General features: G+C 35.0%; 12 protein-coding genes, 1 long non-coding RNA gene and 2 pseudogenes across 20 annotated transcripts; 10 read left to right on the forward strand and 5 right to left on the reverse strand.

Moving 5' to 3' along the window:
• Positions 1-5,617: 5,617 nt before the first annotated feature.
• On the forward strand, positions 5,618-20,666 carry LOC107854884 (long chain acyl-CoA synthetase 6, peroxisomal). 2 transcript variants are annotated; one of them, XM_016699881.2, is made up of 23 exons: positions 5,618-6,008; positions 9,643-9,703; positions 9,895-9,972; positions 10,382-10,453; positions 10,551-10,632; positions 10,987-11,092; positions 11,170-11,246; positions 12,009-12,053; positions 12,164-12,250; positions 13,939-14,028; positions 14,144-14,223; positions 14,307-14,400; positions 14,701-14,789; positions 15,100-15,188; positions 16,670-16,799; positions 16,922-17,040; positions 18,687-18,810; positions 18,902-18,988; positions 19,264-19,367; positions 19,442-19,527; positions 20,188-20,274; positions 20,384-20,470; positions 20,565-20,666. In XM_016699881.2, the coding sequence occupies exons 1-23, from the start codon at positions 5,891-5,893 to the stop codon at positions 20,661-20,663; spliced, it is 2,091 nt and encodes a 696-aa protein (XP_016555367.2). In that variant the 5' UTR covers positions 5,618-5,890; the 3' UTR covers positions 20,664-20,666. The 2 variants fall into 2 exon arrangements, with proteins under 2 accessions (XP_016555367.2, XP_047250631.1); XM_047394675.1 differs by lacking the exon at positions 5,618-6,008 and adding an exon at positions 6,389-6,993.
• A 797-nt stretch (positions 20,667-21,463) lies between these two features.
• LOC107854883 (aminopeptidase P2) lies at positions 21,464-31,482 on the reverse strand. The gene is made up of 13 exons (XM_016699880.2): positions 30,757-31,482; positions 30,199-30,324; positions 29,941-30,060; positions 28,982-29,257; positions 27,597-27,769; positions 27,021-27,275; positions 26,298-26,449; positions 24,825-25,015; positions 24,172-24,280; positions 23,725-23,879; positions 22,860-22,952; positions 22,231-22,311; positions 21,464-21,751 (listed from the first exon to the last, which is right to left on the reverse strand). The coding sequence occupies exons 1-13, from the start codon at positions 31,084-31,086 to the stop codon at positions 21,680-21,682; spliced, it is 2,133 nt and encodes a 710-aa protein (XP_016555366.2). The 5' UTR covers positions 31,087-31,482; the 3' UTR covers positions 21,464-21,679.
• A 19-nt stretch (positions 31,483-31,501) lies between these two features.
• On the forward strand, positions 31,502-35,185 carry LOC107854885 (protein AUXIN RESPONSE 4). Of its 2 annotated transcripts, none has more exons than XM_016699882.2 (2): positions 31,502-33,144; positions 34,627-35,185. In XM_016699882.2, exons 1-2 carry the CDS (start codon positions 31,936-31,938, stop codon positions 34,870-34,872), a joined length of 1,455 nt encoding a protein of 484 aa, XP_016555368.2. In that variant the 5' UTR covers positions 31,502-31,935; the 3' UTR covers positions 34,873-35,185. The 2 variants fall into 2 exon arrangements, with proteins under 2 accessions (XP_016555368.2, XP_047250632.1); XM_047394676.1 differs by having other exon boundaries at positions 31,630-33,191; positions 34,627-34,759.
• Positions 35,062-38,595, forward strand: LOC107854887 (F-box protein At1g55000). Its single transcript, XM_016699883.2, has 2 exons — positions 35,062-36,024; positions 37,863-38,595. The coding sequence occupies exons 1-2, from the start codon at positions 35,590-35,592 to the stop codon at positions 38,235-38,237; spliced, it is 810 nt and encodes a 269-aa protein (XP_016555369.1). The 5' UTR covers positions 35,062-35,589; the 3' UTR covers positions 38,238-38,595.
• A 451-nt stretch (positions 38,596-39,046) lies between these two features.
• Positions 39,047-47,165, reverse strand: LOC107854879 (vacuole membrane protein KMS1). Of its 4 annotated transcripts, none has more exons than XM_016699874.2 (8): positions 46,938-47,165; positions 45,131-45,336; positions 44,660-44,747; positions 43,217-43,513; positions 42,276-42,433; positions 41,131-41,247; positions 40,076-40,252; positions 39,047-39,400 (listed from the first exon to the last, which is right to left on the reverse strand). In XM_016699874.2, exons 1-8 carry the CDS (start codon positions 46,978-46,980, stop codon positions 39,236-39,238), a joined length of 1,251 nt encoding a protein of 416 aa, XP_016555360.2. In that variant the 5' UTR covers positions 46,981-47,165; the 3' UTR covers positions 39,047-39,235. The 4 variants fall into 4 exon arrangements, with proteins under 4 accessions (XP_016555360.2, XP_047250633.1, XP_047250634.1 ...); XM_047394677.1 differs by having other exon boundaries at positions 44,660-44,738; positions 46,938-47,141; XM_047394678.1 differs by lacking the exon at positions 46,938-47,165 and adding an exon at positions 46,286-46,842.
• Positions 40,249-40,916, forward strand: LOC124886443. The gene is made up of 2 exons (XR_007043616.1): positions 40,249-40,378; positions 40,494-40,916. It is a non-coding gene; the product is annotated as an uncharacterized LOC124886443 (long non-coding RNA).
• A 2,653-nt stretch (positions 47,166-49,818) lies between the features above and the next one.
• Positions 49,819-50,930, reverse strand: LOC124886681 (annotated as a pseudogene).
• A 1,491-nt stretch (positions 50,931-52,421) lies between these two features.
• LOC107854880 (probable linoleate 9S-lipoxygenase 5) lies at positions 52,422-59,985 on the forward strand. Its single transcript, NM_001324708.1, is given in 9 exon segments — positions 52,422-52,622; positions 56,810-57,102; positions 57,191-57,431; positions 57,514-57,855; positions 57,949-58,034; positions 58,117-58,224; positions 58,315-58,622; positions 58,702-58,965; positions 59,085-59,985. Coding segments are annotated over 9 exon segments (2,589 nt in total). The 5' UTR covers positions 52,422-52,432; the 3' UTR covers positions 59,842-59,985.
• On the reverse strand, positions 57,066-68,408 carry LOC107854881. 2 transcript variants are annotated; one of them, XR_007043617.1, is made up of 5 exons: positions 67,452-68,408; positions 67,192-67,251; positions 66,677-67,109; positions 63,170-63,355; positions 57,066-58,011 (listed from the first exon to the last, which is right to left on the reverse strand). XR_007043617.1 is itself a non-coding variant. In XM_047394679.1 (3 exons), the coding sequence occupies exons 1-3, from the start codon at positions 67,968-67,970 to the stop codon at positions 66,726-66,728; spliced, it is 963 nt and encodes a 320-aa protein (XP_047250635.1). In that variant the 5' UTR covers positions 67,971-68,408; the 3' UTR covers positions 66,676-66,725. The 2 variants fall into 2 exon arrangements, 1 of the variants encoding a protein (XP_047250635.1); XM_047394679.1 differs by lacking the exons at positions 57,066-58,011; positions 63,170-63,355 and having other exon boundaries at positions 66,676-67,109.
• Positions 60,878-64,315, forward strand: LOC107854882 (probable linoleate 9S-lipoxygenase 5). Its single transcript, XM_016699879.2, has 9 exons — positions 60,878-61,073; positions 61,161-61,453; positions 61,541-61,781; positions 61,917-62,258; positions 62,343-62,428; positions 62,551-62,658; positions 62,764-63,071; positions 63,180-63,443; positions 63,559-64,315. Exons 1-9 carry the CDS (start codon positions 60,878-60,880, stop codon positions 64,313-64,315), a joined length of 2,595 nt encoding a protein of 864 aa, XP_016555365.2.
• Positions 68,409-97,675: 29,267 nt separating the features above from the next.
• On the forward strand, positions 97,676-101,621 carry LOC107839570 (probable linoleate 9S-lipoxygenase 5). Its single transcript, XM_016683113.2, has 10 exons — positions 97,676-97,760; positions 97,922-98,120; positions 98,235-98,527; positions 98,610-98,850; positions 98,945-99,286; positions 99,369-99,454; positions 99,554-99,661; positions 99,756-100,063; positions 100,165-100,428; positions 100,548-101,621. Exons 2-10 carry the CDS (start codon positions 97,931-97,933, stop codon positions 101,302-101,304), a joined length of 2,589 nt encoding a protein of 862 aa, XP_016538599.2. The 5' UTR covers positions 97,676-97,760; positions 97,922-97,930; the 3' UTR covers positions 101,305-101,621.
• Positions 101,622-114,936: 13,315 nt separating this feature from the next.
• LOC107839571 lies at positions 114,937-119,588 on the forward strand (annotated as a pseudogene).
• A 359-nt stretch (positions 119,589-119,947) lies between these two features.
• Positions 119,948-124,440, forward strand: LOC107879335 (probable linoleate 9S-lipoxygenase 5). Its single transcript, XM_047394680.1, has 9 exons — positions 119,948-120,836; positions 121,111-121,382; positions 121,491-121,731; positions 121,815-122,141; positions 122,238-122,323; positions 122,525-122,632; positions 122,717-123,021; positions 123,124-123,387; positions 123,490-124,440. Exons 1-9 carry the CDS (start codon positions 120,668-120,670, stop codon positions 124,241-124,243), a joined length of 2,526 nt encoding a protein of 841 aa, XP_047250636.1. The 5' UTR covers positions 119,948-120,667; the 3' UTR covers positions 124,244-124,440.
• A 1,823-nt stretch (positions 124,441-126,263) lies between these two features.
• Positions 126,264-131,703, forward strand: LOC107879336 (probable linoleate 9S-lipoxygenase 5). 2 transcript variants are annotated; one of them, XM_047394681.1, is made up of 10 exons: positions 126,264-126,385; positions 126,790-126,996; positions 128,124-128,413; positions 128,498-128,738; positions 128,833-129,165; positions 129,266-129,348; positions 129,435-129,542; positions 129,637-129,941; positions 130,028-130,291; positions 130,387-131,703. In XM_047394681.1, the coding sequence occupies exons 1-10, from the start codon at positions 126,325-126,327 to the stop codon at positions 131,138-131,140; spliced, it is 2,646 nt and encodes an 881-aa protein (XP_047250637.1). In that variant the 5' UTR covers positions 126,264-126,324; the 3' UTR covers positions 131,141-131,703. The 2 variants fall into 2 exon arrangements, with proteins under 2 accessions (XP_047250637.1, XP_016581877.2); XM_016726391.2 differs by having other exon boundaries at positions 129,263-129,348; positions 130,387-131,702.
• A 348-nt stretch (positions 131,704-132,051) lies between these two features.
• LOC107839572 lies at positions 132,052-134,306 on the reverse strand. The gene has a single exon (XM_016683115.2). The coding sequence runs from the start codon at positions 133,771-133,773 to the stop codon at positions 132,232-132,234; it is 1,542 nt and encodes a 513-aa protein (XP_016538601.1). The 5' UTR covers positions 133,774-134,306; the 3' UTR covers positions 132,052-132,231.
• Positions 134,307-142,276: the final 7,970 nt, after the last annotated feature.

The following is a 142,276-nucleotide window of genomic DNA, read 5'->3' on the forward strand; positions in this document are numbered from 1 at the left end:
GTAGATGAATGCCGGTCGGCTTTGAGGTGATTTTGGTGTAAAGATTAGTTTAAATATATTGTATTGATCGATATCTCTATTATTGTATTATTTTGTTGTAGTTTACAGGTGACATATAAAATTTAGTTGGTTTTAGAGAAATTTTTCTCTAAAGGTGAGGTTTAAATTACACTGTATTTTGTTGATATCTCTATTATGGTATTGTTTGATTGCAGTTTACAGGAGGTAGAGGAATGTCGGCCGACTATGAGGAATTTTTTGTGTAAAAAGGTTTAATTATATTGTTTTGATATCTCTATCATCATATTATTTTGTATATTCTGTCGAGCTTTAAGAAATTTCTTAGGTAAATGTTAGATTTAATCGTATTGTCAGAATTTCTTTATTATTTGCTTAGTACAAGTGGTAGATGAATGTCGGTAGACTTTGAGAAATTTTTTATGCAGACATTAGGTTTAATTGTGTTGTTTTGGTATCTCTATTATGTCATAGTTTATAGTGATAGATGAATGTTGATCGGCTTAGAAGAATTTTTGTGTAAAAGTTAGGTTTAGTTGTATTGTTTTTATATTTCTATTATCGTATTGTTTTGTTGTAGTTTACAAATGGTACATCAATATCGATCGGCTTTGAAAAGGTAATTTTTGTGTAAAAATTAGGTTTAATTGAATTGTTTTGATACCTCTATTATAGTATTGTTTTGTTGTAGTTTACAAGTGGTAGATGAATGTTCGCGATTAGCTTTGAGAAATTCTTTGTGTAAAGGTTAGATTTAATTATATTATTTCGATATTTCTATTGTCTTATTATTTTGTTGTAATGTGTAGGTGGTAGATGAATGTCGGTTAGCTTTGAAGGATTTTTTGTATAAAGGTTAATATAATAATATCTCGATTATTATATTGTTTGATTGAAGTTTATGATCAATTACTATCTCTTGTTTTTATTATTATCCGTTTTTTTCTTCTACCTCAGTGCTACTGTTTTTCTTTAATCTGTTCGCCCAAAGTAGTTATATGGAAGATGTTGGAAATTGTTTTTGTTGCTACTCATACAGTGAATGCATTTATCCGCTAATAATGATAATTACTTTTTTACTTTTATTTATTTTGTCTAAAATTTTGTGTAATTAATGATATTTCAGTTGCTTGATTTATAAATATGTTGCATAGCAGCGAGAGAGGCATGTGAATTTGATTATATTGGAGACAAAAGTTACTATAGACGTGTTCTCGTGATTAGGGTTTTTAATTATATTTCTTTATTTATAATTTGTTAAATTAAGCATGTATTAAAAAAAATTGGCGAGTAAATTACTTTTATGTTTTAATTCTGACTATATTTTTCTATATAGGTATTGTATGAAGCTTATGAGAATTTATCATGCCATTGATTTTTTTTACTCTTTTTTTGTTGTTTCTCGTTAGAATTTGTTTTAGGTTTACAACCAAAAAAATATATTCATAGGATGTAGAATATATACAGATTTAATTCTTTAAATTCTATAAATAAAAAGCCATTGTGATATCCCAACTTACATGTATCTCCATGAGAACTAAATCTAAGTTACCTAAAAGATGTGGTGGTAAAGCAATAGTAACACCAAGTAAAACTTTTAATGTGTATATTTTATTCAATTTGTCATTCCCAATATTTGATATTGAATTTCAACATGTGAGATGCTTCTTATATTTTTCTATGTTAATCAATCGATATATTTTTATTACTTATTTGAGAGACTCAAATTTTCTTCCTTAATATGTTCTTAATTTTATTATTTAGAACCTACGACGCATGTTCATAACTCTTTTTTGATAGTTACCAAAACTAAGAGGGCTTTAGACGTTGCAATCAAACTCAACAAGCTAAATTTGATGAAACACATGAGATATGATCTACAAATTATTCTTCGTAATCATAATTGATGTATAGTATTAATAATAGGATAAACAATGAAATAAAATATGTATAGTTTTATTAATTAACGCGAGACACAAGAGTATACTAAATTAGTATTATTAAATGAGACATGACACTTTCATTTACTCAACCTATGACATCAACAAAATGAACTCCACTTAATCAGAAAGAATTATTGACAGAGCCAAGAGAGGTCAATTGAACCCTTTTTGTTGAAAAATTATAATTATGTCAAAATTACTCCACCTATTTTGTAATTTATACCTACCAAAAAAATTATACCTTTTTTGTACATACGTGTGCTTAATTATAAATAGGAAAAAATTACTCCATCTTTTTGTTTATATAAATTATTGAATCTTCTTGACATAAAAAATATTTTTTGAATCCCCTTACTTAAATTTCTAACTCCGTCATTAATCATTTATAAGATTTTCCTTGCAAATGATTAAGCACACAACCCGATTAAAATTGTTTAGGCACGTGCAATCAAATATCATAAAGAATAAAGTAAAAAAAAGTATTAACTTTTTTCCCCATATGGTGTATTTGATTGATGGAATTAATTGACTCGGTGTGCATTATTTGAAACCATAATGATAAAGCAGAACCATTGATTACTCATAAAAATTTTAATGTAGAATGGTGTTATGGAAAGTTATTGTCTTGCATCCCTTTTCTTGTCACTTGTCATATAAATTTATCAGCACTCAATTTCATGGGAATGCCTATTCATACACCAAACAAAGCATCACTATCAAGTACTACCTATCACAATTAAGAGACATTTAAAGGTTATTTACATTGTCATGATATTTTTAAAATTCAAACAACTTGTTATTTCATTTTGAGTTAATACATGACTCTAAACTTGACACAAAATTATAATTTTGATCTTAAACCTTGACAGTGCATAAATAGGACCTTTAAATATTCAAAAATGCACAAATATGACCTCTAATCCTATGTGGTAAAACGCGTGTCCAACACGCAAAATTGAGCGCGTCCAGCTTAAAATCTAAGAGCATAATACATAAATAGGACCTTAAACTTTGACAGTGCACAAGTATGACCTTTAACTATGCAAAACTGCACAACTATGATCTTTAAATGGCTTTTCACTATTATTTTTGGCCCAAAGATGAAAATGACATCTAATTTCTTTTGTCATTGCAGAAAAGGAGAAATATTGAAGATTTATTAATTATGTGGGTCAGTCTCATATGAAAAAATTGTGTGTATATGTATATATATTATAAACCAGAGGGCGAATTTAAGTCATATAATATATTTAAATATAATTTATTAAAATATTAAATTGAAGATGGAACTATACTAATAATAAAAAAATTATTAAAATATTAAATTAAAGATGAAATTATACTAATAATAAAAAAATTATAGTTTTAAAAAAACGTTATTAAATTAATGTTATTAAGGATAGTAGTAGCAGTAGTATATTAAATTAACGTTATCAAATTAACGTTATTGCAATGTTATTAAATTAACATTATTAAAACATTATTAAATTAATGCAGGGGTGGACCTACGTGGTTGCCATGGGGTTCACCCGAACCTCCTCGGTAAAAAAAACTACGTTATATATATATAAGGTAGAAAATGTATATTTATGTACGTATATTAATGTTGAACCACATGAAACAAGACACTTAGATAGTCCAGCGGTGTTATTTGCTCTTCTTGAGTACTTCTTTCAGCCTACTGCGCGAGTTCGATTTTTTAATTAAAAAAAACTAGGTGTTGCAGCTATAGAAATAATAATAATAATAATAATAATAATAATAATAATAATAATAAAAACGATGTTTTTTTAACACAAAAAGAAAAACTTTGACAGTGCACAAATATAACTTTTAACTGTTTGAAATTGCACAAATATGACCTTCCTTCAAGTCAGCTCTTTTAACGATGTGGTACCGTGTGATTGGATTGCCTTTCCACGTAGACGCGAGTGAAACTCACGCATGGGGTTGCAAAATTGGAGGTCATATTTGTTTAGATTTTGAATAGTTAAAGGTCCTATTTGTGCACTATCAAAGTTTAAGATCAAAGTTATAATTTGGTGTCAAGTTTAAGGTTATTTTTATGTATTAACTCTTTCATTTTAAATGCATAAAATACATTTCTTTGAAGTGTAATACATGTATTACTAATTAGTTGGATAATTCTTTTGTTATTATTACCGATATATTGTGTAAAGCGTACTTTTGGATTTGGGATAACAATGTCGAATAAAACGTGGGATATTCCATGTCTTATTAGTTAGTAGTTAGTAAAAAGTTGATTTAACAGACAAGCTAAAGATTTTTATTGACTTCAAAACAAAGATCTTTCACATATAGCTTTTGATTTGTCAACGAATAAGCGGTTCCTCTTTTAAAAAAGTTTCTCTAAATCTCATCAGTGTTCGTCCAATTATGAATTTTGAACATATAGCTTTTTTTTTAAAAAATAAAAAATATCTAAAATCACTTTTTAAAACTTTTGTTTTCAAAATACCTAGTGTTTTAGTTTGGACACACCCTTAAAAAAAACTACTCATTCCTAGAAAATAAAATATATTTTTACTTACTCTTAATAAATAGAGTGAGAAAGATACTGTTGTAGTTTCATCAACTCCTTTCTTGTAAATAACAGTAAAATTGAAATAATATCATTGAAATCTTTTTATTTATGTGAAATACCATTCGTTTTGACACAAAATAGAAAATAAAATTACCACTTATTTTAAATTGGAGAAAGCATAAAAGGTTGTGAAATTTTAAATTTTTCTAAATTTCACAATTTATTTTTTCACATATTTATCATCAAACGTACAAGCAAAACAAAGTTTTAGATTTTGACAGAAAAAGAAAGCACAATGTTGAATAAAAAAGTAGTCCAATTTACTCCTTTGAATTGTTTGATATGATGAATAAGGTATAATAATTTCAGAAAAAAATATAATTAATTTATTTTGCATTTAATTGGAGATATTAATTACTCTTAAATTATTTATGCAACAAGTTAATTAATTATAAAAGAACTTGTTTCCGGCCAGACGACTCCTTCATGTTTTTTAGGACTTGAGAAAATCCACTATTTCTTGAATGCACACCAAATTTATCTTTCATAGTATTACTACTAATCATGCAGTAGTAATGTTCAACACGCAAGGGTTGTAATATTTTACATCGACTCAATAGTAATTAAATAAAGTACAATAATATTACCAATTATTTCTTTAATAATTATTCAATATTTTATTTTATCACATCAAAGTTACCAAATTATTTTTATAACAAAAGTTACTCAACTTTACGTGAACCTCACAAAGTCAATCAATATATTTCTAACAAAAGCCACACGAATACTGCATGTGTATTCTTCCACTAATGTACTAGTATAATGTTTTTAATTATAAATAATAATCTACTTAACTATTTTTTCTTTTGGTTCCCATTCGGTATTTGGTGCCGGCCCGACTAATTCATTAAGATGGCAGTGCTTTCACTCATCCAGCCCTATCCACTGAATAAAGTAACCCATCAATTGCACCACAATCTATGTTGATACCTAACTATTTCGATACACTTTTATGACTTTTTTTCATTCAATAAACAATTTACTACGTAGTAGTATTATTTCAACATGGCTCTTTGTATGTAGCTTGCAAACGTTAGCAAGGACCCATTCTTTAACCTCTTCTGGCAAAAATTATAAATCAGCAGCTGCTAAATTGCGACCCTTATCTTAAACTATTCTCTTCTTCCTCCCACCCACCCCCCCACCCACCTTGTCACATTTATCGATTAGCGTGCCAATAATATCTAATCTATATCTCTATATATTTGAACACGTTATAATAAACACAACTCAGCTTACGTTAAAAATCCTTAAAATAGAGTACTAGTATTATATAGAACGGGGTATTTTTCTGAAGAAACAAAAAAGATAAAAATATTTTTCAATGGAATCAGCAGCAGAGCGAAGGTTGAAAGCTATTCAAAGCCATCTTGTTCCGGCCGATGATGATGGATCACTCTCATCGATCCGTTCAAATCCAACTGCTGGCGAATTTTTGCTTGGTACTTTTCACTTTCTCATTACTCATTTTATGTTCTTCAATTTTATTTAATAATCGCAATGTTTGGGAAAAAACAAATATTAGGTAAACAGACAAATGGGGGAAGAATCACCTAGTGTTCTTTTGGTCTCTGATCTGTTCGTTTCTTTTATATAGGCATAGAGTGTAGATGTGATATGTGGAGTTGTATGGTGGTGAATGGAACTTTTCAAGATTTGTGAGAATACCCAGATCAGAAAAGTGTTTTTTTTTTTTTTTTTGGTGGGGTGGGTGGGAGGAGTGTGTGTGTGGTTATGCTTTGTGGTTTCTGGGACCCTTTATTGGATATTGACTAAAGTTTTTTCTTTTTATAGCTTTCTCATACCCAATTATTAAAAGGGTATTGTTAAAAAGTTGAGAATATATTAGAGCTCTAGTTTTTGTAAATTTTATTCCTGAGGATCTTGAGATTTAGCTATCAGTGGAAAAGTCATCTCTCTTTTTGTTTTTTGGTTAATAATAAGCATGTGTACCCTGTGTTGAGAATATTTTTTTTGAAGAAGTATAAAAGGATTTTTTCTTCTTTTTTTGTATACGTGTATATATATATGTAAAGTCGACATTGTATTCTTGTTCCCTTTTGATAGCTGATGGAAAATTCAAGTTTTATTTGTTGAATGTTTGACGTCTTGCGATTCATTCAATGTTGAATAGAAATAGTCAACTAGTTTATAATTGCACCTCTTTATAGTAAGTTCATAAAATCTCAGATTATGAAGGAGAAGAAAATAGGATTTACAGAATTACCTATAGGAAGGCAAATACTATCCATATTGATAGATAATAACCTTCTTGAAGTCATTCCGTCAGTGCAGAATACCTATGGCCTTCTCTGCTTTTTATGCTTTCATCCAGATCGGAATAGTGGTCAGCAGTTTTGGTTATGCTTTGTGGTCCGGGACCCTCTATTGAATATGAATATACTGATGGATGGAAGGTGTTGTCTTGTAAGACCACTGACTTGAAAGTCTTTCTTTTTATACCCTTCTTTCTCATTTCAAATTATTAAAAGGGTATTGTTAAAAAATTTGAGAATATGTTAGAGCTTTAATTTTTGAAGATTTGATTCCAGAGGATCTTGAGGTTTAGCTATCAGTGGAACAATGATCTCTCCTTTGGTTTCTGGAAGGCAAATATAATCCATATTGATAGATAATAACCTTCTCCCCCCTTCCTCCCACAGAGGAGAAATATGGAATTAGAGACAAGAGTGGTTTTGATGTTGTGGGAATTATTTCTTTCCTGGCAGTTTTCTACTAGGTGTTTCTGTTGGCCTGTAAGAATTTTTGTTGGATCACAGGGTGTTCCATGCTAGTCCTACGCTGCAGATTGAGAAAATGCTTTTTTTGTGAACTGCATTGCAGAGGAGGAATATTTGTAAGTTTTTAATGTCCGACAACAGCGGAAAACGCTCTTACACCAGACCGAGCAGTAGTGGTAGCCAGCCTCATGTCGAGGTAAATATTCCGAGGTACATTGCTGAGGAAATCAGCGAGCGGGCACTGAGAGAGTCGATGTCTATTCCATTCCCTTGTTTGGTGTTTGAGTTATGGAGAGCTTCGGATGTGCCACTTTCACAGATATTGATCAGTTGGTTGAGGCCATCCGTGTATCCTAGAACTAAGGCTCAAGCATGACTAGTACTCTGAAGTCCCTAAAATAGGCCAATAATAAAGAAATTTGAGATAAACCTACTCCTAACCAGAAATTATCCCCTAACCAACATGCAATTTATATTGCATACCATCTATTCGAGCTAAGTGTAAAGAAAAGAAGACTGTAACCTACCTTAGGTCCGAACAACAAATCTCGAACCATCACACGGAAGCCTTGCCCTTCCGCAAAGCCTCAGTTGCATTGCGCAAACTATTGGGATCATGAGTTTTTGTGGAATTGTGGGTTAGGATTGGTAGGACCCTTGTGGTCGGGCCCTTCGCCCGACCCTGCGCATAGCGAGAGCTTAGTGCACTGGGCTGCCCTTTTTTTAAAGAAGAATATTTTGAAACAAGTCCTATGGAATTGCATAATAGGTGATGCTTTGAATACCTCGGTCTCCACAAAATGAAATTATCATCGTCTCCTGCCGTTCTCTTTCTTTTGTGGGAAGGCTAGGTTCTCAATTGTAGTCTTCCTCCACAGTAAATTGCATAATAGGTGATGCTTTGAATACCTCAATATCCACAGAGTGATATTATCATCATGTCCTGCGCCTCTTCTCTCGTGGGAGGTTAGATACTCAATTGTAGTCTTTCTTCATAGTTAATTGACATTTTACAACATTCATTATAGGATAAGTTGGCTCTATTCCGCTCAAGTGATATACTCTAGATAGATACTCAAGGTGGAGATAGCTAGGGTTTGACTTTGTTTTTCTTTTTGGGAGAATAAGGGTTTGAAATTGCTTTTTGAGGCATATTCGTCAATCTCAAACATATAGGTACAGTTTAGTAACTCTCAGTTTGAGTTGCGTAAGTGGATCTTTGCATTCCACTACAGCATCTCCTTCAACAAGCATCTTTCGTTGCACTAATATGGATGCATTGAGTAGAAAATAGTTTCCAAGACTCTAATACACTTCTCAATGAGAGCCTTTGTCACGGAGAAAAACTATCATTCAGACTTTTAATTTAAGCTAAGAAAGTGAATCATGTAGATTCTCACAGAATTCAAGCTTTTAAAGATAGCTTTAGTCATGAGGGCTTATTGGCCGATGAAGTGGGAGGAGAACCATGAGGCATCATGTTTAAATTTTGAAGGAGGCAAAAAATATTTGTTCACTTCTTTTCATATGTCTAAGCCTTGGGGAGCAAAGTTATCGGGGGTGTCAGTTCTGGTGGAGGATAGTAGGTACATGATGGAATGTTCATGGTGCACACTAGCTTGGCCCAGATACCACCACCATCTTCAAAAAGAAAAAGAGACCGTGTTGCTCACAAAAGGCACCCCTGTGATGAAAAAGAAAAGAAAGCACATGCACGATGATTGTACTTCCTTCCCTTTTAGAATCATATTTGTTTATTAGTTTAGAAAGAATTGAAGTAGTCTCGTGTACTGATACCTTCATGCTAGGTATATGTGCAAAGTTATTAGCTGTCTGGAACTGTAAGCATTCTATCCTCAGTTTTCTAGTTGAATATTGATTATTACTGGAATATAGTACATACCCGGTAACATGAGTCCTGATAATCTCCTGTTGAACGTGTGTGGTCCTTATTCTGTGCAAGGAGTATCCTAAAGTAACGCAAGTTTAACTTATAAACAAACTTTACTAGATGTATAAAGGTGGGTAAACATATTGTGATGGTTCTCTGAAAACTTGTGAGCTTCGGTTTGGAGATTGTATATTCTGTCATACTAGTTCTTGTGCTCTCCTTTAACCAGATCTACGATTCTAATGTACAAAAAGAAAAGAAAAATAGTTACAAATTTGCCTGCTATTTTATATCTGACATGCTATGGTTTTGCATAAACTACAGCACATCTTGCTGCCTTTTATGGAGTGGCTTTCTGCTTTTCATTTTTTTTTGGGTTCATTCATTGCTTTGTTATTCTTTTTCATTGTTTACTTGGTTAATCACACATTAAATTATGATCAGGTCAGGGTTTCAGCGTAGTTCTTCCTGAGAAATTGCAGACAGGAAAATGGAATGTGTATAGGTACATGCATTTTCTACTTCAACCGTGAGATACACAGTTGTTTCTTTAATGACATGTTCACAGGTGTGTATGCACGTATAATGCACACATTCACTCGCATACAATATCTCTATGGGTAAACAGCATATGTAATTAGTTATGCTTAATTATAACTTCCCAAGTCATGAGGAACTAAGTGATGATTATTACAGATCTGCACGATCTCCTCTGAAGCTTGTTACTAGATTTCCTGATCATCCTGAAATTGGGACAGTACACGATATCTTTGTGTAAGAATCTTGTCTACAGCTTCTTACTTTTAATTGCTTTAAATATAAAGAAGAGTTAGGCCCATACCTTGTATTCTGCACTTTGAGATACTGCATACATAATTTGACTTGCCGTGCCATTTACAACAACAAACCCAGTATATTCCCACATAGTGGGGTCGGGGGGTGGGGTGGGGTAAGATGTACGTGCCATTTACTTGCACAAATTTGTTTTTTAATTTCTTTTCCATACTTGGTGTGCGGTGTAGTAATGATTACCGCGACAATAGTATCTCATCGCACATTGTATACACTCTTATTTGAATTGTTCGTAAAGGAGATATGGATATGCTGCTTATCTTTTATAGTATTGTCTGCATTCTTTTGTTGAGTTCATTTTCCGTTTCATCTGATAGTGTTTTGTGTTCAGAAATTCGGTTCAAACCTTTCAGGATTACAAATATTTGGGTTCACGCATTCGTGTAGATGGAACTGTTGGAGAGTAAGCATTTTTACTGATTTAGCAATGTGTTTTTGGGTGAGATGAATTGGAGAAGTTTTCTAGTTACTCATTTATTTTTTCATTTTCTACGTCATAGGTACAAATGGATGACATATGGAGAGGCAGGGACTGCTCGGACTGCAATTGGTTCTGGATTTCACTATTATGGATTACAACCGGTATGTCAATCTCGGACCAGTACGTATTCGTAAATTACACACATTCATTTACACCAAAGAAAAAGATCTCCACATCACATATTTCCGAACCTCCTTGTTCTTTTTCAACACCAAATAGGATAGCTCTGTTTATCTTTCTCAAAAAAAGGGTCATCTTCTTTCTCAAAAAGGATAGCTCTGCTTATTTGGGGTAAGTTAGTCTGATAACCTCATTATCTTGTTTGATTTCTGGACGTTGAAGTTTTTCAGATTAACCCTTTTATAGGTCAGTCTATTTGACTCAGACAAGTGTACCATTGTACTTCAATGACAATATAATTAATCATTTGACCTTTTCCAATTTCGATGGACCAGGGTGCTCGTGTGGGACTTTACTTCATAAATAGGCCTGAGTGGATGATTGTAGACCATGCCTGTTCAGCATATTCATATACTTCAGTCCCTCTATATGACACTCTTGGTGTGTAGGTGGCCTTCTCATGAAAGTTTCCTTTGACTGGTAATATATATTAAACTTGTCATGTTTTTCTTCTGCAGGTCCTGATGCTGTTAAATATATTGTCAATCATGCTGATGTACAAGCCATTTTTTGTGTGCCAACTACCTTGAACACGGTGAGTGAAATTCCTCCCCCTAAACCGTGTATGCTCATTTAACGTGCTTCCAAATCACATCAGTATGAGCCATTAATCTTAACCTTGTTCTGATCAACTTGAGTTCTTATACACATAAACCATGTGAAAAAACTTTTGAGGACTCTGTTAGAATTGCTCATAGTCTACTAATATCAGTTTGAGTAAAAATTGCTAAAATACCCTCTCAGTAGCATGTTCATTTTGAGTGATAATCGTTACTAATAAAGTGCTTCACAGTCAAAGAAACCTCTCCAGTTATTATTTGATGCTAAGCTTTAAAAGTCTAAGAAACTCCTCGAGCTACGGTTAATGACCTTTTAAGATAGTGAACTGATAGAAGACTCAGTTTTACACTTCACTCTAGTCCTTATTTCCAGTTCATTTATAGTTATTTAGCTACCTTTCCTTTTTCATCTTGCCTGGTGATATTGTTATGTTTCTCCATTCCTCTGAACGCTGAAGGAAAAGGAATATCCTGATTCCTTGTTTTTCAAGTTTCACATCCTTTTAGCTGTTTGCTTCTCCCAATTTTAGCTGGGTTTCATCTGTAAAAGGATCCATATGATTATGTTTGGAAGCCTAATGTAATGCTGGCACCTAAGTTTGTTTTCTCTGAGACTACAATAGTTAATTTTATGCTTACCCAATTTGAGTTTTTTTTTCTATAATCATGTTTGTGTTAATGGTGAAAACTTGTTGAAAGTTCTCGATTGTCTGACATGTCTTTCATGGAACTTTCAGTTGTTGACCTTTTTATCAGAGATTCCATCTGTACGTTTGATTGTGGTAAGAGCTACTGCTTGTCCATTTTAGGTCTGATTTTATATTTTATAATATGTACACAGCAGCATGTTATGGTTTTTTTGTTAGTTAAGCTACTGTCTTTGATGGTGTAGGTAGTGGGTGGGATAGATGAACATCTCCCATCTCTTCCATCTACAACAGGAATGAAGCTCATATCGTACACAAGGCTTCTGAGCCAGGTGCATTAAATAATATTCATAAATAATTATTACTTGGACCGTTTATGCTTTGGACTTGGTGGTGTCAACCTGAAGTCGGTGGGATATATTTGGTAGATGTTACCTCCCTCCCTGCCCTCATTGACCTCACCTTTCGAGCTAGATTTTGCCTTATGTTTGATAGTGAAGGAACATCATCAGACAGGAGAGACCAGTTTTAAGATGCCATTTATGTTGTGGATCTTCTCTTCTTTCCTTTTTCTTTTGATCAAGTAAATGTATTTCATTCATAACCATGGCCAAATTGGTCGTATACAAGATTCTCTACAAACACCGTCCAATCGTCTGCACAAGAAACTTTTTTATGTGCACCAAAAGAAAATAAGGAGACGGAGCTACTTCTCAACCGGAAGAAACTCGCCTATACTCCTTCAAAAGCTCTCCTATTTCTCTCTCGCCAAACAACCCACATTAATGCAAGTGGAACAAAATTCCAGCCCTTCGTCGTTTTCTCCTTCTCCTGTTCTTTCAACAAAACAGCAGATCTCTCAATAGTTTTTGACATCACCCGGAGAGTCCCAAACCACCTAAACATAATCCACCAAACGTCATGGTTGTTGGCCCACTATGAAGAAGAAGATGATTCATGTTCTCTCCTGCCTCCTTACAAATGTAACACCAACTGACGCAGACAACCTTTCGCTTTCTAAGGTTTTCTGCTGTCAAAATCACCCCTCTAGCTGCTGGCCAACTGAGAAAGCACATCTCTTCGACACCTGAGGGATCCATATTGCATTACATGGAAGAAACATGTTCCTCATCCCTTCTCATAAAATACTTCACAGTGAACGAGTATTCCTCGGGCCCCATCATTAAGCATTGAGATTATCCACCAAATTGTTTGCTTATGTAGTAAGGCTAACAGTCTTTGAAAATCAGTCATGTCCCAATCGTAAATTCCCTTCTAAACCTCAAGTCCCGTAAAGTCTCCACCTTGATTCCCCCTAATAGGCGGAATCAAGTCTCCTTGGTAACCAAAGATATTCTGTGCAATCTTTGAAAATCATCTTTCGGAAGTGTTTCTACACCACCTGTGTCCCTAAATAGCAAGTCTCCTTCCGTTTCAAACCTTGAATGGTATATTTTTCTAAAAATAATAATCTCATCCCTTCAAGATATTCTTCCACACACCACAACCGTAAGGCAAAGTGACATCCCCCCACCCCCTCACCACACACACACACACACACACACACACAAGGCTTGTACCTCCACCCCGAACTTCCAAAAGCCATTTGCCCAATAAAGCTTTATTTAAGACCTTTATATCTTTAATTCCAAGACCTCCCACTGCACCAAGTGAAGTTTGTTATTTTATTTTTGTTCTAGCAAAATTAATTTGCTTTGATTTTTTTTTTAAAATTCCTTGTCACCTAGCTTCCTTCTGTCTTTATATGCGTGTTTGTGAAGGACCTTTGGGTGGGGTGGGGTAAAGTAGGCCTTTCTATTTTGAATCTATTGAAGTAAATATTTTTGACCTGAGAATTACTTTTATGTTGTAACAAAGTTGTAACCAGAGTTTGTTTAACCTGTCTAATGTGGTGTATTCTCTCTACTTTCATGTCATTAACTCTTTCTCCTAGATTCCAACAACTTAACTATACTTCTGTATAAACTTTACAATGACTGATCTACATGCTTGCCAACAGGGCCGCAGCAGTATGCAACCCTTTTGCCCTCCCAGGCCTGAAGACATAGCTACGATATGCTATACAAGCGGTACCACGGGGACACCAAAGGTATTTGCTTATACTTCTTCAGCTTCAGAATTTGCTAAGTCGACCAGTATCTGTAGTAGTTATTTCTATTGTTAACAAGATTTTAACTATTTCCATTTTTTCCCTTCGATGAAAGGGTGTTGTATTATCCCATGCGAACCTGGTAGCAAGTGTTGCAGGCATGACCCTTGCAATCAAGTTTTATTCATCTGACATGTGAGTTAGCCTAAAAATGTTTGTTCTGTATGTATATTTGATTTATTCCTGATTTTGTGTGCACTATGTGAATATTTTTACAGATACATATCCTATCTTCCCCTGGCGCACATCTATGAACGTGCCAACCAAATTTCAGCGGCATATTTTGGTGTTGCTATTGGATTCTACCAGGGGGTATGCCAGTTAATTGAATATTAAATACTTATTTAGTCTTAGTTTCTTGTTGTACTCTTGTTTTCTTAGACCTCTGATCCTGGATTCATGATGAGCAAATTATGTTTGATAGAAGTGCCTTTTTATAGTTCATATGTAGCATTTTTGCTAAACAAATTGTCATGCTTTAGGAATATTTGTTTAGCTCTACGCTAATTCAGTTTATGAAGTATTAGCACTAAAAGGGATCCTATAGACATCACTTAATTCATTGATCTGTTTTGCCCAGCATTACTTACCATTAAAATTTCTACTCTGCAGGACAATCTGAAATTGATGGATGATTTGGTGACACTTAGACCTACTGTATTTAGCAGTGTTCCTCGTCTTTACAACAGGATATATGCTGGGTAATATTTATGTGATGTGCTAAATAGTGTTTATCTTTTTTGTTTTTTGGTTAATTGGGTGTCCAGTCAGCTTTGCATGCACCTCGACTAATTCCGCGGGGTATCTGTTACCTCCACGTACCGCTGTCCATCAAGGCTTGGACAGATAGGGAGAAGTCACCAAGTGTTTTTGAATCCGCTGGATATTGAACCTGAGAACCTCATGGTTCTCAACCCACTTCATCGACTACGAGGTCACACCTCGGGTGTTAAATAGTGTATAATCTTTGTAGACCGGTGTCTTACATTTTGCCAATCTGCTTCATTATAGGATCACAAATGCCGTACAAACTTCTGGTGTACTGAAGCAGAGACTATTTCATGCTGCCTACAACTCCAAGAAGCAGGCTGTGATGAACGGTGAGTTACTTCAACTTTTTGTGACACTTCTCTGGTTGCTTTAGATGATTGAGAGGTACATTCATCTAGAAAAAGATGATCCCTCAATATCATTATGTTATGCAACACATTGACTCCTGTCTATTACTGCTAGAACTCTGTTTCTCCTTGCTCAACAACTCATGTACTACATCACATATTATTCAAGAGAACTTTTGTGGCTCAATTCTCAAATTGAGCATGCACACTTCATGAATCTAGAGCACTTCTCGATAACGAAGAGAGAAGTTGAGATGAGTTTCCATCTCGTCTTCCTTTCGCAACACATTGTTTGGAAACCTGTCTCATTCTCATGATATGGCGACCCAATTAACATTTTTAAATGTTTAACCAATGGTGCCTGCCGTAAGTTTTTTTAATTCCTAATATTAGACTAGAACTCGTTGGAAAAGTTAAAGCATAAAAGAGGAGAACAGAGTATAGGCTTTCTTACCTATTTCAATCTTTTTTTAGCGAGGCGGAAGGTTGTAGGCGTTGAGCTCTTATTGGGCATTTGATCAAATGATTATTTATAGTATTTGCTATTTGAAAGATTGTCCTTTTTCATATTACTTGATTACCTATAACTGGAAAAATATCCAATGCAATATTTTTTTTCAATAACAGTTGAATGTCTTACAAGTTAGAGCATAAAAGCTGTGATGTACTGGCATGTCATTCAGTGTGCGTTGACTATGAGCTCTTATATTTTCCTTCGTTTCTTTGTGGAGAGTGCTAGTTTCTGAGCTGTTATGGGTGAGATTAGATCAGATTTTATCTTATTGTATTTTCTTTTAAAAGGACTTTGTTTTTTGAGTTGCCAGACTAAAGCTCATTTACATGATAGAAATATAATTTACTGTTCATGCCACAAAGCTGAGTCTGATTCCGTGCTGTTGTGCAAACTGGCAAAAGGTTTAAATTAAGTCTAGTGTGCTTAAGCTTTTAGATGAAAGTGAATTTACTTTATATCCGCTAGTAAGTGTAGTATGTACAACCTGGAAAGACTAACACTCTCAAGAGATTCCCTTTTAGTTATTCCAAGTCCCTTGAGAGTAAGGGTCTTGGACTAATCCATTTATCAAGCAGTAGACCACCCAAAACGAGCAAGGTGAAAGGTACTTAGGCAATATAAAGAAAGCTATATGGTCATGCATTGGTTTATAATTGTTATTACTGGCTTGGACAAAATCTTATGTTATCCCATTTTGTTTGTTGATTTTATGTTTTTCTTAGACTGTTACTAGTCCTGAGCCGGGGGTTATCGGAAACAGCCTCTCTACTTTGTCCGAGGTAGTGGTATGGACTGCATACATTTTACCCTCCCCAGACCCCACTTTGTGGGAATAGACTGGGTTTGTTGTTGGATTTTTGAGTGCAAACTAGCAGTACATACTTTTGCTTACTTTTGTGACCTATATGAGTTTTTATATCGCTTATTATACAGAATCTCATATTTTCAGGTAGAAAGCCGTCACCAATGTGGGATAGGTTGGTGTTCAACAAAATAAAGGACAAACTGGGGGGGCGAGTTCGTATTCTGACCTCAGGTGCCTCACCACTGTCCCCTGACGTGATGGAGTTCTTGAAAGTGTAAGTTGACCATTATTACTATTCTAAATTACTGGAAGATTTTATTCATCAAATTCTTGCTCTCGTTGGTGCTGAGCACTACAAGTAGTTGGCTATGTTCTGAATAAATTCCTTCCTTGTAGATGTTTTGGCTGCCAAGTAATTGAAGGGTATGGCATGACTGAGACTTCGTGTGTCATAAGCACAATGGATGACACTGATAACTTAACTGGTCATGTTGGTTCTCCGAATCCTGCATGTGGTGAGGTTTTGACTAATGATGACATCTTATCATCTTCTTTGCTGTCACTAGTTATGGTTCTTGATTTGATTTCCCTTCCATATTATTCGCCTTGTCGAGCTGAATTTTAGGCTGTTTGAGGCATAGAAAAGGTTTACATGACCATTGGAAGGTCAATAATTGTTTATAGAAGCTTAACAACACGGGATCAATTCATGAAAAAATTCCTAATTGTGAAGCAGTCTAGGATGTCGAAGATTTTTCCACCAAAAAGTTTGTGGCTGATAAGTATCCGAGAAACAAGAAGCTTGCAAGAGAGTTATGGCTTAAAATTTTAAAATGCGAACTGGTGTAATATGCAGAAGTAGTGCTGATTGATGAGACGCAGGAGGGTGTGAATGTAAAATTGGAGGTTTGGAGGCAAACCATCGAATCTAAGAGGTTCAGGTTGAGTAGGTCCAAGACGGAGTATATGGTATGAAAGTTTAGCGACTCGAGTCAGGAGGACGAAGCGGTGGTGAGGTTGGATTCCCAGGATGTTTGTAAGAGGGATAGTTTTAAGTATCTTGGGTCTATGATTCAGGGGAATGGCGAGATTGATGAGGATGTCTCTAAACGTATTGGAGCAGGTTGGATGAAGTGGAGGCTCGCCTCGGGAGTGCTGTGCAATAAAGGCAAATTCTACAGAGTGGTCGTCTGTCCGGCCATGCTGTATGGAGCGGAGTTTTGCCAGTCAAGAACTCCCACGTTCAAAGATTGATGGTGGCGCAAATGAGAATGTTGCGTTGGATGTGTGGACTTACTAGAGGGGATAGAGTTAGAAATGAGACTATCAGGGAGAAGATGGGAGTGACTTCGGTGGAGGACAAGATGTGAGAAGGAAGACTGAGATGGTTTGGACATGTGATGAGGAGGGGCACGAATGCCCCAGTTCGTAGGTGTGAGAGGCTAGCTTTGGATGGCTTTAGGAGGAGTAGAGGTAGGCCAAAGAAATACCGGAGAGAAGTGATTAGACATGACATGGAGCAGCTACAGCTTACTGAGGACATGACCCTAAATAGGAAGGTGTGGAGGCCGCGGATAAGGGCAGAAGGCTAGTGAGAGTGTGTGGGTTGTAGCAAGGTGTCAGGAGAGCTCTTGTGAAGCCGGGTTAGTAATCCTAGGACTGTGTCCATAAGTAGGAGCTTCTAGTCAGGAGAGTTTGGGTGTGGTGGGTGTCTTTGGTCTGTGAGTGTATGTTACTACAAGGTGGGTGTCCTATTTCTTATTTCGTATTGCTCGTATTTCTCTTAGTTCGTATTTCTCTGATATCTATTTTATTATTTTTTATTCCTTATTTCTGTTATGTCATCCATCCCCACCTCTCTACTTCTTCGGAGGTAGCGGTATGGACTGCGTACATTTTACCCTCCCCAGACCTCACTTTGTGGGAATACACTGGGTTTGTTGTTGTTGTTGTTGGTAATATGCAGAAGTACCTTGCACAGAATGCCATGGTACTATAAGTGAACTGCACATTCCCATCTTGAATTTGCGAAAGTGTGTGTCAACTTTCTTTTGTGTGGTTCCTGCTGCTCTATTGCTTTTGCAGCCCTATATTAAACTTAATGATTGCTAAAGAAAAACTGTAATTGAGTTGAACTTGTGTATGACACTGCTATTTTCAGAGATAAAGCTCGTGGATGTTCCCGAAATGAGTTACACATCAGAGGATCAACCTCATCCTCGTGGAGAGATTTGTGTTAGAGGCCCTATAATTTTTGAAGGCTATTACAAAGATGAAGTGCAGACGTACATACCTTTTGCTCATTGATATTTCATTTTCTTTTTGTCATTGATACGAGTTTATCCAAGATGATTTGCCTGACCTAGTAGTTAACAGGAAGGAGGTAATTGACGATGACGGTTGGCTGCATACTGGTGATATTGGATTATGGTTACCTGGAGGCCGCTTGAAGATTATTGACAGGTAGAATCTATTTGATGTGATTAGGAGAGACAACCTTAGATATTTTTAATGTGAGATACAAAACAACTTTCTCCCACCCCACCGATATATTTCTGGGCACCAAGTGGTTGACAAGGATTTTCTGTCAACCCCACCATTTCCATCAAATAAATTGTACAATGATGTAATTACATTGTTCTGAACTTTCATTTGGCCCTTTTGATATTAAACCATCCATCTTTCTGCGCCTTAATTGTCTTACATGGTAGAATGTTCTGAATGCTTATTGTGGACAGGAAGAAAAATATCTTCAAGTTGGCGCAGGGTGAATACATTGCCCCTGAGAAAATTGAGAACGTTTATGCTAAATGCAAATTTATTGCACAATGCTTCGTCTATGGTGAGCAGATTATAAGATTCTCTTTTACGGAATCATTAAACAATGTCCTTCACTCACTGTTGCTACATTCACAGGTGATAGCTTTAATTCCTCTTTAGTAGCGGTAGTTTGTGTAGAGCCAGATGTCTTGAAGGAATGGGCATCATCTGAGGGAATCAAGGTAACTCTTAATTTTCAACATTGCATTTACATCTTGTGAAATGCTTCACTTAAAGCAAACTTGAGTGGAGGTCATCATTAGAGTTTCGTGTTGCATTACATTTACCTTCATATTTTGAGTGTGCCATCTTTAACTCTGCACAGAGCACATGAGCTGCGGCCCCAACACCACGTTTGTAAAAATAAATAAATCACAACTTGCTTCTAGAGCTTCCCCTAAAATATACTGGTAATTCATGTCTGGCTAACTTTTGATCCTGCTAATGGCGTATTTCTATACATTCCTATGGTCAAGTGAAATCTAGGAAATTGACATTTATGTCACTAAGCACAATAAAATATGTAGTCACCATGTTACGTAAAGCCACTAAAGCAAATACAATACTTCCAAGTGTCAGTGAAACAATAAAAACGTCTTGATGCTTTTCATGGAATACATCACTTCATCCCAAAAGAAGAAACTTCTTAAATATAAACTTATCGCATATCTAAAACTCATTAGTTACAAAAAATTAGTCATCTGACCTGCTCTTCAGAATTTAGTTTTATCATATATAGCTGTAAACAAATAAAACTTCAGGCTATGGTGTTGAAGATATTTGTCTGTCATTTTCTGAGAAGCTAGTTGATCCATTTCCCTTTGTTGATGTGATGTCTCCAGTATGAAGATTTGGGACAACTTTGCAATGATCCAAGAGCAAGGGCGGCAGTTCTTGCTGAGATGGATGCTGTCGGAAGGGATGCTCAGGTAATTTATTTTACTTTGGCTTTCTTTTACCTGGGTGTGAGTTTCTTAAAATGCCAATTGAATCTCTCAGTCGATCAGCAAATGATGCTCTCTTTTTACTGCTATACAGTTGAGAGGTTTTGAATTTGTAAAAGCTGTAACATTGACTATCGAGCCTTTCACAATTGAAAATGGTCTTCTTACTCCCACGTTCAAGGTAATTGACTTTGTCTCAATGTTTAAACTTTAAGGGGGGGAGGCATGAATATGATTTTGCTGATGTACTTTTTCTACTCTGTTCCAATTTCCAGGTTAAGAGACCGCAGGCGAAGGCTTATTTCGCCAAAGCTATATCTGATATGTATAATGAGCTTTCTACATCAGATCCAGCATCCCAGAAAGCACTATGACCTTAAAAAAAAAAAGCAACCGAGAAGGCTTCAGCTGTTCACCCCTACTTTCCATTCTTCGAAATAAATACCAAACAAATGATTATTGTAGAATAGAAAAGAAAGCTCACAGGATTTATTGAGTCTCGAGTTAATAGATTTCTTCTTGTAATGTGCACGGTGTCCAAATAATATAAATTCACCATAAGTTTTTCTGAAGATATAAATAGTTTTAACCTTTGATAGTTGATGGCAATGTTGTCAATAAAGCATGTAAAAGGGGATGAATCTTTGAAGAATTTTAACACCGTATTCTACCATTGGTGGCGGAAATTGCTCTCGCTAAACGATTAAAGGACCTCTGGACACTATTTTCTAAAATTGTCTCGAATTTTTATCTGAATAATAGAGTAGTTGCTGATACTAGAAACATTGTGTACGTTTTCCCCATATTTCCCATCCCAACTGCATTATGCAGCATTTGGCTGCTATCTGTCCATCAAGCGTCTGAGTGCCTCACATCATATATCGATGAACAAGCCTACTTTGAGCAGCCATTCTTGTAGGCGGAAGGACAGCCTAAGACGGCAAAAACCAGTTCCAGTATCGGAGGGTGGAACGCATTACAAATGTTATGGCTGGTTGAAGATCGGATAGCAAAAAGGTGTTGGATGCATCTAGGTTGAGATTGTGCTCCTGGAATTACATAGTAGTACAACTTATAAGGACGAAAAGTTAATGATTGAAAAGAGAACTGAGCATATTGCTTTATGCCTTATAAAATGACAGCGTGACACAATAAACTCATTCAGGCGCATGGATTTGGCTTATAGCCTACAACACAATATTGTATATCCTTTAACGTCCTTAATAATGCTAGACGTTCATGGTATATTGTACAATAAAGTTCATTGACCTGTCTAGAACGTATATCAGTAGCTGTAACTCTTAATTATCAAATTATTGATCTCCAATGTATGTACAAGAATTGATGAATGATGGAACATCGTATTATTGACAGAGTAGGTATACAGGAATTACAGCTTTGTAAGAGGCTGTGTGTTGTTCCAAAGCCATTGACGTGCAGAACCATCCACCAGAGGTGAAACCTAAAGATGATCTCCAGTTAGCTAATAGCAGTCTTAAACATCAAAAAAGCAACCACGAAAATTTAACTATTTCACTTGGCTTTCTGGACCGAGGAAACAGAAAACAGGTGTTGTACACATTATCATTCACAAACAACTATGGTGACGAAAGAGCAGCTTCTTAAAACCTCAGCAATTCTACCCCCTCAACCTAAAGCAGATGACAGCACAATAACAGCATATGAGGAATCATATGCCAGCAGCACCAGTGAACTGCTACGACGCAACAACATGACCTGGACTCTATGATATTCTAGATTACAGTGCAAAGTGATTGCGCAGGGTTTTCTTTGCATGGAATATAATCCCCGCTTGGTAGTCAAGTGAGGTTTTTGTTCATTTTTTTTTATCAAGAAAAAAAATAAAATTGTGCTCATTTTATACAGAACATAACACACATCATCGGAAGAAGAACAAAATAAATCCTCTTGGATGCTTACCTTTTCCCAAACTTGCAAATGGTAACTATTTAGCCACTCTACTTCCACAACAGAGAGCAAAGATATGTCCACCAATTTAGTCTGGATGATGGCAAGCAAAAGATAGTCATATCAGTACAAATTATTACAGAAGAAGTTGAAGCATTGAGCCTACACTCCAGAATGAGTTGATTGATATCAGTGCAGGTCACAAAAACAGAAGGGTAAATAATGGAATTCCTTTATCAGTTTTCTGAAGACGGATACGAAATCTTAATTCGTGACCCAAACTTTATATACACTCAAACATGATGAGTGTTTACTCTATAGGATTGGCAAATGCATGAGATATCAAATAAAAAACTTAGTTTCCTGCACTCTATGACGTAGTTATTTCTCAGTGGTTTATCTCTGTTGCATCCACAACTCAATGATAATTTCTGTGCTCTTTGAATTAGTAAGTTCCCTAAAGCCTGTTCCTAATTTACATGGCAGGGACTAAAGCAGAAATAAACAGATTGACCTTGCCACCTGAGTCTGCAGTAGAAACTGTACAGCCTAGAATTGCCAAAGCCAATTTTCTCGTGTTTAACAGCATATGTAAAATTCATTAGTAAAAGCAAAGGAAGATCAATTATGAGCTGTCTTACCTGTATGGGAACAAAAGTCAGCTTTTCAAATCCCAGATATCCTATTCCTCCAAAACGATTCGGTGTATCTTCCTCTTTAACATAAAGAAGATTCTGAATAACAAGAGTGTTAAAATCAGATAACACAACGAAAACCAGAAGTAACTTTCTGAGGTAACTTGGGCATTGGAAGGATAAAATGTCTACACTACAAACCACAGAGTAAGTAATGCCATAGAGCATTAAAGAACAGCGTGACGTCCTGACTGAATTCTTTTACAATCAAATAGAAAGACACCTCATGCAGAATATGAAGCTCAACATGTCACTTCTATAGTTCAAGTTTTTACAGGAACATCGTTATTTTTTCTGTGTCATATTCTTCTTTTACAAAGATGGACATTTTAACACCAGCTTTTATCGAAGATTCATCTTTAGCTTTAATTAATGAACTTGATCTAAAACTTTAGCAACCAATGAGCTCTTAAGTTCCAGATCTTCAGGTTCCAACAGAAAATAAGCAAGTGTAGACGCTCATATGTTTCAACTTATAAACCAATGGAGGTTTTAACATCAGATTTTAGCAGTCTATCTACTAGAGAACCTGTATAGAGAACTTCTCTAAGGAGAAAAGAATGAGAAGCTTCACCAGGAATCCATTCCAAATAATACAACAACAACATACCCAGAGTATTCCCATTTCCCACAAAGTGGAGTCTGGGGAAGGTAAGTGTACGCAGTCCATACCACTACCTCAGATGATCCAATAGACCCCCGGCTCAGGACAAGTAACAATCCATTTCAAATAATAAAACATTAAAACGACTAGAGGTACAAATAGTTTTCAATTCTTATATGTATGGATACAGAGAAATGGGTGAAGTACCTCAATTCTAATGCCAAAATTATGGTCTTCATAGTAACCTGGTTCATTGCTGACAATCATGCCTGGCAACAAAGGTGTCAAATTTCCAAAGCGGAAACTAATACTATGTGGGCCTTCATGAACATTAAGTGCAGCTCCAACACCATGCCCAGTTCCTAGAGGAAATAAAGAGATCATGTTAGGAAATAATGTCAGTTACTAAAAGCTCCTAATATGATAAGAAAAGGGAAGCCCGGTGCACTAAAGCTATCGCTATGCGCAGTGTCCGGGGAAGGGCCCCACCGCAAGGGTGCATCGAACGCAGCCTTACCTTGCATTTCTGCCAGAGGCTGTTTCCAAGGCTTGAACCCGTGACCTCCTAGTCACATGGCAGCAACTTTACCAGTTACTCCAAGGCTCCCCTTCGCTCCTAATATGATAAGTAATCAGAATTTTGAGCACACTTACCATGCCGGTAATCAAGGCCAACTTTCCATAAGGAAGACCGTGCAAATGCATCCAACACAAAACCAGGGGTATTCTCAGGGAAAACTGCTTGATCAAGTGCTATGTGGCCCTGAAAATGTTTTAATCAACTACAACAGTACAGCCTATCAAAGCAATTATAGAATCACTTATCTAGCAATGCCACAAATTGGGTTACCACAGAATACCAAGAACAGAACACCAAGACATGTACTAATAACATTTGAAAATGGAAACTTGGAAGGAATGCCATTGACGATTTGATATTTTACCAACAACATTTACTTTAACTTTGCAAAAATTATGAGATAGTTTATAGGTTCCTTTCACTGTTTCCCTACTCAATCCATCCATTACATCTAGTTGACCCTTAAGCTTGAGGGAATCAGAAACCATTGTATCTTTTTTGAAACCGCTGAGGATCTGGTGAAGCCAATTCTTGTGTTCGGAAGTACCAACTCAGACCTTAGATAATTGAAATGTAAGTATGCCCGTCAGAATTGAACAAGATCAAGTTCCCTATCAGTAAGAATTTAAATTGAAGAACAATCCAATTCAAGAATAACTCCACCATACTCCCATCTTAAGTATAACATATTCATATTGTACCATTGCTGGCAGAAAGGTATAGTTACCTGTAGTACTCGGGTGAAACATTCTCTTTCTCTTGCCGATGGTTCACCAAAATGAACTGTCCTCGTAATGTCAGTTGTTCCATCAATATATTGGCCTCCGCTGTCTAAAAGGAAGAGTTTCTTCCCATCCACAGTGCTACAACTATCTGACTCTGGCTTGTAATGAATTATAGCACCATTGGCACCCGAACCTACAGGTAAATTTAGTAGTTATGAATATGACTAGGGAGATAGACCAACTTGTCAATAATTATGCACTGCCTTTGATCATTTTAAGTTGATTCAGACATTTCTTCTATCGGTATCTCAAAACAAGTGATCTATAATTGTGGTGGACATTCTTCCAGAACGGAAAATTGAAAATCAATCTATTATGGAAAACTATGACTAGGGAAGTGTCGAACATCAGAAAAAAAGTCAAATAGGAAAAAGTGTGCATACTTAACAAACTGTCAAGTAGCAATTTCTATCGTGACCTTTACCTGATGGCCACAGAGCATTGAATGCACAGGACATGGCTCTGAACATAATGGGAACCATAAAAGTTTTTCCATTATAGGACGAATTCAAGATTTCTTGAATTTATATGGACAATAAGACATAAGTGAACCACTGAATGAGCAGAACCCAGAGAAAAGCTAAAGATAAACTACCATAGTAATTGTGTTGGTGAAATCAAATCAAGATGAGTATTGTATAATATTTTTTTGGAATCTACAGTGTGAGAAGGACAATGCAAAATGACCCATTAACAAAAATTCACCATTTCATCCCAAAGTCATCAGCTACTCCCTATGTCCCAACTTTCAGAATACAGTCCACCACCAATTTTTTTTATCAGGTAGTCCAACATTTTCAGCATGAAAATAGTCTCATTCTCCTCAAAAGGAAGTGCCGATACATTAAGATAGTGAATACTTTTAAAGGAATACCTCTTTCAATTCAGGTTTTTCCTATATTTTATTCCTTAGAAGCACAAAAGTCAAATGAGTGGCCACACATTTTGCTAGCTAATACTAATGTATTGCATTTCATCTCCTCTAAACATAACTGCTAGGCCAAAAAGGAAATTATCAGTTTGGGATGGAGGGAATACAAATGTTTCCTACTGCCCTTGACCATTCAAAAGTACATTTAGATCGCCCAAAAGTTCTATGAAAGCTCTTCAACTATAATAAGCCTACGCACAAGAGGGAAAACCAAAAAGGATATGGCTTAGAAATTAGAATGATTCTCCTACTGACAACGTCAATAGAAATATGGAAAACAAAGGCCAAAGAAACAAATTTCCATCTCCAAAAGGTCTAATACATTTTCTCTTGAAACGAAGCTGCTGTTTTTTTATTTTTATTTTTTTGAGAAGACAAAGCTGCTATTACCATCCAGTAAAAGTCTACAAAGACAAACACTATCTCTTCACTACTATTTAAATTTTGCAATTCAGCTCAATCATGATAATAGAAACTAACATACCACTTATGGTGTCGAAGCTTGTATCGAGAAAGCCATCTTGGTGTGAGCGAAATTCAAGAAGTTTGTCAGCAACTTCTACCTCTGTCAGAACAGCACCTCTTTGGATTTCATCCTCCAGCCAAGCCCAAAATTGAGCTAATGCAGCCGCATCCCTGCATCAAAAGATGTGTATTAATTATCCATTAAGCCATGCTACTTGAATAAGCATAGTAATCAGTCAAAGTAATTACATAATGCTCCACCATAATAGGCCAAACAAAGAATGAACTCTATAAAGCTATGCAACTCTATCTCATACAGGAAAAAAGTTCAGAGTAATGGATTTCCATTGAATAGAAGAAACTGATTAAAGTCGCAGTAATTATTATTGTAATATGTTTACCAATAAAACCTTCATGTATATCCCAATAAGGTTTCAATGAAGTTTCACTGCGGAAATGGATATGGAGATTTGACACAGAGGAGTGATCTCTCTAGAGGACAGTCATTTCAGACAAAAAGGGAATACAGGAGGAAGGATGATAGGAAATATTATACTGACTCTTGGGGGGAGACTGTGGAGGGCATGATGGAAGTGTTGGAGGACTTCTATGGCAGCAACATCGCATATAGACTGGGAAGTGGTGAAATAGTACGCTTTTGGAAACATAGATTGTGAGACAATAGGTGGTAGTTATTGACAATTGACATATGCTTAAAAGGTTGGACTGGATTTCAAGTTACCTTAGATGGCAGTTACGCATCCCTTCTAACTCAGAATCATTTTTGACAGCTTTACTCAGAGCGACGGGAGAACTCCTATATACTGCACATGGTCCCCCAGATTGACCATTGGAATCAAGGTTGGCAGTCCTCTTCTTCCTGCTTTTAGTTGCAGAATTCCAAGGATATTTGTAACAAGCTGCTTCATATGCATTTGCAATAGCAGCATTGACCGATGAAGTGTCCAACCAAAGGTTTGCACCTTTTGCTGCCAAACTGAAACAAGAAATTCCAGAGTCAAATATTATCGTGGGGAAAACTCTCTCCAAAAACACACTATATTACTAACGTTTTGGTTGTTGAAGTGTTTCATCTATTATAAACAAGATCCATAAAATAATGCACCATGCAAAATATCTTCATTAGCGTTTAAGTCTAGGGTGTAGTTTGTAGAGTTGAACATTCATACGCTGAGATAATCATATACACAAGCTTCTCGCAAGCAGTACTCACTAAATAAATAGAACTATAGAAGAGAAGACAGATTTTGCAATTCCAAATAAAAATATGCAGCAAAACCTAGTGCTTCAAAGTCACCTCTCAATTTCAGAAAGAATGGATTCATATGCTCTTAATTCTATGCCAGCATTCGTCAGGTGCTCCATAACTTCAGGTGTTACTTTAGTATCATCAACGAACAATTTTGCTCCATCTATCTCCACAACTAAATATGCATACATGACTGGTGAATGTTGGACATCATTACCTCTCTGGAGACACAAGTAAATAACTAAACAAATAAGCAGCTTACAGGTAAGTAAAGACGCAACTGAAAGCAATTTAAGTCATATTCAACTGATATCCAAAATAAGAAGGTGAAATCTAGACATAGAGCCTGCTTGGATTGGTTTATTTTAGGTGCTTTTAAGATAAAATAGCTTATAAGCATTTTTGTAGTGTTTGGGTAAAGATAAAACGGTACTTTTAAGCACTTATTTTTAAGCCAAAATAACAAAAATAAGCCAAAGGGCATATTATAACTTAGGATTCCTGACTTATGGCTTCGGCTTATAAGTCATAAGCTATAAGCCCATCCAAACAAGTTTATATGCCTCCCAAGGTTATAAATATCTTGAGAAATAGAAACTAAAACCAACTATTGGCAGTTAAAAATTAATATTCTTGGAAGAAAGAAAATTATTAGCAATTAAAATTACAACGAATGCACGAAGTAACCATTTATAGGGCAATCATAATAAAAAATGCTTACAGTAATACACATGCTAATGTCATCTTTTCAAAGGATTAATCGGTTTGCAGACAAAAAAAGATTTTGAATGGTCTAAGTAGTACCAAATTATATTTATATTGTTGCTTCAAATATTTAACTATGCTAACAGATACTTTTTTGATAACCAGATATGCTAACAGATAAAATACATAATCACCAAAATATTTTTGTACCGTGAATACTGCAAGGGATGATGATCTTTGGAAAGAAAAACTTTTAACACCAAGTTTTAGAAATATAGATTTGGTCATCAGAATGAAGCTGGTTCCCTGAAATTTTACTGATTAATAGAATTTGATGACTAGTCTTATAAACTTATCAAGGAAAAAGAAGGAAAATTGATCATTAGAGCTTGTGTAAAATATTCAAGATATTGTTCTTGAAGCTTTGCCATTACAGGAAACTAAGAAAACACAATTGAAGAGAAAGATAAGAGACTTAAAAGGATAATTATGGGGAACTCAGCTGAGCTCCATTTTCAGATGAGTAAGATACTAGATGTAAGAACTATTGATAGTTGTACATATATTCCAAGTTAACTGGATTTACAACAAATGAGGATAGTTTCTTCCTACCCCTCAGACCAAAATATCTCATACGCACATGAATCTGGGTTACAAATGATCTGTTGGTGCACATATGATCAAGTAAAACTTAACAAAGATTTTAAAGAACATGTAAAGAGGATTACCAAGTTCAATAGCCATGCAATTTCGTCGAGCATGGAGATAACAATTGCCGATGCACCAGCATTTCTTAATTCAGATCTCAAGCATGAAAGCTTGGATGGCACATCTACACCAGCATATTTTAGGTCATGCAATCTAATTGGTTCCTTTGGAGGCTTTGGCCTTGACTCTTTCCAAATTTCATCTACAAGGTTGAAATCATACAATAAGACCAACTCATGGTTCCCTTTAGAAATGTCCTCTTTGAATTCTTTTGCAGCATCAGATGAAAAAAGAAACTGTTCCCTTCATCAAAACAAAGAGAATTGATATAAGAGGAAAGAAAATTTAAGGTTATTTATGATTCAATAATGCCAAAGCAAATAGAAAAGTGTCTGCAAGATTGACAAATTTGAAATTTTGAACCAGAAGAGGTGAAATAGCATTAGAAGCACCAATCATCAATAAATACAAAAGTGACTGTCTTATAGGCAATGATAACCATAATACAGCAATCAAGTACTAAAAGGTTAGCAAAAAGTTTTGGCGAACAACTTTAGGTATTGACCGAATTGGGAATCCATTTAGCACCATCACTAAGGTTTCAGAATGGACTTCACAGTCTCGAGGATAAAAGGTAGACGTTTAAGTTGCCTTTCAGTTGTTAGTTCTATGGTATCAAACATATAAGAATGTCCCAAAATGGAAGAATTTCATATAAGTTGTGACGAAGGAAATAACCTACGACCAACCAACAACAACTATGCCACAGTCTCAAACAAATTGAGGTCGGCTATATGAACCCACAGTTCTTCATTTAAGCTCAACTCATATCATCATCATAACAAATAAAATAAAAGCATATTTAGAGAACATCTGCCTCCCCCCCAATAAGTATACATATCCTCATTCCAGTACTTGTTTTTACTGAAACTTAAAAAACAAATTCACAAATCCGAAAGCATATTTGAACATTACTTACAGGATCTATACCGATCCTGCAACCAGGTTCTAAGACAGTATTAAGCCACTGACTAGGAGTAGGCACCCCCATGTTACCGGCTCTCATGAGATCCCAACTAGAGTTCAACTGCTTCTCAGCCTGTTTACACACACCAAAGAGAAGAAAAAACTAATTAGAACACGACAGTATCCAGTAAAGATGCCAACCAAACCGTTCTGCTTGCTTCCATCGAGAAAATGATCAGTAAAACTAAAGCGCCATGCATATAATACAAACCTGTAAAAAGTATCGCCCATCTGTCCACAAGGCTGCTTTATTCTTGGTTACAACCGCAGTGCCTGCACTTCCCGTAAATCCTGATATATAGACTCTTCGCATATAACATTCAGCAATGAACTCACTCTGCAAATTAAAGCAATTTACATTTAGCAAAACTTGAGAAAGTAAATGATGACATAAAGGAGCAATTTTATTAGAAACAGAGAATATTAGAACAACAGCTACCAAAAAAGAACAGATTTTGCAAATCATCAGGCTCTGATACCAATATAGTAACATTATCTTCAAACTGAATTACCAGACCTACTCATAAAAACAGCATCAATACCTTGAAAAAGCAGTAGATTTTCCAAAGAACACTACAAAAAGGCGAAAAATAATACGCCATTAAAAAGAAAAAAAAAAATTATCAGCGGCAACAACTTATTTAGGTCCACTGACAAAACAAGCAACAATCTTTACTCAAACAACTCAAGAACATCTCAAACCAAGATTTCTAACCCCCTACCCCCTACCAAGGACCCTTGAATTCAAGAGAAGCAAAAGAACACAAACCTGATGGGCATCTTGAGAAGGAATAATATAAGCATCAATATTAACACCAGGCCTAGTAAAGATCTCACGAAGAGCACGAAGCTTGTTATCCTGTTCCTGTCCGCCGCTACCCTTTTTCTGAAATTCCGAGGAAGGCTTAGCAGTGATGGAACTGGAGCTTCGGACAGTAAAAATGGAGTGATTTGGAGATTTCTTGAGAAATCTGGGGCAGATAGCGAGTTTATGGAAAATGGGAAGGGAGAAAGAGAGGAAGCGGAAACTTCGAGGTGGGTAATGGTGGAGTTTGGAAGAGCAAGTGAGCATGGTGGTGGAAGCTGCCAATGAATCCATTGTGAGGGAGAGAAGATTGGGAGTTGTTCGGAGTAACAGTGAAGGAAAAGGTAAAGAAGAAGAAGAATGGATAGAGTTGTTCAAACTGCTGGAATCTTATTAATTTGGGAAACACTTTTGTCTAAATATTATTGTCAGACAGACAAGTGTACTTTTGATATGATAAGTGCTTACCAAGATTCCTTCCATTAATATTTGTTTAAACAAGAAATTCATTTTAAATATTTATCAAGTGCACAAAATACTAGTATTAGTTGATTAATTAGATATACTAGTTATTTTTTAGATGATAATTCACCTATACCAAGTACATGATATGATATTAAATTTCATTCCAAGAACACAAATAAATGTGATAAAAACAAAAATTGAGTTACATCTAAATAATAATTGTTTACACTCATTATTGAGTTATAACTTTATATATATGATTGGTTTGTTGTAAATATCACGTATAAGAATTAATATCATATGCTGAAATCAATGAATAATAATTTGGTTGGAATATTTTTACTTTATCATATTAGAAAATTTATTTATGTTATTGCTCAGAAGTACCTTTTTAATTTTTTCAAATTAAATACCTAAAAATTCTCCAAAAAACTTTTTAAGGTGCTCTCTCCTGGAGTCCAGTCTCCATTTTTCTTCAGCTGATTTGCCATCATCATTATACATTTCACATATTTTACAGCTAAAACCACCTTTGATCTCACAAAAAAGCTTGCTTTTTTACACCCATCACCCCCCCCTCCCCCCCCCCCCCCCCCCTTGCTTTTCTCACACTTGTTAATCTCCATTGCAAATCTTGAAATTCCACTCTTCTTCTTGCTGCTACCTCTCAGCTCTACAATGGCAATCATAACTGAAGAACCAGATTCACCAACACCAAAGAAACAACAAAAACCCCTTAAACCCACTTCAAGAACTCCTCAATCAACCACCCCAAAACCTACAAAATCCACCAAAACAACAAATACAACAAACCCTTTTCATTTCTGGTTCTACTTCACCATTTCAGTCTCTTTAATAACCCTCATATTCATGATTCTCACTTCTCTTTATCCACAAGATCCTAAAACATGGTTCCTTAGTCTGCCCTCTAATCTACGCCAACATTACTCTAAAGGGAGAAATATCAAAGTTCAGACTACTCCTAACCAGCCACAAATTGAAGTTTTTGCTATTCAAGAAGGACCATCAAAGGCTTCTGATCAGGTACTTATTGTACATGGACTAGGGTGTAGTTCTTTTGCTTTTCAGAAAGTTGTCAGCTTTTTGGGCGTTAGAGGTGTTCATGCTGTTGCTATTGATCTGCCTGGCTCTGGGTTTTCGGATAAGACGATAGTTGTGGAGGAAGAACATGTGGATGATGGGGTTCTAGGGAGGCTTAAGGACATGTACAGTGAAATTCAAGAAAAGGGTATTTTTTGGGGGTTTGATCAGCTTGTTGAGCAGGGGTATGTGAATTATGAGGAAAATAAAATCAGGGTTTCGAAAAGAAATGTTGTTAAGACTGTTGATTTGGGCCCTGAAGAGATTGGAAAAGTGTTAGGTCAAGTGATTGATACAATGGGGTTGTCACCTGTAGATTTGGTTTTGCATGATTCTGCCTTGGGTTTGAGTGCTAATTGGATTTCGGAGAATCGGGGACTGCTTAGAAGTGTGGTGGTTCTAGATAGTGCGCCGAGTGGAGCAGCATTGCCAGTATGGGTGTTGGAAATGCCACTGTTAGGGGATGTTGTTTTGGGATTGGGATTTGCTTTTAGGAGATTACTTGGAACTTGCTGTTTGAGATGGGTTGGTAACGCGGAGGCTGAGTGTCATAGGATTCTTTTGAAGGGAAAGGATGGAAGAGGAGCTGTTGTAGGGATGAGGAGGAGTCTGAATTCTAGTTTTGATTTGAATGAATGGGTTGCTTTAGATGGAGTGAAAGGGCTACCAATGCAAGTAATTTGGTCTGATGCCTTGTCCAAGGAGTGGACCGAGGAGGGACGTCAAGTTGCTGATGCGATCCCCCAGGCAAAGTTTGTTGGTCATTCTGGTGGGAGATGGCCCCAGGTGAGGATCAAGAACATGGATATTCATTTTTATTTTGTCTGAAAATGGTAATTCCTATAAGCTTGATTCCGATGGCACTATTTTAACTTGATGCTTGCTTGATGTACTGAAATTCATAGGTTCTAGTTAAGTAGCCACTATGAGGCTCCCCCGGACATGGAAGGGTAGTCATGTGTGATAGGTTTTTTCTCATTTTACATGCTAAAGCAGTTAGTTTTATCTTGAAAATTCTGATGAGACAGCATAAAGCAGCTGAATAATGATTCCAAATAATTTTCACCTGGTGAAGATCAGTTACTTTAATTATTCTTGACACCTGCACTCTAGAAGAAGACTTAATATATTGAGGCCAAATGGCTCAAGCAGATATGTAAGCATTAAAGGTACTTCATTTTTGGTGTAATGAGAGAATACCATGTTGTGATGAAAGCAGCAGATGCAAAAAAAAAAGACCTATCCTGTGCTACATTTCCCCGTGTCGAATGACAAAGTAAATACCATCGGTGCTCATGCCTTCAAGCTGAATCCTCCTTGATTCTAGGACTGTGTTTGACTATGCCATCCTTAATTGATATCCTGATGTTATTCATGCTGTAATGACCGATTCTGTTCTCCATTCATTTAATTGCATAATTATTTGTCATATAGCTGAAGTTAGTCTCTTTTTTTGAAAATGTTCATATTTTGGCCTACGTGGCCGCTTTCTCACGGATGTATTCTGGTCACACTTGCTTAATGCTTTCCATTTGTAATCTACAGCAGACATGGTTTACTATCAAAAAAGAAAAGAAAATAGGTGATTCCGTGCTTTATTCCCTTAATGGTAGTCTTGAATGGTTATAGTCCACGCAGCTTCATTTCCAGATCAATTCATGAGTACTTGGAACTATACATGAAAGGCAGCCAGATCCTTTTTATGATTTTAACAATCTCTTTATAGTCTTGAGTTTTGAGACGGTGTCCATCTGATAAGATTTTAAGGCTGAGTTTTGTAATTTCCAAATAATGGTTTCTCCGTGACTGATCATATATGCCTTACTAGAAAGTGGAATTGGCTAATGATCATGATGCACATTTCTTATTTCTACCTGATTATAAAAAAGTAGCCTTGTCTGTTGATATAGTAGTTTTCCCAAACCACATTTGTGCCACGATGATGTGAAAAGGAGATATGGCATCAGTTGCATGCTCTGAACTCTGGAGAGTAGGATGCTCTGCATGTTTATTCATGGAAACATACTTGAATAATTGTCAAAAGCTTTCTTAACTTGATTTATATGTTTTTCTCTTAACAGCTAAGGCTCGCCATTTTTTCCTTTGAAGTTGTAATTTTACTACCCTACGTACGCTATAGGGCGCTTCCTCAACAAAACAAAAGCATATTGTATAGGGCTAATTTCTTTTCGACAACAACATATTAACGACTTATTTATATGTTGCTAGAGATGATCTAAAAACTCTCTATATTTTGCTGATTTTTAGGAGCATAATTCTGAGGAGATTGCTGAAAGTATCTGTCAATTTGTTTCCTCCTTGCCGAAGTCTGTGAAACAAACTGAGGAAGAACCTGTACCTGAACATGTCCAGAAGATGTCCGATGAAGCGCAGAGTGGTGATCGCCACCACCATCGCCACCACCATGGTCATGATAGCCATGGCCACGGTCACGAGCATGCTCATGCCGGATATATGGATGCATATGGGCTCGGTCAAGGGTGGGCCATGTGATTTGCATACCAGAAAATGTACTCTCTTGATTGTTTTCCAAGTTGTAAGACTACAGTGAAATTCCTCTCTCGTTTTCCCCTCCAGATGCAGTTTCATAGCGGTAACTGCGTAGAGCTTTTCTACTATCTAATTTTTGTTATCGTACAAGTGTGGGCAATTATGTTGAGAGTTTGTAATGTAATTTGAGGTGTAGTAAGAACAATGCTGGCTGCTTCACACAAATCTTTGATATGCATTTATCTCTTTGTAATCTCTAAAATGCAATACTTGTATACTTAACCATCTATCCAAAGCATGAAAGCCGAAGTCAACCTTATGCTGATGCCTGGATATTTTGTGTCTGTTTTGACAAGTCTATTGATGCAAGTAAGTAAGTTGTAATCTATCTAGAATTTAAGGACTTAAGAGACTAAAATAAGCAAATTTAGTGTTAATCAAGATTGGGGAAAACTGTATACGAGGAAGGCGAGAATGAGATAATAGTTCGGAAGCAGCAGGGATACCCAATTAGAAGGTATGAGGAAAGGTTGGCTACAGTGGGACCCTAAATGAAAAAAAATATAGTATTAATTTTCTTGCGAGTATTATTATTATTATTACTATGGGTATTATTTTCCTATTATCTTATTACTATTTTTTTGATTTGGGTATAATACGTGTATACATAAATCCCACCTGCATTTTAATTCAAGCTAGTGCGTCCACACAATACCTGCGATGGGATGTTGCTGTGATGATGACGAACAGCTTCTCCAACCACTAAATCCTCCCCTAATCCAAAACTCCGATCATATTCCGCCGCCATACTCCACCACCACAACCGACGTACACGGCGGAGAAGCCGTGATATCTCCGATGAATTCCAACTTTTCAGCCTTGATATGCCACGATACTCTACGCGCCATCCTCCAGAAGCTGTCTCTACCTGATTTGGCGCGTGCTGCGTGTGTGTGTAGAATCTGGAACTTTGTGGCCTCCGATCGTGAACTGCAGACGAAAGCATTTAAGGATCCTTGGAAGATCAAGGATGTTGTCGGCGATCCTTCTTCTGGAAGCTTCTGGAGAGATAACAGCCTCTCGAAATTCGCCATTTCTCATCGCATCGTTCGGGGTGATAGTGTTGCTAGCCTCGCCGTCAAATACTCCGTCCATGTATACTCTCTTTCTCTCTCTCTCTCTCTCTCTCTATATATATATATATATTTATATGTGTGTGTGTGTGAATGTTATGTATGTGTATAATTTTTTATTAACATAATTGTTAATACATAATCGTGCCCTTTTAACTTGGCTTTAGCTGGCATCTAAACTATCATAAAGTTGAACAGGTAGATACATTTGACATGCATGATTTGGTTATAGATGTCAGCTGAGGTCAATTTAAAAGACATGTTTATGTGCTATCCTTTTTTATTCATTTGAAGGAGTCTTTTATTGTTTATCCTTAAGTCAAGATGCTATTTTGCTTTCTAAAGTTTAAGGTGAATGATAAAGAAATTTTGGAAAAACTGGTGAAGGAATGAACGGAAGAAAAAATAGTTCACATTTTTAATGTGCGGCTGCTTGAGTTTACAGATGAAAAATTTTGTGTGTGAAACAATGAGATGAAACACAATAGCTTGAAGATATAGAAGCCAACTTGAAAAAGGGAAATGAACGGAAAGAAAAGTATAATGGGATGGTTTCCGGGTGAGAGATTGAACAATGAGTTGATCTTTTACAATACCATGTGAGAAAATGTATTCTATCTGGACTTGGTTTTGAACATCCCATTGAGGAATGTATTATACTTGTGATGTCTGTAAAGAAAAATAACTTCTGCCCATAAGTTTAAGTTATCGTTACTCATTTTCCCCATTTTGGAAAAATATTTGCTAGATTTTAAGGTAACCAAAAACTGGAGAACATTTTCCAGTCATACCAAGCACATCAAAATTGAAATCTCTAGAGCTGAAAAGTGAAGACACCCTTTTTCCTCTTTTTTAATGTTTAGTTGCTGAATCTTTTGTGTTCTTTCCTGCCAGGCTGTAATTACCCTTGGACTGGATTGAACAGGTGTGTGCACCTAACACAACCCTCCACCCCACCCCCCACCGGCCACTAGTGGCATTCTAACTTAGTCCTCAAATTCTATTACTGTTTCTCCACCATACCCTATTGGCGTAATAGAGACGTTAGATAAGTAGGTTTGCTGCCCATCACACTGTTAATTAGTGCCAATCGCCCATCCATGGACAGTATTGTTTTTCCCATGTAGCTAGTGTTTTACCAATCTAATACACAACTCCCTGCCACATGGATGTGCTTTAGTATTTAGCACGAGGAAGTTCCAACTATGCAGTTGGAAGTTCCGCGATGCAGTCTAATGTACTGGCAGAAGACTTGAGTATTGGCTCCTCGATAAACTTGTAATAGGGGAGCCTTTTGTTTTCGCAGACCAGATATAACCTCAAATATCACTAGCCCTGCCCCATAGGGGATCAGAGCACCAAGTGGAGATCCCAGGTTCGAGTCTTAAGTGCAACATTTGATGTGAATAGACTCCAATCTTGGGGGAACCTTGATAAGCTTGTGCTTGTGGCCTGGATATGTTACCTTGTGGATTAGTGAAGGTGTGCACAAATTGGCCCATATTATCAACATGCGAAAAGAAGTCATTAGCACTACGTTCAAATTTATTAGTTGCTCTCCTGCGCTCCACACAACCAATGTATCATCAGCATATAATATGTGCGGGATACCACAACTGTGTAGCTGTTGTTTTCACTAATGGGCTCAAAACATAATTGAGAAGATTGGCAATAAGCTACCAGGCATAGAAGCAGCACTATAAATAATTATGAGAGGCCTTCATTTCAAATATTATATTTAAGTAGATAAGCCATAACTTGATCTTATTCTCTTGAAACTAATTATTTCCTCTTCTAAATGATGTTAGTTTCTCGCTTCTCTAAGAATCAAGTCCGTAAAGAATTGCCTTTAATTGACAGGTCATGGATATAAAACGCTTGAACAATATGATGAGTGATCATGGTATATACTCAAGGGACAGGTTACTCATTCCTGTTAGCAATCCGGACTGCCTCATCAATGGCACTTGCTATATAGAGCTGGATATATATGCAAAAAGGGAAGTGGCTGTTTTGTATCTTGAAGGTGGCCCTAACCCAAAGCTCACTACAATGTTAAATAGATTGACCTCAGAGAGAAACAGGAAAAGGGTGATTGAATCCCTTCGGAGAAGCATGCAAGTTGATTGTGAAACTGCCCAATATTACTTTGCTGCATCAGATGGTGACCCTCGATCTGCTTTCTCACAATTCTCGGAGGATCTGAGGTGGGAGAGGGAGGCAGGGTTGACTTAGCTTGTATTCGAAAGGGTTGATCCTGGTAAAGATTTGTGAATGTAGAAAGGTAGCTGGAAGTGATAATAGTGACAATGTATGTAAGGTCACAATGAGTTGCTTCCACATCGCCTAACTGGGTGCTTTCTTGCCTATAATGGTATGTCTGCTTCAATAATGATCCTTCATTGAAGTGATCTAAGGAAATGAATTTATCTATTAGAATTACTGTTACTGTCAGCAAAGCAAGTACATGTATATCATTCACGTTGTAATATGTATAATCTGTTGTGTTTGAGCGATTGTATGACTGGTGAATTCCATCTGCATTCATGTAAAATGTACATCTAAATGAATGAAAACTTGTATTTATCAGTAACTTCAGCAGAATTATGTTCGATAAACTAACTTGTTAGAAAATTGTGGATACATTAGCATTGGTCTGTAAATCTTCTGCAACAAAAACTGGACGAGACATTAACTTATTAACTCTTGGATGTAACCACAGATACTTTCTTGCTACTGCTTTTGATGTCGACAGTGCTTAGTGCTTACCATTTCACAAAAGAACTGTACGAGGCATTCAAGTGCTATGAGAGATCTCCTCATTTCTCCTATATGAGAGAGCACTTATCGCAATATTGAAACCTATAGATTCTTAAAAGAGTATGGAAAGCCTGTATGACACTGCTCTTGGTCAGTTGGTCTAGTTTTCATTTAGCCTTGGACTTATTTTCATTTAGTTGCATTTAGACAGTGCAAACTTGCAAACAATGCTAATTTTTGTGCCCCATAACGAAAGTATCTCCACCAACAAATTGATACCGAGAGAATAAAATAAAAGCTTTGATTTTAGAGGCAAGAACTCTAGCACAGTGTGTAAATTAGGAATTAGGTGCATGTCACAAGCTCAAGTCTTGTGGCAGACAAAAACATAGTAGTGAATGGAGAAGGGCAGAGAGAGAGAGACCAATTATTGATAGTCTAAAACAGACCAATTAGCCCCAAAAATTTCTCAATTATTCCCTAGCACGATTCTCTTCAAGCGCGGCCAGCTCCTTCTCTTGCTGCTCTCTAAGATAGCCCTTGGCAGTTGTATTAACAATCGTCACTGAGAAGTTCAAGAGCATGAGCCACACAACAGTGTTCCACACTGAAACAAGCGAAAGATCCCACTTCTTTGCCTGCAGCAGAACATAGGTTTTTAGTTCATAAACTGATTATGTCGTGACTCTTGTGATGCTTGCAGAGTCTTAAACTACATATTTGTTCAACAGATAACAGTGGGCATCCTAGTGTAATACCGGCTCTCCAGACACAAGGGGGTTGACGGGTCATGGAAGGCTCACAAAGATCTAACGACTACCATATGAGGTCACATTTGAATAGATCATTAGCCAAGGAGATTTCAGGTGACAACTTGCGGGTGTGAACAGACACTCTGATTATAGTGGTTTACATATCAAGCAGAAATCTTATGCTAAGATTAGTAATTTTATTTTTAGTTAAAATAAGCTAAAGGAGAAGAGGCTCTCAGATGGTGACACAGCACTGTTTCGCCTCAGATGATATACCTCTTTTTACCATCATAGTACCTATAAGGGTTAGGCCTTTTTTCCTTTTCTAACAAGTTACATGCCTTGTGCTATATTTTGATGCGTGCCAACTGGAAAACAGCTAAGTTTCTTTGAACCAAACCTTCTACACCTATAAAGCAACAGTAAAGTTAAAGATACATTCCAGCTCAGAAGGTGAAAGGACAAACGTTACATTTAGCATAGAGAAAAAACATGCATGAAAGAGTATTCCGAGCATACATCTACATATTTTTTTCTTTCCTCATGAGTCCAGTGTATTACCTTAACACCAGACACTGGAGGGGATGCTGCCATGTACTTCTCTCTAGCTGTTTGTAGTTTGGAAATGATGCTTGGCAGGAACGACGCAAATCCAGGGATGAGACCAAGCACCCGAAATAATTGATTTTCTATCAAGTCCAACAGTTGATTGTTGCAAACTGAAATGATAAATGCTGTCTGCAAAGTAACTTTCTCAAATCAACCACTAAATTTAACGTCACTAGGATGGTATGGGTCTTGAACAAAAGCGAAGAGCGATTAGTTTATGAAGCTCCAAAAGGGCAGACGTATTCACACATGATGGTAGGCAAAGTCTGTCCAAATCAATCCAATTTACAGCGCATAATAGTTATATATGTTTGTAGACATGGTGTTTCATGGTTTGTATAGAGTCTCAACAATCTGCTTTGGATCACAGGCGACAGTGCAGTATCTGATGGTTCATATGTCATGAAGAGGGAGAATAAAAGTAAGGACAGATTGAAGAAGCAGGCGGGCTGAACACGGTGGAGGGAAGTGAGAATATAAGAAAACATGAGGAGGAGAACGCAGGAGCTGGAGAGTCTGGTAACTGTATATCCACCCGTCTTATACCAAAAGAAATTTGCAAACATGTTTGGCTCGCGTTCAAATATTTAGAAGCAGGAAGCATTGAGAGCTTAACAACAAATGATAACATTTGGCAGCTAGCACAGCACAGGAAAGGCTTCACTTGGGGTTTGGAACTCTAGCAGTGGCTGTTTGGTGGATCCTTTCGAAAGAAAGAAATGCTAGAGTCTGAGAAGAAGAATGACAATATTGTAAATTTTAGATTATATCTTTGCTTTTTTTTTTTTTGGTGCAACATGCTCAACGCCAATCTGTGAGAGGCCTAAGACATGATTGACTTTCATAGTTCCCTACACAGTCTGTAATGATCTCTTTCTTTCAGAGGTACTTTTGTTCAGCATTTTCTTTAGCTATTTAGAAAAGAACATCTTCTTTTGTCGACTTATATCAGTAATACTTATTATCTTACTTATCAAATAAAAAAATAACATTTGGTTCATGCAGACCTGTATGTGAGTTTTAATAATCGCCTTCCCGATGAGTGTTGCTGTAAAGAATTTCCAAAACGGAATGCCAAATTGCCCACACATGATACCAGCAAGGTCAAACAAAGGATTTGGCACCTTCACAGGAAAGAAAGAGGGCATTAAATAGGTTATTGAGACAAACAAAAAGATGGATGGGCATTAACAAATTCAACATGCATCAAAAGACATAAATGTTATAAAGGACGAGTATGATTGTGAAGAGAGCATTAAATAGGTTATTGAGACAAACAAAAAGATGGATGGGCATTAACAAATTCAACATGCATCAAAAGACATAAATGTTATAAAGGATGAGTGTGATTGTGAATCCTCACAAACGTTAGAAAGGACAAGACATAATTGTGCATCCCCACCCACCAGGAAACATATAGTACAGCAGAGCCTCCAGATCATTTTTTCTGTGTGTCTGAGGAGGGGAGGGGGGTTATAATTGCAAGTAATTACACAATCAGTCTATCAATTGAGATCTGGAATGATCTGAATAAACGTAAGATACCATAAATTTAACTTCAAAGCTAGAAAAAGGGCCATTCAGCATTGTGCACAGAATTGCTAATATTCCCAAAAGGATGGAAAAAAAGAACATCAGGAGAGTGAAGAAAACAAAGTATATCAAATCTAAATGTTCGTACTTATTGTGATAAATTTGGAACAATATAGAAGCAAGCAGAGACCGTAACAGAGTATATTTCACTATTTACCAAATGAAAATACTGAGGAAGCAGTAAAAGGTTCTTCTCTCTTTTTTTTTTCTGTCAAGGGGGGAGGGGGTTAGTGGTCTTGTTCTAGCATAAGTTGAAAATGTGATAAATTTGGAACAATATAGCACCAAGCAGAGACCGTAACAGAGTATATTTCACTATTTACCAAATGAAAAAACTGAGGAAGCAGTAAAAGGTTCTTCTTCTCTCTTTTCTTTTTTCTGTCCAGGGGTAAGGGGGTTAGTGGTCTTGTTCTAGCATAAGTTGAAAACCCTTAATGAAGGTTGACAAATAAAGCAATGTAGAGATCAAAAGGAGGGGTTAAATAGACGCAGTTTGAAGAAAAACACTAAAGTTGATGACACAAGTCCACAACATTGTGAACAATGAGTTAGGATTTACCGATGCAAGAACCAGAATTGTGAAGAAATTCAAATACTGTCCGTTAGAAAGAAGCCACTTTTTTATCTGTCTTAAGTGATTGCTGATAATTCCACTATCTTCTTTTGAAGCAGAATCCAAACCTTCCATAAGTTCACCATCACTACCAGATATACGAGCTGCAATTTTGAAGAACACGAGAAACATCAGTACCACATAATCTTCTACCAGTAATGCATTACTATAAAGCAATACTCATTAAGATAATAATTAGAACCATATTTCAAAAACTTTTTTGTGGATAACCTGACACATTACAGAAATGAAAAAAAGGCCTCAAGTTGAAGCAAGAAAGTTCAATTGCTCTAGAAGGAAGATGGTAAGTGGTCTTAGATAAGAATTTATGCTCTATCTCAAACCTTCAGCTGAAATAACATTCCCAGAGTTATTCGGATCTAGAGGAAGGACTCCAAGGAGGAAGACTGTAGAATACTGCTCAAAGAAGATGTCTTGTAGTCCCTTTTTGAGTAATATCTTTGCTATGGATGATCACCAGTCGGTGTAATTCCAAGGGAAGAGGTTAATAAAGAGCTAAAAGTTGTAAAGTTTCCAGTCGGCCCTTAACCAGACTTGAAAATACCTCCAACAGAGTTAAAAAGGATCAAAGAGAAACATGTGTGTCCCAAGGGCTCCTGGAAGTAAGATCTTTCTAGCCACTTTTTAGAAATGGGAAGGGTTATAAATGGCAATAATAAGTATGATTGCTAAAACGACTGTCTTTGGACTTATCGACCCAGAAACATATAAAGAAACAGATCACAAATATAAAAAATATCTTGCAAAAACGTTTACAAAAAGATATCTTGTTATACAATTACTTGGAATAAATAAATTTCGAGAAGATCAAATATGATGCAAAGAACTACTGTACAGGAAGAAATCGCATTGGAAATGCTGCTTACCAGCTCTAGAGATGAAGTAAGGAGGAAGCTCTCCGAGAGCTGTTCCAATACCCCACAATATAGCCTCCAACTGAACCTGGTTCAGTATGCTGGTCAATGGTACCCGATCACCAGGTAGAGAAAATAATGGTGGGCCAAATTCAGAACAGTCCTTATCTAGCCATGAAGGACCACTTCTTAATTGAATGGTATCATATGGAGCACTTTTTATGTCAACCCTTCCGCAGCTCACAGATTTTATTGTGAATAGAGCTATGTGAGGACCCAAGTACAAGACGAAAGTGTGCAGACCAGATCCTTTAAGAAACAAAGAGAGACAACGATGAGTGAGGAATGACAAATATATAAGTGAGAGTAAATAGACTGCAAGTGTAATTACAATCAAAGCCATTCCAGATTATTCAATATACAATAGAACTTTCAAAGACCAGCAATAAAGCAGAAATATTCTGTTGAGAGCGATTAGATTTAGGAACCAGAACTGAAATGACTTAAAAGACCAAGTATGATCTCTAAAAAAAGAAAGCTCATCCAGCAGCATGATAGTACATTTGCAGTAGAATAGTCAGCACACTCAAAATTATGCTAATATAATGACCCTTATTCTGCACCATGATTACAACTGAAAACACCTAAACAGTTAATTCAGTTAAATTGCTTGCTTAATATTATACCACAAATATTTAGAACACGAGCATCTTGCCACATGATTGAACTTGATAACATTTTGATTATCATGCAAAACATTCACCAGATATCTATGTATATAGCATGAGCATCATAAGACGCAAACTAACACATCAAACTTCAAACACTAGCTCCCCAAAACCAATAGGACTATCTCTACAAATACAAAAAGAAGTAACTACTTCAAAATGTGATCAAAGAAAAGCTGCTCAAGTCTAGTTGCCAATTATTTTCCAAAGTTCTGTCTTTCATCTAGTTTGGACAAAACACAAAAGGAATTCAGCTAAAATGCTACATTTAATGGAAATGAGAAAAATATGTATTACATACAATAGTTTTTTCCTGCTAGATATGATCTCATGATTGGTTAAGGAAGGGCCAAATATGACATTGGTGACAATCATACCTTAGTAGTACATTAACACAAATGGGATTCAGCTAAAATACCACATTGAAGAAACTGAGACTAGTATGCGTTACCTACAACAGTCTGTTCCTGCTAGAGATGATATATCATGATTAATTAAGGAGCGGTCAAGTAGGAATATAGGTGACAGTCATATGTTAGAAGTACATTACCAAAAGTTGGAACACAAATACTATCTCAAAGAAGAAACCTGTGACTTAAAGACAATGCTATCAGCCTATCACTCACTTGACTGAGAAGACTTAACAGACTTCAAGTTTTTATAAATATATACTAAACAGGTTTCGTTTAATAGTATAACATTATACCAAGAGCAAATGTCCACTCACCTAGGCCAATTGATGAAGCCACGCCAAGAACTAGCCACCAGAGTCCAAACCGTAGATAGCTGAGAATCTCCAGAACAGGCTGCAGAGTCTTGAAGTAAAGCAGACATAAAATCAGAATAAAAGAGTAAAGGTTAGATATGCATGCATACGACACTGTCATCACAAGGAGGATATCGGAAGATAATCTACCAGTGCAGAAATAAAATGTATCAATGGTTGTGCTTTTGGAGCTTCTTTCCTTCAATCACTAGACAACAAACTCCCAAGTTTTCAAAGTTTTAAGAGACAAATGGATTAGCAAAGTTAAATTTATTTGCGTAAGCTGATAGACAATTTTTAACTACAAATAATATCAATTGTGTTGTCTAATGCAAAAGAAAATTTGCAGCTATTAACTAATTAATCTCTACCTGTCACACAGTATCTTCCACTATGACGAAATGCATCGTAACACAAGAATAAACAACATACCACCTCGTACACCCTCCCACGTGTCAAAAGCAAAATCCCACCAGCGGTAGCTAGCACTATGACCACAAGACAGCTGCACTTGATAGTGTTAACTGAGAATTGTTGAAGACACTTTAGAACAGCTAAACTGAAGAATTTAACTGTCTTTAGTGGCTGATTAGTCAGACTCAGATGCTCCAGTTCCCTATTGTGTTTGTCAAGGAGTCCTGATGGAATATATAAATCATTTTCCAAGTTAAATTCACCATTCGAGATCTTGGTACTATGTATTGATTTTGGGTTTATCCTACACAATGAACAAGAGACTACATAGACCTTCACATCATAAACCTTTATCAAATCATTAGACGCATAGGCTTCACAAGTTGTGGTCTAATATTTATTGAATAACACATTCGGCCCAGATTCAGCGATTATACTAGGCAAACATAGTTGGACATGAAACACAAGATATTACTCGGTTACCTTGAAAAGGCTGGCATTTTGGTCAAAGTTCAAAACTAGACCTCCTAAGATTAACTCCTACCCTAAACCCCATATGAAGCACACAAATTTCCAAATATATAAAATAAGTAAACCACTGCCAGACAGTTTAAATTTCAACCAAAATCTGTGAAAACTAATCAGTTGATACATCCACAATCCATGCCATGACTACGTATTAACTTTTACAAGACTGCTCGACAATATTCAAAATTCAAATAGCTTAAGACATCATAAATCCATAAACACTCCTCTTTTTAATAAACTCAAGTAACCACCTGCCTCAATTACGTAACACTTTCCTTTTTGGGACGATATAAAATATTTGCAACCGTTCAATTACTATACCACTTCGAAGAATTTTTAATTTATTAAACTATTCAAAATTGAAACTTTGAACTGATGTACCCTCTATAAAACTAACTGTTTAACTTACCTTAATATTTTCTTCTGCTGTCACTAATAAAATATTCAAGTGAAATTAATATCTTAAACTTTTTCCCCTTTCAAACACCTGAACATGATTCATCTTTTTGCCTACCAATCTGATGGCACTGGAAGAATTTAACGCCCAACCCCTCTCCCCTCTTCTCTTTTTATCCCCATACCAGATTAGCTCTTAAATAATGCATTAAAAAACCATGAATCTACTTTTGCATCAAACCAATTTACCTTTTCTCATTAATCATAATACATAAATGTGCCCTTTAACTTGACCTCAAGTCCTCAGCTGACATATACACCCTCCAACTTTGGGTGTGCACAAGTAAGTACTTAAACGTTGAACAAATAGACACATGCGTCCTACATGGCAAATCTCGAGCGATTAAAGCTATGGATGCCAACATTAAAAAAATGAGAACTTGGAACAAACATTACTTTATGGATGCACCCAACAGGAAACAAAGCAGAGAAACTAGACCCTCCACAACAACAGCATACCCAATGTATTCCCACAAAGTGGGATCTGGGGTAAAGAGTGTACACAGTCCATACCACTATCTCCGGTGAAGTAGAGAGACTGCTTCCGATAGACCTCCCTCGGGACGGATAACGGTGTAACAAACAAAAAAATATACAAGCAAACAACAAAAGGGATACCACACCGCCAGATAAACCCTCAAGCCATATAAATGTAAATCGGATAAAAGAACAAACTTTTCAAGAAACCCACAAATTATATAGAAATTTGCACACCCCCAAACCCCTAGACATTAAAAAAAATCACAAAAATAGAGATACATGCACACCCTCAAACCCTTTAAAGAAATTGGCGAAAAGCCCACGAGAGAGAGAGAGAGAGAGAGAGAGAGAAATAACAGACCAGCAGCAGAGTTGTCGTCCACATGAAGAAGTTGGGACCCCATTCAACAAACTCTCAGCTATGGCGACCAACAACCAACGCGGGGATGGGAGGGTAACAGAAAAACAACAAAAAGGTGGAGTACTAAAGTGGTAATTATAAATAGTTAAGGGGGGTCGTTATCCATGTGCCTCGAAATACGGGATTTATGAGAATATTTTTTCGTTACTTTCTTGGAAAACACAAAGTAACGTATACGGGAAAGAGGGATAATGCTTTTAAGTTCTTTCCTCCTATGCATACTGTACAAATTTAAAAAAAAAAAAAAAAAAACGCATATCGGACAGTTATTACTTCTGATAAAATATTCTTTAAAATTGGAATTAATAAAATCTTAATATTTGAAATTGAAAATATCTCTGAGAAATATTAAATGCATCTTAACTCGCGGCGTATAGTTTGGGCATTCAAATTTAATGGAATATTGGTTACTGTCAATTATTCATTTGTTTTGCTTTTCAAACTTAGGTTCTATAGTGATAAGATATTTGTATATTATATGCTTTCAAATCTTATTCATCAAATTACATTGAATGAATTATTTTTTAATAATTTAATATCAATAATGATATGTTCAATGTAATCTTACGAATTGCATATAAAAATGATGATAAGCATCAAACCTTATTCCTACCTTACGAAGATAAATAGGTTTGTTCATACATAAAATTATAGCAATTACTCAAAATATCAATGTTTATTTCTTTTGTAATCACGCAAATATGTAAGATTTGTTTTAGTTTCAAAATGAGGTAAAGTAAAAAATCAATTAAAAGAAAGAGAAAGAGAGTGACATGAAAAGGGAACTTTTCAAAACTAGTGAGCGGAGGATCATACTTAAAATAATGTTATGTTTGTTACACACTATAATTTCATTAAAATATTATTATTTTTCATAATTTAAGTCTTAAGTATGCTAGTTTTTCCAACTGTTGCGTGTCATACAAATGGAGCCCAATAGCATGATGGGCCTAATAGTATGAAAGGCTTCCATATGAGGCCCTACTTGTGAAGTCTTGGGCCCTCTGTTATATTGCCCGAATAGTCACGTCCAAAGTGGTTTAAAAGTCGTTTTTGTTTTTGAGCGGAAAAAAAAAAATGTGTTAGAGGTTTAAATATGATTAAGGCATATCCCATCTCAAAATAGACGTAATAGATGAAGATTAAAGAAGGATAAAGAATATATTAGTCAAAAAATACTCTTAATAAATTTTTTCAAGAATTGAGCAAAATTTATATATTTCAATTGTTTTGAGACAGAGGGAAAATATATTTATAATTCAAAATAAAAAATGGAGATCATCCCTCCTTTTAAAAACGCGGAGACAAGTTAGTGTGGGCAATTATAATATTGTCTGTCCCTTTTGATTAAATGCTAGTTAATGGCTTTCTCTAGTTTCTTTCCCCTACATTTTGGTTCTTGTTTGATATAAGGGGCACTATTTCTAGAGGAAAGAGTCGAGATTTAAAATTTATGTGTTTTAAATTTATTATCAAATTCATAATTCATTCGATTATTGAGTTTGAAATAGTGTGTATATATAAAGAAAGATAGATATAATTTGTTGATATAATGTAATATTTAAACAAAAGTTGTTGAATTTATCTAAATTCATTCATCATAATATTACTTCGCCTTACTACACCCGTGCTTTATTTCTTGCATTATTTGATGGTTGCACCTATTTATATCATTGTATCAAATTCTCAACTTCGCATATTGAATTCTTTCTTTCCCTTTTCCTTGTGTTTTTTCCGCTATCGGCGTGTAAATCTTTTAAGTAAACTAAGAGAAAAATCCTAGATAAATATAGATCGATCCAATCGAAGTGTATCAATAATAACTATATTAATCTCGATTAGTTGGTGTTGCTTATTATATGGATCGCTTTTCTCTTGCTTCTATGTCCTAATAAGATTTTTGAGAGATAATATGTTTCTTTAGAGATTACATTAATTTTTCTTTTTTGTGTTCTTAAATTAAACTTCTTTTTTTTTGCCTTTGATACTTTTATTTTATCACGATAATGATATATTTATCTACTAAGTCCGAGGTCTACCTAAAATAGTCACACTTGAAGAAGTGTTGGCCATTGTTGATAAAATGTTCATATTAATGTGTCTCTTTACTTTATTTTTCATTTCATTTTTTTGTTTGAGTTTTAGGGGATACCAGTGAAATATTACTTTCATTATTTGATGGTTATTATAACTGTTTAAATAATACTTCCTAAATTTAATATTATATATATATATATATATATATATATATATATATATATTTCCAATTTTCCACGCCGAGTCTTCTCCCTTTGGATGCAACCATTATTTAAACTTCACTTCACATTATAATTTATCCGCACAGACCTAAGCTTAAGTTATATTTATTACACAAATACAAAAAGTTATTACTTAACTGTGTTATTACTATATATATATATATGGTGGTGATGGGGAGGGTGGGGTCAAAATCAATAGGACCCCAAAAAAGTGTAGATGTGAAAACAATAAAAACGGCTATATATACATGCAATTAATAGGCAGCATTGTAGGTGTGCAAATTATAATTTCTGGACATTATTGTTTGTGATCATGGCGTAACATTATACTAGTTAGCTATCAAACGATAAAGTTTGCAATGTGGCAATGCCTACTTAATATTTCAACTAGTGCACTTGACCGCGCTTCATGCAGTCATAAAAAATTTTATTTTATAAAAATAAAGATCATAGATTAAATTAAAATAATAGTAAAAAATATGAAAAATAACTAATGACAATAAGTAAAATATGTAGAAGGTAGACATACAAAGATCAGTGGCAAAGTTGAGCACCATTCTTTATTAATAATGCAGAAGCTTAGCCAGTCGAATTTTAGATTGGACCTTCGTTGCTTCATGCGTAACTCCACAACTACGAAGACCATCAATAACCATTTGATTTTCATGCCACCTCTAATACAAGATATTAGTAACTTAGATGCTGCACGAAACCTCCTAACTTTGCAAAGGCCACGAACTATGGTAGAGTGAGTAACAGAGTCTTTCATATCCATTGACTCAAATATCTGCGTAGCATAATCCAAGTGACCAGCTTTACACAACCCATTGATAAAAGAATTCCACGCAACCAAGTTAGAATCAAAACTCATCTCAATCATACGGTTCAATTGTTGATGTGCCTCTTCTAAATTACCAGTCTTGCACAAGCCATCAATCAGGATAGCATGGGTGTACTTGTCAGATTCCAAGCCTCTTTTTTCTGTCTTGTATAACAATTTAAAAGCATTATCCAGCTGACCTTCCTTACAATATAGATTGAAAATGGTATTAAAAGACACAATATAAAGGCTAAAGCCACTTGTAATGATATACCCCAGGTACTCATTGGCCTCAGTTATCCTCCCCGTTTTAAGTGACAGATTTGCGACTGTACAGTAAGTAAAGGCATCATATGTATTATATCTTTTATTTCTCATCTCTGCAAAGATTTTAAAGCCTTCTTCAAATTGCCTATATCTGAAGCAACATTTCATCACGGTTGTATAAGTGATAGCATTCGGGATATGATCTGATTCTACCAATTTGTTAAGGAACTCTCTTGCAACTTTTCCTCGTCCCGACTTGCACAACCCATGAATAAGAGTGTTGTAAGTTACTGCCTGAGGAATAAATCCATGATGCTTTAATCTCCTAAATAACATTAGGGCATTCTCAGATAAAACAGAGCAGCCAGGGCCTTCAGTTAGCCATAGAATAAGAGAGTCTGATTTTGGATTCGACTCAGACTTAACGAAGTAGTAGAATAGTGGAACATCACTTGAATCACTCACTCCTATGTACCTGAAAACACCACCCAGTGATGAGTAAATTTAGATCCATTTTAACCAGGAAATATGATCTAACTAAAGTGAATTGGTTGGGTATAAGTGGTTATCAAAAATTCCAAACTTCATTACTTACAAATACTTGTTTCGTCATGTGTAAACAAAATTCAATAAACATATTTATTGGTTTGGAGGTGTATTGTGAAATGCTAGTTTTCACTCACAAATCATCAAAATTATGTTCAAAACGACTGACAACTTGCACAAACGCTTTCTAAGTTCAAATACACTTTTCAGTTTCAACTCAATCATTGGCCACGACCCTGCTTAGTAGCTATAAACAGAAACAGTTCCAGGATTAAGTGAAAACAACCTCTCTAACCTACAAGTTAGGGGTAAGGTCTGCGCACCCTCTATCCTCCTCAGACTTCACCTATTGAGATTATATTAAGTATGTTGTTGTTTCATGATTAAGCGAGGAGTACTGCTGCAACAACAACATACCCAATATATTTCAACGAGTGAGACTTGAGAGAGTGTACGCAGAATGTGCGATTTCAACATATCTTAGAATTTTTTTTTAGGCAAGGAATTTGACAAGGCTAAATTATAATTTCCAATTGAGTAATTGGACAGAAATTAATCTTAGAAAATTAGGATTCAACTTTACTCGACTAGTTTGTTTGTGGGGCACAATTGGCGACATGGATAGCATGAGAAAATTAGTTTGAATGCATTTAATATAGTAGTATTAGTTAGCACCTCTTCCATAATTATACTAACTCATATCCTACAAGAAAAGAGTAAATAATATTACAAGAAAAAAGAAGGGGGTTAGCTTGAACTTTGAGGGGGTTTTTGGTGCTAGAGATGAAAAGTAATAATTTCAGGATATAATGGATAAATATTTACTTTGTATTATAGATTCGAGATATTAATTAGTCTTAAAATTGTATTATTTATTTCGTCAATTATATCATATGATGGAATAATTTATCTTTCATATATAATAAAATATCTAATCTCATAAAATATATCAATCTATAGAATAACTTTGTCTATTCCAACTTCATACCAAACCAAAGATGAGAAGACGATGAGAGTATTTACTTATAAGGAATGCTTTTTCTCCGCTTCATTTTTACTATATTTTAGCTCAATCAAATAAATAAATGTTTGAAATTCAACCCTTAAATATAAAAAATTTCTTATAAACAACGCTTCTTCTTTATAATCATATGTAATACTGGTTTTTTTTTTCGATTTTTTATTCGGTGTCCACATTGCAGTCTGGCTAATTCGGATTCGCGTCCATTCGGGGGAAGCGAAACGCTCCCTATCAAGAATTTTTTCTTATCTAGGGCTCGAAACCCGATCCGGTGCACCGCATGCTACCCCTCACGTACGACGAATAAGTTATTTTCAAAAGGACAATCATAGAGAAGACCAATAGCAACAGCTGGACATGAAAGTTGGAATATGGATCTTTTGTCTTTTTTTTCTTCCCTTTTTTGTATTATTTTCACCTAGTCTTGCTATATATATGAGACATATTCCACTTGAAACTTCACAACCAAACTCATCAAAATTCTCTCTTTTTGTTTCCATTGTAAGTTATAAAATTATTAATCATGGTTTTGGATAAGATTGTGGATGCCATCACAGGTAAAGATGATGGGAAAAAGGTAAAAGGAAGAGTGGTGTTGATGAAAAAGAATGTTTTGGACTTCACTGATGTAACTGCCTCAGTTCTTGATGGTGTTCTTGAGTTCCTTGGCCAAAGGGTTTCTTTTGAATTGATCAGTACTTCTCTTCATGATGGTCAGTACTACTTTTTCGTCATCTTCTTGATGTTAGCCTTCCTTTATTATTGTTCACGCTCAAGATGTTTCGTCGTAAGTTAGGGGTAGAAAAGTTGAGTTTCATATAAGCGGGCGAGACTTGTTTTCTGGTATGTTCTTAATTAGCTTGACTATACATCATTCCTCGTGAGCTAGCTAGCTTTTAAGATAAGAGCTAAGCTCTAAATTTATTTCTTCATGACATTACAAATTTATCACGAATATAGCCTTTATCATTATATCAAAAAATTTATAATTCGAGTTTTGGAAAAGGAGATCTTAGGAACAACTGTTTTAACCTTTTTGGTGAGGTTATCTAGTATGTGGGTAGTGTGAATCTAAATTAATCAAATAATAAATTTTTAATATTAATTAAAGTGAAAAACTCACAAATTCAAGAGCTGCTAAAGTGGATCAACTACCTTGCTTAGACTTTGGTTGCCGTGGGGTTCAAAAAGTACTTAATTACAATGCCTAGTAACTTAGGAGGAGGCCCTATTTTTATAGGGACAATCAATAAGGTACACCAATATATTAAGTAGGCTTTTTGAACATAATTTAATATTTTTTGAAATTACCTTTGATCATAAATATAAAAATTATTTTTAAATTTTTATGATAGAGGTGACAGTGAATCTTATTTTCACTTTAAAATTTTTATGATCAAATACTATTTTAAAATAAAACGACAAAAAATTTCGAGAAAGAGCAAAAAAATTCTAATGGTGAAATGGGCCCTAAAGTTATGCCACAAAGCACGTACAATATGAAAATTATAATGATCTATTGATCTACTTTGATTCCAAGAGCCTTAACTAGGGCACTATATATATATATATATATATATATATATATATTTGAATAAATTATTAAACTTTTCAACCTCTAAGGGGTCGTTCCGTAGGATATTAAACTTTTTCATCTCTCCGATCCTTTTTATGATTCTTACCCACTTTATTTGACCACGATACCATACCAAGTCTTTTTAACTCTTTACTTATTTGCAATCCTTTTACACAATAAGTACAAACTTAGTGGGAGGAAAAAACAAAGGAATCCAAACATATATATACGCATTATATTATAATGTGGTCAGAAACCCCCATTTAAATAGTGAGCATCATAATTTTCAACTAGAAACGTTGCAAATGGAGGACGTTTTAGTCCCCACATAATATTATCTGTGGAGAAATTAATAGACAGTTCAAGTGAATTTATTCTCACCTTAGTAAAGTTTCAACTACTACAATTTAACGTGGCCCTACCTCAACCATAGGACAAATGAACAATAGTATCGTTCACTCAATATTACCGAAAAAGTTTTATTTGGAGTTCAACTCAACCAACAATACTTGTATGAGCTTTCATTAATTTCTTGACATGTGAATTGTGGGATCATTTTAGTAATTTAAAATTGCAAAATAAAATCAAGAGGAGAGAGACACTAATATTTGAGCAAAAACTCTAAGTGTGAGGTGGGTCTACAAAAAAAAAAAAATGTATATAAAAAACATAAAATTATTGAAAGTGGAGAACAATAACATGTATTCATTGACATTGAGTGTTCTTGATTTTTTCATTCCTTCTTCATCAGGAAGCCTTGCTTCTAAACAAAAACTTTCTTCTAAACCAACATTGGTTCTTTACTCAAATCTAGCTCAAATACTTCATTTCCATCTGCAATTTTCGTTTATTCATATTTTTAGGTACGAATCTAGCTTCATCTTTATGATTAATTTTTTTTATATAGATCCATGTAAATATGAAAAAAGATATATATAAAATGAGTAACAAAATTTAGATCTCTACAAATTTTTGTTTGCATGTAATTTCTAATGTCAAAATAGCAAAATACTTGTCATATAAATATTTGTGATGTTCAAAAAAAGACAAAATCTGTTACAAAATGGGTTCTTGAGACCAACATTTTCTAATGCATTGATTGAACTTTGACTTTGTAAACACACTCCAGATTGCAGATTCAAGTTTTTTGTTAATAGTTGACTGAAATTATTGTATACCATGTACCTGTAGGTTTTAATTTAAACAGAAAAAAATATCAAACTTAGTAAATAAATTTCAATAAAAAAAAAGAATCAAAATCAGTAGATAAATAAAGTAGCAAGACAACTATTAAAACTGTTTAATTTGATGAAGAAAAATAACCTTGAAGTTTAGTTTAGTGAAGCCTTGCATTGAAGTTGATTGTGTTTCAAAACTCGGTGCCATAGCATTCAAAGATTGATTTTCATCTTGTTAACTCGTTATTTCTGTTTTTAGTTTTTGGACCTTTTCGAACCCTAAAACCTTTTGCCACAACATATGAATTATATGCATTGTATGATTCCTCTTTCAAATTAAATTTCATACCAATTTTAAAGACAAATTTTTATCGATGGTATAAACATTGTGAGCTCCTGAAAATATTTTTGATTATTTACGTTGTGATTGATTGCAGTGCATAAATTAGAAGTAGTGTATAAATTGGAAGTATGAAAACACAAATAATAATAAACTATAAACTAAATTATTTAATAAAAGAATTCATACTTGAATTAAGAATACTTTATATAAGTGAGAGATTATCTTGTTGAACAGAAGAACCTTTCTCACCATTTATATTTTCCATTTCTGATTTAGAACACAATTAATCTGTACAAACAAAATAAAATAAAAAAGTGTTAAGAACTGATAAAGCTATTATAGTGTAATAATATTTGTATGATTTTTCTTGTGATATTATAAAAATTATATTATAATTTGAAATATTTATGACTATTACTAAATTTGTTGGGATTATTATTAAAAATAAAATCAATATCAGATCTTGATTTTATTTTTATTTTCTGATAAAAATATTTTTATGTTGACAAAATTTTTCAATGTGTCACGAGGATAATAAAAATGTATGGAAATTCAATGTGTCACTCCAGATTGCAGATTCAAGTTTGTTGTTCTAAAAAAAAGAATAATAAAAAAAGTTATGAATGTATTACATTTAGAGAAGAGTTTCTTGATTGAAGAGATTTGATATCTCTTTGAGAAATAAAGTGATCAACAATATTGTAATAGATTTGATGTTTGAGAGAAAGTGATAAATATGCTCACTTTGAGTTGGTTAATAAGATCAATAAAGTAATTTTTTTTTTTGGAGGGAAAAATCTTCTCATTCCCTTCATTTTTTTTTACCGTACACTGTTATTTTACTTATTCATTTGTAGAGATAGGTCCCACAATCCACATGTCAAGAAATTAATGAAAGTTTAATTTTATTTTTTTAATCTTCAATACCTATTAATTTTTTTTTTCAACATTAGCAGCATCCCAAATCGTCAATCAATATTTGAATATTAGTATTTAAAGAAATTACAAATTTAATATCAATAGATCAACATGCAATTTTGAATTTGATAGAAGTGTTTAGAGATAAAAATGAAAGGTTTTTATTTTGTTCATAAAAAAAGGCTTTCTAATGTAGAAGGAATGGAAACATCAAGAACATTCAATGTTGGTTGGATATTCCAAAACAATGAATACACGTTATTGTTCTCCACTTACCGTTTTTGTTTAGATATTAGTGTCTCTCTCCTCTTGATTTTATTTTGTAATTTTAAATTAATAAAATGATCAAGAAATTAATGGAACCTCATACTTGAACTCAAAATAAAATTTTCAATCTTACCTATCTTTACAACTTTTCTAAAATTTCTTGGACACGTGTGTGTATGTAAATTAACAAGGTCAACCCTAGCTTTATTTTCTCATCTGTATGTATGGCAAGAATAATGAACTTTATTAAGTTTGATTTCTATCCTTCTTCGATAGTGGGATTCTTTTAAAACAAATTCAGTAAATCAACTCATTCAAAAGAGGTACTTACACGGCACGCCAACATACACGTAAAACATTAACTAGTAAGTTGATAAAAAAATGTATGGGAAATAACTTGGGTTAAACTCCGAAAAATTACTTACACTGTCGGTGTACTAAGGCTAACATGTAAATAGCTAAAAGGGAAGCCTGGGTACAATGATAGAGTTGTCTAATGGGTTCAAGCTGCGAAAAACAATTGCTAATGCTTGCATTAGGGCATTCTGTCTGGGTAACACCGTTCGGAACGCTTTGTGCGGAATTGTGGGAATGATGGAAATTTTGTTTGGTTTGCAGAAAATGGTTTAGAAGGGAAACGCAGCAAACCAGCATACTTGGAGCATTGGCTTACAAACATCACCCCAATAGCAGCAGGTGAATCAGCTTTTAGTGTCACATTTGACTGGGATCATGAGGAGCTTGGAGTACCAGGAGCATTCATCATCAAGAATTTGCATTTCAGTGAATTCTTCCTCAAGTCACTCACCCTTGAAGATGTTCCTAATCATGGCAAAATCCATTTTGTCTGTGATTCTTGGGTTTACCCTGCCTCTAAATACAAGTCTGACCGCATTTTCTTCGCGAATCAGGTATGATATTCATTCATTCAATCACAATGTATGACTTTTTTAAGCGTTTTAAGAACATAACTCTGCATTGTTTCAATGGTTGATTCAGGCTTATCTCCCAAGTGAAACACCAGAAGCGTTACGAAAATACAGAGAAAATGAGCTAGTAACCTTAAGGGGAGATGGAACTGGAAAGCTAGAGGAATGGGACAGGGTTTATGACTATGCTTATTACAATGACTTGGGTGATCCAGACAATGGTGAAGAGTATGCCAGGCCTGTCCTTGGAGGATCCTCCGAGTATCCATATCCTCGTAGAGGCAGGACAGGACGCGAACCAACCAAAACAGGTTAAGACATTCACAACAAGTTTTCCTTCTCTGCAATTGAACAAGTATAATAGCCTTGGCATTTGTACTTTACTGTCTGCAGATCCTAATACCGAGAGCAGGATTCCATTGCTTATGAGCTTAGACATATATGTGCCAAGGGACGAGCGATTTGGACATGTGAAGTTGTCAGACTTCTTGACATTTGCTTTGAAATCCATCGTTCAGTTGCTCCTCCCCGAGTTTAAGGCTTTATTTGATAGCACACCTAATGAATTTGATAGCTTCGCGGATGTACTCAAACTCTATGAAGGAGGAATCAAATTGCCTCAAGGCCCTTTGTTGAAAGCCATTACTGATGGTATTCCTTTGGAGATACTAAGAGAACTTCTTCAAACTGATGGTGAAGGACTATTCAAGTACCCAACTCCTCAAGTTATCCAAGGTACTTACCTGAATTTCTCCACAACCAAAATCACATGCTCACATATTATTTTTCAAGCCTTCGCTTTTTGGTAATCCAAAATATTGTACGTAGAGGATAAAACTGCCTGGAGGACGGATGACGAATTCGGAAGAGAAATGCTAGCGGGACTGAATCCTGTAATAATTAGTAAACTCCAAGTAAGAAGATATTGATAACTAGCTGAAGTTTACTTCTACTTTTCATGCATTTTGAAGATGTTGGCTTATTGATTATATGTAGGAATTTCCTCCAAAAAGCAAGCTGGATCCTAAAACATATGGCAACCAAAGTAGTACAATAACCAGAGAACAGATAGAGGATAAGCTGGATGGACTAACAGTTGATGAGGTAATTATTACTTTCATTGTTCAATCATTAAGTGAGTAGATTGAAGCGACAAATATTAGTTGATAAAGAGTTGGTACTACTATTTAACAGGCAATCAAGACTAACAGGCTATTCATATTGAACCATCATGACACCCTTATGCCATATTTGAGGAGAATAAACACGACAACAAACACAAAAACCTACGCCTCAAGAACGCTGCTCTTCTTGCAAGATAATGGAACCTTGAAGCCATTAGCAATTGAACTAAGTTTGCCACATCCAGACGGAGACCAACTGGGCACTGTTAGCAAAGTGTTTACACCATCTGAACAAGGAGTTGAGGGTTCTATTTGGCAGTTGGCCAAAGCCTATGCAGCAGTAAATGATTCTGGCGTTCATCAGCTCATCAGTCACTGGTAAAACCTGTCCAAAAGCTGCTTAACTTCAATGTGTCGTCGAATTGTAGTAATCTGAGGCTTATTGATATCTTGTCAGGTTAAATACACACGCAGTGATCGAGCCATTTGTGATTGCAACAAATAGGCAACTAAGTGTGCTTCACCCCATTCATAAGCTTCTCCTTCCTCATTTCCGCGACACGATGAACATAAATGCTTTAGCAAGACAGATCTTGATAAATGGTGGCGGAGTTCTTGAATTGACCGTCTTTCCAGCGAAATATTCCATGGAAATGTCAGCAGTAGTTTACAAAGACTGGATTTTTCCTGAACAAGCACTTCCTGTTGATCTCATCAAAAGGTAAATCAAAAGCCACATAGGACTTTAAACTTTGTACTAAATCCATATATAAATTCAATAAAACAATATCTTTGGTGTTGTTTCTTGTTAGCATTGGCCATAATGTTGTGCAATTACAGAGGAGTGGCTGTTGAAGACTCGAGCTCCAAACATGGCATTCGCTTACTGATTCAGGACTATCCGTATGCTGCTGATGGGTTGGAAATTTGGTCAGCAATCAAAAGTTGGGTAACGGAATATTGCAACTTCTATTACAAATCAGATGACGCGGTACAGAAAGATGCTGAACTCCAAGCTTGGTGGAAGGAACTCCGTGAAGAAGGACATGGTGACAAGAAAGATGAGCCTTGGTGGCCTAAAATGCAGACTCGACAAGAGCTCATAGATTCTTGCACCATCACAATATGGATAGCTTCAGCACTTCACGCGGCAGTTAATTTTGGGCAATATCCTTATGCTGGTTATCTCCCTAATCGCCCTACACTAAGTCGGAATTTCATGCCAGAGCCTGGAAGTGCTGAGTATGAAGAGCTCAAGACAAATCCAGACAAGGTATTCCTCAAAACAATCACTCCTCAGCTGCAAACATTGCTTGGAATTTCTCTCATAGAGATCTTGTCAAGGCATGCTTCGGATACTCTCTACCTCGGACAAAGGGACTCACCAGAATGGACAAAGGACCAAGAACCACTTTCAGCTTTTGAGAGGTTTGGACAAAAGCTGAGTGATATTGAGGCTCAAATATTGCAGATGAATGGTGATCATGAGAAATGGAAGAACAGGTCGGGGCCTGTTAAAGTTCCATATACTTTGCTCTTCCCCACGAGCGAAGAGGGACTCACAGGCAAAGGAATTCCTAACAGTGTGTCTATATAGAACTTTAATACAACTTAAATGTATTATTGGAATCGTTTGTTGTGATCATTTCTAGATATTAATTCCCAATAATATCACCAAATAAACTCCTCTGTGAGTCTATATTGAATCGTTTGTTTTGTTGTTTCAGGAAAAGGGGTTGAAGTAAGAGTATTGTATGCTATATTCATATAAGACTTGCAACATATTAATAAACCTCTTTTTCTTGTTATGTCTTTTATCAATTACATGCACGCAACTTATTTTTAATTATGTTTGAACTATCGTAGTATTAAATTATGTTGGTACGCTGGCACAATTGCAGGAAGAAGAATCTTGTTTTCCTAGCGATTTTTTTTTTTACAGGAACTGTAACCTCCAGTTTATTGTTGCCAGCCTCACAGGCCAAGTCTTTTAAGAGTTCAGGTGGATTTGCGCTAAGGCCGTCGCACTCCTGCTACCTCTTGGTAAAGTAGGCTGATGGACAAGTCCCCTCCTAGAAAATATGGGAAGAAACCTAACTTAAGAAGATTTACTTGAGAAAAGATAAGTGAGTTTCGTCAATATGGTAGAGGTCCATGCCAAACTCTCACCGCCAGATGATAGCTCATTTTTTTTAAAAAAAATCTAGCCTAGTAGTCCAGTACTATTCAATGCTATATGTGATTCATGCCATGTGTCCGTCCAAGTTGTATTTAATGGTTGGGATCATACTAAAACCCAAAGCAAAATAGATTATAGAAAAACAAAGAAGACTAACAAGCTGACAGTTACCTCATCACTAAATGAATACCGAACTTCTAAACAAATTTAAATCAAGACTGTTCCAGGTTTTCGTTCTTTTTAATATTTATACCCACCCCAACTGTATAGCCACCCTTGATTCTAACGAAGATTGATGTGTTAATTGGCAAAAAAAAGTAAACAAGTTTCAACAAGCTAGGAAACATTTGCTATAAATATGAGACACCGAAACTCGAAACTTCAAAACCAAAATTTCTGTTTTCTTTTGTTCTCTTGGTAGGTCAAAGAACTACATAGTATATGATAATTAGTCATGTTTTTGGGCAAGATTGTGGATGCGATCATTAGAAAAGATGATGGGAAAAAGGTGAAAGGGACCGTGATTTTGATGAAGAAGAATGTTTTGGACTTCACTAACATAAATGCCTCTGTACTGGATGGTGTTCGTGAGTTTCTGGGCCAGAAGGCCTCTTTCCAGTTGATCAGTACTTCTGTTCATGCTTATCCTCGTCAGTTCTTTACTCTGCAATTTGCATCTTTCTTCATGTTCTTAGCATTTTTTTTCTAGAATTTTATGCTTTCTTTTCCATTTGCAGCAAATGGCTTAGAAGGGAAACGCAGCAATCCAGCATACTTGGAGAACTGGATCACAAATACAACCCCAATAATAGCAGGTGAAACAACTTTTAGTATCACATTTGATTGGGATGATGATGAGTTTGGAGTACCAGGAGCATTCATCATCAAGAATTTGCATATTAATGAGTTCTTCCTCAAATCACTCACCCTTGAAGATGTTCCTAATCATGGCAAAATTCATTTTATCTGCAATTCTTGGGTTTACCCTGCTTCTAAATACAAGTCTGACCGCATTTTCTTTGCGAATCAGGTATAATTAATTCGATCATAATGCATGTAACAAGACGTTTGCAAGTGTTTAAGTATATAGTTTGCATTGTTTTGATGGTTGACTCAGGCTTATCTCCCCAGTGAAACACCAGAATCGTTACGAAAATACAGGGAAGATGAGCTAGTAACTTTAAGAGGAGATGGAACTGGAAAACTTGAGGAATGGGACAGGGTTTATGACTATGCTTACTACAATGATTTAGGTGATCCAGATAAAGGCAATGAGTATGCTAGGCCTGTCTTAGGAGGGTCCTCTGAGTACCCGTATCCTCGTAGAGGCAGGACAGGTCGCGATCCAACCAAAACAGGTTAAAACAGTCGCAAACCTTTCATTTTGAGAAAGTCAACAAAGTATAATAATCTCAACTTTACTACTTTCACTTCCATGTATTATTTTTTTGGAAGAATAATTTGTCTTGACAATTGCTCTTTCTTCGCCACAGATCCTAATTCTGAGAGCAGGATTCCATTATTTATGAGCTTAGACATATACGTACCAAGGGATGAGCGATTTGGTCACATGAAGATGTCAGATTTCTTGACATTTTCTTTAAAATCCATTATGCAGATACTTCTCTGCGGGTTTAAGGCTTTGTTCGATAAAACACCTAATGAGTTTGATAGCTTTGAGGATGTACTTAAACTCTATGAAGGAGGATTCAAGTTGCCTCGAGGACCTTTGTTGAAAGCCATTACTGATAGCATTCCTTTGGAGATTCTAAAACCAAACCTTCAAACAGATGATGAAGACCTACTTAAGTACCCAATTCCTCAGGTTATTCACGGTATGTATCTAAATTTCTACTTTATCAAAAGTATTATTTCTCATGCCTTCACATTTCTGTAATCTAAATAAATATTGTTGGCAGAGGATAAATCTGCATGGAGGACGGATGAAGAATTTGGAAGAGAAATGTTGGCAGGAGTTAATCCTGTCATAATCAGTAGACTCCAAGTAAGATTTGTTTCTATCTGAATTGCCACTCTTTGAGGATATCAAGATCTTGCTTAAGTTTACTTTTAATTTCGTAATTACTCTACGTATTTTGAAGACGTTGTCTTATGCAATGTTTGCAGGAATTTCCTCCTAAAAGCAAGCTGGATCCTAACATATATGGTAACCAAAACAGTACAATTACCAGAGACCAGATAGAGGATGAGTTGGATGGATTAACAATTGATGAGGTAATTAATACTTTTATTTTGACAATAACTAGATTCTTCGATCAATTTTCCTCACCAGTTGTAGTAGATTCTAGTGACATGATCGTTAGTACTATTATTTAACAGTCGATCAAGACCAACAAGTTATTTGTATTGAACCACCATGACATCATTATGCCATTCTTGAGGAGAATTAACACGGCGGCAAACACAAAAACCTATGCTTCAAGAACTCTGCTCTTCTTGCAAGATAATGGAACTTTGAAACCATTAGCAATTGAACTAAGCTTGCCACATCCAGACGGAGATCAATTTGGTACTGTTAGCAAAGTATATACACCATTTGAACATGGTGTTGAAGGTTCTATTTGGCAATTGGCCAAAGCCTATGTAGCAGTGAATGACACAGGCATTCATGCACTCATCAGTCACTGGTAAAACCTATCAGAAAGCTTTTATACAATATACAACTTACCCATAACCAATCTCAATGTATTATTGAGTAATAGTAATTGCAAACATTTGTCATTACCTTTTCTCAGGTTGAATACACATGCAGTGATCGAGCCGTTTGTGATTGCAACCAATAGACAACTAAGTGTGCTTCACCCCATTCATAAGCTTCTCCTTCCTCATTTTCGCGACACGATGAACATAAATGCTTTAGCAAGACAAGTCTTGATCAATAGTGGTGGAATTATTGAATTGACTCTTTTTCCTGCCAAATATTCCATGGAAATGTCAGCAGTAGTTTACAAAGATTGGATTTTTCCTGAACAAGCACTTCCCGCTGATCTCATCAAAAGGTAAATGAAAACGCACAAAGGTCTTACACACTCTGTAAATCAGAATATACATTCAGTAAAACTTATTTTAGTGTTATTTTCTTATTAATATGACCATATTGTTACTCAACTTCAGGGGAGTAGCAATTGAGGACTCAAGTTCCCAACATGGCATTCGCTTACTGATTCAGGACTACCCATATGCTGTTGATGGGTTGGAAATCTGGTCAGCAATCAAAAGTTGGGTAGCAGTATATTGCAACTTCTATTACAAATCAGATGACGTGGTACAAAAAGACACTGAACTCCAATGTTGGTGGAAGGAACTCCGTGAAGAAGGACACGGTGACAAGAAGGATGAGCCTTGGTGGCCTAAAATGCAAACTAGACAAGAGCTCATAGATTCTTGCACCACCACAATATGGATAGCTTCAGCACTTCATGCAGCCGTGAATTTTGGCCTATACCCTTATGGTGGTTTCCTCCCTAATCGCCCTACATTAAGCCGAAGTTTCATGCCAGAGCCAGGAAATGCCGAGTATGAAGAGCTCAAGACAAATCCAGACAAGGTATTCCTCAAAACAATCACTCCTCAGCTGCAAACGCTGCTTGGAATTTCCCTCATAGAGCTCTTGTCAAGGCATGCTTCAGATACTCTTTACCTCGGACAGAGGGACTCACCTGAATGGACAAAGGATCAAGAACCACTTTTGGCTTTTGAGAGGTTTGGAAAGAAGTTGAGTGACATCGAGGATCGAATTATGCAGATGAATGGTGATCATCAGAAATGGAAGAACAGGTCAGGGACTGTTAAAATTCCATATACCTTGCTCTTCCCCACAGGTGAAGAGGGACTCGCAGGCAAGGGAATTCCTAACAGTGTGTCAATATAGAACTTTAATTCAACTTAAGTTCTACTGAATCTGTTTGTTATGATTTTTTCTTGTCATTCACAATAATTCACCAAATAATCTCTCTATTCCAAAGAAAGTTCCGGAATGCTCTTGGATCTTACATTCTTTAAGTAATTCATTAGTATCTACAAGAGCCCAGTTCTAGCTTGCGTTGTTTCAGAATAAGGAGATGAAGTAATAGTGTACGTACAATATGGTAGTATATCCAGAAGACTTGCAACATAATTAATGAACTTCTTTTTTTGGTTATTTCTATTGTTCAATTACATGCAACTCACTTTTAATTTTGTTTGAACTAGTATTAAATCATATTGATACTTTGGCAAAACTCAAGGAAGAATCTTGTTTTCCGAGCAAATTTCTTTCTTTCCGCATCTTCCCTTTATCTAGATGAAGAGCAAGCCATACCTTAATGCAACTCACTGTATTTCACTTAATAGAGAACATACCCACGCTTCACACGGTGATAAAAATTTCATTTTACAAACATTAACCAAAAGCTTTACTATAACAAACAAAAGTCAACTCAAAATTGTTATACACATATTTACATTTAATAACCAATTACTGAAGACAGTTCAGCATCCTCAAACATATGGGTGAATTACATAGTCTCTAAAGTTTGAATTCAGAGTGGTGAACTGTAATACCAGCCAATCGAGCCGGAATTTTAGCGTTCATCCAGCGGGTTTAATGCCCTGAGGCTTGAGTTTACAAAGAAGCTGATAACTGCCTGTGCTTTGTAAATCCCTGCTATCCCACCCCGCCTTCACTACCTTCACTTGTCTAGATTTTTGTTGTTGACTTGTTGTTTCTTTCCATTCACCATTAGAAGTACATTGAGAAAACATGAGATTTTTTTGATAAAGAAAAAAAAATTCATGCTCCCGCAATTTACTTCTAACGGCTAATGGAAATCAACAACATGAGATTTTACCAGAAGAGTTAAATAGTGGAGTTGTTTTTGTGCATCAATCCTATTTCAGATCTTTTAGCTTTTTCTTTTTGTTGGTGTAAATTTCGAATCTGAATAGTGGAGTTTAAAATTCACAAAGAACTACAGAGTAAATCAAACTCCAACTCAATTTTCATAAACAATGATTAAATAATATAGTTTACTTTAAGTGGGCTAAGGTATGGTTTATTCCAATTACTAACATCCCACTTTTTCTTATCTTCACATAGAAAGGATCGTGGTGCGAATAATGCTTTTCAATCTTTTTTGAGGAAACTATAAATGTCTTTCTACTCTAACATAGGATGGGTATATGGCCTTTCTCTTCCTAATATTTGTAGTTTCGACCTTGGATGTCGATATTAATTATAGAAGTCATTCCAGTGAATATTGTGTATTCTAGAACTCAAACTCAAGAAACACTAATACCAATTGGACTTACCATGGTGCATAATTTTAGCAAAGACACAAAATGGGAAGTAGAGAAAAAATTGAGAACAATTTTCCGTCTTATTGATACATGAAGTCAATCTTGGATTTACAGGACACTTTTTAATAAATGGGAGATGGCAAACGAAACGAACAAGCCATGTTCCAGTGAAGCTCATGAACTGTACCCATATTTGGACACTCAAGTTGAATCCTTGATGGATTTCTCTAAGTTAATAGTTGTGTCACTTGATTATTTTGCATTAATCAACACACTGCTAAGAATAAGTTTCTGGAAAGACATTTCAATAGTCAAGACGTCACAAATTGAATATAAATTTACATCCTAGTACTTGCTTTTGAATATATTATCAATTTGAGTCCTAGTGTTTTCCTGTACCCCCGGGCAATTCTCCCTCTCACTTGTTTTACAGTGTTAAATGAAAAATATTAGCACAACAAAAGAAACTGCAAATTGCAAAGGCTACCAAATACATTTAGACAAGGCAAGGATTGAGGAAAATTTAGTACCTCTCTCTCAGGTGATGGATGTTTTGGAAAAGAAACCAACTTTATTTGTTTTTCTAAAACAAAACATTTCACTTAATTGGTTGGTAAATCTTGAATTTAATTGCCTTAAGCAAGCACTCTCAGGATATTCAATATGCAGGTGATCCTTGATACAAAAGCTCATCATTCAGCAAAGCAATTCAAAAACAAGAATAATGAACACTTCCGATCAACTATTGGTATGTGTTTCCTGTTTTATTCCACGTCCCAGACAACACACAATTAGCAATTCTATGTTGTATTCTACGTTTATTCACGTCCTAGATATTATTTGGAAGTATAGTCTTTGTTATGATAGTATTAGTACTCTCTCAAGGAGGTCAAATCTGCAACACAACAAAAGCACCTACAACAACACAAGGAAGTATCTAACAGCTCTTTATTACCTTATTGGGAGTTGATGGCTCGAACATAGATTTGTCAAATATGGAATATCTACTCTTCCTCATCAAAGTCGGCGAATACCGGCAATCTCTTCCTTCCAGAAGGACCATAGAGAACAGTCCATATATGAGCATCAACATCATCCCTTGAAACGCATTTTTCACCAGAAGAAGGCAAGGTAACCTCGATATTATCATCCAGGGGAGACCAATCAGTGCCAGAGATAGCAATGGTGGAGATGGAAGTGGTGCTACTTTCGCTGCTTGAGGGCTCTTTGTCGCCCTTTTTAACATTACTAGTAGTAGTTGGTGTAGCCATTGCTGCAGCTGCTGCTTCTGTAGGAGTCGGCGCGGCTGAGTGAACCTGGTGATGAACAGATCGGCCCCTTGGTCCATACGAACTTGATCCCGAACTGTATGACCTGCTGTACAGTGCCTACAGACATGGAAGGTGCTGATCATTCATACATTTTCATCACAAATTCAGCGGTAAATACATTTGGTTCAATCGTTAATACCTCAGATTGATTCCTGTTGGCGAAAGCAGTTGGGCGTAAATCCTCTTTCCCGTGCACAAACTGTTCAATTGAAGCAATAAACGTTTAGGAATGGCAGAGTTGTTGTGGATTTTAGGGAAGTTGACTAACGCGAAAATTAGTGGTTGAGATCACTGTTGAAACTAGAAAGTTGATCTCAACCGTACATGAGTAACGAATATTCCAGAAGCATATGGATCATACTTCATTCAAAGGAGAGAAGAAAGAGAAGAGAGACAGACCCGGCATTTGGAACCAAATCGACAAGTACCGAAATCCTCCCACCACCGACAAGTTTCCGATTTATGAAAGCTATTTTCACTTCCCGATGTCAACCGTCCACCTGAATCTGACGTCGACGGCGACGATTTACCTCTCACACCATGTTTCGGCTCAACGAGAATACCGTCCATGACTACCACATCCTCTTCAACCTTCACCGGATTTCTAAACACCTGCGGAATCTCAATATTCTCAATCGAAGCTAGCGGCGAACGTGAAACAATGCCGCCGGCGGCGGAACCGCTTCTGCTTCCGCTGTTCAGAGAACGACGTTTCGGGGAATCAATCGTAAACGGCACCGGCGAGGTTGGACAAAGGTACCGGGCTAGCGGAGAGACTATATTGGAACCGGTACTATCAGAAGAAGCGTAAGGATCGAGGATCTGAGATTTTGATCCATGATAGAACCGGCTTCGGCCTATGATGGGCGAAACATCACCGTCGAAGGAATCATTACTACTACCGTAAAAAAATTCCATAATCGTATTCGTTTGTTCCAATTCTTCCGCAATGACAGTTCGCAAGTGCACAATCTTTGAATTGAAATTCGTTTTGAGTTTAGAAGCGAAAGAGATTAACTGGTAGCGAGATTATGAACCCTAATTGCAAGCAGTGAAGAAGAAGGTGATATTTATAGTGTTGGTTCGTTAACAGTTTTCTCTTTGGAGAGACACTGCCGAAACAGAGGCTTCATTTTCTACTCATATTGAACAGTCGATCAAGACTAATAGGAGAATTAATGTTTACCGGGGAAAACGATATACTTCAGTTGAATTTGTTATGAGGTTAAGAATAAAGTAAGTAAAGAAAGTCGTATGTGTTGTTTGAGTGATCTTAGCTTTGAATGCGGATTATTTACTTAAACCCAATGTTTATATCCCAACAGCTAATGCAAGACACAAGTTTTTAAACATATTCTGATTACCATCTGGGTTCTCTAATAAAATATTAATTACATACTTTATATCTAATGCAATGCAAGTAAGTATTTTAACTTTTACCATTATTTAAAAATTTAATAATATTTAATATTAAATTAATTTGATCCACTTAATTTTTTTTTCACAAATATTTTCTTATAATAATTTTGTTATATCACTTTTAATTAATCATTATAAGTTATTTAAAACATTTCTGCTATTTTTACTATATCACTCCCTAATTAATTATTACAGTCATCTAAACATTGTGTCATTTAAATTAATAGTAAAAATAGAAGAAAAAGTATTATAAATCATAATAATTAATAATTTAAATTATTTTAAAAATATAATTGACTATCAATGACACACAATTTTGAACAGTGAGAGCAACATATATTATTTAAAAATTACATAAAAATATTATAAATTACAATAGTTAATAGTTTAAAATATCTAAAATAATTTACTCTTTAATATTTCAAAAAATTACTATAAATCGTAATAATTAACAACTTTAAAAATTTAAAGGTCAATTTGTCTGCTTTAGCACAACTTCGTTGGTCCTTTCCCTTGCTTTCATTTTTTTCATCAATTTTAATTTGTTTGTCTTATTTTGTTTATCTGGTATATATTTCAAAAAAAAAAATACATAAAAATTTTATAAATTATAATAATTAATAACTTAAAAAATTTAAAAGATATAAAATATTTGGCTGACTCTCTAAATTGTATGTGTATTATTTAAATTGAAATAGAAGAAAGAGTATTATAAATCACAGTAATTAAAAATTTAAATTATTTTTAAAATATAATTGACTGTCAATGCCACAAAAGTTTGGACAAGGAGAGTAACATATATTACTTGAAAAATACATAAAAAAATACTATAAATTACAATATTTAACAACTTAAAATATCTAAAAAATAATAATTTATTATATATTAAAAAAATATTATAAATCATAATAATTAACAACTTAAAAAATTTAAAAGATCTAAAATATTTGGTTGACTCTCAAAATTATAACAGTGCCACTTAAATTGGAATAACTAAAAGTGTAATTGACTATCCATGCATCAAAAGTTTGGACAAGGAGAGTAACATGTATTATTTGAAAATTATATAAAAAGTACTATAATTACAATAGTTAATAGCTTAAAATAACTTTTTAAAAAATTAATTTATTATATATTTCAAAAAAAATAAAAAAAGTATAATAAATCACAATAATTATTCTAAAGATATAAATATTTGGTTGACTCTCAAAATTATATCAGTGCGACTTAAATAGAAATAGAGAAGAGGTATTATAAATCTCAATAATAAAAAAATTAAATTATTTAAAAAATATAATTTATTATCAACGTTACAAAAGTTTGAACAGGGAGAGTAACATGTATTATTTGAAAATTAAATAAAAATCTTATAAATTAGGACAGTTAACAACTTAAAATAACTAAAACATTCTATTTGTGTGAATATATATATATATACTGGACCCGTGCTGACACGGGCCTTTGACATCTAGTTTAGTGATACAAAGCAGAATGAACCTTGGGTTGTTCAAAGTAACTTATTCGAAAAATTAGCTCAAAGTAAAAATATTCGCCTCGAAGGGATGGTTTGGTTCGAAGATAAGTTATGCTAGGATAAATTATGTCGGGATAAGTTATGGTCGGATTAGTTAAGCTGATATTATTTCTTATTGAATGTTTGATTTGTTATAGTCGAAATAATATGCATTGTATGGTTTTTAAGAATAAATGGTTTGTTTATAAAAAATCATCCACCTTATTTTATTTCTATTCTTATATTTTCTTTGCAAGCTTTATGTTATGTTCGGGCTGAATAAGCAATACCACAAAGTAAAAGAAAATAAGAAGAAGACACACAGATTTACATAAAAATCCTTGACGAGAAATATCATGGGCAGAAGAGGAGGAATTTCACTATTGATACAAGCATGAAGAGCATAAAAGAGTACAAGACATTTTCAAAGGTTTAAGCTTCGGAATTGGCAAGTGTTTGGAGCCTTTTTAAAGCCTTGTCAAGTTGAAGGAGGAGAAGGAAACCATTACACTCAAGAGGCGCCTCACTTGAAGGACAAGATGGACTTTGCACACTACAATTTGACACTCAAGAGGCGCCCCATTTTAGGGCTATTGTTGTCTTTTAAGACTCCCTTTTTACACTCCAAAGGAGCACCCTTCATTGAGGGTATTTTAGACATTTGCTTGTAATAAGTATAAATAGACAAATAGACTTTTATTTTTCTTAGTTTTGACATAATGAATTGAGTGACTTTTTAGATTGTAATTGTAGTCTTAGCTTGTAGTCTTCTCCTTCTCCTTAAGAGAGAATCCAAAATTAGGGTTAATGCTAAGAAATGGATTTTACTTGTATTGACAAATTGGCAAGAAATGTTGGTGCTTGGGGAAGGTAACTCCTTTTGTGTCTACCTAAGAATGAGGTGTAATCAACGTTGGTGATTTGTGTTTAAGTGTTTAATATACACTTTAGTGCTTCTCATTAGTGTTGGTAAATGTCTCATTATCTATCCTTTTTTTAGTCTTCTATTTGTGTTCTTCTACTTCATCCCCTTTCTTTAGTTGCTGATTTTTGCTTCTTTAGTTCTTGAATTTTGATTATAGTTTTATTTTAGCTTATCATTTGGTATCAGAGACATGTATTAGAGTTGTTCCCACAACTCTAAGCCTTGGATCTAAGAAAATCTCATAAAAAAAGAGTCAAATCCAAAGAAAAATCACAAAAAAGGTAGTATCTTGTGTTGTTTGTGTAGATCCAAAAGTTGTTGGTTAGATCTACTCATTTTTATTGTGTGTTGTTGGTTTCAAGTGCTATATCCTTGTTCTCTAGCACCTAGGGAGTCTAGATCTACACTTGAAACAAGATTTGGTCGATTTTAAGCTAGATCCACTATGGCTATGGCGTGTTGAAGCTTCTAAGCTTTAGATCCGTGTGGGTTTTTGCATTATGGACGTTGGTTGTTGTTGGTTTGTTGATATTTGAGTTCATGTTGGCCTAAGGAACCTAGATCTATAAAAAAAATAAAGGTTAGGTTCATTTGAGTGAAGATCAAACTTTGATCAACCCTTGAATATTCATCTTGTTCTTCTATATTCATCCAATCTTGTTGAAGAAGAATGTTCAAGGAAAGTGTTTGATCCAAAAAAGGAGAAGAAAGAGAGTGTACTTGGTGTTTGTGAAAGAATATTCCTTGACATATTTATTGTGATCCAAAAGAAAGAGACAAATGAATAATCAAAGTACAAATTCAAGTACAATTCAAGTACAAGGGGAGGGGGGGACCATTGTTTTTGAATCAATTTGGAGCTTGAAAAGGGCTCTAAACTTGTTGTTTTTTCCTCCCAAAACATTTTTCTCTTCTTCCCTAAGGAGTTAGGCCGAGACTTGAAAATTTTGGATTGAAAAATTTGAAAACACAACGTCCAATCAATTATTGCCATGTCACCACTTAGTAAATGGCCAAATTGAGTTCCTGAGTAGATTTTCCTAGTTTCTAATTTTTGATTCTAGTTTCTTGTGTGTTAAACTCTATCACTAATTAGCAAACTAGTAACTACCTACTAGGTTGATAATTAGTTTTGAGTCCGTTTTTTCGTGTCTTCAATTTTTGTGTGCTTTTCTCATTTTAATTTGTAGTAGTTTTTTGATTCAAGTCCGTGCATCATTTTATTTGAGTCATATCAAATAAAAATCGATTTCGGGCCAAAGTAGATTCACCACTCATTCACTTGCCAAGTATTGCCAAGTTTTCAACACTTGTGAGACCAAGTTTGAGGTGAGATCCAAGTGTGAGTGTGGTGAGGTTATTGAACTAACTTGTTTGCTTGTTTTGTAGGGTTTTGATTGTTTGTTAGGTACTTACTCATGGAACCCATGGGTTCAAGTGCACAATCCATCGATAATGATATTGGTGGGCTTATCATGGCTCAACTTAATGCCATGAAACGAAAGATGGCAAGAATGTGGATTCGTATTTGGGAGAAATAAAGGGACATATAGGAGATATGAAGGGTTATGTGGGATCAACGAAAGGTGGCGTGATTAAAATAAAAGCGGGGATTGATAAACAATGTCCACCAAAACCTTCACAAGTTTAAATCCCTCAAAACCAAAGATTCTACACTTTCCCAAACACAAAGACACCAACCCAAATCCATTCTCAACAAAAATCGATACCTCCTCTCTAAATTACACTAAACCGAGACCCCTCCATCCAAGTAGAAGTCGAGAGAGAGTTAAAGCCCAAGGAGAATGAGGCCAAGCCTCAAGATAGAGAGAAAATGGGTGGATAATTACAACAAGAATGTAAAGAAAAGAAGAAAAGAGAAATGGAGGCCTCGGATTGTGAGAAAAGAAAGGGGAAGACAACTTTGCTTGTAGGACTTGCCCACAAATGTCCATTTTACTCACTAACGCAAATGCTAGCACTTTTCCTAGCATTGATTCTTCTTATTTGTAGGTTCAAGTTCCTAATTATCAATGAAGAATCAACAAGGAGTTTTGCACAAAAATGACCTAAAGGCACCTTTGGTCAAGAACTCCAAAAGAGTGGACTGCCCTAGCCCAAACCGAAGTATCATGTCACGCCTCAAATCCTATTGGGGCGGACTGGCACCCGTAACCGAGGAAGCCCAGGAGAACCAGCTCATAACCTTATACCTCCAATGCATACCTCTATGACAACCCAAAATTCGGATGGCATCATGTCACATATAAAAGGAAATAATCACCTGTATAAGCTCGAGCACACATATATATGTATATACAATACTTGGCCGTTGGAGCCATCACGTCTATTAACAAAACACCACCTTGACTGTACATTAGGTCTATAAAGCCTCTAGACAATACACAAAGTTTAACTAAGGTCAGGACACACCCCGCCATATAACTAACTTCTATGCAATACCAAAAGTGACTGGATATGATACGGAAAGCCCCGAAGCAAACTGGAGCTCACCAAAAGTAGCTGGATATCCTGGCTCCTACTTGTACGGTGTATGAGCTGAGGTACCTGTGCCTGCAGCATGAAATGCAGGTCCCCCGTGGGGGACGTCAGTACGAAATATGTACTGAGTATGTAAAGCTGTAGATAATCACATATAATATAGGAGCTCAATAGAAATCAGAAACAAGTGAATAAATCGTAATAGGAGTGGACCACACTTACTGAAACTTGTGACAACCTATACATTGCATTTATTCAATCACTTTACCTTCGTTCTTATCATCTTTGTAACTATTACTGTACTGTACTGTGACCATTAGGCTGCCTCCAGTACATATCAACTGGGATCGACCCATGATAGGCTTATGCCCCTGGGATACCACCCATAAACACATAAATAGAGATCGACCCATGATAGGCTTATGCCCCTAGGATACCACCCGATTAGAGAGAACTTTCATCACTTAGTTCAATTAATCTTTGAGATTGTTATTTCGGTCGCCACCACATTTTTGATACTTTGAAACAATGATACATCAATAAGAGACATATAAATAGACCATCAATGAAATAACAATGAAGTAAGAACTCACTGGCACATCAATGAAGTGTTTTAGAGTCATCAATGCCATAATAATAAAGTAGGAACTTATTGGTATATCAATGAAACGTTTTGGAGTCATTAATAGCACATGAATCTTGTTTGAGTAACCGGATACCTTCTGACATTCATTAGTGCAATAAACATGTAAGATTTGAAAAACAAGTAAGTATTGGAATGTCTTGACATCTTGTAGGCTGGAAACAAGTTCATTGGTAACGTAGGACATCATACAAAATCATTATGGATCACATGTTACTGAATAACTTTGGAAACTTTCTTAATAGAACAATTGTTCACTTTCATGCCAAAGATATGGTATAGAGTATGCTTTACATACCTGACTATCAACCTTCAATACTAGTCCCAAATGGACTTCCCGTCTTTTCGGATTACTTATCTACAATGAACATATATAGCAATCTAGTATTAGCGACCAAATGTCACAATTCAATTATATGAATTCACCAAATTAGTGGTTAAGTAGTAAGCCTTAATTACACCATAAAGGGTGTCACTTTAACCCTCTTATACTCCAATTACATTCACATGCCATGCATATACAACATCCTCCAATATCAAGCTTGGATTCATTTATCCTTCCAACCAATCCATTAAACCAAATTGAGCCATAGACATAAATAATCATCAATTCAATAGTATATCACCATATCCACCTTTCATAACTCAATTACCATATCCACCTTCCACAATTAAATACAACCAAACCATGCAAAATAGTCCATAACCCTATTTCTATCACTTTTTAATAACAACCACTACATATAATCCTCTATCACACATATACATATGGAAGAGAACAAAGGCAAACAATATTCATACCTTAGAATTCACCTCTTGATTATGCAATCCTGTTTGCACAAATAATAGGTGTCGTTCGAAGCTCTCGAGATGACAAACGAGTTATCGGATTACTTTGAAATTTCTACGATTGAATCAAAAGTAATTTAAAGGTCAAATTTGGCTAGGGTTTGTTCTTTCTCAATGATTGATGATGAAAATGAGTTTTTGAACTCATATACATGTATATATACACATATTCCCATCCATAATATCATAAGGAATGACCAAAGTGCCTTTAAAATTTAAATAATGTCAAATCTGTCCTTTGGTGGACTGTTTTGATAAGCTAAAGTAGATCGACCATAAATCTTTGCTCCAATATCGGATTTGGGTGAAATTGTTATCGTTGAAAAGATAATTCAAAGTGATTTCATTTCATATAAAGTAGGACACCCAGTTCGTCCTGTACAAGGAGTTATGGTCGTTTGAAGTTGATCCTAAAAATCTGTTTTGAGAGGCTAAAGTAAAACTAGTATAACTCCTTACTCAGACGTTGTATTTGGATGAAACCAATTGCATTGAAAAGAAGAGTCAAAGATCTTTCTTTTCATAGGTAGTAGCTCTCCCAGTGCATTGTATTAAAGGAGTTATGATCATTCAAAGTTGACCCAAAAAAATGGCTGGCCTCAGTAGTTTGTGTGCAGGAAATTTTCCTGCACATTTACTATTCCCAAATATCCCGGCCACCGTTTTATAGTTTCGAACGTGCTCGATTATATCCGAAACCTATCCATTTTTGTAAATCTTTATATCGTTGGAAAGCTTATTCAATAACCTTCGCATGAAACCATGACGGGCAAATTTCGATATAAATAAAATATAAAAAAATTAATTCCATATAAATAAGACCAATACACGTATTTGAATACGTCAATACACGTACTTGAATACGGGGTGTTACATATCATTGCTACCCCTTATATTCCCTTGAGCTTAAATTATTGTTATATGACTTCTTGTGAAATGGTCACGGGTCTGGTTGAAGTAGATGTACATGTTCCCTTCCTTAGTAGCTCATTAGTTGTAAACAATGATCAACTTACTCTTAAGACTACTCCATACACTTTTTTGAGCTTGAAATGTTGTGATGTACCCTCTAGTGAGTTGGTCTCGGGTTTGTTTGACATAGGGGTGCATGCTTCTTCTCTTAATAGCTCTCTTAATTTGTATCATGATCAATGTGCTTCTACGTATAGTCCACTACTTGAATATATGAATTGTGGAATTGAAAGCCACCAAGTTAGTGTTGATGCTTGTGATGTTGATCTTGTCAAAAAGTATGGTCCTTTGAACTTATGTGATGAAATCCATGAAGTAAGTATTGTTCAAGGTGACCATGTGAATGCCAAAATTGTGTGTAATACCTTGGGAAGTTATGATTTTGATCCTCAAGTGAAAAGGGTAGGTAGTTATGGCCTTGACCTATGTCTACTACTTTCCTTTGACCCCGGGGTACTTGTGAGGTGTTGGAAGTGTAGTTTTGGTTTATGCTCATTACTTTTTAATATGTTATTCACTTATTTGGTATCCTTTATGCTAAGCTTTTCATGTCGAATACCAAGGATATGTGGGTGTATGTCAAGTGTGAACAACCTTGGAGTGATGGAATATATGTTGTTAAGGGAACCTTCCTAAGCAGTAGATGTCCAATTTTGAATGTTTGCCTTCCCTTGAAAATAAGTGACATACGTATTTGTTTCGGATTGTATTCTTCACTCCTTGATGCTTGCCTTAGTTGTGTCCTTTGTGATGCTTGTGGTAGATGTTTCTTACTCATAACAAATGATGGTTGGTTATATTCCAAAAGTGTACCCCCTTGGCATGTTTACCTAATTTATGGTACTAATGCTAACCCTCCTATCACGAGGATTGTGTGCTTGTTTTTCCCTCTCTTTGGCTTTGCAAGGAGAGAATTTGAGGATAAATTCCTTTCAAGATGGAGAGGATGATAAAAGTATGAAGAGCATAAAAGAGTACAAGGCATTGTCAAAGGTTCAAGTTTAGGAATTGACATGTGTTTGGAGCCTTTTTAAAGCCTTGTCAAGTTAAAGGAGGAGAAGGGAACCATTACACTCAAGAGGCGCCTCACTTGAAGGATAAGATGGACTTTGTACACTATAATTTGACACTCAAGAGGCGCCCTATTTTAGGGCTATTGTTGTCTTTTAAGAATCCCCTTTTACACTCCAAAAGAGCACCCTTCATTAAAGGTATTTTAGACATTTCTTGTAATAAGTATAAATAGATAAATAGATTTCTATTTTCCTTAGTTTGGACATAATGAATTGAGTGACTTTTTATATTGTAATTGTAGTCTTAGCTTGTAGTCTTCTCCTTCTCCTTAAGAGAGAGAATCCGAAATTTGGGTTAATGCTAAGTGATGGATTTCACCTGTGTTGACAAATTGACAAGAAAGGTTGGTGCTTGGGGAAGGTGACTCCCTTTGTGTCTACCTAAGAATGAGGTGCAATCAACGTTGGTGATTTGTGTTTAAGTGTTTAATATACACTTTAGTGCTTCTCATTAGTGTTGGTAAATGTCTCATTATCTATCCTTTTTCTTTTGAATCTTCTATTTGTGTTCTTCTACTTCATCCCCTTTCTTTAGTTGCTGATTTTTGCCTTTTTAGTGCTTGAATTTCGGTTATAGCTTTGTTTTAACTTATCAACTATAATAAAGATGAGTACAAGGAAGGAGACGATAGTCTTAATGACGTCGTTCAACAACCAAAAACAACCCACTAAACACACTTATATAATATGTGTGTACAAATAGATCCTAAGTCCAAAAAACATACAGGTCCATATCGCGAGGGCGGGATTAGTGGTGGGCTCTGGGATTGGGCCGATCCCTACACTACCACCACAGACCCCACAAAAAATTACAAACATGGATCGCACCATGAACTTTTTAGGGCCGGATCAACAAAATTTAGGTCACAAACTCTAACACTTTATTTATTCATTCTTTAAAATGAAATTTCTTAAAAAATTAAATTTTTATCTTATTTAGCTTAAATATTTTTGTGTGTGCATTCTTATGCTTGCACCGTGTATTTTTAAAAATAAAACTTTCATCTTAAATTTGTTAAAGTAAAAAATGTTTTATTATATTTTCACTTCATTTATGCACATATCACTCTTATATTGTAAAATATTAAAGTTATCTTTATTTTAATTGATATATAAAATTTAAATTTTTAAGTGACAGAAAAACTATTTAATTAAAAATATATAACTAAGTGATGGAGTCAACATTTTTATAAGAGAAATCAAATTATAAATAAACATAAGAATTAGGCAAACAAGTTTAAAGTTTAATATATTCATAAATAAAAATTATATTTTAATAGAAAAATATATTATCTAAAAAATAACAAGTAGTGAAGAAAATAGTATTAAAAATTATGAAAATATATATGAATGTGAAAAAAATGATGCATAAAAAAGGGTTTAAGAAGGTTACTTTTATTATTTTACATATTTTATTTTAAGATAAATTATCTTGATATTACTGTATTACTCAAAGACAAAAATAACTTATTCCAATAGTAACTATTAATTCTGAAATAAATTATTCTATACTTTTTGTAACCAAACAAAAAATTAAAAGATACTAAGAAAAAAAAAAATTTAAAAATTAACTCTCCTTATCCCCTCACACCAAACGACCTCCAAATGATAGACGTGGGACGTCGATCCACTATAGCATGACCAAATAGTCGTACAAATAATATCTTATCCCTAGAAGTATAAACAACAATAAGCTTTACAATCATATATATCGATTTACGATATGAATCACGTGTTGAGTTTGTCCATTCTTCATAATTCATGCAAAATTTAATGCTCATCTAACTACTACCTATATTCACATCCATCATTAGCATCAACAGATATTATTATATACTTCCTCCATCTCATTTTATATGTCGTTATTTGACTGAACATAGAATTTAAGAAATAAGTCCTAATTTTATGAAGTTTATAAAATTATTTCTCTTAAAATTAATTTAGTATCTACTTTTTAGTTGTCTTTTCTTATTAAGTGAGGCTCAGTCAGTGGTAAAGTCAAAATTTTTATCAAGAAATTTACAAGTGAACATTTGAACTAATCGAAGGGGGTTCGACATCCATTATATATACATAGAAAATAATTTTAATCATGTATATATAGTATAATTTTTCATCGAAGGAGGTTCGGATGAACCCTCTATCCCAAGTGTAGCTCCGTCCCTAAACCCAGTAAGGATAAAATGGAAATAATGCCACTAATTAGTTATTAAATAAGAAAATGCGATATTTTTTTTGGAATGAACTAAAAAAGATTCTTTGAAAAAAGATTCTTTCTGCATTTTTCTCTTCTTTATCAATTATGAGTCCTTAGAATAAAAATTAAAAAGCAAAAAGTACGTAAAGATAGATATAAATATAGCTCGATTATATGATATCATGCATGGAAACAAACTAAATCTTTCAATTATCTTATATTTTTTCAATATTATCCTTCATTGTTGTCGTTATACATTATTTAATTTCGAATAAATACTGAGTGATGGATAAACATATTGTCCTCTAAGCGGCTCACCGCGATTTTTCAAAAGCAAAACAAATTTTAGAAGACTTTACGACAGAAAAGACAAGTGACCCATTGTCGAGCAAAGCTAATAATAGTACTAGGATGTAAGTTCAAATTATGATTATGATGATAACTTGTCATTTATATAAAGCCACTATATATATCTGATCATATGCTACATTATTTATGGTATATTGATAAAATGTATTTCTTTGTTCACTTTATTTGTTCATTTCATAAAAATAAGTTTTTTACTTTTGTTTATCTACTTTAGTATATCAAGAGAATGACAGTTTTTTCCTGTACTACCCTTAACATTAGTTTTCATTTCAAATTATTTTTGAAATTCATTAAAGATTATGCATCAATTAATATGAATGTACTACTCTTAGCATTAATTTTCATTTCAAATTATTTTTGAAATTCATTAAAGATTATGCATCAATTAATATGAATGTCATGGTAAGATATGCAGCATTCTTTAAGTGTTGTGTAAAATTCATTATAGAAAAATAAAAATGAAGATAGAGTGTACGACTAGTAACTCATTAGTAATTGTTTTCCCTAAAAAATCTCTCTCTCTAAGAAGGTGCCATGGCCGACCACCATAACTCGAAAACATCCTCCTTGCCACCAGACCCGTCGGATCCTATGAAAACTCACACGGATAACATCAATATAGAAGAGCAAGCTAAGGATTCTATCAAGACTATCTTCCTCAACAAAGAGACTAGCTTGAATGGATCATACTCAGGACTTGACAAAGGAAAATCACCAATGTTTTCCCAAGATTCGGGGGACATGATAGAATTGAGTGATGAAGACAAAGAGAGAATCTATGCTCCATGAAAATTCTCAGTGATTGTTAAAGTCTTTAATAAGAAGTTAGCTCACAACTACTTGAAAATAAAATTAACGGAACTATGGAATCCTACTGAGCCTCTGACCCTAATTGACCTGAGAAGTGATTTCTACATTGCCATATTCAGCAATCCTGCCAATATGCACAAGGCACTGCATGAAGGATCATGGTTTGTTACAGAAAAATTCCTATCAGTTAGGTGCTGGGAGCCAAATTTTATCCCAGAAGAATCCACACAGACCCATGCTGCTATTTGGATAAGACTCCCCCAACTACTAACAGAATTCTATGATAAAAGTATCTTAGAAAGAATTGACAGCCACTTGGGAACTCTTCTAAAGATAGATACATGTACTTCAGCAGCTCTGAGAGGCAGGTACGCAAGAGTATGTATCCAGGTTCCTCTTGATGAGCCTGTGAAGAAGCAAGTAATAATAGGAGCCCATAAATAGAAGGTGGTCTATGAGGGGGAATGAGTCTTGTGTACTGGGTGTGGAAGGCTAGGGTATATTCATACAAGATGGCCCAATTACACGACTCAACAATGCAGCACACCAGTACAACCAAACACTTCACTACCCTCCAACAGTAAGGAGGCAGACCTAGAAGAACAATGGCACACCGTCAAGTTCTCCAAGAAGAAACAAATGCACAAAGGGAAACAAAATGACCAAGAGAGAGAAACAAGTAAGAATAACCAAACGCAGGTAAGAGTATACAATGCTGACACAGGTAAGTTTCTCAATCCTAACTCCTTCATTCCAATTGTCGATCTCTTGGGTGCCAACCTCAACACCATGAATAATACTGGTAATGAGCTCATTAACCAAAATAATAAAAAAATTAAAATTGCTAATGCTAACTACGCTAATAAAAAGGGAAAAAATAAAATCCAACGTGGGCCAGCAGGGACCACATGGCCTGCAAAATGCTCAGCCAACTGGCCCATGGAAATTCAACTTTCCAAAGGCCTGCAGTAGGGAATTAACTCCCAACAAACACGCTTCTCATAACCCGAGAAGCACCCCATTTATTACTTCTACTTCCATCGAGGCACCCCATCTACCCCCCTAGGGACAACCCCACTTTCTCCTCCGTCTCTGCACCTTCTGGGCGGCGTAACTCCATTAACGCTAGGGATCACTGTTGACACCTAATTTTTTCCCTCCACGACTAAATTTAATCTTAAGTTTCTTCAGTTTTTAATAAACCAAAATAATTATTTCATCCAAATAAAAAAAAAACTTAAAATATTTTTCGTACGTGAGTTTGTCATTTTAAGTAGCGATTATATACTATCGTGTTCAGTTATACGAGATTATATAATTTTTTACTTAAATATTTATTTTATAAAATATCGGATTTAATTAAGGCTTATCTTGAAAATAAATTCAAATGATTAAAATCTTAATTTAAATATAATTTATTCTCAAAAATAATTTATTTGGATAAATATGCATTCATTTTATTGAATCAAGAAGCTCGGGATTAGAAAAAAAAGGCATTAATTCTTATCGAATTTTAATTTAATTTAGCCAATCTATTAGATTTGATCATAATTGAAAATTGGTCATAATTGCAATGCAATTCGTCAATTAATTTTTAATTTGGTCAAAATAAATAAATATGGCTAAATTTTAAATTCCAATTGGGGTTATATTTTAAATAACCCCAAAATTCTCAAGAACTCTCATAACTTTTACCCAATTCCCACCAAAAAATAAATTCAAATTGTACTATTACCCCCAACTTTGTCCTTTTCCAATTTTAAAATTCAAAGATTGTACTACATTATACTATTTTCCCCCACATTATCTTCCACCTCACCTTATCTTTAATTTTTACATTCCAAAAATCCCCCTAAATATTTTTTCTCCCACATTGGTAGATGACAAGAAATAAATCTCTATTCTTTCCTATAAATACTTTTCTCCCACATTGATGGAAAAAGGAAAAAAAAATACTCCATTCTCTCCTATAAATACTACCACTACTTTGGTAGAGAGAGGTGGGAGAAGGAAAAAAAAAAGGCTAGAAAGGGGAAAAAATCCTTTTGAGCAAAAATAGTTATTTTTATTTAGAAAAAAATTTTGTTTCATAAAGTTGATCGGCTAATCAAAATTTTTGAGTTGTCGGCGATGTTTTTCGGTGGTGGTTGATTCCAACGAAGCTCGTAGTCTCATTTTGCTGCCCCCAAAAGCTAAACACACCTTCTTTTTTCTTTTTTAATATTTAGTTTTTATTATCGTTTTTCTCTTCATCTTTTTTCTTCTTCGCAGTTCGTAGATATAATTTTATTTGTTGGGATTGTATGTTATAGATGGCCTTGAAGGCCTTAGGACGTTGTGGTATCGATATTCTAATTATTTTCATGTTCATGATATAAAAACGAGCTAGCAATAGTTGTATGTGCCTTTTTTGACTTTATTCTTTGATTATTTTAGATAAAGTTTCAATCTTTGCTTAAAAGATGTATTTATACTTTTTTTAAACTCATTGTTGTTGGATACATTTGTTTTTAGTATGTAAAGTTATTTTCTTTATGTTTAGAAGAATAGTTAATGTTGAATGTTTCGCCTTTTCACCTTATTCTTTGATTATTTGAATAAAGTTTAGATCTTTACTTGAAAAACGATACCCATCTCTTGTTTAAACTTATTGTTGGTAGATATATTTGTTTTTAACATGTAAAGTTATTTCCTTTATGTTAAAAAGAATAGATAATATTGATTGTTTCTCTTTTTTTTACTTTATTCTTTGATTATTTTGGATAAAGTGTAGATCTTTACTTGAAAAACAATATCCATGTCTTGTTTAAACTTATTGTTGGTAGATATATTTTTTTTAGCATGTAAAGTTGTTTATTTTATGTTGGAAGAATAGTTATTATTATTTGTTGCGCCTTAATAAAAATAGTAATTAGTTAAGTCAAGAATTTGTCATTTGCTTACTAATTATTTTAATGGATTTCAAAACGCTCATATAAGATATGAAGTGCTAGCTTTATTTTTCATCCAAGATGTTTATTCTTCTTTGTTCGCATGTTGTCTTTTCAAAATGATAAGAAAGTTCAAACTTTTGCGGCTAAATAAAAGTATTTGGATATTTTTGACTCATGCATAGTATGATTGTGAAACTTTTGCTTTGCATTTTTTATTTGTTGACTCTCATACTTGTGCAAGTGTGTTTATTCTTGTCATTCAAAAATTGATTCTTGATAGTTTCTTTTACTTTGAAATATGTCACTTTTAAGCCTTGAACATATATTAATTTCTTTATCTTTTCTTTGTATGCAAAAAATATGTCGAGTTCAAATGGACTCCTCTCCTCCTGCATTTCGTAATGGGTAAATGAGGCTCACCCCTTCGAGTCAAGTTCGAAGTTTAAACCCTAGGTCCACTACATGGCGTGCGGGTGCTAGAAGATAGACAAAGAAGGAAAATGGGTCAAAACCCATTGATGAGGTCACTAAAAGACTTGAAAAGTCTCAATTTTTATTATTGTCTTCTTTTTATTTATTCATTTAGTCATATTTATTTATTCATTCATTTCGGCCTCGAAGCCAAAGTTGTATTTAATACAGGTGGAGCAAGACTCGAGCCAAAGACTCCAAAAATAGTTTAGGACAGGTGAAATGGGTTGGAAGCCCAACTAGACTAGGACAGGTCTCGTTGATTTGGGCCTAATGGCCTAAATCCTTTATTTTCTCCTCCCTTCCCCTTTTATGTGCTTATTTGTTTATTAGTTTTGTTTAGATTTAGTAAAAATCCCTACTAAGTCACCTAAATCTATTTTACACAAGTATTTTCTTTTTTTTTTTTGAAAAAATCAAATCACTATTTCAACAAATTAATCTTTTCGAAGTTAATCAAAAGACGATTTTCAAACAGTCCGGATAACCGCAAGTTAGCGGACGTTTTAGGTGCCTAACACCTTCTTAAAATGTTAATAGGAACCGCTTATCTAGAATCTCTAACTTAAAACGATTTTCCTATTTTGAATCGTTTGAAGTAACTCTCCAAAGGTTTCTTAATTTCTTTTCAAAATTAAGTGGCGACTCTCTTCAAAAGTCAAAATTTCCGCAAAACAATCATCATCACCCTATGTCGCTTGACATGACTAATACAGTCATGTCACTTAAATCCGCCATTAATCCCTCCTCTTTTTGAATCATCAAGAACCTACCCAGAACACCATCCTAACTACTAAGCATTCCCCTCAACCACCCAATGGAAAACCAACCGCTGAACAATGCTACATTCTTGAAAGACCTATTTTTCTTCAAAATACCTCCACCACCAGCCAACCGGATTCCAATATCCTGGGCGGAGATAGCTCTGGAAGGGAAAACCATATCTCACTACGTAATCATTGGGGACCAACCAGTTGTACTACTCATCTAAGACCCAGCTTGGATGGCTCAGATTATGAAATAAGGGGTGGACCAAATTATGGGGGGACTGGGGTACCAAACTTAGTGCTAGACATTACTTCAAGTGCAGGGAATGGGAACTCTGAATATAATAAACTCGAACGAGTTCAACTTCTTTCTCAATCATGTGTTCAAGAGTCTCCCCTTCTACCCCACCACTCCTTACCTCACCGAGGTGAAAACCCTAAACTTCATTCCTTGGGATCCTCTGGAGCAGCCCAATACTCTAGCCAACACTCCAATTCCTCAAGGAGCACCAGAAGTAAGCGAAGCTCCCAAATCAGTACTAGAGGAACTAAGACTTTCAAACATGGAGCTGGAATAAATCTTAGCAGAAATAGGGGAGCTGGAGGTCACAAACTTCACGCTAAGCAAACCTCTACGGAGAGAGTTCAGCGAGCTCTCCAACATGCTTATTGTTCTAACCTGCTCTCTGGAGACAAAAATGCTTAGCTTGACCTTGAGGAATGCTTCGGAGTAACACACCATGGCGGTAGCTCTACTTTCTCAGCTGGATCTGAGGGACATGGGAAAGATCCCAATGAATCACTTCTCAACCAATCCCTGCAACCCAATGAAGTTCATCATCTGAAACACTAGAGGAGCTAATAGCCCTACCTTCAAACGTCAATGTGATACTATGATCAAGACTCACAACCCAGTCCTGGTGGACCTTCGGGAAACCAAGATGGTTGACCATAAGAACATCACTGAAATCCTGCACTTTGACCCTACCTCGAGTCTAGTGTTGTGGGTAGAAAGGGAGGCATTATTGTGATGTGGAGGGAAGATGTGCTACACCTTCAAAACGTCTCTAGCTCTCCCCAAGGAATCCATGCTACTATTAGGGTAAGTTATACTAATAAAACTTTTCTTTTCTCTGCTATTTATGCTAGCCCTGATCTTAACTCTAGGCTCTCTCTCTGGGATGAACTACGTAATATTGCCAATAGTTTTTCTGGTGATTGGCTCATGGGGGGGGGGGGATTTTAAAAAAGTACTGGAGCTAATGAGAAGTTAAGAGATGTTCCTATCAGCAATAGTAGAGCCAACCACTTCTGGGATTGCTTAAATTATTGTAACATAGTGGACCTAGGTTATAAGTACTGTAAATACACCTGGACCAATAAAAGGCACCTCAACAGAAGGTGCCTTATCCAGGAAAGACTTGACAGATGTATGGAAAATACCTCATGGATAAACAACTACCCTGACTCCACCATCATCCACCTCCCCAATACCAAATCCGACCATTGTCCTCTACTTCTCTCTATAACCAATGATCCAAGAAGGAGCAGAGACAAACCCTTTAAGTTTGAACTCATATGGTGTAACCACCAATCCTTCCGGGGATTGTGAAAGGATTCTTCACTGATAATACCCCTCTTCACCTTGCCATATCCCAATTCCAAGAGGATGCCTCTTACTGGAATAAGACAGTTTTTGAAAACATCTTCCACAGGCTGAGGAACATACTGGCTAGGCTAGATGGCATCCAAAATTCACCTCATTACCACACTAGGTCTTTCCTCCATAAGCTGGAAAATGATTTACTTGTCGACTATGAGGGTTTGATCAAATATAAATAGGATTTTTGGAGAACCAAGTCTAGAATATCTTGGATCAATTAGGGGGATTCCAACACCTCATTCTTCCACTCCTCCACTATCAACGGGAGAAGGAGGAACAAGATCAATGATCTCAAGGATGAAATTGGAAATTGTTAGGATCCAGACAGAATAAGCAAACCATAAGTAAAAGAAAACAAGAACAACACACAGATTTACGTGGAAACTCTTGGGGAAAAAACCACGGGTAGAGGCAGAGGAGATTTCACTATAATGGAGAGAGAGTATAATGTGAAGAAGGCTAAATTTTCTGAATAATAAAATAACCCACTAAATCACACTAATATATTACGTGCCTACAAATAGGTCCTATGCCCAAAAACATAAAGGTCCATCAATAAAATTTGGGTCACAACTCTAACAATCTTCACCTTAACACGAATTCTAATTCAGAACTCAAATCTATTTCAAGACAAACTCTCCACCTCTTCCACAAAAGCCCCTAAGGGAACATCTTAACAACTAACACCAACCAAGTCCAAGTAATGCTCAAACTTGGCACTTGGTAGTGTCTTGGTCATCATATCAACAAAATTATCATGGGTACTAATCTTGTTCACCACAATATCACCACGAGAAATTATTTCACCCACAAAATGATACCAAACATCGATGTGGTTTGTCCTCTCGTGAAATATTTGATCTTGCATAAGGAAGATAGCACTTTGACTGTTGTAAAAGACCGTAGTAATCTGTAAGTCTTTGTTAAGTTCACCAAACAGACCCCTCAACCAAATAGCTTCCTTGAAAGCCTCTGTAATAGCCATATACTCTGCCTCAGTAGTTGACAAAGCAACCATAATCTGTAAGGTAGCTTTCCATCCAATAGCACAACCACCAATGGTGAAAACATAGCTTGTAAGGAACCTCCTTTTATCACGATCTCCTGCAAAATCAGAATCCACATACCCGATTACTCCATCTCTATTTCGCCCAAACTGCAAACAAATATCAGCAGATCCATGCAAGTATCTGAAAATCCACTGAACTACTTTCCAATGATCTTTGCCAGGATTTGCCATATATCTGCTAACTGCACTGACAACATAAGATAAATTTGGTCGGGAATACACCATTACATACGTAAGAGACCCAACAACACTAGAGTATGGAACTCAAGACATATAGTTACGCTCATAATCTATTTTTTGAGATAAAGTGGCCAAGAGTTTGAAGTGAGATGCCAATGGAGTACTTACAGGTTTTGCATTTTGCCTATTGAACCTGTGAAGCACTTTCTCAATATACTTTTTCTGACTCAAGTATAACTTACACTTCTCTCTATCACTCATAATTTCCATGCCAAGATCTTCTTTGCTGCTCCTATATCCTTTCTCTCAAATGCCTTACTGAGCTGGGCTTTGAATTTTATTATCTCTCTGATATCCTTTGCTGCAATCAATATATCATCAACATACAAAAGAAGGTATATGAACGAACCATCACTTACCTCCTTAAAGTAGACACAGCTATCATAACTACTCCTTCGAAACATATTAGAGGTCATAAAAGAGTCAAACCTCTTATACCACTGTCTGGGCGACTGCTTTAAGCTATAAAGAGACTTTTTTAGCAAGCATACATAGTCTTTCTTTCCTGAGACTACAAAGCCCTCTGGTTGCTGCATATATATGTCCTCCTCAAGTTCTCCATGTAAGAATTCAATTTTGACATCTAACTGCTCAAGCTTAAGACTATGCACGACCATAATACCAAGCAATGCTCGAATCAAACTATGCTTTACAACTGGAGATGGTTGACCCAGTCCTGGTGGCCCTTCTGGGAACCAAGATGGTTGACCATAAGAACATCACTGAAATCCTGCACTTTGACACCTATCTCGAGTTTAGTTTGTGGGTAGAAAGGGAGGCATTGTTGTGATGTGGAGGAAAGATGTGCTGCACCTTCAAAACTTCTCCATCTCTTCCCAAGGAATCCATGCTACTATTAGGGTAAGTCATACTAATAAAACTTTTCTCTTCTCTGCTATTTATGCTAGCCCTAATCTTAACTCTAGGCTCTCTCTTTGGAATGAACTGTGTAATATTCCCAATAGCTTTTCTGATAATTGGCTTATGGAGGGGGATTTTAATGAAGTCCTGCGGGCTAATGAGAATTTAGGAGAAGTCCCTATCAGCAATAGTAGAGCCAACTACTTCTGGGATTAGTTAAATTATTGTAACATGATGGACCTAGGTTATAAGAGCTGCAAATACACCTGGACTAATAAAAGGCACCTCAATAGAAGATGCCTTATCCAGGAAAGACTTGATAGATGTGTGGCAAATACTTCATGGATAAACAACTACCCTGACTCCACCATCATCCACCTCCCCAGGACCAAATCCGACCATTGTCCTCTGCTTCTCTCTATAACCAATGATCCAAGAAGGAGAAGAGACAAACCCTTTAAGTTTGAACCAATGTGGTGCAACCAACAATCCTTCCAGGGGATTGTAAAAGGATGCTTAACTGATAATACCCCTCTTCACCTTGCCATATCCCAATTCCAAGAAGATGCCTCTTACTGGAATAAGATAGTTTTTGAAAACATCTTCCACAGGCTAAGGAATATCCTGTATAGGCTAGATGGTATCCACAAATTACCTTATTATTACACTAGGTCTTTTCTCCATAAGCTAGAAAATAATTTACTTGTCCACTATGGGGATTTCCTCAAATATGAAGAGGATTTTTGAAGAACCAAGTCTAGAATATCTTGGATCACTGAGGGGGATGCCAACACCTCATTCTTCTACTCCTCCACTATTAACAGGAGAAAGAGGAACAGGATCAATGATCTTAAGGATGAAGTTGGCAATTGTTAGGATTCAGATAGAATAAGCAAACCACAAGTAAAAAATCAAGAATAACACACAGATTTACGTAGAAACCCTGTGGGAAAAACCACGGATAGAGGCAGAACAAATTTCACTATAATAAAGAGAGAGTACAATAAGGAGAAGGCTGAATTTTCTGAATAATAAAATAACCCACTAAATCGCACTTATATATTACGTGCGTACAAATAGGTCCTAGGCCCAAAAACATAAAGGTCCATCAATAAAATTTGGGCCACAACTCTAACAATCTTCACCTTGACACAAATTCTAATTCAGAACTCAAATCTATGTTAAGACAAACTCTCCACCTCTTCCACAAAATCCCCTAAGGGCACATCTTAACAACTAACACCAACCAAGTCCAAGCAATGCTCAAACTTGGCACTTGGTAGTGTCTTGGTCATCATATCAACAAAATTATCATGGGTACTAATCTTGTTCACCACAATATCACCACGAGAAATTATTTCACCCATAAAATGATACCAAACATCGATGTGTTTTGTCCTCTCGTGAAATATTTGATCTTTCGTAAGGAAGATAGCACTCTAACTGTCGTAAAAGACCATAGTAATCTGTAAGTCTTTGCTAAGTTCACCAAATAGACCCCTCAACCAAATAGCTTCCTTGAAAGCCTCTGTAATAGCCATATACTCTGCCTCAGTAGTTGACAAAGCAATCGTAGTCTGTAAGGTAGCTTTCCAACTAATAGCACATCCACCAATGGTGAAAACATAGCATGTAAGGGACCTCCTTTTATCATGATCTCCTGTAAAATCAGAATCCACATACCCGATTACTCCATCTCTATTTCGCCCAAACTACAAACAAACATCAGCAGATCCATGCAAGTATCTGAAAATCCACTGAACTTCTTTCCAATGTTCTTTGCCAGGATTTGCCATGTATCTGCTAACTGCACTGACTACATAAGATAAATCTGGTCGGAAATACACCATCGCATACATAAGAGACCCAACAGCACTAGAGTATGGAACTCGAAACATATAGTCACGCTCATCATCTATTTTTGGAGATAAAGTGGACAAGATTATAAAGTGAGCTGCCAATGGAGTACTTACAGGTTTGGCATTTTGCATATTGAACTTGCGAAACACTTTCTCAATATAATTTTTCTGACTTAAGTATACTTACACTTCTCTCTATTCCTCATAATTTCCATGCCAAAAAACTTCTTTGCTGCTCCTAGATTCTTCATCTCAAACTCCTTGTTGAGTTGGACTTTGACTTTTATTATCTCTCTCATATCCTTTACTGCAATCAACATATCATCAACATACAAAAGAAGGTATACGAACGAACCATCACTTACCTCCTTGAAGTAGACACAGCTATCATAATTACTCCTCCAAAACATATGCGAGGTCATAAAAGAGTCAAACCTCTTATACCACTGCCTGTGAGACTGCTTTAAGCCATAAAGAGACTTTTTCAGCAAGCATACATAGTCCTCCTTTCCAGAGACTACAAAGCCCTCTGGTTGATGCATATAGATGTCCTCCTCAAGCACTCCAAGTAAGAATGCAATTTTGACATCCAACTGCTCAAGCTTAAGATTATGCATGGCCACAATACCAAGCAATGCTCAAATCCAACTATGCTTTACAACTAGAGAAAATACATCTGTGAAATCGATACCTGGAACCTGAATGTAGCCTTTAGCAACTAGTCTTGCTCTGTATCTAGCATCTTCAACTCCTGATGTTTCTTCCTTCTTTTTAAATACCCACTTACAACGGACAACTTTCTTATCTTTAGGCAATCTCACCAAATCCCATGTGTCATTTTTATGAAGTGATTCCATCTCCTCCTGCATAGAAATCATGCATCGGCCAGAATCATCACAACTAACTGCATCTGAGTGAGAAAAAGGTTCTTTACCAGAATCAATACCTTCTGCTATATTTAATGCATAACTAAATCAGCTTTAGCATACTTCTGAAGAGGTCTAATATCTCTTCTAGGCCTATCTTTAGTAATAGAATATTGTAGCGTCACTGGTGGTGAAGAAGAAATATTACCACTCTATATCTTCGGGCAAGACTGAGAAGTAGGCACTAGTGCAGACTTTGCTCCAATCTGCAATTCAATGTAGGTGATTGACTGTTGCTGATTCATGTCACTAACCTCATTTGAAGACAAAGCACTAGATTCTGAGGGAGCCCGAAGCATGGCAGTTTCATCAAACACAACATCCCTGCTAGTTATAACCTTTCTAGTTTCTGGACACCAAAGCTAATAACCTTTAACACCATGCTTATAACTCATAACTAAGCACTTGACAGATCTAGGTTCCAACTTTCTATTATCAAATGAGCATAAGCTGGACATCCAAATATCCTTAAATCAGAATAACTAGCAGGAGTACCAGACCATACCTCTTGTGGAGTCTTTTTATCAATCGCGGTTAAGGGAAAGTAGTTAATAAGAGACAAGCTGTGGAAGCAGCTTTAGCCCAAAAAGACTTGGGTAAACCAGCATTAGAGAGCATACAACGCATCTTCTCCTTTATAGTAATATTCATTTATTCGGCCATAACATTCTGTTGCGGAGTATGACGACTGTCAAGTGCCTCACAATTCCTTCTGACTTGCACAAAACATTAAATTCATTTGAACAGAACTCTAAACCATTATCGGTCCGAAGGCGTTTTACCTGCTTCCATGTCTGTTTTTCAATCATAGTCTTTTACTCCTTGAAAGTAGACAACACATAATTCTTTTACTTCAGAAAGAACACCCAAACTTTTCTGGAATGATCATCAATAATAGTCAACAAGTAATTAGAGTCTCCTCTAAAAGGTATTCTAGCAGGACCCTAGAGATAGAATAAATGTAATCAAGTGTGCCCTTAGTTGAGTGGATGCCTTTAGTGAATCTAACTCTCTTTTGTTTCCCGAAAACACAGTATTCACAGAACTCCAATTTGGTAATACTCTTCCCATCAAGAAGTCCTCTCCTGGTTAGTTTAGCCATCCTGTTTTCACTCATATGCCCAAGACGCATATGCCAAAGTTTAGCAACGTCATTTTATGATAGAGAGGAGGTAAAACAGTTGTATCACCTGTAACAGTAGAGCCTTGCAGGATATACAAATTTGCATACTTTCTCTGTCCCTTCATCATAATAAATGCACCTTTCATAAACGTCAGGACTCCACCTTCACCAGTGTACCTATAACCGTTCGAATCAAGGATACTCAAGGAAATAAGATTTCTCTTCAGATCTGGGACATACCGCATATCACCAAGTGTCCTCACAACCCCATCAAATATCTTGATCCTGATTGTTCCAATACTAGCTATCTTACAAGGTGTGTTATTTCTCATCAACACAACACCTTTAGAGACTGTTTCATATGTTATAAACCAATCCTGATTATGACACATATGAAACGTGCAAGCTGAATCAAGAATCCAATCCTCACAGGGTTTGGAGTTACCATCAAAAACTACAAAGAGTTCTCTATCACTACTACCATCTTCAACAAAATTGGATTCACCGGACTTCTCTGGTTGGTTTTCCTTTGATTTTGGAGCTTCTCTTTTCTCTCTATTCTGTAACTTCCAATACTCGGTTTGATATGACCCTTCTTCTTGTAGTAATTATAGGTTTTATTTCTGTTTATGGATTTTGATCTGTTTCTATCATTACCCCCAAAGTTCCTCTCATGATTATTTCCTCGAACAATGAGACCATCTCCTTGAGTCTTCGACCCATTCACAAGATGCTTCATCTTCTCCTTAGAGAACAATGCATCGTAGACTTCATCTATGGACAGGGTATTACGACTATATAAAATCGTGTCCCTAAAGGTTGAGTATGATGCAGGCATCAAGCACAACAGAATCAGCCCTAAATCTTCCTCATCGTACTTAACCTCCAGAGTCTCTAAATCAGAGACGATTTCTTTAAAGACAGATATGTGGTCTTTCAAAGACGTACCCTCAGACATACGATGGGAATAAAGTCGTTGTTTGAGATACAACTTACTTGTCAGGCTCTTCGTCATACACAACGATTTTAATTTTAACCACAACGTAGCGGCAGTGATCTCTTTTAAAACATCCTGTAAAATCTAATTGGATAAATGAAGGTGGATCTGAGATAGAGCCTTCCAATCCTTACGTCGTTTGTCCTCGCCCGTGCACAATGAGAGCATCTTATTAAACCCTAATAAAGCATCATCCAAATCCATCTGCTAGAGCATAACCTGCATCTTAACCTGCCATAATAAAAATCTAGTATTGCGATCTAATAACGGAATATCATACTTCATGGTTGTCATCCCCGAGAAAATAATTAAACAGGCTCTGATACCAGTTTGTTATGATTTGAACAGAATAAACAAATCACAAGTAAAAGAAAATAAGAACAACACACAGTTTTACGTGAAAACCCTTGCGGGAAAAACCACGGGCAGAGGCAGAGGAGATTTCACTATAATGGAGAGAGAGTACAATGTGAAGAAGGCTGAATTTTCTGAATAATAAAATAACCCACTAAATCGCACTTATTACGTGCGCACAAATAGGTCCTAGGCCTAAAAATATAAAGGTTCATCAATAAAATTTGGGTCACAACTCTAACAGCAATATCATCTCAGGGGAATCAAACATCCAGACTCATATTCTAAACCATTTCAAGAACCTCTTCACTACAAGCCATGCCAGCAGTCCTAACAACCATTTTGTCCCCACCAATAACCTCAATATCCTCTTTGAGGATAATAGACTTGGCATGGAATCTCCCCTAAGGGATACTGAAATCATGGTAGCCCTCCAATCCTTCAAACCTCTGAAGGCTCCTGGTCCTGATGGTCTTCACCCCTTATTCTTCCAAAAATTATCAAACAATGTAGGGGCCAGTACTGTGAAATTCTGTAAAGAGGTCTTCTCCACCTCCTCTATGCCCCCAGCTAACAATGCCACTCTAATTTGCCTTGTTCCTAAAAGTACTAATGCTGATAGCATCAGAAGCTTCAGACTTATAGGGCTTTGTAACACCTCCTATAAACTGATCACCAAGATCATTGTCAATAGGATTAAACCTTATCTCCCCTCCATTATTAGCCCCACCCAACTAGCTTTCTAGCAAACAGAAGGGCCTCTGACCAAGCCATCATTATCCACTTTAACAAGATAGGGGCAAAAAGGCTAACATGATCCTAAAAATTGATCTAGAAAAAGCTTTTGACAAACTAAGTGGTCTTTCATAAAGGATACTCTCCTCTTTTTTGGATTTCCTGTCAGTTTAACAAGGCTTATCATGTCTTTTGTCACCACCTCCTTCATTTCCATCCTGGTGAATGGCTGTAGGACTGAAACTTTCACTCCCACCAGGGGAATCAGGCAAGGAGACCCCATCTCACCCTACCTCTTCATTCTTTGCATGGAAAGACTCTCCAGAGGAATAAATGCTGAGGTAGAAGCTAACAACTGGTCCCCTATAAGCATCACTCCTTGAGGACCTAAACTTTCCTATCTTTTCTTTGTTGATGACCTTACCTTGCTTATTAGGGCCACTCCTGATAATTGCTACACCACTCTCAACGTCCTCCAAATCTTCAGCTAGCTTTCTTGCCAACCATCAATACCTCCAAGTCTAAGGTCATCTTCTCCAAAAACTGCAATACTAAGAAATGCTACTCTATGCTCCAATATCCTCAACATTAAGGCTATCCAAACTTTTGGTAAATATCTGGGATACCCCATTTTTAATTGCAAACCAAAGAACAGTGACTTCCAATATATTCTAGACAACATGAAGTCCAGACTAGCTGGCTAGAAGACTAAGTTCCTCAACATGGCTGGTAGAACTGTGCTAACCAAATCCACACTCAGCAGCATACCCACCCATGTCATGCATTATATCAAGCTACCCACCAAAGTCCATGAACACATTAACAAAATTCAAAGGGACTTTGTCTGGGGTAGCTGTGTGAAGAAGAGAAAGATTCACCTCATTAGCTGGGATACTCTTACTAGCTCTAAAGAGAAGGGAGGGCTGGGACTCTATAAAAGTGAGACTAGGAACAGAGCACTCCATACCAGCTTAGCCTGGAGAATGTTCTCTAAACCCAATAGTCTTTGGAGCAGGGTCCTCACCTCTAAGCATCAGGCCAGGAACCCTACTACCACAACAAGAACTTGGAAAAATGTCCTGAGAGGTTGAGCAGACTGCTCCAAGGGCATAACCTGGAGGGTCAATAAAGGGGATAAGGTCAATTTCCTCCTAGACAACTGGATTCCACATCTAGGTAGCATAAGAAGTGTCACCCATGGCCCTCTAAATACCAATGATATGAATACCACCATCCACAGCCTACATCATAATGGCAGTTGAAACTTCAACTCCCTCTCCTTTGACCTTCCTCAGCACTTAAAGGAAATCATCCAAACCACTTTTCTTCCTCATAACTCTTCAGAGAAAGATACTCCTACTTGGGGCCTTACCAGCAATGGCCAATTCACTTCTAACAGTATGTACAATCTCCTCAAAAGCCATAAGAACCAGCTTCATACTCAAAGAGGCTTCAACATGGCCTGAAAAGCCAACACTCCCAACAAAATCAAAACATTCCTTTGGCTCATGCTCCATAATAGGCTGCCCACCAATGCCTACCTAAGCCACCTTAGACTACCTCTCTCCCCCTTCTATCATCAGTGCTAAGATCAGGAGAAAACCATTCATCGTATCTTCTTTAAATGTCCCAATACCCTCTCTTTCCGGGACAAACTGCTTCATTCATCCACCTACAAGCCTACAGAACTCCTCACCAGCTACAATGCTGCCAACTGGAAAAAAATAGCAGAAACTTAAGGACAAAGCCTTTAGCAGCTGGCTAAAATAGGGTACCTTACTACCTCACTGCCTCTGGACCATCTAGCTGAATAGAAATAACAATAACTTCAACCATACAAACACTCACCCCTCATCCCACAAGGCTGTATCTTTGGCTACTGAATATAGCATGCTAGCCAATACTGATACAACTCGCAAGACTGATACCACCATTGTACCAGTTAGCTGGAAACCTCCTGCAAGAGACCTCTTAAAGCTTATCATAGATGGCTCAGCTCTCTAAAACCCTGGGAAGGGGGGAATTGGTGGAGCCTTTAGGAACCATACTGGGGCATGGGTCCTGGGATACTACATGTATCTCCCCCTGACCACCCATGTCATGTCTGAACTAACTGCGCTAAGATATGGCCTGACCATCGCTAAGGCTAACAATTTCCACCACATCACTATCGAAACAGATTCTAGTGTCCTACTTCACATGCTTCTGAATGATCACCCATCCTACCATAACTTCTTGTCTGAATGCAGGCTGCTAATGGAGGAAATGTGCATACCAGCCCCCGCCAAAATATACAGGGAACAGAATACAGTGGCGGATGCACTTGCAAAGGGGGGAGCTAGGACTCAAGAATTGGAGCCCAAATTAATTTGGCATATGCCACATTTTGTAATTTCTCATGTACAAGAAGACTGTGAAGGCGTTTATTTTGACCGTACAATTAAAAACTCATCTATTATCCTATAGGGCCGGGATGTGGCCCAGAACAATATTGTTTTGGCTCCTACGCATGAGAGGAGTACTCTCGATCTTCACCGTTAATTAATGATACCCCATCTTTTAACCAAAAAAAAAAAAAAAATAACTCATTAGTACCAAAAATTGCTGACTTCCAAACTCCAAGTCCCAACACATATTTTTCTAAATTCATACATCAACTTCCCACACCAGTATTATCCTCTCATAATAGGTACTATTTCATTTCAGTTTTTAACTTTATAAGATGTGTTTGCATATGTACCACATTAATAAGTATATAAAATAGTATTGATGGATTTAATAGAGATGGGCAAACGAAAAAAATAAAAAGGAATTTGACCCCCCACCCCCCACCCACCCCGTAGCTTCTATATTTAACTACGGTAAATTTAGTCTAATTATCGTTATTAGAAATTTATTTTGGAAACAAGTTTCAGACAAGACTTCATAAGTTGTTTTTGAATTGCATTATTATATGTTAGAAATTACAATATAACAAAAACAATTTGAAGACATCAAATTTTGATCATGAACTATTTAGAAAACAGATCGTGACAAGAAAAAAGGTTTATCATGCCTCGTACGTGTCATCATTTCCTCAATGTATATCCAGTCCTGATTTCAACAAAGAAACGGTTTTTAGATGATCTTATTAAATTCTCAATATAAATTGACGTATGTATAGGCTGTAACTTCTGTATAAAAACAAAACTCACTATAAAAGTCAAGTTTTTTGTAGAAATTATTTTTTATATTATATCTTACGTTACTACTAATTTTTTTTCTTTTCTATAATAGTACTCTTTTTTGAAATTACCCTCTATAGCAACTGTCTTTTTTAATAAAGTAAGTATATAATAATACCCTTGGCCATCTTTATAGAATCTATAACTAATTACCTTACAATAATTGGCTGTGGATATCAATGCTATAAATTATAATCTTGAAGTGAACCAAACGGTAGGTTTGACTGTAAATAACTTTTTCCTTTTTGTTTAATTTTATTCCTTGTAGTAATTTTTGCTATAAATATGAGACGGGCAAACTCTTAACTTCACTATCAAAATCTCTCAAAGTATTCTTCTATATTAATACTACTATAATATTTCTCTTTCAAATAGGTAATAATCATGTTACTGGGCAAGATTGTGGATACCATAACTGGTAAAGATGATGGAAAAAAAGTGAAAGGAACGGTGATTATGATGAAAAAAAATGTTTTGGACTTCACTGACGTAAATGCCTCTGTTGTTGATGGAGTTGCTGAGTTCCTTGGCCGCAACGTCTCTTTTCAGTTGATCAGTAGTTCTGTTCATCATGGTCTGTGTTAGTTTTTTACTATTCATGTTCACAAAATTTGAGTTGTACACCTTGGTGTCTAAGTGAAAAGTCGTGGTCTGTCGAAATTTTATGCTTTCTTTTTTCCATTTGCAGAAAATGGTTTAGAAGGGAAACGCAGCAATCCAGCGTACTTGGAGCATTGGCTTACACACATCACTCCAATAATAGCAGGTGAAGCTGCATTTAGGGTCACATTTGATTGGGATCATGACGAGTTCGGAGTAGCAGGAGCATTCATCGTCAAGAATTTGCATCTTAATGAGTTCTTCCTTAAGTCACTCACCCTTGAAGATGTTCCAAATCATGGCAAAATCCATTTTGTCTGCAATTCTTGGATATATCCAGCTTTCAAATACAAGTCAGATCGCATTTTCTTTGCGAATCAGGTATAATTAATTCATTCATAATGCACGTAACAAGACTTTTTAACTATATTTTGCATAGTCTTAATAATGGTCTGTTCTTCAGGCTTATCTCCCAAGTGAAACACCAGAACCGTTGCGAAAGTTGAGAGAAAATGAGCTAGCAACTTTGAGAGGAGATGGAACTGGAAAGCTTGAAGAATCGGACAGGGTTTATGACTACGCTTGTTACAACGACTTAGGTGAACCAGACAAAGGCAAAGAGTATGCCAGGCCTGTCCTTGGAGGATCCTCCGAGTACCCGTATCCTCGTAGAGGCAGGACAGGTCGCAGCCCAACCAAAACAGGTTAAAGACATTCACAATACTATGTATTTTCGTAACTCAACAAGTATATTAATAATCTCAAATTGTCTTGACAATTGCTCTTTATTCTCTGCAGATCCTAATTCCGAGAGCAGGATCCCATTGCTTATGAGCTTAGACATATACGTGCCAAGAGACGAGCGGTTTGGTCACGTGAAGATGTCAGACTTCCTGACATTGTCCTTAAAATCCGTTATGCAAACGCTTCTCCCAGGGTTTAAGGCGTTGTTCGATAACACACCTAATGAGTTTGATAGCTTTAAGGAAGTACTTCAACTCTATGAAGGAGGAATCAAGTTGCCTCAAGGCCCTCTGTTGAAAGCCATTACTGATGGCATTCCTGTGGAGATACTAAAAGACATCATTCAAACTGATGGTCAAGGCCTACTTAAGTTCCCAACTCCTCGAGTTATTCAAGGTGTGTATCTAAATTTCTACAGGATCAAAAGCATTATTTGTCACGCATTCAGCTTTTTGTGATTTAAATATCGTTGATGTAGAGGATAAATCTGCATGGAGGACGGATGAAGAATTTGGGAGAGAAATGTTGGCGGGAGTTAATCCTGTCATAATCAGTAGACTCCAAGTAAGCTTTACTTCATCTAAATTGCTACTGTCTTGCTTTACTTCTATTTTCTTAATTATTCATGCATTTTGAAGATGTTGGCTTATATAACATCTGCAGGAATTTCCTCCAAAAAGCAAGCTGGATCCTAACATATATGGGAACCAAACCAGTACAATTACCAAAGAACATGTAGAGGATAAGTTGGATGGGTTAACAGTTGATGAGGTAATTATTACTTTTATTTTGATACTTGATTGATTCTTTGATCAAGTTCACTGAGTAGATTGTAGTGACAACAGTTGGTACTCTTATTCAACAGGCAATCAAGACAAACAGGTTATTCATACTGAACCACCATGACATCATAATTCCATACCTGAGGAGAATTAATATGTCGACAAACACAAAAACCTACGCTTCAAGAACATTGCTCTTCTTGCAAGATAATGGAACTTTGAAGCCAGTAGCAATTGAACTAAGCTTTCCACATCCAGACGGAGATAAATTTGGTGCTGTTAGCAAAGTATACACACCAGCTGACCATGGTGTTGAAGCTTCTATTTGGCAGTTGGCCAAAGCCTACGCAGCAGTGAATGACACGGGCATTCATCAGCTCATCAGTCACTGGTATAACCTGTCAGAATATGAAACACAACTTACCCATAACCAAATTTAATTAAATATTATTGAGTTCTAGTAATAGGAGACATTTGTTGTTACCTTCTCAGGTTGAATACACATGCAGTGATCGAGCCATTTGTGATTGCTACAAATAGGCAACTAAGTGCTCTTCACCCCATTCATAAACTTCTTCATCCTCATTTCCGTGACACGATGAACATAAATGCTTTAGCTAGACAGATCTTGGTCAATTGTGGTGGTTTTATTGAGATAATCCTTTTTCCTGGCAAATATGCCATGGAAATGTCAGCAGTAGTTTACAAAGATTGGATTTTCCCTGAACAAGCACTTCCTGCTGATCTCATCAAAAGGTAAATAAGAAGCCAAAAATCTCATAGACACTTTACTAAATACAAAAATTTAATTCTTTAGAACAGTTATTTTTTGTTTTGTAATGTTGCTTATATGACCATATGTTGTTTAACTACAGAGGAGTTGCTGTTGAGGACTCGAGCTCTCCACATGGCATTCGCTTACTGATTCAGGACTATCCATATGCTGTTGATGGGTTGGAAATCTGGTCAGCAATCGAAAGTTGGGTAACAGAATACTGCAACTTCTATTACAAATCAGATGAGACGATACAGAAAGACAGTGAACTCCAAGCCTGGTGGAAGGAAATCCGCGAAGTTGGACATGGTGACAAGAAAGATGAGCCTTGGTGGTCTAAAATGCAGACTCAACAAGAGCTCATAGATTCTTGCACCACCATAATATGGATAACTTCAGCACTTCATGCTGCTGTCAATTTTGGGCAATACCCTTACGGCGGTTACCTAGTTAATCGCCCTACATTAAGCCGAAAGTTCATGCCAGAACCAGGAAGTCCCGAGTATGAAGAGCTCAAATCAAATCCAGACAAGGTATTCCTCAAGACAATCGTTCCTCAGCTGCAGACACTGCTTGGAATTTCCATCCTAGAGGTCCTGTCAAGGCATGCTTCAGATGAGGTTTACTTGGGACAAAGAGACACCCCCGAATGGACAAAGGATCATGACGTACTTGCAGCTTTCGAGAGGTTTGGAAAGAAACTGATTGAGATAGAGAATCAAATTATGCAGATGAATGGTGATCATGAGAAATGGAAGAACAGGTCAGGACCTGTTGAATTTCCATATACTTTGCTCTTTCCCACAAGTGAAGAGGGACTTACAGGCAAAGGAATTCCTAACAGTGTGTCTATATAGAACTAGTATAATCTTAGATTATGGTTCTATATATGTTGGTATTCCCACTATTAACACCAAATAAAATCTCTATTTTTAGAAAGTTTCAGTTACAATAAAGGGATGTAAGGTTGTTGTATTCTGTAACAGTTTGTTTGAAAGTTTCAGTTACAATAAAGGGGTGTTATGTTGTAAGGTTTCGTATTCTGTAGCAGCTTGTTTGGATGATTATTGCCATTAGTATTGTATTTCTATTTTAAATATAATGTTTGTTTTCATTGTCACTTAAATTTTATTGTATTATATTGTTATGTAACAACAAAAAGACTCATTTCACTTATCGACCGCTATGATTTGGTGGGATGGTTACATTATTTCTCTTTACCTTTACGTCCTTATTATTTCATAATCGATTTAAAGAGGAAGAGAGACAACTCAAATGCCAACACAAATAAAAAGAGCCGTGCTTCAAAGTGAAATTCTATTAAGATCCATTGCAAAAGACTAATCGACCAAGTCTAAACTAGCCTTTCAATACCCCTATATTGAATTTTCTAGTCTAAACACTATGCATACACCACACAAGTACTAATCTTAGCTAGCTTCCTTGCAATCAAACTAGCTTTAATCTAATGTATTTAAGTTTCAAGTTTTCTCCGTTTGATCAAATATATGAGATGAGATAGTAACTCACAAGGTCATGTTTCCTTTTTTTATTTTTTTGGTAACGAGGTCACCCAAATTCTATTTTTAGAATAATGAACAAGCTAAGTATGAATTTTCACTATTGTTGGTGTACTTAAAGAGGATAAAAGTAGCTTTTGGTCTAAGCAGCTTTTCTATTCTGTAACAGACTCGACTTTTATATTCAGATTGGAACTGGACTTAAACGTCTTTGGATCCTGCTTAGGGCTGGCTTTCACTTTCATATCAGGAACGTCGACTTGCACTTGCAATATCGAATTTGACTTTCGGGAATCCTTGCTCCTGGCTTATATTCACATAGGCCACTCATAAGAATAAGACGTTCAACTCCGATCCCTAAAACACGTATAATTGAGAGAATCATTATATCAGTGCCTTGGGGGTGTGAGAGAAAGTCTTACGCTCCAACTATCTCTTGTACCCCTAATTGACGCTGAGGAGTCTTCATCTTGGCATCCATCACAACTACCCGGAAAGAGAAAACAACAACAAAAAAGAAAAGGAAAATGAAGAAAAAAAACTGGAAAAAAAGAAGAAGAGAGTAATAGAAAATAGAGAAAAAGAAAAAATAAAGAATATAAATTATAATTAGGGATAATTAATAGACAAAGGGTAATTATGAATTGTGTTAAGAATTCGTGCCCTACTGATTATCTTATTTTCGTCTAACTGTTGCTTATCGATGAAACGGGTTGCCTGACGTGTTCCAAGGTAGCAGTAAAAGAGTAAATAAAGAACACAGTGATTTTTACGTGGAAAACACCCGACTCAAAAAGGTGTAAAAAACCACGACCTGCACCTCTACAGGATTTAACCTCAACTTCACTAGAACTGATTACAAAACTCTTGTAACCAACAAATAGGAATTATAAACTCTAATTCCTAACTACACACACCTCCCAAGGTATGCGTTTACAAAGTCTCTGAGTTTTCCCCAATTCGAAGACTAGCTCCTAGTTCAGTTTATAACACACTAAAACTAATATTACATCAATAGTTCAAACACAATGAACAACTCTAAAAATCAACGCTAAAACTCTTAGCTGGATTCTATACTTAGGATCAGGTTCTTCAATGTGTTTCTTCAGTGATTGAGTAGCACTTCGTGAAATCAATCTGTCGATTGTGCTTTTCTACTTTGTAAGTGCACGAGTTTATTCTGACGGATGTATCTTCTATTTAAGCACAACTCTTCAAAGAGTCATTCTTTATTTCAAACTCCCCCTTCAATCATAACTCTCATTGCATAGAGTTCTACTTCAAGTGAGACTCCCTTTTCAATTCCAACTCTCCAAAGAGTTCGTCAAATTGTACGTTTTGCATAGACTTCTTCAATTTTCAGAATCTTTCTCCTTCTACACATAGGACTCTTAAGGATATACTCAGAAATGAAACTCCTTCTTCACATAAGACTCCTTTTTCAACTCAACTTGATTTCCCTTATCATCAAGTGTTTGCATCAAATTCAACTTGTTCTATTCCCCACGTGATCAGTAAGTTGAAGTTTCCAGTTGCACTGATTTAATTCATTCTGATTTTTAATTATTTATACAGTAGAATGCACTCTTGAACTTGTTGGATCAGTGGAACATGTATATCAACTTGTTTCATTCATATTTTCATTCATCAAAACTTCAAGGTTCCAATAAATTTCTCCTTTTTTATGATGACAAACTCTTGTCTTTGCGTATTCAAACATCTTCACCTGTAGGCACTAAAGTATAAAACACTAGAATGAAATAAGTTAGCAATGGGTTATAAATATTTCACAACCCTCTTATCTTCCCCCTATTGGCATCATCGAAAATCATTTTAATGCAATAATATACTAGCCAAAGTAATTTGTTATGCTATTCATGGCCACTGAGGCTATCACCAAAACAATCAGACAAAGACTTTAGCCAACATAGTAATGTATTAAAGAGAGCAAAAATATGAGTCAATTTAGCAAAGATAATCATTTCATTTAACTGCCAGAGCATGCTCTACATTAAACCTAAGCTAGTACTGAACAAAGCAAAATAACTGAGCATTAAAAAATATGGCATAAAAGTGGGACATGGCTAAGGATACGAATAATGAAGAGCTGATGAGAAAGGTGGAACAGGTGTTATCAACTGTGTCAATTGACGAATGACTTCAATATTTTCATCCCTTTCTCAATCAAGGTCAAGCATCAAAGTCATGATCCTAGCCTGAAGGACCACTTATTCCACTTCATGACTGTCACATGCAGCTTCTAGTTCAGAATTTATCTCAGCTAAATCATTTTTCTTATCATTTTTTTTGCAATGAGTTTTAACCCTTCTTATTGAACCAGGTAGAACAACATGATTCATCTGTTATAAACATCCATTGTTGTTTGAAAAGTCAAACCTAAACTTGGATTGAGAAATTCTAAAAGATCTGAGCCAATTAGCAACTAAAAGAGAGAGTATGTCCCTTTTCATTCTTCAGAACCATATGCTGCATGTAATTGATGATCAAGCTTGGCAAAATGCATGGTACAAAACTAATATTTTGGTTGAGAGAGAAGAAGAAATTCCTGGTGTAGGATTAACTCATTTATGCACAATCATTTAGAGAGAGTCAAAGAAAATTTGGTCAACCAATTCGTCAGCATCATAGGACAAGGGGAGGATGAAGTGTGAGGAATGAAACGGGTGTGCTCAACTATTTCAACTTAGACAACCTATGCTTATATTAGTGTAGAGCATACCTGATAAGAAGAACTTTGTGGTCACAATTGCCTGCGAGTACCTATTTTCTGCACAATCTAATATGAAATTAGGTTAGAAGAGTCAAAAATCCGGAATTAGAACACACAACTAAATGTGCAAGACTGAATCAAATAACATTTTAGCTAATGAGATTAAAAATAAAAATGGCTATTCTAGTCAATCATTAAGGGGAGTTCATGCAATTTTAATCATCCCCAAATCTAGCATATTCCTTTCAAAATGCTCTCTACTTGTACCTTTGGTGCTTCTCCAGTCATTTAAGTAACCCACATAGTCAATATTTTTATAACCCTCAAGAGTGAAATTACTTTCATTTAAATACCATAGTCTCAAGCAATTGATTCCCATAAGATATCTCAAGATTCTTGTGATAACACCAATTCTTATGAATTACCAACAAAATTATCATCAGTTTGTATTGGTGTTATATCTCAAGATTCTTGTGATAACACCAATTCTTATGAATTACCAACAAAATTATCATCAGTTTGTATTGGTGTTATTGATGCATCAATTTCTTGATTTGTTGTTCCCCCTGTCAATATGCCCTCGGTCTATACAATAGTTGAACCAGGTGGTACAATATGTTCCTGTGCATGCTCATCAGTTTCGCTGTCATCCTCTTTTTTTTTAAAAAAAAAAAAGAATCTCTCTTGACTCGCCCTTACACGAGCACTTCAAATCTGATCATCTTTAAAAAGTCTTTTGTTTTAGTTCTCTCAATTTGTTCAGATCTAATAATGGTGCTCTTTTTACCATCTCCAAAAGATCCATTCCCCATTTAAATGTGGTAAGTGAAAGAAACTTTATTTGTTTCCAGTCTTATGCTTTGAGCAAGCTCTATCCATGTAATAATATTGTTTGCCTCCTTTCACTCTCACCTGCAAAATAAATTAGGGGTTAACTTTAGGAACCCAGACAAGCTTAGATCCTTTCTTATGAGAAAAAGAATGTATGAGATTTCTTCTAGCCCATCGAGGCAACAGGTTGTGTGACCCATTTCTCTGACCAGTTTTGACCTTCTTGTTAGCTTGTGCTAACATAGAACCAGATTTTTTTGCTAGGTTTATGCTTCTTGATTTGCTTTTTGCTGCAGCTGGACATTCAGTAGTTGGATGTCCCAGGTTACCACAAATATAACACAGATCTTTAATAGCATTAGAACTTTTATAAAAGCCCAACCCAGCCTTTTCATTGTGAGTTCTTTGACCTAACTTATGAACAATTCTTGAAGAATGTGTCCATCTATTAGCTCTTTCAAGATCAAGTTTTAATTTAGAAACTTCTTGACTCAATTGACTAACCTTTTCTTTTTCACAAAAGAATTCAGGTTTAATCTTAGTCAATTCTGACTCAATTTTTTCTTGCTCCTCGCTTTTGACCTTTTTTTCTTTTTCAGAAAGAGACAGTTTCAAGATTTCAGATTTGAGGGTCAGGTTTGATGAATCAAGTCTGCTAACCTGTTCCTTAAGAGTGCAGTTTTCCTTTTCAACAGTGTTCATACAAGTTTCTAGATCAATAAAATCAAACTTGAGACTTGCAAGATTGTTGAATAACTCATCCCTATCAGAAGTTAGTTCTTGAAAATCATCATTTATAGCACTCATTAAGGAAATAAGTTTTGTTTTAGAAAACAAATGCAACTTTTCTTTAAGTTCAAGTATACTTACCTCAGAAGCATCATCTTCTTCCTCCAAGTCTGAATCTCCAAGAGCCATGAGTCCAGTTTCATCATCTGATTCATCACTTTCAGATGCCCTATAATTTAGATCTTCCATGTCCATCTCGTAGGTCTTCAAATTACCAAATAACTCATCAAAGGACATTCTAGTCAAATCCTTAGCTTCTCTTATGGTTGTAACTTTGACATTCCACTTAGACTTTAGTAGGACTCTCAAGACCTTCTCTATCTGTTCCTCAATAGATAAACCTTTTCTAGAGATGATAACTCATTTACCAACAAAGTTAACCTAGTTATCATTTCTTGTAGTGACTCATTTTTCTCCATTTCGAAAGCCTCATATTCAGTAAAAAGTAATGCAGTTTTGAATTTTCTCACTTGGCTAGTCCTTTCATGTGCATTCACCAATGCATCCCAGATTTGTTAGAATGTTTTTGACTTTTGCATTCTTTTGTAGTGCAACAAGATCTTCCGGGGTGAATTCACTCCTTACCTTTTTCACTTGTTCTCAATCCACTTTCTTTATGAGAATTGTTGGTCCATCAATAATTTTATCCCATAATTCATAATCTACACTTTGAAGAAACGTTTCCATCTAGCTTTTCACTAAATAAAGTGAGAACCATCAAAGAATGGAGGTCTAATAGTGGATTGACCTTCACTATGACAAGTAGGTGGTACGGAATTCATCATATTGATCTTTGTCATAGGTGCTAGCCCTTTTTAAGACAACCTCGCTCTGATACCACTTGTTAAGAACTCGTGCCCTACTGGTTATCTTATTTTCGCCTAACTACTGCCTATCGATGAAACGGGTTGCCTAACGTGTTTCAAGAAAGCAGTAAAATAGTAAATAAAGAACACAGTAATTTTTACGTGGAAAACACCCGACTAAAAAAGGTGTAAAAAACCATGACCTACACCTCTATAGGATTTAACCCCAACTTCACTAAATAACTCTGAGCCTCAACAATGACTGATTACAAAACTCTTGTAACCAACAAATAGGAATTATAAACTCTAATTCCTTTAATACAATGACTAAGAATTATAAACTCTAATTCCTTTAATACAACGACTAAGAATTATAAACTCTAATTCCTAACTACACACACCTCTCAAGGTATGTATTTCCAAAGTCTCTGAGTTTTCCCCAACTCGAAGACTAGCTTCTAGTTCAGTTTATAACACACTGAAACTAATATTACATCAATAGTTCAAACACAATGAACAACTCTAAAAATCAACGCTAAAACTCTTAGCTGGATTCTATACTTAGGACCACGTTCTTCAATATGTTTCTTCAGTGATTGAGTAGCACTTCGTGAAGTCAATCTGTCGATTGTGCTTTTCTACTTTTTAAGTGCATGAGTTTATTTTGGCTGATGCATCTTCTATTTAAGCACAACTCTTCAAAGAGTCATTCTTTATTTCAAACTCCCCCTTCAATCATAACTCTCACTGCATAGAGTTCTACTTCAAGTGAGACTCCTTTTTCAATTTCAACTCTCCAAAGAGTCCTTCAAATTGTACGTTTTGCATAGACTTCTTCAATTTTCAGAATTTTTCTCCTTCTACATATAGGACTCTTAAGGATATACTCAGAAGTGAAACTCTTTCTTCAAATAGGACTCCTTTTTCAACTTAACTTGCTTTCTCTTATCATCAAGTATTTGAATCAAATTCAACTTGTTCTATTCCCCACGTGATCAGTAAGTTGAAGTTTTCAGTTGCACTGATTTAATTCATTCTGATTTTAAATTATTTATACAGTAGACTGCACTCTTGAACTTGCCGGATCAGTGGAACACGTATATCAACTTGTTTCATTCATATTGTCATTCATCAAAACTTCAAGGTTCCAATAAATTGTAATTAGTTGAAACCTTTGGATGGTTATTACCATTCTTGTATCTATGTTATTTTAAATACAATGTTTGTTTTGATATAAACTTGAATTTTATTTTATTTTTTTAAAAAACTAGGAGCTTAAATGTTATTCAAATTGTAATTGAGTACATCATGAATCAAGAATGAAGAATACGCAATCCACTCCATTACATCAGACATAGAACCTACAGCGCTAGCTAACATGTGGGCACACTGTTTCACGTCAATTGAATTTTATGAAAAGATTCATTTTACGTAAATATCTATCCACATGTTGCAGATGGGCAAGAAATATGGTCAGCAATCAACAGTTGGATTCACAAGTACTGCACATGCTAATACAAAACAGATGAGATGATTCAGAAAGACACTGAATTCTTCAAGCCTAGTGGAAGGAACTAGGAGAAGAGGGACAAAGTAACAAGAAGATGAGCCATGGTTGCCTAAAATGCAGTAGGTGGGGTCACCGAGTTCGCGTGAACCCATGCTACTTCCCCATCCTAGATTATAAATAGTAGTGTTATATTTTTAAAAAATATTTAAATATAGATGTGTGAATGTAGCTCGAAGTATTTTCATAATAGTGTACTCGTCCACTCGAAATCCTGCTAATGAGCTGACAGACACACAATGGCGGATCTAACATATATCCAGAGGTTCATCCAAACTCCTCTTGAAAAATTACACTATTTATACACGATTAATTTTTTTTTTATGTATATATAGTATATGTTGAACCCCTTTGATCTTCTAATTCGTGTGTGGACTTTCGAACCCCTTAATGAATGAATATTTTGGCTCCGCTGCAAACACATGCACCATAAATATTGGACTAATTATTCTGTTTCATGCAGCTATCAAAGAACTGATTTGACACATGCACCATAATTATTTGAATTTATTATTATGTTTCATGCAGCCATCAAAAAACTGACACATGCACCACTACGATGATTTAGAAAGATTTGAAAGAAGCTGGCTGAAATTGAAGAATAAATAGTACTCAATATGAACAATGACGAGAAAATGAAGAACAGGATTGGACCTATTAAGATGCTGGCTGAAATTGAAGAAAAAAATGATTTGAAAAAAATAATAAATAAAATTAGAAAACAAGAAAAAAATGTTTAACTGAAATGTGATTATGGACAAGAAAAAAAAAAGAAATAAAAGCTTTAAATGAAATTAAAAAAGAAATAAAAAATATGAAAAAAAAAAAAAGAGAACAAAAAAAGGAGCCAAAACATTATGAGATCAGAATAATCAGATTATGTTTTTAAACGAAAAGAAAAAAGAAAACAAATGATTGTGAATACAAATACAAAAAGAAAACGGTATGTTTTTAAACGAAAAGGAAGAATCGAAAAAGGAAAAAAAGAAAATAGAAAAAAATCAAAAAAAAAGGAAAAAGGAGAAAAAACATGGTAAATATAAATATAATGAGGGATTATGATATTTCGTCATCATACATGACTTACATTCGATGTAGCCATATTTGTCGAAAATATAAAAAAAATATAAAATATAAAATGCAACCAAATAGGGAAAAAAAGAAGAGAAAAAAATATGAAAAAAGGCCAAAAAAGGAAAAGTAAAATGCAAAAAAGAGAAAAAATGAAAGAAATAAAATAAAAGAAGAAAAAGAAATATAGGCTATAGATAATAGAGAGAGAAAAAGAAAGAAAAATCAATGATAGAGACAGAAGAGAGAGAAAAAAGAAATTAAAAAATAAAAAGAGATGTTATAAATTGTAATTTTGAAAGACACTCCCATTTTATTGAAATATAAGCTATTTTTTGTAAGTATCCCTAAAATTAAAGATTGAAGTGCGCGTAATTAATTGTCTTATCTTTATAAAAAGTACTAGATGTCAAGAGTCAGTGCCAACACGAGCCCAATATTGCTATTTTTTTTTGTCTCAATTAAATATAATTTAGATAATCAATCATATTTTAATATGTTTTTAGATATTTTAAGTTGTTAACTATCTTAATTTATAAAATATTTTATGTAATTTTCAAATAATACATGCTATTCTCCTTATTCAAACTTTGTGCCATTGATAGTCAGTTATATTTTTAAAATAATTTAAGTTTTTAATTATTGAGATTTATAATATTTTTTTTCTATTCCAATTTAAGTGGCACTGATATAATTTTGAGAGTTCAATAAAATATTTTATATCTCTAAAAAAAATTTAAGTTGTTAATTATTGTGATTTATAGTAGTATTTTATGTATTTTTATGAAATATATAACAAATTAATTTTTGTAGATACTTTAAGATGTTAACAATTATAATGTTTTTAATGTAATTTTTAAATAATACGTGTTGCTCTTTTTGTCCAAACTTTTGTTGCATTGATAAGTCAATTATATTTTTAACCATTTCAATTTAATCGACACTGATATAATTTTGAGAGTTAATTTTAAGTTGTTAGTTATTATGATCTATAATATTTTTTATGTATTTCTTTAGAATATATAACAGATTATTTTTTTATTTAGATACTTTAAACTGTTAAATATTATAATTTATAATACTTTTTATGTCATTTTCATATCTATTATATAATTTACTTCCATTTTAGAGTTCCTTAATATACTAGAAAATTTTCAATAATGGTTAAAAAGTTAGCAACTAAACTTTCATATCTTTGATGTTCTAGGTTTCTGTGTGTGCTTCTAGGGCTAATTAATTAAGGGTGACAAAAAAGTTTTAAAATTAAAAAAGAGTGACACAAGTTTTAAATATTGAGTAGAGGTGACGATTTTAAGTTTATTGTTAATGACACTAATTTTAAAATCCTCAAATTTTATTATTTACACAAAGATCCCTACCTCATATTTACACAAAGATTCATGTAGCAACTTCAACAGTTGCTGCAACAACTTCGATAATTGATGTAATACAACAACTAACAGTCGTTGTTGCAGCAATTACCGTAGTTGCTGAAGTAACTCTCGTAGTTGTTAAACCAACTCTCGTAGTTGCTGAAGCAACTCTCGTAGTTGCTAAATTTGCTAAATTATTTCTTCATTGATTTTTAAAAGAAATCAAAAAATTTCTTCTCAAACTTTTTTAATTTTTTTTTATAAAAATAGTTCATGAAAAAAAAAAAAAGGAAGAACAAAATGAAAAGAGAAAGAAAAAGAAGAAGAGAAAAATCGTTAGAGAGAGAGAAAAAATGAGGAGAAAGAAAAATAAGAAGAAAGATTGAAAGATAACAAAAAGGGAAAACTCTAAAATTTGAAATTTGGAGTTGAGGACTTTTTAAAAAATTATACTTTACACCACCCCAAATAATTTAATCACAATTTAATGAAGCTTTGACCTTAACTGATCAAAGTTGTCACCATTCTTAATTTAAATACTTTTTTATCACCTCCCACTCAATTTTTTCGTGTTTCTATTTTTAGGGCAATTTATAAGAAGGGGAAAATTCAAAGGTACAAAAAATGAAAAGAAAAAGAAATAATGAAATAAAGTAGCCATATGAAACAATTTCTTTTTTCAAGAAAAGGATTAAGCCAGAATCGACACGCTTCACCATTGAACTTTTTTTTGCCGGGTCAAGTTGGGTTATAAGTTAGATGGATCAATAATCAATTTGAAGTTCTGAAGTGATTTCTGTTCACTCTTTCGTATTATATTATTCACACTTGAGTTGACAAATTTTGGATGTGAAGGGAAGTGTTAGCAATCTCACATCGAAAAAAGATAATTGATCTTCTTATATAGATAGATTTGGACAATCCTAATTCTATAAGCTTGTTTTTGAATTAAGTTAAGACTTAGATCTAAGATCCATTTTTTTTGCATGATATCAGAGTAGATAATGGATAATTAATCTCTTTGTATGGATTTATAGTCTTACACAATCCTCATCTTGTAAGCCATCTTTTGAGATTAAGTTAGGCGAAAATCCATTTCTTTCACAAAAACTAATATATCCGCTTTACCCACTATCTGTCTTTCTCTTCTCTTCTGAAAAAAGTCTACAATATGAGTGTTCATGGTTTGGATAAAAACAAAAAATCGAATCAAACCAATTAAACAAATCAAACTTTATTTGATTTGATTTTGCATTCTTAAAAAATCAATAATATTTGATTTGATTTTTATTTTATTAAAAAAAAATCAACATATTATATAGGAGTGTGTGTATATATATTTATTTATTTACTAATTCGCCTCTTCATCTGTCTTATGTTTATTCTTTTCTTGTGGTGTAAAGTGTTTCCAAGAGTGATTTACTTAATAACGTTTCTCTATTTGAAGAATGAGTGATAAAGTTTTGATGCATCATGAACAGAAATTATTATGAGAGACTGCTTCTAAATCCCTCTGTTACATTACTCTTTCAAATTATATGTCCAAAGGCAAAAAATATTCTTAATTTTTGAGTCCACAAAAAGTACTAATACCAAACAGCTCTTAATAAGAAGATATTTAAATAATTAATCCAAAATGATCTTCCATGGCACGATTTGTTGTCAAGTTTAATACACCTTATACATGCATGTACGTTCTATGTGTGTGTGCATTTATCATATAAACATAAAAAAGGAGAAAGAAAAATGTTCGTTCAAATGAATAATTGACTGGAGATTTTCGTGCATCACACACACACAGAGACTAGTATATATGTACTTTCTTGTCAACTTTCTAAAGTCGGATACTTCTTGTATTCCCTCCGTTTAAAAAACAATCAGAACTTTTTTTTTTTAGTCTGATTAAAAAAGAATGCTTCTCTTCTTTTTTAATCAATTTTTTAGTTTTAACTTTCCACGTGGCATACTTAAAACGACAAGATTGAAGAGCATTTTGGTACATTAGACTTCTCTTTAATTTAAGACTACAAGATTCAATAGTCTTCTTCATTTTTTTAAACTCCGTACCAAGTCAAACTAGGTCATTCTTTTTTAAACGGAGGCAGGAAGCATCATTTATTAGCTACAATGTTAGACGATCAAATTTGACAAGATGTCTCTACACAGGGTTTCTTCCTTTTTAATTTGATTGTTCTTGGTTTCTCGATCGGCTACTAGTTTCATTGGAATCACCACAACATTAGCTAGCTAGGTACTCTAGCAGTTGGAACTTTGAAGAGCTGATATTCTCAGAATAATGTCTAATTCTGAATTTGCATATATATGATCGACAAGGTTTTATTTCTATGGAACAGTTATCCTGGTGCGAGCCTGCTTCATGTGCAGGGGCAGGGAGGACAGTCGCGGACCCAGATTTTTTAGGTTGTGGGTATTCAAAAAAAAAAAATTTAGACCCAGTTTTTTTAGGTTGTGGGTGCTCAAAAAAATATATTTACTAAACAATGCAGCTACAGAGATTCGATCCCAGGATGGGAGACGTGAAAGTTATGTTTAAAGTTAGAGCACCCAACCATGATTTTGTTCTCTGAGTGCTTTTGTGTATATTTTACCATTTTTCACTATTTCTTATATAATTATACCTCTTCTACGTCGAGTTTAGTGGGTGCTCGAGCACCCAAAAATTGCACGTCGGTCCGCCCATGGGAGCGGACCTACGTGGTTGAACTCCTCGGTAAAAAATTATGTTGTATATATATAATGTAGAAAATTTATATTTATGTACATATATTAAATTTGAACCACTTGTACCAAGGATGTTAGATAGCTCAATAGCACTGTACTTCACTTCTGGGCCTTATGCTCCAGCCCCATGTCGCGGTTTGATTCCCGCTGGGGCGCATGCATCTTTTTTAAAAAAAAAAAATGCTAGCTCCTTGAAATTGTATTTTATTGGCTTATTCACACATTTATATTTTCATTTTTCAAACTCCATGAAAAAAAATCCTGAATCCGCCACTGCTCGCTCATGTGGAGACTAAAACATAACTATGGCAACTATGGAGATAATTAACTTCCTGCAACTTTTGCTCTCCTATTTTCACATTCGGTTTAATAAGTTTCAACATCTCTCCCCCTTCCATACTGAATGGTGCTCCGAAGACGGATGCAAACAATGGCGCACGCAAGTCTTTTTTTTTGTGTGTGTGTTTTAATTCTTGTTTTCGTAAGTAGATTTCTATCAAAGCGAAACTTTTTTTTTTTCTTTTGAGTTAATGGTATAAAAACATATCTAAATTCTGTCATCTTTTCATCATGAGTTTTAGCCTCAACTATCCATTGATTATTTACCTCCCTAAACTATCACTTTTTAGTGAGTTTCACACCATAAAACGTTTACTCTCTTTCATTAAAAGACACTTCAATGTTGAGTTTGACATGCACACCTTGTTGATTGGAATTAATATTTGACCAAATCAAAATCAACACATGAGGTTTATTTCAATATAAATGGAGTGATAATTAGGTATGTAAGTAGAATAGAGAATAATTGAGATGTGAAACTCCCAAAAACATAATGATTTGAGTGTATTTTTTTATCATTAATTTTTTTAAAGAAATAAAACTGAATAGAAGTGAGAAATTGAAAACGTTACTATGAGGGGGGTTGCGTCATGGATATATACTCTTTTTGTCATCTCCTTTTTCCTAGTTTTATTGCCAACTAGCTAGCTAGCTAGCTAGTAATTTTTGCTATAAATATGAGACATCAAAATTCCAAAACTTCACAACCAAAATCTCTCTTTTCTTCTCTTGGTAGATCAATAAAACTATAATATTTGTGTTCAAATAGTTAATCATGTCTCTAGGCAAGATTGTGGATGCCATCATTGGTAAAGAAGATGAGAAAAAAGTGAAAGGAAAAGTGGTGTTGATGAAAAGAAATGTTTTGGATTTCACTGACAAAAGTTCCTTAATTGTTGATGATACTGCTGATTTCCTTGGCCACAAGGTCTCTTTCCAGTTGATCAGTTCTACTCATGCTGATCCTGGTTAGTAACGATTTCATGGTTCGATTTAAATCGATTTTATTTTGAAAAGAATCAAACAACCAAGTTGTTTTCTTCACATGTTGAAATCAAATCAACTAAGTCGATTTTTCATTTTGTTGGTTTTCTTTTTGGTCTATTCAGCTATTTTTTTTTTCCCCTAAAAAGGGTCACAATATATATAGAGAGAGATATTAGTTCTAAACACTTACTAGAGTGACTATATTTCCATCATATATAATAGTATTGTGTCAGTTATTCCTTACACGGGATGGGATCACAAGATATTTCATAAGATTATTTTATTTTACCTTCTATATGGAATAATATTTCCACCAACTTAGTATAAGATAATTTCGAGATTAGTTAATATTTCAAACCAAATATGATATAAAGTTGATTTCAAATTATATCCTGAATTATTATTTTTTATCACATGTACCAAACGACTTCTGAGAAAAGAAAAGAACGAACTATATATGTAATTAAGTTATACACGTAGCTTCCTTCAAAAAATTGTATGCGTTTGTCCAAGAACTTGGTCATTTTTAAAATAAGTGTGGAACTTAATAAAACTTCGAGTCACTGAGATATCTTAACGATAATTGAATGGCATAATAGATCAAAATGCCCTTTTCAACTTACAATCTTACATCTATACCCTCCAAGTTTGGATTAGACACTAAAAACTTATATAAAGTTGAACAAGTACACACACGCATCCTATGTAGGATGCGAATTGGCTACATAGGATATGTCTATTTGCTCAACTTTATACAAGTTTAAGTGTCTATTTATGCGTACCCAAAGTAAGTTGGAGGCATAGATGAAAGTTGAAGCCAAGTTAAAAGGGCATTTTTATCTATTATTTCTAATTGAATTAGGCATGATGAAAAATCAAAATGACTTGACAAGTTGTTTTTAACCTGAAATAAATTTTGGATTAATTATCAAACTAAAGGCTACTCCTACAATTTAAACTAGAAACTGAAGGCAAGAATTGAATTACTATAAAGCCAAGCACCTAAATTGGGTAACCATGCACATCACAAAAATTTAATATGTATCATAAAATTTTAAAAATTTATACATACACATTTATATAGTGTTCTGGATTTTTTGCAGAAAATGGTATAGAAGGGAAACGCAGCAATCCAGCATACTTGGAGAACTGGATTACAAATACAACCCCAGTAATAGCAGGTGAAACAACTTTTAGTATCACATTTGATTGGGATGATGAACAGTTTGGAGTACCAGGAGCATTCATCATCAAGAATTTGCATTTCAGTGAATTCTTCCTCAAGTCACTCACCCTTGAAGATGTCCCTAATCATGGCAGAATCCATTTTCTGTGCGATTCTTGGGTTTATCCTGCTTCTAAATACAAGTCTGGTCGCATTTTCTTCGCGAATCAGGTACATTTAATTAATTCATAATGCATGTAACAAGACTTCTTTTTCAAGTGTCTGAGCACATGTTTTGATTCAGGCTTATCTCCCAAGTGAAACACCAGAACCGTTGCGAAGATACAGAGAAGATGAGCTTGCAACCTTGAGAGGAGATGGAACCCAAAAGCTAGAGGTATGGGACCGGGTTTATGACTATGCTTACTACAATGACTTGGGTGAACCAGACGAAGGCAAAGAGTTTGCCAGGCCTGTCCTAGGAGGGTCCTCTGAGTACCCGTATCCTCGTAGATGCAGAACAGGTCGCGAACCAACCAAAACAGGTTAAGACATTCACAAAACTTTTTAGTTTTGTAACACAAGTAATATAATAATCTCAACTTTCACTATCTGCATTTTCATATTAGAAGAGAGAACTGTCTTGACAGTTGCATTTCATTCTCTGCAGATCCTAATTCTGAGAGCAGGATTCCATTAGCTTTGAGCTTAGACATATATGTGCCAAGAGACGAGCGATTTGGTCATGTGAAGATGTCAGACTTCCTGGCATTTTCCTTAAAATCCATTACGCAGCTGCTTTACCCTGCATTTAAGGCATTGTACGATAACACTCCTAATGAGTTTGATAGTTTTGATGATGTACATAAACTCTATGAAGGCGGAATCAAGTTGCCTCAAGGCCCTTTGCTGAAAGCCATTACCGATGGCATTCCTTTGGAGATTCTAAAAGAAGTCTTTCATTCTGATGGTGAAGGCCTATTTAAGTTCCCAACTCCTCAAGTTATTCAAGGTAATTATCTAAATTTCTATATGATCAAACATATTATTTTTCACACCTTCACCTTCGGCAATCTAAATATTATTGGTCTGCTTAGAGGATAAAACTGCATAGAGGAAGGATGAAGAATTTGGGAGAGAAACGTTGGCGGGAATCAATCCTGTCTCAATCAGTAGACTCCAAGTAAAGCTTTAATTCATCTGAATTGCTACTCTTTTAGGATATGAAAATCTTGCTTTAGTTTACTTTTACTTTCGTGATTTTTTCTTATGTATTTTGAAAATGTTGGCTTATCTAATATCTGCAGGAATTTCCTCCGAAAAGCAAGCTGGATCCTAACATATATGGCAACCAAAACAGTACAATTACAAGAGAGCAAATAGAGGATAAGTTGGATGGACTAAAAGTTGATGAGGTAATTTCTACTTTAATTTTGACACTAACTACATTCTTCAATCATGTTGTGTGAGTAGATTGTAGTGACAAGAGTTGGTACTATTATTTAACAGGCAATCAAGGCTAACAGGTTATTCATATTGAACCACCATGACGTTATTATGCCATACTTGAGGAGAATTAACACGATGACGAGCACAGAAACTTATGCCTCGAGAACTCTGCTCTTCTTGCAAGATAATGGAACTTTGAAGCCATTAGCCATTGAACTAAGCTTGCCACATCCAGACGGAGATCAGTTTGGTACTGTTAGCAAAGTATATACACCATCTGATCAAGGTGTTGAAGGTTCTATCTGGCAGTTGGCCAAGGCCTATGCAATAGTGAATGACTCAGGAGTTCACGAGCTCATCAGTCACTGGTAAAACCTGTCAGAAACCCTTATGCAAAAAACAACTTACCCATAACCAAATTCAATGTATTATTGTGTAATAGTAATTGGAAACATTTGTTGCTACCTTCTCAGGTTGCATACCCACGCGGTGATCGAGCCATTTGTGATTGCAACAAATAGACAACTAAGTGTGCTTCATCCCATTCATAAGCTTCTCCTTCCTCATTTTAATGACACGATGAACATAAATGCTTTAGCTAGACAATTCTTGATCAATAGTCTTGGAGCTATTGAGTTGACTTTTTTTCCTGCCAAATATTCCATGGAAATGTCAGCAGTAATTTACAAAGACTGGATTTTCCCTGAACAAGCACTTCCTGCTGATCTCATCAAAAGGTAATTGAAAAGCGACAATGGGCTGATAAACTTTATACTTAATCAGAGTATAAATTCACTAATATTTTCGGAGTTAACTTTCTTGCTAACCTGACCATAGTGTTACTCTATTGCAGGGGAGTGGCTGTTGAGGACTCGAGCTCCCCACATGGCATTCGCTTACTGATTCAGGACTATCCATATGCTGTTGATGGGTTGGAAATCTGGTCAGCAATCAAAAGTTGGGTAACAGAATACTGCAACTTCTATTACAAATCAGATGACGCGGTACAAAAAGACACCGAACTCCAAGGCTGGTGGAAGGAACTCCGCGAAAAAGGACATGGTGACAAGAAAGATGAGCCTTGGTGGCCTAAAATGCAAAATCGACAAGAGCTCATAGAATCTTGCACCACCATAATATGGTTAGCTTCAGCACTTCATGCAGCAGTCAATTTTGGACAATACCCTTATGGTGGTTACCTCGTTAATCGCCCTAGTTTAAGCCGGAAGTTCATGCCAGAACCGGGAAGTCCTGAGTATGAAGACCTCAAGACAAATCCAGACAAGATATTCCTCAAAACAATCGTTCCTCCCTGCAGACACTGCTTGTAATTTCCGTCTTAGAGATCTTATCAAGGCATGCTTCGGATACATTTTACCTCGGACAAAGGGAATCACCAGAATGGACAAAGGATCAAGAACCACTTTTAGCTTTTGAGAGGTTTGGAAAAAAGCTGAGTGATATTGAAGATCAAATTAGGCAGATGAATGCTGATCATCAGAAATGGAAAAACAGGTTAGGGCCTGCTAAAGTTCCATACACTTTGCTCTTCCCCACAAGTGAAGAGGGACTTACAGGCAAAGGAATTCCTAACAGTACCTCTATATAGAACTGTAGTTCTATACATGTATAAATACTAAATAAAGCCTCTATTTTAAGAAAGCTCCAGTTACAATAAAAGGTGCAATGTTGTAATAAGCTCTTCTATGTATTGTATTGTTATTTAAGTATAATGTCTGTCTTGACTATTACTTAATTCTATTGTATCGCATTGTTATGTATTTAGTATTTCTCAGTCTTTACTTTTGGGCATAGTTATGAATATGGTATTTATGTGTCCCACTGAAACATTTAATTTTGACTTTGTTCGAAACTAGTTAATTGAATGTCATTGTCAAAAGAACCAACGCAACTCAACACATTTCACTAACTTAACAAGGAATCTTATATACGGAGGAAGTTACAAAGTTGCAATCTATTAAACACTTGATAGATTATGATGTCTTAAGAAGTAAAAAGAGCCAAAAGAGAGACAAATTTTCATACTTTTGGACTCTTGGCGAATAGTGATGCTAACTCTATTTAGTAACATAATAATCTTTTTAATGAAAGAAAATTGTTTTAACTAATGGTCTTAACTTTCTAAGATTCCTTCCACAATGAAAACAGAAATTTCATTTTCGATGGTACAAGTATAGTCAGGAGTTGGAAATACATCAAAGGCACCTACTTGAGAAAGTGGGATTTTAGCTGTATTTTTTGGTACATATGCATTTATCTGCGCTGCTTCCATGGGACAAATACTTCTATCTGTTAGGTTGCCAAGGTTTTTTCCTTTTAGAAGAAACAGCACTGTCATCGCTACGTCGAACACCAAAGGAATAAGTAATCTCAATGAAAATATGCAAGGCGTTACACTCGAGGGTGTGGCCTACTAGTTAAAGAAATCGGTGAAAATCATGGGGTACCATGGGTCAAATCCAGCAGAAACCAAAAATATAAGTGACATTTTTCCTATCCGTATAATTCTTCGTAGCTGGTGGAATAGTCGAGGTCTGTGTAAACTAGCCACTGAAACCACCATGACATGGTTATAAACTTGGGATTAAAAAGTGATCAGGAAGCTGCAAAGAATAATCTTTTATGAATTTCTTGATCACCTTAGTTATTAAAGTAACATTCCGTTCAGAAGTGCATTATCTTTCTCTAACATTTGTCTATAACAGAAAAAGTAGATAAGTGTCTTGATCATAACACAACCATGTCCTTTGCCTATAAATTCATAGTTACTTTCATTTGGCCTAAACACCACTAAAGATCCTATAGGAGTCATATACAAAGAGTTAACTAATGGCATCAGCTAGTACACCTGAAAACAAAAAGATCAATGGCACTATTGTCCTTATAAAAAAGAGAGCTTTAGAACTTGTTCCATCTGAAGTTGTTCAACATCAAGCTTATGAGATTCTTGGGCATAAGGTCACCTTGCAGCTTATCAGTTCTGTTATTGAAGATTCCGGTGATTACTTTTCTCTTTTTCAAATTCTCCTCCATTTTTTTTCTTCGTTCTGGTTATCTTTTTGCTAGTAGAAAATATACTGAACTTCTAGTACTTTATATATGTTTTGTAAGACATGGTCCAACATAACTGGAGCGACATGCTTGAAATTAAGGCTTAGTTATTGTTGTACTAATATTTGTAAATCTGATATGTATCATTGGTCTTGTGCAATAGGTGCATTTTTAACTCTTGCATGATGGTAATTTCTAAGTTGATAACTTTATTCTTTAAGGGAAAGAAATGAAAGGGAAACTTGGGAAACCCACTCCCTTGAGAGATGAGAATAGCTTAGGCAATGAATCAAAGTTCAGTGTCACATTTGATTGGGATGAAGAATTTGGAACTCCAGGAGCATTCATCATCAAGAACTTTAATGCTAGTGAGTTCTTTCTCAAGAAACTGACTCTTGAAGTTGATGATCCAAGTGGTATACATTTTGTCTGCAATTCTTGGGTTTATCCAGCTGAAAAGTACAACTCAGACCGCGTTTTCTTTGTCAATCAGGTGAGCATAATATGAAAAATATTGAATTTTTCCTGAAAATAAAAAAAAAGATAAGAGCCACCTGCTTAATTATCTTACATTTGGACAATATTTGTTGACTTGATGCAGGCTTGGCTTCCGAGTGAAACTCCAGTACAATTACGCTGGTATAGGGAAGAGGAATTGTTGAACTTGAGAGGAAATGGAATTGGAAAACTCGAGGAGTGGGACAGGGTTTATGACTATGCTCATTACAATGACCTTGGAGATCCAGAAAAGGGTTCAACTTACGTCAGGTCAATCCTAGGAGGATCTGCAAAGTATCCTTATCCACGTAGAGGAAGAACCGGAAGACCACCAACAAAAACAGGTAACTTATTTCTGGATCACACTGATCTTTACTATAGGACAAACCATTTTTCAGCATGTCTGATTTCCTCAAATTTTGAACAGATCCTAATTCCGAGAGCCGGCTGCCACTGCTAATGAGCTTTGGCATTTATGTTCCACGGGATGAGAAGTTTGCACCCTTAAAGATGACGGATTTTGTCAGTATAGCACTTAAGGTCATCATTCAGCTCCTTGTCCCCGAGCTCGAGTCTTTAGGAAACATCAGCCTCAATGACTTCAACAGCTTTGAAGAGATTTTAAAAATTTATGGAGGAGGAATCAATCTTCCAGATGATCTTTTGCTGAGAAGTAGTACAGAGATGCTCAAGGAATTTATTCAAATTGCTGGTCAGGAGTTCCTTAAGTATCCGATGCCACAGGTTATAAAAGGTACTTTTGGATGAAAGAGTAACAGTAAGTCAATCTCCAAAGAGAACATTTCCTTTTTGCTTTATTCTTTCTCAAAGTTTTACATGGTTGCAACAGCGGATAAGTCAGCTTGGAGGACTGACGAGGAATTTGCAAGAGAGATGCTGGCTGGAATAAACCCTGTCTGCATTTGTGGCCTTAAAGTAAGCTTATATTATCTATTCTTCCTCTAGAAGTTATAATCTTGTCTATATGAAAAGAAAGGAGAAAGGAACCAAACATAAAGTATTCTTAAGTCCTAACTTCTAAGCGAAATTCATGATCCCTATCTCTCGTCACTGTGAACGAATCTGAAGTTACTTATTTTTAGTTGAAAAGTGATGGATAAACTCTTGTTTCTGCAGGAGTTCCCTCTGACTAGTAAGCTGGACCCTAGAGTCTATGGCGACCAAACTAGCAAGATAACCAGAAAACACATACAAAATCAGTTAGATGCATTGACTATAGAGGAGGTTCTCATGAGTTGATATTATAATACTTCTGAGATACCTATTTAACTAAATTGGACCTGTATCTGATACATTTTACCTTATTAGGCCATCAAGGCAAATCAGCTTTTCGTACTGAATCATCATGACACAGTTATGCCATATCTGAGGCAGATCAATATGACCAGTGCAAAAATCTATGCCTCAAGAACTCTCCTCTTTCTACAAAAAGATGGGACTTTGAAGCCGCTAGCCATTGAACTAAGCTTGGCTCATCCTGATGGAGATCAACATGGTGCCATTAGCAAAGTTTTTACACCACAGGAAGATGGCGTTGAGGCTTCCATATGGCAATTGGCTAAAGCTTATGTCTCAGTCAATGACTCTGGAGTTCATCAGCTAATTAGCCACTGGTGCTGAAACATGCAAAAACGCCATTTATTGGAAATGATCATCAACTTAGTTTGTTTTGTTATCATAAATCTCTTTGATAATATGTCTTTTTTTCCCCTCAGGTTACACACTCATGCCACAATCGAGCCATTTGTGATTGCGACAAACAGGCAGCTAAGCGTGCTTCATCCTATCTATAAGCTTTTGCATCCACACTTCCGTGATACAATGCACATAAATGCTTTGGCTAGACAGACTCTACTTAATGCTGGAGGAATTCTTGAGCAAACAGTTTTCCCTACAAAATATGCCATGGAGATGACATCAATAGCTTACAAGGACTGGATTTTTCCTGAACAGGCCCTTCCTGCTGATCTCATCAAGAGGTAATTCACTACTGAATCCTGCAATTTACTTAAAAGGATTCAAAAAGTTCACATTTGAACAAATATTGCTGAAAAGCTTTTCTGATTTGTATTTTGCCGTAGAGGTGTGGCAATTGAGGATCCTGAATCTGAACAAGGTGTCCGCCTACTGATTGAGGACTATCCATATGCTGTGGATGGGCTAGAAATATGGTTGGCAATCAAAAGCTGGGTTCAGGAGTACTGCACCTGCTATTACAAAACAGATGACATGATTCAGAAAGATACTGAACTCCAAGCCTGGTGGAAAGAACTCAGAGAAGAGGGACACGGTGACAAGAAAGATGAGCCATGGTGGCCTAAAATGCAGACCCTCAGAGAGCTAATTGACTCCTGCACCATCATTATCTGGATCGCTTCTGCTCTTCATGCAGCCATCAATTTCGGTCAGTATCCTTATGGTGGCTACCTACCAAATCGCCCTTCAATGAGCCGAAGGTTCATGCCTGAACCAGGCAGTCCAGAGTATGAAGAGCTGAAGACAAACCCTGAAAAAGGATATCTGAGAACAATTACACCACAACTCCAGACTCTAATCGGAATTTCTGCTATCGAGATTTTGTCAACACATTCTTCAGATGAAATTTACCTTGGTCAAAGAGACACTCCTGAATGGACTAATGACAAAGAGCCATTACAAGCTTTTGAAAGATTTGGAAAGAAGCTGGCTGAAATTGAAGAAAAGATTATAAAGATGAACAATGACAAGAAAACGAAGAACAGGATTGGACCTATTAAGATGCCATATACATTGCTTTATCCTAAAAGTGAACCAGGACTTACTGGCAAAGGAATACCAAACAGTATCTCTATATAAAGTTGTTATCTATACCATCACTTTGGGTATAAGATTCAACTTTATTAGCACTATACTTCAACAATATGCTTCCTAATTATCTAGGTTGGAAGTCAAAGACTAAAACAGCAACAGTTAATGACTAATATTTGAATTATCTACTAAATTTTGGAAATAATATTTCTACTATATATGAAAATTGGTACTATGATTTTACATTTTCTCTTCCAAGCCTTAGTTCTGCATATATTTGCTAGAGGAGAAACATAGATTGTTTTTTTTCTCATTGGAACATTCCCTGCAAGTTTATTGAATTGTTGAACTACTTCATACTAAAGTTTAAACTGATGACACTTTTATTTACTTATTTATATCGTCAACCCACCCTCCAAAGGGACTGTATTATTATCTAGAGGTTAAACGTGTGAAAATTCTTCCATCATGGATGAGGATGACGATGAGACTTCAACTCAAGACCTTTATCTGCTAGCTATAATACCTACCATGTAATAGAGAACGTACCGTTGAGCCTAACTTAACATCGTCTAATAGAGAACGTACCGTTTAAACTGTTTTATATTCATTTTGTTTGTTTTCTTTTAACATTGTTTCTATTTCTTACTTCTTTATTTATGATGAATACTTTCTATGAATTTTAACATGTATGTTAATTTTAATGCTAAAGTTCTTTTGTATTTTTTAAAAAAATTATAAGCACCAGTAAGTGACAATTTTTATTTGCACTGCTTTTTTCTTTCTCAAAAAACGAGCTTGAACACAAATTTACTAGAGTTTGTTTATAAATTTCAAGTTATGTGAGGAAATTTTAGCAACTCAACTGCTTGACCATTTGAACTTTCACCTTGTCGACGAACCTCAATTTTTCACCTTGTCTGCGAACCTCAAATTTATAGGAATTCTTCTAGCATAAATCTATACTATTACATGCATCTAATTTAGTTCGACTTCGTGAACAAAACAACGCACTCATTTAAAAAAAATAATTATTGACATAACTATTTTATCATAGTACTCCTATTAAATGATGTTTATTATTGTATTTTGAAATTAATTTGAAAAAAAAAAAAGTAATTAATATTAAGGGTATAACAGGAAAAAAATTATCTTTTCTTGATTTGTTAAAAATGAAAAGTAAAAAAGAAAATTAAATTAGTAAAATAGTGATAAGTAAAAATGAATAGAAGGAGTAAAAATCACGATAAGTACTTTATTACCGAGGAACTAATAAAATACACCACTCCCTCTATCTCATTTAAGTTGGGCATATTTTATTTTACACAATGATTAAGAAATAATAAATTGAATGATGAGCTTTACTATTTTATCCCTTACCCATATTAATGATATTCATTATTGGGCATAAGATTGGACATCGAAATTGGAATTATTCACTTTTAATGTATATTATATTATCTGTAGGGGTAAAAAAAAAAAAAAAGTTACGTAATCAGTTCTATTCAAATTTAATAAGTGATCAACTAATAGAAGACACTTATTTTTAATACTAAAATGTCCAACTAAAATGAGACGAGAGAATAATAACATTAGGGGGACTAGTGTAAAAGTGGAAGAGTAAACGGTCAAATTAAACAAACAAAGTTTTTAGATGATTATCTTAGAAAATTGGTGAGAATAAATGATTTCCAACTACTTGTTTATTCAATTAATAATGCAGCAATACCATGCACTAGGTAGACTTGGTTAACTTGAATGTTCACCTTTTATTTTAAAAAAAATTCCCCTCGTCATCTCCCCCATTAATACAAATGAATTTCTGAGGTGTCATACATGATACACTCATAAGATAATGAAATCAATTAAGGCCGGCCAATTTTTCATTTATTATTCATCTGTTTTTTTTTTCAAACTTTTCTTAAAACTAGAGCTGCATGCATGGTTGAATCCCAAGATTCAATGAAAGAGGAGGGCAATTTTGGAAAACAATAAGAAAAAAAACACAAATTCCAACACTTATTATAGACTGCTGATCTCCCCCATTAGTATATATAAAGCTCCTTTCTTAATCATCTTAGGCTTCTAACGAAGTTTTCAAAATTTTGTTAAGGACTAAACAGAAAATTATGGCATCCACTGTCAAATTCATGTGCAATATTCTTAAAAATACTCTTCTAGGCAGCGATGGTAAGTGTTTCAATTTCAACATTTAATTGTCCTCCACTATTTCTTGACACATTTTTACCTTTGTAAATTCTACTACATTTCTACATACTCCCTAGCCAAGTGTAGTATATGTTGTTTCATGCACATGTAGTGTATTCAACTTTTAGATAAATAATTACAGTAATTTAGGTCATTCTGATTATGTCTAAACTTCAACAATTGTGCATGGCGCTGTCAAACATTTGTAGGGGTATCCGATCCTTTAAAAATATTTCTGCTCTCGTATTCGATACATACCTCTTGATATTTTTAAAGAGTCTACTTAGCAATATTGAAGTATGATAAATGGGCAAAGCGTACTTACATGCATGCAAAGACTTTCTTTTTTTTTTTGCTATAATTACATGTACCCCTTTCTTGTACAGATAAGTATCAGAAGCTATCTGATATAAGTAGAATGAAAATATCTGAAGATGGTGAAAGCAAAAAAGTTAAGGGCACAGTTGTTTTGATGAAGAGGAATTTCTTTGATTTACACGATGTGAAGGCATCTATTGTCGATCGAGTTGATGAAATACTTGGACATAAGGTCTATTTGCAGCTCATCAGTGCTGTCCAGGCTGACCCTACAGGTATGTTACCAGTTTCGTGATTAGTTATAGTCAGAGTCGGATTCTTGACTTGAAAACTGACACATTCAATCTTTAATGTACGTTTAATTCAAATAATTTTATAAGGATACATAAATTCAAAAGTATTTCCTTGATTTATTGAAATCGGCCTCTCTTGAAATAGTAAATATACAAAAGTTAATAGATCTCCACCTTATCCAAGAAAAAAAAAGTAATTGCTTCATTGGTTATATATAGTAATTATTTTGGTTGTACTTCCATATACTTGAAAGTACCAACATTAATTTTCCTTGTATTTCGATTTTGTTGATGTTTACGAAAAGCATCCTAAATTTTTATTTTCATAAAATAACTCCATTTAATTTATACTCATTTTAAAGTCTTTTTTTATCAAGTATTTTTGAAAAAAAAATACATGTAAATTTTTATAGCAAAACGCATTTCAAACTTTGAAAATTTCCAATAGTGTTTTTTTTTTTTGTTTTAATTTTCATTATCAATCGACTACTAATAATCTCTCGATGGGCGTTGTTGTTCAATCTAATTCCCCATGAGCTCTGTATTAACAAATCAAACATGAGCGATTTTATTTTCATGATCAATTTGCTATGATGAGCGTTCTTGTTTACTCAATGACTGTGTTTCTATGTGTTACGAGGCTAATCTTGAGGGAGGTCTCTAAAATTATTATAAAATATAATTTACTTTGTCATGTCAGAATTTTTAATGAAACTTGAGGTGAATACGTGAAATCTCTAATATTTTTTTAAAATATAATTTACCTTGTCATGTCTGAATTTGTAATTAAACTTGAGGGGATGTCTCTAAATCATATCTAAGCTATAATGTACGTACTTTGTTATGTCAATTTTGAAGTTAGATTAGCCAAATGATTTTGTCAGATAAAACCTTTTAAGTGTTGTGATTTTATTAATCCAATTTAATGTCAAACACTTTGCTTCTTAAATTTACATAGTTGTGTGGCCTTTTGATATTTAACCCTTAGATAACAACCTTAATTAGCTACATTCCATTGTCGGGAATTCTTGATGTTTAGGCCAGCAAATTTCATTTTCATTTTCTTCGTAGTAAAACAGTTTTTATTCAACTAGTTGGCCTTTCTGCAGCTAATGAGTATAGAGGAAAACTTGGAAAGCCAGCGTACCTGGAGAATTGGGCAACCAGTATCACACCTTTGAGTGCATCTGATGCTACATTTGGTGTCACATTTGAATGGGATTTAGCATGTGGAATTCCAGGGGCTTTCATTATTAAGAACTTTCATCAAAAGGAGTTCTATCTAAAGACACTTACACTTGATGATGTTCCTGGCCATGGCCGAGTACACTTCATTTGCAATTCATGGATTTATCCTGATAAGTACTACAGAAGAGATCGTATTTTCTTCTCCAATGAGGTATAGTTTTGCTTTTCAGTGCCAAGGATTGTTTGTAAATGCATCCAGAGGCTGTTTTAATGGCTATCTTGTTTCTTCATGTAGACTTACCTACCACACCAGACGCCAGCAGCTCTTTGTTATTATCGTGAAGAAGAGATGGAAAACCTCAGAGGAAATGGAACGGGGATGTTGGAGAAATGGGACAGGGTATACGATTATGATGTATATAATGATTTGGCTGATCCTGATAAAGGTCCAAAGTACGAGCGGAAGATTCTTGGAGGATCTGCTGAGTACCCTTATCCTCGTCGAGGGAGAACAGGCCGGCTGCCTGCACAAACAGGTAAGCAGTGCTGTACTTTTATCCAACTTTTGTGCAATTTAGCAGCTACATGGTAATTCCTGTGCTATGACTCATTATACTTGTGTGCCTGCAGATCCTAAATGTGAAAGCCGGCTGCCACTGTCTAAAAGCTTTGAGATTTATGTTCCTTGTGATGAGAGGTTCAATCAGCTGAAGATGTCAGATTTTTCAGGATTTGCATTGAAGTTATTGTCTCAATTCTCTCACGCTGAGCTTGATGCTTCTAGCTTTACCGAGTTTGACACGTTTGCAGATGAACTTAAAATATATGATGATGGACGTAAGTTTCCTTTTGAATCTCTTGTTCGTATGATAAGGGACATTGTTCCATGGGAACTGCTGAAAGAGTTACTTCGATCCGATGGTGAACATCTCCGTAAGTTCCCAATGCCACATGTTATCAAAGGTAAGATAAAATTCTGAAATAAATATTCTCTTTAGCTTGAAAGTTGATTTATTTTGAATTTACCCTATTCTCTTCTCCCTCAATTTCCGGAAATCAGAAGATAAATCGGCTTGGAGGACCGATGAGGAGTTTGCACGAGAAATGTTGGCTGGACTAAACCCTCTTGTCATCTGTTGTCTAAAAGTATGATCAAGATTGTCTTTTATCTGTACTATGTATATTGCCAGTTAAATAGTTGATCTTATTCTGCTGAAGTGTCATCCGCACAGGAGTTTCCTCCGACAAGTAAGCTGGATCATAAAGTTTTTGGCAACCAGAATAGTTCAATCACAGAGGACCATTTAGTGAACAAAATAGATGGATTAACTATAGAACAGGTAATGTTGTATTGTTCTTAGTGCTTTTTCACATGTAGCATGAAAGAAAAGTCTGTTTGTTTCTCATGCCTTGTGTCTTCACTATTCTTTCTAGGCAATCAAGGAGAACAGATTGTTCTTATTGAATTACCATGATACTCTAATGCCATACCTGAGATGCATAAACACTACTACTACAAAGACTTATGCAACAAGGACTTTTCTTTTTCTACAAGGAGATGGAACTCTGAAGCCATTAGCCATTGAACTGAGCTTGCCACATCCAGAAGGTGATCATCTTGGAGCTGTTAGCAAAGTGTACACACCATCACAGGATGGTCATGAGGCAACTGTTTGGCAACTAGCGAAAGCTTATGTTGCAGTAAATGATTCCGGCTATCATCAGCTTATTTCCCATTGGTACAATCTATATAGCGATATCATTGATTTCAATGTATGTGCTACTTGCTGCTTCTTTCTTCATTGATGCTGATATTGGATCACAGGTTGAATACTCATGCAGTTGTTGAGCCATTTGTCATTGCTACAACTAGACAATTAAGTGTTATGCATCCCATCTACAAGCTTTTGCATCCACACTTCCGTGACACAATGTTCATCAATGCATTTGCTAGGCAGACGCTGATTAATGCTTGTGGAATTGTTGAGATGACGGTCTTTCCTTCCAAATATGCCATGGAAATGTCAGCTGTAATTTACAAGAATTGGGTGTTTCCTGATCAAGCACTTCCAACTGATCTTATTAAGAGGTAATTAAAATGTTCCACTGGTATTAGTCTTCCCACTCGTCATAGTTTTGGAACCTTGCTAACCTGTCTTTGATGTTCCTAACATTCATTTTCAGAGGAATGGCAGTTGAGGATGCAAGTGCACCACATGGTCTTCGCTTATTAATTCAAGACTATCCATTTGCAGTTGATGGGTTAGAAATCTGGTCGGCAATCAAAAGTTGGGTTGAAGAATATTGTCACTTCTATTATGAATCAGACAACGTGATCCAGGGAGATTCAGAACTCCAAGCCTGGTGGAAGGAGCTGCGAGAGGTGGGACACGGTGACAAAAAGGACGAACCCTGGTGGCCTAAAATGCAGTCCGTCCAAGAACTAATAGACTCTTGCACCATCCTTATATGGTTAGCGTCAGCACTTCATGCAGCAGTTAATTTCGGGCAATATCCTTATGCTGGTTACCTTCCTAATCGTCCCACATTAAGCCGAAGGTTCATGCCAGAGCCGGGAACTCCTGAATTTGACGAGCTCAAGACAAATCCTGACAAGGCATTCTTGAGAACAGTCACACCTCAGATGCAGACACTGCTGGGAGTTTCCCTCATTGAGATGTTGTCAAGGCATACTTCGGACGAGGTTTACTTGGGACAAAGGGACACCCCTGAATGGACCAAGGATCTAGAACCTCTACAAGCTTTTGAAAGATTTGGTAAGAGGCTGAGAGAGATTGAGGATAAGATTACTCAAATGAACTGTGATGAGAAGTTGAAGAACAGGTCAGGGCCTGTTAAGATGCCTTACATTTCACTCTATCCCTCCAGTGAAATGGGATTAACTGGTAAAGGAATATCTAACAGTATATCCATTTAAAGACTTCAACTAGCACTAATCTGTTGGTGTTCCTTCTGTGTTAAAAGTTCTATAATCAATATTAGACTTTTCAAACTGTCATAGTTGTCTTGTTCTTTGATTTGGTTTTTTTTCATCATTAAATATTTGTAAAAACTAGTAAATTCATAATACATCTAATCTTATGCCTTGTAATATGGTATTGTAAGTATCATCACTAATGTCTTGGTCCCCCCTACTATTATTTCCCGACAAGACAGCCTAATGGAATTGTGAGAATAATTTTATAATAATTTGTTTTTCTTCATAAATTTTTCTAAATAGTATTTATTGGCACATAAGGTTTGTTTGCAGCTCATCAGTGCTGTCCATGCTGACCCTAGTATATTAATAGTTTCGTGATTAGTTATAGATTCATGACTTGACTGACATATTCAATCTTTAATATACATTTAATTCAATTAATTTATAAGGATACATAAATTCAAAAGTATTGGCCTCTCTTAAAATAATAATAATAAATATACAAAATTTAATAGATCCCCACCTTATCCAAAAAAAAAAAAAAAAAAAGGTAGTAGTAATAGTTTTATTGGTTATAGTAGTAATTAATTTGGTTGTACTTGCATATACTTTGAAAGTACAAAATCACTGCATTGGTTTTCTTGCAAATAGAAAATACTGTAATTGTATATATTGAGTTGCTAGCACAGGAAGTTGGTGTCACGTCCATTGTCACCTTCCTTTATCAACTACCTAATCTAGAAGCCGAAGACTATGAATTTACATAATTGAGGAAGCAAGCAAGCTTATTCCTCCAAACAAGTGTCCGGTCCTGGAGTTGTCAAAATTCAGATCGATTTTGAGCTCCGTTGCCAGCACATGATCCTAAGCCATAGTTGTAAAACATAAAATGTTGATGAAGAAGGAAATGAATAAACCAACTGGAATATAATTCTATATATGGGACAAACAGTACATACAGATGAAAATTTGAAGTAACAAGAGAGAATTTGTTGCCTGTTGTATGAGAACACTACAGAGAGAAGAAGAACCAAGGAAGGAAAAGACTAAAGGCTATGTAAACTAGACTGGATTATTATTATTGATGATCACCACCACTGATGAACAAGAACTCCACTTTCTCTTAAAGAAGTGAAAAGATCCAAGCACTGCCCATAGGTATTCTGATACTTTGAAGACCTCTCCCCAGGGCAGCATTTCTGCCACCTATTGTAGTGGCATTCAAGAAATACTTCATCAATCAGGCAAATAGCCCCAGTTTCAATCAATCTTGGGATCAAATCAAATTCAGTGCCTTCAACATCCATCTTCATCACCACATAATCCTTCTCCGTTACCGCACTCTTCAACCATTCAGCAAAATCAAAACCCTGAATCACATCCACCTCACTTGCAGATTGACCAGAAGATTCAACAGGTTGAATTCTTCCCATCCCTCTCCCTTTCGCTACATCTTTATGACCCGGGTCTTGATTAATCTCAAACGACAACGTCTCGTTCCTCACCCAAGCTGCATATGGTAACAAAGTAACCCCTTTCTTCTCCTTATATTGTCCATGGAAAGTCTTGTCAGCCTCAACTGCATATATCTCAAAGGTCTTGTTTTGCTTAGGATACTGCTTCTTGAACCAACTCACAATGCTTGAACCATAACTCCTTGAACCGACATCAACATATACATATCTCTGCTTAAAACTGATATCCGCCATCGATGACAAGTACTTTATGTTCTGTGCATTCTTCTTCAGTGTAATCCATGGTTTCTTAGGTTCCTCTTTAATCAAAGGCTCTGCTTTTTTTATCAGCTTCATTTTATAATCCGGAATGTTACATTTGTGCATCAAATCACTCACTTGTTCTTCAACATATCTATCCTTCTTCATAACAATCTCAAGAATAGCACTCATACTTGAATCAAAACCATCAATATTCCTAGACTTTATCAATGTACAACAATTAAACAAATGAAGGAATGAATTGAAACTATATGTATCTTTAGAACCTGTATGGACAACCAAAAACCCTTCGGGTTTCAAAGTCCGACAAATCTCCGCTGCAAAATCTGCGGGCTTAGGTGACTTATCGATCATTCCGCCACCGGAAAATATGAAATCGAATGTATCATCTTTAAACGGCTGTTTAACAGCTTTACCTGTAATCACCAAAGGCTTTGAACCTTTCCTGTAAATTCCAACAGAATCCTCGACCCCAATTTCCTTCAAAGAAAAAACATCAGCACCCATCGGCGTTTCGACGCAAAGGGTTTTCGAATTCGAACTCAAGGTTCCCTCTGCAACAAGATCCTGAAAAACCGAAGAATAAAACCGGGCCGATTTTTGGAAATCTTTACTGGCCCATAGATCAGGAATTCTAGGCTTCGCCGGAGCAGATTTTCCGGCATCCTCGTTAACCATGACCGCTGACACGGACTTAGTCAGCTGGCCGACGCCGGCGGAAATAACATTCAGATTTTCCGGCAAGGAGAAAAAACAAAAATCGCTGAGGTCACAGGTTTCCCCTTTGAGAGTCACCACATAAGCAAACCGACAACCAACAATCACAACACAAAAAAGGCATAAACGTACCAAAACATTCCTAAAAAGTCCCGGTTTTGCGGTACTATGATCCATCAAAATCCCTCTGTTTTACAATCTATTCTTCTTTCTGTATTTTTGTGAGTATAAAGAAAAAGGGAAATAGAAAAGAAAGGATTCGAAAGGAGAAAAGTGGGGTTACCGAGAACAGAAACGAGCAGAGGTATGATTACCTCCGATGAGAGAACGGTGAGATATGGGGTTCGAAAAGGGTACAAGAGAAGGAGCAATATCGCTAAAAGGGGCCAACATTTTTTTTTTTGGATATTTTCCAGGCGAAATTCACTCTATATATATTTCTTACATGCAGACAGACCTAACCCCAAAAATCAGAAAGAAAGAAAAAAAGTCACTGGGATATTTGAGATTCAAAGAGACCAAGGAGACCCAGTTGTTGAATGATTTGGGATGTAGAGAGAGAAGCTCAATTGGAAGAAAACTGTAATGCAAATAGAGAGAGAGAGAGAGAGAGAGAGAGAGAGAAAGAAAGAAGAAAAGAGAGCTTATGAGATAAGAAAAAGTGTGTGAAGATGACGGGAATTTAGGTCAGGTCGGCTGGACCCATGGACTAGCGTGGGAGATTGGTTATTGGGTAAATTTTTATTTATTTTTTTCATTTGGTGTCCGATGTTCCATTGGTGTCCCGATTAATTCGAATCGTCCATTAAGGTGGCAGTACTCTCAACAATGTTTTCTCCATATCCAAGGTCGAATTCTCAATCTCTAATTAAAGGTGGAGCAGCCTCATCCACTACACTCCAACACATGTTAGTGGTTATTGGGTAAATTTAACACTATGTTTGAATGGTGGTTTCTCATGCTTTCATAATGTACAATATACTATAGTATGGTACAGAATAATACAATATTATGTTTGGATCGATTGTATTGTTCATTATTATTTAGTAATAGATTGTATTGTTCATTATTATTTAGTAACAATTTTTCGTTTGATTAAATGATATAATACTGTATTGTAACTGATAATTTTGTTAAATAATTTTGTGAAGTTGTTCAACAGCTATTAAAGTTGTTTGACAACCGTGCGAAGTTGTTGATACAACTAATGTAGTTGTCGAATAACTGTACCAATTGTTTAAGTGACTTTATTTTTTTAACTTAATATAATTGTCAAACAGCTGTCTCAGTTCAACCGTTTTAGTAGGAATGGACGTTTTTGTTGGAGTTTTTTATTTGGAGTGCTTCGTGATGCCTATGATTGTAGACAAGGGTAGCTCTACCCTTATAGAAAAAAGGCGACCGCCTTAGGTACCCGAATTTGAGGGGCCTCGTTCTTTTTTAAATAATTATAGATTTTTTTGAAAGATCTAAATATTATTTGTAGAAAAAATAAAGTTTCTTTATAAAAAAGAATAATTCAAATGAGTTTGATTAATCTATAATACTGTGTCACAGAAAAAGATAGAACGCAATAGACTTTATAAAAAAAAAGGTTAATTTTTACATAAAAATTTAAGGCCTTCGTTTGATTCTGGCCTTCTGGCCTTAGGCCTCTAATGCGCTTGAATCGTCCCTGATTGTAAATAGATAGTTTATAATAATGCTTTATTGTGTGCTTTTCTGTTTTTTATTTGATATACTATTATATGTTTTGAGTTGAAAGTATATCGAAAATGACTTCTTTACTTCATGTGAGATAGTGATATAAACTGGATACACTTTAGCTTCCACAAATCTCATTTTATAAAAATATATTAAATATATTATTATTATTGAAAAGTTTAACAAACCCTTAAAAAAAATCAAAATTTTTAATTAAAAACAAAAATATGATTTAATATTACTCCACCACAATCCTAATCCTCGTGATAAGGTTTGTTTTTTGCCTACACGGTTTGGTTTACAAGTGGGCGCTTCGGCTTTAAATTACAGTTTTGCCCATATGCAGATTGAATGCCAGTTCATATTCAAATCCTTTTGGTTAAGCATTAATTATTGAACGCGGAAAGAAAACAGATTCTTTAATGATTGGCCTTCTTTTCCTCTCTCTACTTTACTACCTTTTTTTTAATTCCACTTTTATTTACTAATTATTTAATTAAATTTTTATTTTACTTATTATTTTTGAGAAACATATAATTTTTGATATATACAATTTTCTTTTTCTATTTTATCCTTAATATTAATTATATTTTTCAAATTAATTTTAAAATACAATGTAATTATCATTTAAGAGGAATACTATGATAAAATAATCATGTTATTACTTGTTTTTTAATAGATATGTCGAGTTAAAATGTGACAAGTAAAACTGAATGAGTAAAAGAAAATCTTATATGGATGACACTATACATAATGTTAACTATAATAAAATATGGAGTAATAACAGATTACTTTCTTTATATTATAAATGTATTTATGTTATAGTGAATGTCTATCAAGAATATAGATAAAATCAGTAAGAATCACTCTCTTTTTTTCTCCGTCCTTCTTGTTCTTCTCTACTTTATTTTTTATAACACGTTATCAGTACGAGCCTTTACTATTTAAGATAAATATTTTGAAAACATCAAAGGTATGTCCCTTCAAATCCATCTTAATCGCGGATGAGTGTGATGATAATGATTGTTGAACTAATGTTAGAATTCTAGTTATAAAGGACTATGTTCCGTTTATGTTGAGATTTATAAGGGGAAACAATTGCTTACTTGTTATAAGTACGGTTCTCCATATATTATCAATATGTGTTTTAGTAAGCTTTTGGATTGAGCCACAATAGTACTACCCTCAATGTTACTCTATAGTATGTTTGCACTAATTCTTTAAAAAGAAGTATTAGTATGTGGCAAACAGTAAGATCGGCAACATAGATAAAGGTATCCGTTTTACTTGTTCTTAATTTAATATTCTTATCATTACTTGTTAGTAACTTAGCAGATCCCATTAAGTATTTTCTATGTAAAATATTATAATTTATATTTTTAAAGTTTATCCTATTAATTTTTATTTTATTTTGTCCTACTCAATTTTGACGAGTTCAAATATCAAGAGTTTGTTACTAAATCGATACAATTCTATTAGACTTTTTGGATCCGAGGGAATCGAATTGGTTCAGATTATTTATGCCTTTAATTTGTTCCTAAAGAACAACATTATTAAAAGGTATTGTGATGGATTTAAGTCTCGTCCCATTAAGAAGGTAAGACATCGAGTTAGAGTCTTGATGCACCATGATGATAAAGATATTAGGTTTAAGTCCCATCGATTTATAGCCTAAGACGCTTTTATATGGACAAGGCGTTGAGTTTGGATCTCGATGCACCATATTGATGATATTATGATGGTTAAGGCAAAATAATGGGTATTTGGTGAAAAGTCATGAAACATGTCCCATTAGATATGCTTCATTTCTTGAATTGGATGTGGTAGCAATAAACCACATGCATGCTTCAATTTGTTTTTGTAGTAGCTATTATAATTTGATACGCTTAAGGCATGATTATATTTCATTGTTGGGAAATGAGGATTTCGATTATTATAAATATAGATCTATATCCTAGGGTGAATATGCTTGTATCTATACTGAAACGTATTTTTTGTTGTGAAGATATTACAATCCATCTCTAGAAGATGTAGAATAATTGAAAGATTGAATATCTCCAAATTACTGAGGTAAGAAACATGAATGTGAAAAGTTACCCAAGCATGAAATCACATGTCATAATAAATTAAGAGTTTATTATTTATTGATACAATATTCATGTCATCGTAAACAAGAAGTTTACTAAAATAAAAGACACATGTCATGATAAACTTAGAATTTACTAGTACAAATAAAGGAAAAATGAATCGTTTTCACTCTAAACTATACCCGAAAAGTCTAAGTCACACCTAAACTATACTAGTGACCTATTACACACCTAAACTATAAAAAAGTGAAACTATTACCTCGCCGTGACACTCGTTCTAAGGCATATTTTTTACACTCGTTTTAGGCGCATGAAAAACAAAAAAGAAAATTAAAAGCTTATTAAAACGCACACGTATCATTATTCAATTGCATTTTATTAATCAATTATATTTAATTACTTTTTGATTTATATTTATATAATTTTTATTTTCTTTCTTTGCCTTTCGATTTGTTTTTCTTCCTTTTTTACTCTTCATCTCTAACTTCTTTCTTCTTTTTTCATTTCTTCCTTAACTCCATTTCTCATTCTTTTCCTTCTCTCAACTTCCAACAATTCATCAATGAATTCAATTCACACTATGTAGCTTGTATGACTCAAAAAGCTAAAGAAAAAACTTACAAAATCATTCACTCCTATAGTAAAAAGGGGAAAAACACAATAGCCAAAGCACAATATTGCAGACTAAAGACTCAAGACAGCATCAGAAAGCTAGAATGGGGACTCTTGAGATTGCAAAAAAAAAAAAGATATTGGGCATGGACAACGCTTTTGCGCCTGCTTCAAGAACAGACATTGGCTTTTCTTGAATTGAAATCAGACCGAGGTTGCACAGCGCTTTGAGATAGGATGAATTGACAGTGTAAAAAATGTACACTTGCCAGGAGGAATAGAATAGATGATTAATGGACTGATTGACAAACAATGGGATATAGCTTTGATATGGGAGGACTATAGACTATAGACTATAGACTATAGAGTAGTTCTTTTTTGGTAGTAAGAATGGAAATCTACTAGTGGAAAAAGCAGAAAGGGAAAAAAAGGGTGGAGTGATTTGTCGCATTCGGATTGCTTTGATCTGATTGAATCCGATTGTTTATCACTAAATGGGTTTTGACCAAATTTTAACTAAAAGAAGAAAGATTGAAGGAGATGATGTTTTTAAAAATTCTCTTTTAAGAAAGAAAGAAAGAAAAAAAGGATTTAAATTAAAAAGAAGAAAGAAAAAAAAAGAACTTATAAAAATAATAAATTTATTATTTTTTCGGATGATGCTGACGTGGCAGCGCGTGTAAAACACCACACCAGCAAATGGTGTAATGCCTGACAGGGAGTAAAAAGTATCATTTTTTTATAGTTAAGGTGTGTAACAGGTCACTAGTATAGTTTAGGTGTGACTTAGACTTTTCGGGTATAGTTTGCGATGTAAACGATGTATTTTTCCACAAATAAATTCATAAGTTGACATAACTATTATGACATTCCGAAGATGTGCATATTGAGTATTAAACATGTATAAAAAAATTTGTGTCCTGTGTTATTAGTAATATAAAAACTTTAAACACATGCATTAACTTATTAAATGACCTTAATACCCCTCAATTTTTCTCTCAAGATATTTCATCATTCCTTTTTCCGTCATTTTAATTTGCAAAAGCGAATCTTTTCAATACAGTTCACAATTTCTTTTCTCATCATTTTAATTTACAGTATGAATAGTTGATTTAAATAACTATAACATATTTTTGCTTTGCTTCGAAACTCTTTAAAAAGATAAACAAAATTGAGACTATTTCTTAATTTTACGTCTTATATTTTATTTTTGTTTCGACTATATTAATCCGTCGGCGTAATATTTTTGCGCAAAGATGAAGGTTTTGCAATTAATCTTAAGCCTCTATATACTAGTTCAATAATACTAATTATGAATAAGATAACAAACGAATTTTGTTGCAAGAAAATGTACAAAATTAAAAAAGATATTTTTATAAATAAATATTTTTTTATAAAAATTATGTAAGATATATTATTTCTTATATAATAAATTAAACAATATATACAAACTAATACATGCATAACTAATATAAACATAATTAATACAAATATTATTAATACAAACATTATTAATACTGTATACGCACTTTCCCTTTTAAGTGCTTTGTCAATACACATTTTCTTTATTAGACAGCAAAGCCAGCCTAGAATTGATTTATTCCACTCATTAGTCTTCTATAGGTAGAGGTCCCGCCTGCTTTCTCCATTGTCTTTTCGTTTTTGAATCCCCTTTTATCTGTTACATTTTGGATCCCACATTTAAATATTGGCTATTCATTTATTTTCTTTTTTGGTTTAGTTCCATACTTCATGTATGATTTTATATTTTATGTTATGTAAATTCACTTCTATTTTTTCTTTTAACTTTTTTTGATATAAAATGTATTTAAAAATTATGTAAAAGAATTGTAAATTATATTAATTAATAATTTAAATTATCTAAGAAATATGTACAAATGTTGTTAACTTCCAAAATTATATTTATACCACATTAATTGAGGCAAAGAAATAATATACATAATAAATAAAAATTTACGATATCATATGTTTGTTGGCTCTTGAAATTTTATTTATCTCACATAAATTGGGACAAAAAGTGTAACACATATTATGCTTAAAGTATTTGAAGGATATATAAAAAATTGTGTTGGCTTTCAAAATTCTATCAGTAAGTAATATATATTGTTTGAATATTGTTTGAAAATTGGGACAGAGTAAGTAATATATATTGTTTGAAAATGACGCAAAAATATTATAGATTTCAATAATTAACAGCTTAAATTTTTTTTAAGGACATATAAAAAAATTGATTGATTCGCAAAATTGTTTCTATAATATAGAAGTAAGAGTTTCGACATGGTTGTTTTTACCATTTTAAGAAAGCTTAAGGGCAACTTGGTCATTATACACCTAATAAGGTTATCACTGCATCGTAAACATTATACCAAATGCAATATAAATTGCACAAATGATTCAATGCAAATTAAGGGTATTTGAGCATTGACTGTTCTACCCTGAGTATTGTCTATTATGTATCCTGCATCAATTTTGAAGAAGACACATAGGGGTCGTTTGATAAAGTGTATAAGAACAATGCAAAATATATTGTATTAATAATGTTTGTATTAGATATGCTTGTATTAGTTATGCATGTATTATTTCTTATACATTGTTTGGTTTGATGTATAAGAAATAATACATCTTACATAATATTTATAAAAGAAATGTTTGTTTACAAAAATACCCTTCATTGATTTTATACAATTTTTTGCAATAAAATTCTTTTATCATCTCAAACATAATTAGTATTGTTGAACTAGTATATAGAGGTTTCGGATTAATTGCAAGACATTCGTCTTTACGCATGAAATATTACGTCAACGGATTAACATAATCGAAACAAAAATAAAATATAAGACGTAAAATTAAGAAATAGTCTCAATTTTTTAAATCTTTTTAAAGACCCTCGAAGCAAAGCAAAAATATGTTACAATTACTTAAATCAATTATTTATTGTTGTAGATTAAAATGGTGGGAAAAAATTGTGAAATATTTTGAAAAGATTCACTATTGCAAATTAAAATGGCGGGAAAAGGAATGATGAAATATTTTGAAAGGAAAATTGAGGGGTATTAAGGTCATTTCATAAGTTAATGCATGTATTAAAGCCTTTGCATTACTAATACATAGAAAATGGGTGGTATTAGTAATACACACCTTAGTACACAATAGAATGTATAACTAATGCTTGCATTAGTTATACATAGAATAAAAATTGTATCAAACAAGGTTTTCATAATACACATTAATTAATGCATGCATTATTTTTGCTAGTACACTCTACCAAACGACCCCATAGCATCTCTAAAATAGAAAAATAGAATGCCAAGTAGACACGTTGCATCTCATCATATAGATATAAATTACAATAGATATAAATATTTGATCGACTCTCCAAATTATTTCAGTGTTACTTAATTTGAAATGAAAAAAAAAAGTATTATAAATCACAATAATTAATAACTTAAATTATTTTTAAAATATAATTGACTATCAATGCCACAAATGTTTAGACAATGAGAGTAACGTATATTATTTAAAAATTACGTAAAAGTATTATAAATTACAATAAATAACAATTTAAAATATCTAACAAAAATTAATTTGTTATATATTTTAGGAGAATGCGTAAAAAAATACTACAAATCACAATAATTACCAACTTAAAAAATTTTAAAAATAAATATTTGGTTGACTCTTGAAATTATATCAGTATCACTTAAATTTAATAAAAGAAAAAATATTATAAATCATAATAATTAAAAACTCAAATGATTTTTAAAAATATAATTAACTATCAATGCCACAAAAATTTGAACAAGTGAAGTAATATATATCATTTGAAAATTACACAAGAAGATATTATAAATTACAATATTTAATAATTTAAAATGTCTCTCAACTTATGATAAATTCTTATAATTTAGCATATGATTGGTATCATGTTTCAAATATTTACTTTTTAATTTTAAAATACTCTAAACATAATCGATGTTGGGCCTGTGCTAACACGGGCTCCACCACTAGTTTCTAAAGAAATTGAAAAGACATAATGCATAAACATGAACTTTAACCTGACATCAAATTATAACTATGCTCTTTAACCTTTTGAGTGCACAAGTAGATACTTTAACTATAGAGATAAAAGTTGAACAAAAAAACACTCCCATTCTGCAATTTGCATGCCTGAAACTCAATTGCTCCCATGTGGATTAGTAATTCACTCAGATGCTAGCACATAATTAAAAAAATACATTATAACTACGACATTTAAC

Source organism: Capsicum annuum, chromosome 8 (genome assembly GCF_002878395.1).
Source record: "Capsicum annuum cultivar UCD-10X-F1 chromosome 8, UCD10Xv1.1, whole genome shotgun sequence".
NCBI classification, from domain to species: domain Eukaryota; kingdom Viridiplantae; phylum Streptophyta; class Magnoliopsida; order Solanales; family Solanaceae; genus Capsicum; species Capsicum annuum.

Coding starts and splice junctions, on each gene's coding strand:
- LOC107839572 (XM_016683115.2), bottom strand. CDS start 133,773: ATGGATCATAGTACCGCAAAACCGGGACTTTTTAGGAATGTTTTGGTA.
- LOC107854885 (XM_016699882.2), top strand. CDS start 31,936: ATGGCAATCATAACTGAAGAACCAGATTCACCAACACCAAAGAAACAA. Junction 33,145..34,626: donor CTGGTGGGAGATGGCCCCAG/GTGAGGATCAAG, acceptor GCTGATTTTTAG/GAGCATAATTCTGAGGAGAT.
- LOC107854883 (XM_016699880.2), bottom strand. CDS start 31,086: ATGGATTCATTGGCAGCTTCCACCACCATGCTCACTTGCTCTTCCAAA. Junction 26,450..27,020: donor ATGCGTAACTGCCATCTAAG/GTAACTTGAAAT, acceptor CTTTTGATGCAG/GGATGCGGCTGCATTAGCTC. Junction 22,953..23,724: donor ATTTTGGCATTAGAATTGAG/GTACTTCACCCA, acceptor CTTGTTATTCAG/AATCTTCTTTATGTTAAAGA.
- LOC107854879 (XM_016699874.2), bottom strand. CDS start 46,980: ATGGGGTCCCAACTTCTTCATGTGGACGACAACTCTGCTGCTG. Junction 43,514..44,659: donor GGCTTCATCAATTGGCCTAG/GTGAGTGGACAT, acceptor TGTTTCTTAAAG/GATCTGGTCTGCACACTTTC. Junction 42,434..43,216: donor TTACTTCATCTCTAGAGCTG/GTAAGCAGCATT, acceptor TCAAAATTGCAG/CTCGTATATCTGGTAGTGAT.
- LOC107854884 (XM_016699881.2), top strand. CDS start 5,891: ATGGAATCAGCAGCAGAGCGAAGGTTGAAAGCTATTCAAAGCCATCTT. Junction 9,973..10,381: donor ACAGTACACGATATCTTTGT/GTAAGAATCTTG, acceptor TTTTGTGTTCAG/AAATTCGGTTCAAACCTTTC. Junction 18,989..19,263: donor CGCTTGAAGATTATTGACAG/GTAGAATCTATT, acceptor TATTGTGGACAG/GAAGAAAAATATCTTCAAGT.
- LOC107879336 (XM_016726391.2), top strand. CDS start 126,325: ATGGCATCCACTGTCAAATTCATGTGCAATATTCTTAAAAATACTCTT. Junction 126,997..128,123: donor TGTCCAGGCTGACCCTACAG/GTATGTTACCAG, acceptor GCCTTTCTGCAG/CTAATGAGTATAGAGGAAAA. Junction 129,543..129,636: donor ATGGATTAACTATAGAACAG/GTAATGTTGTAT, acceptor TATTCTTTCTAG/GCAATCAAGGAGAACAGATT.
- LOC107854882 (XM_016699879.2), top strand. CDS start 60,878: ATGTTTTTGGGCAAGATTGTGGATGCGATCATTAGAAAAGATGATGGG. Junction 61,074..61,160: donor TTCTGTTCATGCTTATCCTC/GTCAGTTCTTTA, acceptor TTCCATTTGCAG/CAAATGGCTTAGAAGGGAAA. Junction 63,072..63,179: donor CATGCACTCATCAGTCACTG/GTAAAACCTATC, acceptor ACCTTTTCTCAG/GTTGAATACACATGCAGTGA.
- LOC107854881 (XM_047394679.1), bottom strand. CDS start 67,970: ATGGAATTTTTTTACGGTAGTAGTAATGATTCCTTCGACGGTGATGTT. Junction 67,252..67,451: donor GATTTGGTTCCAAATGCCGG/GTCTGTCTCTCT, acceptor TCAATTGAACAG/TTTGTGCACGGGAAAGAGGA. Junction 67,110..67,191: donor CCAACAGGAATCAATCTGAG/GTATTAACGATT, acceptor CCATGTCTGTAG/GCACTGTACAGCAGGTCATA.
- LOC107854887 (XM_016699883.2), top strand. CDS start 35,590: ATGGGATGTTGCTGTGATGATGACGAACAGCTTCTCCAACCACTAAAT. Junction 36,025..37,862: donor CCGTCAAATACTCCGTCCAT/GTATACTCTCTT, acceptor TTTAATTGACAG/GTCATGGATATAAAACGCTT.
- LOC107839570 (XM_016683113.2), top strand. CDS start 97,931: ATGTTACTGGGCAAGATTGTGGATACCATAACTGGTAAAGATGATGGA. Junction 99,455..99,553: donor TCATAATCAGTAGACTCCAA/GTAAGCTTTACT, acceptor TAACATCTGCAG/GAATTTCCTCCAAAAAGCAA. Junction 100,064..100,164: donor CATCAGCTCATCAGTCACTG/GTATAACCTGTC, acceptor TTACCTTCTCAG/GTTGAATACACATGCAGTGA.
- LOC107879335 (XM_047394680.1), top strand. CDS start 120,668: ATGGCATCAGCTAGTACACCTGAAAACAAAAAGATCAATGGCACTATT. Junction 121,383..121,490: donor GCGTTTTCTTTGTCAATCAG/GTGAGCATAATA, acceptor GACTTGATGCAG/GCTTGGCTTCCGAGTGAAAC. Junction 123,022..123,123: donor CATCAGCTAATTAGCCACTG/GTGCTGAAACAT, acceptor TTTTCCCCTCAG/GTTACACACTCATGCCACAA.